Source organism: Rhinatrema bivittatum, unplaced genomic scaffold (genome assembly GCF_901001135.1).
Source record: "Rhinatrema bivittatum unplaced genomic scaffold, aRhiBiv1.1, whole genome shotgun sequence".
Lineage (NCBI taxonomy): Eukaryota > Metazoa > Chordata > Amphibia > Gymnophiona > Rhinatrematidae > Rhinatrema > Rhinatrema bivittatum.
In genome coordinates this window covers 1-120,398 of record NW_021821003.1, presented here as the reverse complement: position 1 = coordinate 120,398, position 120,398 = coordinate 1, and the positions used below count along the sequence as shown (strand labels likewise).

General features: G+C 44.9%; 3 protein-coding genes and 1 pseudogene across 4 annotated transcripts; 2 read left to right on the top strand and 2 right to left on the bottom strand.

The window, feature by feature from the left end:
• The first annotated feature begins 46,451 nt into the window (after nt 1-46,451).
• On the top strand, nt 46,452-82,632 carry LOC115082362 (leucine-rich repeat-containing protein 75B-like). The gene is made up of 4 exons (XM_029586597.1): nt 46,452-47,052; nt 72,034-72,162; nt 74,095-74,207; nt 81,399-82,632. The coding sequence occupies exons 1-4, from the start codon at nt 46,642-46,644 to the stop codon at nt 81,874-81,876; spliced, it is 1,131 nt and encodes a 376-aa protein (XP_029442457.1). The 5' UTR covers nt 46,452-46,641; the 3' UTR covers nt 81,877-82,632.
• Nucleotides 82,633-89,437: 6,805 nt separating this feature from the next.
• LOC115082361 (small nuclear ribonucleoprotein Sm D3) lies at nt 89,438-93,062 on the bottom strand. 2 transcript variants are annotated; one of them, XM_029586595.1, is made up of 4 exons: nt 92,987-93,062; nt 92,327-92,484; nt 91,829-92,021; nt 89,438-89,648 (listed from the first exon to the last, which is right to left on the bottom strand). In XM_029586595.1, exons 2-4 carry the CDS (start codon nt 92,450-92,452, stop codon nt 89,587-89,589), a joined length of 381 nt encoding a protein of 126 aa, XP_029442455.1. In that variant the 5' UTR covers nt 92,453-92,484; nt 92,987-93,062; the 3' UTR covers nt 89,438-89,586. The 2 variants fall into 2 exon arrangements, with proteins under 2 accessions (XP_029442455.1, XP_029442456.1); XM_029586596.1 differs by lacking the exon at nt 92,987-93,062 and adding an exon at nt 92,574-92,924.
• Nucleotides 93,063-95,790: 2,728 nt separating this feature from the next.
• On the top strand, nt 95,791-107,090 carry LOC115082360 (protein GUCD1-like). The gene is made up of 6 exons (XM_029586594.1): nt 95,791-96,123; nt 96,644-96,728; nt 102,011-102,176; nt 102,261-102,352; nt 104,402-104,643; nt 105,497-107,090. Exons 1-6 carry the CDS (start codon nt 96,066-96,068, stop codon nt 105,586-105,588), a joined length of 735 nt encoding a protein of 244 aa, XP_029442454.1. The 5' UTR covers nt 95,791-96,065; the 3' UTR covers nt 105,589-107,090.
• A 6,182-nt stretch (nt 107,091-113,272) lies between these two features.
• LOC115082363 lies at nt 113,273-119,800 on the bottom strand (annotated as a pseudogene).
• Nucleotides 119,801-120,398: the final 598 nt, after the last annotated feature.

Sequence of the window (120,398 nt, the reverse complement as noted above, 5' to 3'; positions counted from 1 at the left end):
TGAGCTAGGGCTCATTATGTAGAAGCTTAACTCAGAGCTTCTCATTTATACAGCTCCGGGTTCCCTCCTTCCTTTCCCCCACAGCCTGATGTTCTGCCCAGCTGCCTCTGCCAGGATTCAGACATGGTCTCCAGGAGCTTCTTTTAAATCTCCTTCTCTCTGTCCTCTGCACCCTCTTATATTAGAAGGGCAGGAAAAGAGGAACTGATGGTGCCCTTAATGGGGCAACAATTCTAGGCTTATTTATTTATTTATTTAAAAATGTTTATATACCGCTTTTACAATAAATTAATCAAAACATTACATTTTTAATCCTTTCCCTGGGTTTCTTTACTGCTTCTGCAGGACCTTCACTTTAGCAGGAGAGCCATAAGTTAAAGCCTATATAATGGAGCTTGCAATGTATTGTAAGGCCACTGGGTGGCACTGTTCTGTTTGAGGGGTTTAATTAAGAGGGAGAGAAATGTTTTGTTTTTTTTCTTGTTGCTCATCCTCTGCATTTTGTGGTAGTTGCTTTCTGTTCAGTTCTTTGTCTTACTGATCCTTCTCTTAAGAGATGCTACTTACTCCCCATTTCAAGCTGTACCAAAAGCCCTATGCATAGAATAAAATCCTGCTTTATCTTCTCAAGTATGTTAGAACAAGCTCACTCTGTAGTGCATGACATAGGCTTAGGCTCACCCCATTATTTTCTATCTCCCCCACCCCTTCCCAGAGCAAAAGTTTAAAGTTTTCTGATGGTTAAACAAATGTGATGGGGGAGCATGCATCAAAGCACAGCAGCAGCCAGAAGAAGAAAGCCAGCCCAGAGTCGAAGCATATTGAATAAAGTTGATCAGAGAAATAAAAGAATCTAAAGTTTAAAAGCAGGCAAAGAGACTCCCTGGGTGACACCATGAGACGAAAAAGAAGAGACCGGGCTCTAACCCCAGCCAAGGCAAGAATTTAAAAATAAAATACAGGAAAAAGTGGGTGCAGCCGGCTGACCCAGGAGGAACAGAGAAAGATGCCTGGAGAGTGCAAGCCATAGTTGGTACCAGGGAGGATCCCAGGCAAAGGATGACCCCAAATTCTGGGGCACCAGGCAGAAAGGTGTAGGGATGCCCATCGGTTGGCCTGGCCATTGGATTGAGTGTGGACACACATTAGATGATATAAAATGTTTTGTCATTAAGAAGGTTTATTTATCCAATGGGGGCGATTTGTCATCCATACTGAGACGGATGGAGCAACTCTTTATCTTAAAGTGGGGAACTGTTGTTCCCGGGGGTTTAAATGGCCCTATTGAATGGAGTGTATTTTTTAATGCTGGTTTGTGGTGGGAACAGGTGCGTGGCATCTCGTAGATGGTATTTCCAATGACGATCTCGATAATGAAATTTGGTTCTGAGTAGTATATATAAAGAAAGAGGAAGTGGTACCAGGTTATGACGTTCTATGCCATGTGATGTTTGTCGGTTCTGGTTGGATTGTGAGTATACTGAAGGTGTAGGGGTTGTAAGCAATGGGTTGGATATATGTGTAGAGGTTTGATGAACTTCATGTTTTTGCCTGTTCGGTTTTTAGATAAACTATTGAAAATATTGAGTATAAGCCATGAGATTGATGAGCGCAATGGTGATGGATATTTTGAAGTAAAGCCTTTTGCGGTGATTAAAAGTTCAGATCGGAAGGTTAGTATGGATAATTTACAATAGTGTGAGGTTTGGTAACTTAAAAATTATGATTGTGGTTAATATGATGTTTGTGTCTGTGGGTAGGTGTGGAAAAAGGATATCTCGGATATTATTATATTGATGAGTCCCTGAGGAAGCCCCAGGTGGGGGGTGAAACAAAGATCTTTGTTGGACTTGGAGGAACATGATTGTTCTTTATGATGGAAATTAGAAGAGAATTCCGAGTTGGGAGATCCAGATAAGAATCTTGGACTGAGTTATAAGTGGGGAATTGATATAGAAGACACAGTAAAAAATGCCAGTGTATAAAAACAGTTGTATAAATTGTAAAGTGTATTTATGGTCACTATGTTTACAAATGTTATTTGTTTTTAAGTGGTACGAGTGTGTGAGTGTGCTGTGTGATTAGACAGTTTTTTAATTGTTCAGATAGGATGCTTTAGATTTTTGTGATATCAATAAAGTTTAGACATATTGTATATTGAGTATTGATTAGAAGGGACTTATTTTAGGCAGGCTGGCAGTTGCAAGGACCACAAAACCGGCCAATACTAATTGCCATTTTTCTGCTGACCACTAGCCTCCAGCCTAGCAGAGATTCCATCTCCTGCCTACAGACCTTTTCTTTTCCAGGAAGGGTTAGTTCAAAGCCTGATCATGGTGGTGTCAGCTTATTCTGAAGGATGTGGGCCAGGGAGAGAAGTGCTTTCTCCTCTGTTGGTCCCTGTAGTGCCCTGCCCCTTCCTGGCTTTTGTATAGGAGGCAGTGCCACGAAGCGCATACTGACACTGTCTCCAGCTTGCACACCTTCAGAACAAGCTTTTATCACCACCAGAATCAGGCTCTGCACCGGCTCCTGAAAATAAATGTCCGCAGGGTGAGGAGAGGAAGATTTTTTTTTCCAAGCTGGCAAACATAGCTAGAGGGAGGTTAATTTGGAGAGAGAACCAGCTGAAATCACCAATCCCAAATTCTATACAAGAAGGACTCTGTCAGAGTTATTGCTTTGTAAGTGCACCGGCAGTAGGAGGGCAGGACCCCCGATACTGGGAATATATTTACTGGAGGAGAGAGAGACATAGTTCATGGGATTCAATAACAAGCCTTGCTGATATCAGCTGATACTTTATACAGAGAATAATGTACAATCTCTCTTCACCCATCCCTATCATCTGCCTAGACTCAGAACCCTTAAATGACCTAGAATTTCTTAATCTGATTTTTTTTTAAGGATTTTGATATATATCTGGCTTTTGCATAAGGTTCTGTATTTAGTCTTTGATTACAGGTATCATGTAAGTGACTTATCCTACTTACCAGGGCTGTTGCTGTAGTAATTTTCGACCCTCCGGAAGCTCCTGCTACCATCTTAACCTTTTTCTCTTTGTCCAGGATGATGGAAGGAGTCATGGAGGATAAAGGGCGTTTGCCTGTTGAAAGTACACACACAAGTCACCATCTCTAGCACAGTATAGGGACCCAGTTCATGGTTTCTCCAGGGCCACATTCAGCTCTGATCTAGCAATGCAAACTAGCTTTGTTCTTAGACCATATGTGGGCCGATATTCACTGCCTGTAAGGCCTTGCTGAAAAGCCCTGGCTCACCCTCTTATCCCAACACATGTGACTGTTTTTCTCTGCTGGTTTTGGTTTTTGCCAAACTTTGAAAGCAGGGAGGCAATGTGGGGCAGATTTTAAAAGACTTACGTGCGCCGAGCCTATTTTGCATAGGCCCAGCAGTGCGCGTAAAGCCCCGGGGCACGCGTATGTCCCGGGGCTTGAAAGAAGGGGCGGGGTGGGAGCGGGGTGGTCCAGGGTTATGGCCAGAGGCCTCTCCATGGCCGATGGGCCAGGGGATCGCGCGCGGCACTTGGCTGGCACGCACAACCTACGCCTGCCCAGAGGCAGGCGCAACTAATAAATTAAATAAATAAAATAAATAAATAAATAAATAAATAAATCAAATAAAGGTGGGAGGGGGGGTTAGGAAGGGCTGGGGGCGGGTTAGGTAGGGGAAGGGAGGGGTGGAAGGAAAGTTCCCTCCGAGGCCGCTCCAATTTTGGAGCAGCCTCGGAGGCAACGGGGAAAGCCATCGGGGCTCCCCTAGGGCTCGGCGTACGCAAGGTGCACTAGTGTGCACCCCCTTGCGTGCGCCGACCCTGGATTTTATAACATGCGCGCGGCTGCGCGCGCATGTTATAAAATCGGGCCTACATTTGTGTGTGCCAGGTAGCGTGCACAAATGTAGGCCGCGCACAGGTTTTAAAATCTGCCCCTAAATGTTCATTTAGCAGAACCTTGAGTGCATGTCACTGCTTGCTTCTCTATGTTCAGACATTTTATTCTCATTGATAAGGCCACGAGAGTGGTTGTAGCTACCTGGTTTAATGAAATTATTCGGGGAAGGAGGGATCCCAAACGTATTGGTGAAGCCTGGCGAGCTGAAGTCATCCATCTCATCGTTAAAGATGATTCCACTGACGCGGGAGAGGACGAGAGATCCAAAGCTGCAGGCAAGCAGGGAAAGGAGATGAAGCTTTAAGGCTGCAGAGGCCCAGAGCAGCAGCGCGCGCTGGCCCAGGCCGGGGCGAGCCTGCAAACCCTTCATTTCAGGTTCATTTGTTTTCTTCATTTCGGTTCCCGTGCACACTGGTGCGTATTTTTGTGCATAGCATGCGCTAAAAACAACAACAAAAGTGAGACATGATGGGGCGGAGAGGGGCTTTGTGTAAATTGGAAAGGGAAAGGACACAAAACATGAATGATCTTTGTTCTCTTTAAAGTGTCAAATCTTCCCTACTTTGGCCAGTTTGGCATAGTGAAGGGGAGCCAGAGTCCCAGAGAGAAGGGGGGTGGGCACAAAACAGGCAAACATGGTGTCGGGGTCTACCCTCAGTAACTGGCTGTGACCAGGAGTCTCACAGTCACTAGCAATGCTCCGCTTAGTGACGCACTCTGATTAGGTATAAAATAGCTCAAGAAGGGGCTCTTGAGATCCCCAGGTGCCCCCTCTCCCTCATCACCATTGTGGTCTCATTTCATGATTATGTTAGCATCAGCTTTGAGCTTTGAATGTCTGCTGGAGAATGAAATCATCAGTGACGGAGCAGAAGGCTGCAAACTGCAATCCTGTCCTGTTAATCGAGGATCTTTTGGGTCCCAGCCTGCAGGAGAATCCCACATACAGCATTTACTTTGGCTTTGGGGCAGGGACAAAGCTGATTTAATTATTAAAGGTGGGACGTTCCTGCATCATTTCAAAATTAATTTGGACAAAATGTGAGGTGATAATGTCTTTCATGCTTTGGCCATTTGATACCCACTGTCCCTGCTTATACTGTCCAGCTCAGCTGAGTGGGCAGGACATGGTGGACCATTTATTACTGGACAAGCACTGGAAGCAGAGGAAAATCTCCCTACTATTTATTAACGGTGCTGGTTGCGGCCACAGCGCTGCCATCTTCGCCCATCACAGAGAGATGGGATGTGCCATGAGTATCTGGCGTGTACAAATCAGGCTCATAGTAGCTCACATCATGGGTTGTATTGTCCGTGATTTTTTGCCGGAGTGTTTCAGCAAAGTACTCAGACGTTATGTTCTGGAGCACCTGTGAAAATAAGAAAAGCTGTTCTTAACGTGAAACTTCTAGATAGCACAACCTCATCTACACACCAAGGTGTCCACAGAAAAAGTGCTTAAACATTAGAAGAACTTATGGTACAATCACATTTTATAAGAGCTGTCAGGATGATTATTAAAAAGTAGTCACATAAGCATGGTGGAAGGCAAAAAAATGTCTCAGATGTAAGCAAGACTCAGCCAGGCCACCAAACTGCATTTGGCCACTACCAACAGCAGTGACCTTAGGTGATGGAGTCTGTATCCCTGCACCCATCCTCCTGACCCCTCCACTTCTACACATAATCGGGTCTGTATCCCTGCACCCATCCTCAAACCCTCCAGTCCTAGAAGTGATAGATTCTGTAACCCTGTGCCCAAACCCTGACCCCTCCACTCCTGTATGTGACGGGGTCTGAATGCCTGCACCCATCCTCATACCCTGCAGTCCTAGAGGTGACAGACTCTGTATCCCTACACCGTCCCTGACCCTTCCACTCCTACATGTGACAGGCTCTGTATCCCTGTGCCCATCCCCAGACCCCTCCAGTCCTAGAGGTGACATGTCTGTGTCCCAGAGAGATTGGGCTCCTTTAGATCTGGGTAGAACCTGCGCATGATTAATTGGTATTAAAAGGTCATGCCTTACAATCTCCACTTACATCTGTAACATTTTCAAAACTGGGATCCCCTAGTAAAGTCCTCTTGGCATATGCAAAACGAAAAGCTTCCATAATTCTGTGATAAGTCAGTCCTTTTGCTGGTGGAGTCTTTACGTCCTCACTGGTGAGATGAAAGCCTAGACAAGCAAATTCAGTTTGATACTTTAACATAAAAGTTTGTACTGCAACTTATTAAAACAGAAAAAAGAACAAACTTTGTCCAAAATCACAACCTGCTTTGATGATAGCAGAGTTCCTTAAAAATATTTGCAGTGGAATGAAGAGACAACCAGAACACATTTATTGGAAAGTCTCTACAGTAAGTGTGAATAGCTGGAAAATGTTCTTGGATCCCGGTGCTCTGAAGCTATGAAGCATCAAGTATAAACTAGCTATGTTAATTCACAAACTTCTTAACAATAATTCTGCTCCATGGATTAATTCGTTATTGCAGGTCTATGCCCCACTGTGAATACTGAGGTCGGTATCCTTGTGACGAGCTGCCCATCTTCCAGAGACTTGTGGCAGGGTCTTCTCTGTGGTGGGCCCACTCTTCTGCAGTTCCCTTCCCGAGCCTTTGTGTATGATCACTCACACTAAATCAGTCAAAAGGCTCTACAGACATTTACTTAAGCAAGCCTAGAATAGCAGAATGGAACTCACCAAGTGTGGCAGTGGGGGTCATTTACAAGGTTTTTCTCCCATTCTCTGTCTATGGTGTTAAGCTTACTCTGTGCTTATGGCCAGGGACACAAGAACACTTAGTAAAAAGTATAATGTATTTTTATTAGTCAATATAAGTGTTCTCGGGAGATGTCTAGTACTGGATGCCCTCAGGCTTTCGAACTGTCTAGCATCTCTCCGTATACAGAAAATGATCCTTGTTTTATAGATTACATTCAAATACAGGGTAGAAGGTTCCAGAGAATTGCATGACTGCCCAAAGGATCATTTACATAAATTGTGATGTCAACTGCATGATTAAATCATCGCTAACTATCCCTGATTGGCTTCCCAGGATGTGTAGCCCATTTCCCATGACTTTCTTTGTTCTGGTAAACTCTTGCTGGTCAAGACAATCAACACGTCTGTGACTGTGTGGATTACAAACTCCTGAGAATAGTGCCTGAAGCTCCTCTGTGGTTTCTTCTTTGTGACTCTATGAATAGACATCACCTGTCTGGTGCCAGCTTGCCTCCACAGATATCCAGGGACATTCTGTAAGTCACTCAAAGTCCATTCAGCCCAGGCAGGCCAAAGACACGCAGAGGGTTCTGGGGATTTCTCCATTTTGGTTCAGGCATACTTCTCAATGGGGTAAATGCTTCATAAATCAGGCCCCAAGCTTGAAATTGCTGTTAAATGTTCTGTTATGAGTTCTGCAGTGATCAGTTAGGAGTGTTTATTCCACTGTTTCCAACCGAGATGGCCTTAACTGCCATCTCCCAGAAGCGAAGATTTTATTTCTTTGGTTATAACATCTTAATGCTCCATCCTCACGTTTCTTGCAGTAAGATCAGTCAGTCCAAATGGTTGCCAGGCATGGCATAACCCCAGCACCATGGCACTTTTTTATTGATGCTTGCCTTACTGGCCAGCATCATGGAGGCCTCCTGCATTGGGCCAGCAGCTGATATTATTGGTTCTGGCTCAGATCTCCTTTTTATCTTTCTTTGGTTCTACATCCTACAAAGCGATGTATGTTTTAACTGTGTTCCCTGCCTCGAACTGTGGATGAAGCAGGCAAAAGCTGTTTTAAAATAACTTAATCAATCAATAAATAATTCAGCAGAAGCCCAGAATCTGAGAGACGGGAAGAAATGAAATTTCTGCTCAGATGTCAGACAGCGCAAGCCTTCACCCATCCCCTTCTTACCTTTTAGGATGTTGAGGATGAGGATAAGGATAGACCCACTCAGGGGGGCAGTGGGGCTGTACAGAGTGTAGTCTCCCAGCTGTGCAGTAAGGGGATTCTCATTCAGGTCAACTTTATAATCTTTTAGATCTTCCTCTGTAATGATTCCCCCTGCAACATAAGGAACAACCGTTCACATTTCCAGACCTCCAGAAAGTCAAAGAGGAAAGAAGGAACTTTAGCACAGAATTATGGGTCAGAGACTTTGAAGTGTTTTTCAACTTCATTCAAGACACACTGGGCAGTTTCTACAACATAATCTCCCAATTAGCAGATCAGTGAGCAGACGTAGAAAAGCAAATGTTTCACTATGTGTCTGTGGAGAGGGTGGGGGAAGATAACCTATACACCACACCACATTATTTGTTTTATATTAGCTAGAGGAGGGTTCTTGATAGATACACTGGGGCCCAGGGCAGAAATGAAAGCTCGGCCTGAGCAAAGCCAGACACCCTAAGGCTATGTCTCAGTTATGTCACTCAGCTTTCCCCAGGCAACTGCCCTGCTTGTCTCCTCACTTCCCATAAAAGAAAATAAAAAAGTCCCAAGCAAGAGGCTTCCACTAATGGAAATGTCATAAACACCAAGGAGTCCATTTCCAGCCTCTGTTTAGCCAGCAGAATTAGCTGAATAAACTTAACCGCTAACTGTGCACACTGGCATCACTGAATCTACCCAGCTCTCTTATAGCCGGAGAAGATAATCCAGCAAACGTTAGGACTACACTAGGGTGCAACCATACAGGCCGATTCAGTACAGTGCACTCAGGCCGAGTGCACCGTTAGCTCCCGTTTGGACACGCATTTTCCACGCGCTATTATTACCCCTTATACAGTAAGGGGTAATAGTGCGTGGAAAACGTGCGTCCAACACACCCCCCCCCCCACGAAACTAATAGCGCCCTCAACATGCAAATGCATGTTGATGAGCCTATTGGTTAGTCCGCGTGATACAATAAGTAAAATGTGCAGCCAAGCCGCACATTATACTCTCAGAAATTAACGCCTGCCCAAAGGCAGGCGTTAATTTCGGCCAGCACCGGGCAAGAGTACAGAAAAGCAGAAAAAACTGCTTTTCTGTACACCCTCCGACTTAATATCATAGCGATATTAAGTCAGAGGCCCCAAAAATAAAAAAAATTAAAAAATTTGCCCACGGCCCGCGGGGTGGAAGACAGATGCCCAATTTTGCCGGCATCCGTTTTCCGAACCCGTGGCTGTCAGCGGGTTCGACAACCGACGCCGGTAAAATTAAGCATCGGCTGTCAAACCCGCTGACAGCCGCCGCTTCTGCCAATAAGGAGGCGCTAGGGACGCGCTAGTGTCCCTAGTGCCTCCTTTTTACTGCGGGCCCTTATTTGCATAGAGAATCGCGCGCCCAGGAGAGTGGTCTGGGCGCGCGTTGGGAGAGCGAGCACTCGCCTCGGAGCGCCGGCTCTCCCGCACATTTTACTGAATTGGCCCAATAGTTAGCCAGATTCGCTTAACTCTGCCCAGAAATGTCCCTGGAACACCTCCAAGTTATTTGGTTATAATTTTTCAGCTAATGACTTACCAGATACCTTGGCAGTACGGACATATGGTCAAAAGAAGAGCTGGAGTAGCACTAAAAGCCCCAACGGTGTCTCTTCCAAAATTTTAAAACAAATGGGGGAGGGGATGGAGGCATCCATGACTCTATCAAGATGGACCAGCTCCTTCTTTATTAGGGAAAAGTCAGTGTGCTGTGGGTAGCTGGCTCGCTTAACTTGGCTCAGGCTGCCGAATATGGCTGCAGCTTGCAGCACTCAGAGAGAGTCACATCCAGTGCTCACTACCCACTATTCCCATCTCACTCAGCCTGGAGATGTGACAGAGGCTGGAAGGACTCAGAGGAGATGAGGAGGTGATGTATGTTGCACAATGCAGGACCGGGCTATCCCTGCCCTGCAAGCTGCCCATTAATTACCACACTCCAGAGTACAAGCTGTACCTGAGAAGAAGCAGGAGAGGCATGCATGATTACTCCTGTTCTCAGAAAGGAACTCCTATTTGTTTAAGAGCCAACTCTGGTGTCGCTTGTTGCTGCGAGGTGCTGAGAGCAGAGCCCATGTGCTGACCTGGATCTGTGCATCAGACAGTGGTGATTTTTCCATGGCACATCTGATTGCGTCTGAAGGCACACCAATGTGCCAGGTCACGATGGTTGGGAAACTGTGATCCAGGAAAATGTAATTCCCTAAATTTGGCTCAAATTAGACACATAACTCAGATACCTACATTTAGAAACTCAGCTTTTTTGAATATCAGGTCCTCAGTGCCAGTTTTACTAAGCTTTTGCCACACAGACCCTAAACATTTGAATGCCACTCACCTGCCTGTTGGATGTCTGTAACTATCTGCCGGGTCAGCGAGCCACGGTAAAAACTGTCCGCGCCTTCGTTGGCTATAACTTCCAATGTTTCTGCCAGTTTGGGAAATCGGATGGTTTCTCCCTCTTGCAGGATTTTCTTTTGCGAGTTACAAAACACCTCACTGAGAACATAGAGAGACAAGATGTGCATGGTGAACATGGAAGTCTTATAGTGAGTGAGTGAGTGAGTGAGTGAGGACTTGAAGAGAGCTGAGACTGGAGATTGCTTGTGAGTGCCTTAGCAAGGAAGAAATGTGCAGCCAGGGCCTCTCCCTCAGTGCTTCCATGTCAGATCTCTATTTTCTCTGTATAAAAGCAGGGTTTAAAGATCAACGAGAGAACGGCATGTATCTGAAAGGCAGTTTGGTAAGCAGCTGAGGATCATTGCATTTATAATGGAATTTAATGTCATGGAGAAGCAACCTCATGCTCTGTGATAATGAGTCTAACAGGTCCTGAACAAGCAATGGAAGAACTCACCTGGAGCAGGTACACTGTGTTTTATACTGTAATGCTCATTTTTCCCCTTGTAAGAAACTGGAATGCTGAAAACCATTTACAAATCGTGCTAATCATCAGGATAAAAGTGGAGCTATTTCTTCTTGATACCAACATCTCATAAGGACATCATTCTCCATTGATAGGCACTGAACTGGCAGGACAGGGCTGCACTTCTTAGCTGTGGCTGCCCCCTCCTCTGCCAGCTTCAATCTGAATGTGCGGGGCCCTGTACTCTCGCACAGGTCGGGCTTCAGACTGCAGCTGGTACAGCTGGGAGCAGACACAGGTAAGGAGAGCTGCTCTTCTCCTGCTGGCAGGAGGGAAGGAGAGAGGATTACACTGGAGAGGAGGAAGCGGCACTGAGGCTGATCTGCCCCAGGCCCTGTACCTTGCTAGCTTGGGTCAGCTCTACATCCACAAAATCTTACATAATGGCCAGCAGCAGCAAGTACAGTGCCATATATCATCCTGACGCTCAGCTCCAACCCAGGTTACCGCAAAGAAAGGCAGACTTAAAAAAGTTCATACATAGGAGGCTTAATTGAATTTTAAAGCGCTTACACTATCTGAAGCTCAGCATCTTTTTTTTTTTTCCTGCTCATCATCCTCTTATAAACCTTCTATTCTTTCTCTTCCAAACCTTATCAGAGAACCATTGGCCACAAAAACCAGCATTTCCCCCAACTCTTTCCATGTAAGAAGCAAAGCGATTGTCACTAATCAGTGCCTGAAACTTCCCCAATTGACAGAGCATAGGATTAGAGCATAAGATCTGCCTGCCATACTGGGTCAGACAGAGGATCCATCAAGTCCAGAATCCTGTTTCCAACAGTGGCCACAAGTTGGCAAGATCCATAGTAGAGAAATTCCAAGTTGCTTATCCAAGGGATAAGCACTGGCTTTCTTCAAATCTACCTGTTTGATAACAGTTTATGAACTTTTCCTCCAGGAATTTGCCCATACCTTTTTAAATGCATGTAGATTAACTGCTTTTACCACATCCTCAATCAATGAATTCCAGAGCTTAATTGTGAGTAGAGTGAAAAAGTATTTTTGCAGATTTGTTTTAAATGTTCTACTTACTAACTTCAAGGAGTGTCCCTTCCTAATTATTTTTTGAAAGACTAAACAATTGATTTCCATTATCCATTCCACTCCACTCATGATTTTATAGACCTCTATCATATCCTCCCTTAGCTATCCCTTCTCCAAGCTGAACAATCGTAACCTCTTTAGCCTTTCCTCAAAGGGAAATTGTTCCATTCCATTTATCATTTTGGTCTATCTTCTCTAAATATTTCCCAGTTCTGCTATATCTTTTTAGAGATGTCACAACTAGAATTACACACAGTACTCCATGTGAGTCTCACCTTGGAGCAATAGCGAGGCATTATGATATTTTCTATTTTATTTTCCATTCCTTTTGTAATAATTCCTAACATTGTTTGCTTTATTGATTACTGCTGTCCACTGAGCTGAGGATTTCAATGTATCTTCCACGATGATGCCTGCATCCTTTTCCTGGGTGGTGACTTCTAGTATGGAGTCTAACATTATGTAACTACAGTTTGGATTACTTTTCCCCATGTGCTTCACTTATCTATATTAAAATTGAATCTGCCATTTGGATGCACAGTCTGCCAGTCTCATAAGGTCCTCAAAGCAATTTCTTGCAATCTGCTTGTGTTTAACAACTCAAAATAATTTAGTGTCATCTGCAGATCTGATCACCTCACATGTCGTTCGCTTTTCCAGACCATTTATAGATATATTAAAAAGCTCTAGACCCAGTACAGACCCCCAGGGGATTCCACTATTTAATACCATTTTTTTTTTTTTTTACTTGTACGTCACCTTTCATGACACTTCAGAGTGGATTACATTCAGGTGGTGCAGGGTATTTCACTGACTCTAGAGGGCTCATATTCTATGGGCCTCACTTACTAAAGCATTTTTCCCATAGACATAGAATTGGAGAAGAGCCTTAGCAAATCAGGCCCTAAATTGTACCTGAGGCCATGGAGAGCAAAGAAGCTTTCCTAAGGTCATAAGCAGTGTCAATGGGATGTGAATCCTAGTTTTTCCTGGTTTGCAGCCCACTGCTCTAACCTCTAGGCTGCTCTTCCACTCCACTGAGAAATGGACCATTTAGTCCTGCTTTGTTTTCCTGTCTAACACCTTCACATCCACAATAGGACACCATCCCCCTTGTCCCATTACTTTTTTAATTTTCTCAGAAATCTGTCATGAGGGACTTTATCAAACGTCCTCTGCTACAGTGTACTATATCACCGGCATACAATTAACCACATGTTTATTAACCACTTCAAAAAAATGTAGCAGATTGATGAGGGTTTGATATTATGTTCCTCCAAGTTTCACTTTAGAAGTCACTTCAAAAGAACTAGAAGACTGTAACATCAAACCAAGTCCATACTTGACTTGAGAAAATCCATAAGGGATTTCAACTATACCCCCCGAAGCAATTTTCCTCGAAACATAGCACACGTGTCAGGGTGTTATACAAAGGTATTAAGCTAAGTGTTTTCTTTCAGCTGGATACTGTTTATATTCTCCACATTTTTCTATCCTTTTGGGTCCAGTTGGGATTTCAATGGTTTTGTTTTTTTTTCTATGTCTGGTTAGGATGTGTTACTTATTTATTTTGAAATTGCATTGGGATTATAAAAAATACAAAAAAATACAGCAATTTGGACTGACTCTCTGTATGCCAGTCTTATTTCATTATAATTTAGGCTGGTTTTGAATATGGGCCTACATACATAAAAAAATTTCAGAATTTATTACATTATATAAATTTCCTGGGGAAATTGGTTGGTCTCGATAAGTATCTCTCTAACATCTTCTTTCATAAAGAATTCATTTAGTCTTTCCAATATTGCCCTGTCTTCTTTAACTACCTCTTTTACTCGTCAATTATCCAATTGTCCACTAACTCTCTTAAAAGCTTCCTGCTTTTGATATGTTTGAAAAGGATGTTTTATGAGTTTTTGGCCTCTATGGCCAGCTTCTTTCCAAATTTTTTGCCTGCCTTATCAATGTTTACATTTTGCTTGCCAGTCCCTTATGCTTTTTCCTATTTTCTTAATTTGGATTTTTTTCACATTTTTTGAAAGAAGTTCTTTAGCTATAGTAACCTCTTTCATATCACCTTTAACCATGCCAGCAGTCATTTGGCCTTCCTTCCGCCTTTTCTAATGTGTGGAATGCATCTGGTCTGGGCTTCCCAAAATGTTATTTTTAAACATGTATTTGACTTTGTCCGTTTGATACCCTTTATTTAATATAAAAATTTGTACACAATTGATGGCTTGAGTATTTTGAAAAACACTGGTGTTTGGCAATTGTCTCTATGTCTATCATAAACTGGAAGGCATAAAAAGTCTGAGCCACAATAATATATATAAAATGTTCTAAGCCACTATTTTCTTTTCAATTTTAAACAACGTCCATGGCTGAATATAAACTCTTAACCTTTGCAGCTATGCAGCTACAGATTTTAGTTTATTTCTAACTATTTTCCTTATTTATATCAAAGTCTCCCTTTTGAAACGTAAATGCTAGTGCAGTAGTTTTCCTTAATGTTCCTCCCCCAGTTATTAAGTCAAATTTGTTTCCACTATTGACCACTGTTGCAAAGTGACCACACTACTATTACCTCTTGCACCAAATCTTGTATTCCCCTAAGAATTAGGTCTAAAATAGCTCCCCCTGTCATCGGTTACTGGATCAGCAGCTCCATGAAGCAGGCATTTATTTCACCTAGAAACTTTACCTCCCTAGCATGTCCTGAAGTGACAATTACCCAATCATTATTGGGGGTAATTAAAATCTGCCATTATTTCTGTGCTGCCAAATGTGTTAGCTTCCCTAATTTCTGTTAGCATTTCATTGTCTGTCTGTTCATTTCAGCCACTGCTATACTCTTCCCCATCACACGTGAAAATTTCTATGCATAAATAAGTGAATTTTGAAAGGATTACTTACATAAAAGGGCCCAAATACACAAGTATAAAGGCCAATCATGCACAACTCCCTATTTTAAAAGTGGCAAAGTAGACATGTACATGCACGTGTGTGAGCGAAAGAAAACGGCATAGAAAGGTGCAGCCAACATTTGCGCTAACGTAAAACCTGCCAAAGGTGACTCACTTAAATCTTTTTACTTGCGTATATGTACTGCTGCTCAGTATCTGGTGTAAGTGGTCGTAAATGTCTTTGAAAGTGAAAAAGTGATTGGGTGAGAGGTCTGGGTGGCATGGGAGGGACTAACAAAATTTGGAGGAATTATGCAGGTAGTAGCCGACAATCGATAAGAAAAATACACAAGTTAAATCTTCTCGTGTAAATAATTAAAATTAGGAGGCAACACTACGCACGTAAAATCAGATTGTGATACTTAGCCGGATAAGTCTGAAAAACTGCAAACTCATCCAGCTATGTTTAACATTACATGCCGCATATCTTTTAGCTACACGAATGATTGTTAGGTATATTTACGCATATTTTATATCTGTGCGCGCATGCAATTACATGCGTAATATAAAATACATGAGCGGGCACGCATGTGTACATTTATCTTCATATATGAGTGCTTGCGTGCTTTTGTTGAAGTTACTCTCAAGGATTCCCAAAGTGCATTAAGGTCTCCTGGCAGGATATTTATCCTATTTGACTCTGGCTCACCACCCCTCCTTCCCCATCAATTTGATCCATCCTATCCGGCAACCAGAGCAATTCTACCTAACTGTGCTATGTTGATTTTAAGTTAAAATTAAAAGATTTCCAAGTCCCTTTTCCCAGTTTGCACTATAGAGTGCCGTAGCCCAGAAGCCCTCTCCAGCCTTTACATGAGTAGAGCCTTCCTACATCTGCTCTGAGATCCTGCCTCAGATGCCTGCATTTGGGCTCTCAACCCAAAGCTTGTTCTCTTCGGCCACTATCAAGAAGAAGAGGAAGTACAAAACAATTCTCATCACTAAAACAGAGGAACTGTGAAGTATCTTGACCCATAGTTGACATTCACATGTCAACCAAAAACAAATCCACTTTGGCCTAGAGCATCTCTCCCATGGCCTTTCCCTACCAAAACCAGCAAAAAGGCTGGTGAGTTAGCAGAGCATCCAGAATTACAATCACTGAAAAATCCTGCAGAGAGTAGGATTATCCCACGTGCATACTGATTTAAGCTAATAGAAATTGGCAGAGAAGACAGAATTCCTCTTCGCTCTGCTCTTCAGCAAGTTATTTCACCTATAACACCTTCGTTCATTGGAGCCAGGACCTTTCCTCCATTCAAATGCACTGGAAGGGAACTATAATTCAGGAGATGTTCACTGCATGTGAAACTGCCTCACTATAGAGCCACTGTCTGCAGAGAGCAGGAGAGAGCAGATTTAGGAACCTGAAGCAGAAATATCAGCCAGCACTTACCTGGCAGGGCTTTCTATTGGGCTACTGTGGAAGTCTCAAGACTGAAATTAAAAAGATACTCTCTATCCCCCCTCATCAAAACTCACTCCTCAAAGGCACTAAGGAATTTTCTCCCATTTTGTGTCTATGAGACCCTTAATCCCCATCCCCCCTCATCTTTATAGGATCAGATTGTTTTGTGATGACGCATTGACAGCATTAAAGGACAACAACAGGGATACCTACCACAATGCTTTGGTCCTTCTCAATGTCCTGTTGAGCACTCCGGAGGCCCTGCATGAGCCCTTTTCCAACAGGGAAACCATTTCTTGCTAACTTGATGTTGGGTTCAAATAGTCGTTTCCATGGTAATTTTCCATGACGTTTATGTGCCATTTCATAGCCCCGAATTTCTCCTGGGACTGCAATGGAGAGTCCTCCTAGCACAGGGAGGGCAGAGAGCAGTCAGCTTCTATGGGGCTCTTAAGCAAAATCTGCAAACAGTTCAATGGCAGTCTACAAACGAGAGGTAACCCTTCGGTGTCCACTGCCGAGGATCCCCTAGACAGACAGACTATGAATGGCACAAACGATGTAGGGTGGAAGAAGGGGCTTAACATCTGATCAAATTAACTTCTGAAACAATGATAGTTGTCCAGGGCTTCTGAAAGGGGGCTGAGGAGTGGGAGTTTGGTCCATGCTCTGTCGCTGGCTGATAATCTGCACACAAAGTACCTGACTGATCTGGCAATAGAGAATCTGCAGCATTTAGTAATGCATACCATGTATGGATGTGTCAGAACTTATAGGATGAAAAAGCCTAAATACTGGCAACAATCCAGAATCACCTAAGTAACCAGAAAGGAGAGCCTAAGTACTATGCTACATGTGAGCTAGCAGTGCAGGAACCGTCAGGATAATGTGCCTGCGCTCTGCAGAATGTGACTTCACTTACTCTCGTCTTATTTCTGGACATTATTTGCACTGTGTCCCGATGATTCTGAGCAGAGAAGGAGCCTGCATCTCTTTCACTCAGCACAGAGAGAGTGGATTCAGGAAAGATCTGTACAAACAGGGAATGATCCTAATAGAAAAGTTGTAAACCCAATGCTGATTTTCTGCCAGATCACCAAACTCTACAGATTGCTTCCTTTACCCCACTGTACTGGAGTGTAAGGTGGACACTGCCACTGGTACCAACCCAGTATTGTTATTTTTTTAGAAAAATCACCACTGTGTTCATCTTATGCAACAAGAACACACATTTGAGATATAAATTATAATAAAGAAAAAAAAGGATATTGAAGAATGATAAGGAGAATCCAGAAAAAGACAGCGCTGTATTGCACTGCCCTCCTGAAGAACAGAGATTTCAGCACGGTTTGCTCAGGGCTTGATAAAATGCTGGCAATGCTTTACCTTTCTGAGACAGGTCTGTGTTGTTTCCAAACATGTCTCGCGATGCATTCTTTGGAGCAGTCTCTCGTGCATTAATTACTTCCATTTTGCCTAGAACATGAAGAGTTTGTAGGTCTCATACACAGCATGCTCAAGGTTCAATCCTGCTCTGAATGAATCTAGTGATTTATGTAGTCACATGACAGATGTGTTCCACAGTTTTACGTTTAAAATATCCCATGTGCACTGCTAACCTGCCTCTTCTCCCTTGGAACTCTGCTGAAAACAAGACTTGTCTTAATCTGTATTCCCTTGTCACCAAATTTAAAATAAATCAATTCTTCTATAACTGGATTCAGAGTATAGGAGGGAATAAGTCTTTCACTGGGAGGTGATCATTAGGGGTTGAACTGGAAAGTACCCCCACCATGGGCAAATGTTGAAAAGGTGGTAAAGATATGGATTAATTAAAGCAAGGGGACAATCCAGGAAACTAACAACTGGCATATTTAAAACAAATCAGAGAAAGTGCACAATCAAGCAGTGGAATCTGTTGCCAGAGGACATGATCAAGGCATTGAGCATAGCAGGGTTTAAAAGAGGTTTGCAGAATTCCTGGAGGAAAAGTGCTTAACTACCATTAGCCAGGTAAGCTATCCTGGGAGTGAGTAAAAGGATTGGGTCTACTTTATGGGATCTGCCAAATACTTGCGACCCAGAATGGTCACTGTCAGAGGGAAAATGCTGGGCTGAAATGCACCCTGGTCTGACCCAGCATGGTGCTTCCTGTCTTCTTACATTAAAGAAAAATAAACCGAACGCCACCTTGGAAAGCTGCCGGGCTGTACTTCTGTAAGGGACACCTTTGGAAAATGCCCCGAGCAGAGGCAGATTGTCAAAGGTTTCTTCCTTTGCAGAAGACTGCATGTGCCACAGCTAATCAATGCGGATATCCCAGGAAAAACACCAGGAGAAAACTAGAAGAGATCTTTGGTGTTTAATTTATGCCTAGGAAGACCCAGAGTTGTTAGTCTGAGATGGGGTTAAAATAACTAATCCTTTCCTGACTTAGGTTTCTGCTTCTGATGACTTTGCTAGTTCTGGATTCTGTTGGTGATGGCACCACAGTGTGGACCAGCTCGCCTTCCACTCTGGGGGTAAGTTTAAAATAGCCCCATAAGAAAGTCGGCAAATGTATGGCAAAAACCCCAGCAATTTTCAAAGTGAAATTACACGCAAATGTTTGCATTGAAAAGGACCCTTCCATGAATGCCTGCACACAATTACCTTTGCTAACCTGTGCAAATCAGGTGAACATTGAGGATTTTGTAACTTGGATTTTAAGTTGCTGTGTGCACTCATTTTGAGACAGATCTATGAATAAGAATGAAAAATAATGTGTACCAAAATGGGCCTAGGATTATACTCATGGCACGCCCAGCATCAGAGTGGGCCTCTCTATGACTGTCCCTTATAAACAAGTTGTGTTATTCAAAGGTAAAAGGGAGCCGGTGAACGTCATAGTGCAAATTTATAACAAACCATTTCAACTTCTTGTACCCATGGAAATGCCTTTGAATTTTTAAACATGATACAAGAAATGAATCACATGCGAAAACTGAGGAAGATTAGCAAAGAGGATGTACGTATGCCACTCCAAAACTGGTAACATGCCAGTGCCAGCGCCAGCACAGCACGATGACCCTCCTGGCTGTGGCTATCTTTATGAAGTGGCAGAGAGAATCTACAGAAAGATAAATAGCAGAAAGAGACAGCAGAGCAGGAGATATTCAGTCTGAGGACGGCAAAAGAGGCAGCAGAGCAGGAGGCCTTCAGTCTGAGGATGGCAGACAGAGCACAGCAGGGAATCTTCAGTCTGAGGACAGCAGAAAGAAACAGCAAAGCAGGGGATCTTCAGTCTGAGGATGGCAGAAAGAGACAGCAGAGGAGGAGATCTTCAATCTGAGGATGGCAGAAAGAGCAGCAGAGGCAGGAGATCTTCAATCTGAGGATGGCAGAAAGAGACAGCAGACCAGGAGATCTTCAATCTGAGGACGGCAGAAAGAGGCAGCAGAGCAGGAGATCTTCAGTCTAAGGACGGCAGAAAGAGACTGAAGTGCAGGAGATCTTCAGTCTGAGGACTGCAGAAAGAGAGAAAAGAGCAGAAGATCTTCAGTCTGAGGATGGCAGAAAGAGACAGCAGAGCAGGAGATCTTCAGTCTGAGGATGGCAGTCAGAGCACAGCAGGGGATCTTCAGTCTGAGGACAGCAGAAAGAGACAGCACAGCAGGGATCTTCAGTCTGAGGATGGCAGAAAGAGACAGCAGAGGAGGAGATCGTTAGTCTGAGGATGCCAGAAAGAGACAGCAGAGCAGGAGATCTTCAATCTGAGGATGGCAGAAAGAGACAACAGACCAGGAGATCTTCAATCTGAGGATGGCAGAAAGAGACAGCAAGCAGGAGATCTTCAGTCTAAGGACGGCAGAAAGAGACTGAAGTGCAGGAGATCTTCAGTCTGAGGATAACAGAAAGAGACAGCAGAGCAGGAGATTTTCAGTCTTAAGGCAGCAGAATGAGACAGCAGAACAGGAGATCTTCAGTCTAAGGACAGCAGAAAGAGACAGCAGACAGGAGATCTTCAGTCTGAGGATGGCAGAAAGAGACAGCAGAGCAGGAGATCTTCAGTCTGAGGACAGCAGAAAAGAGACAGCAGATCAGGAGGTCTTCGGTTTGAGGACAACTTGGTATTACATCACTGATACCATATCATTAAGAACAGAACAGGAATTGACCAAGCACAGCATGTTATAATGCTGATTAATATGGATTTCTAACAACCTCATTTAAAAAATGAATGTTTCATCAGGGTTCTTTTTGTTGATACAATGAAGATTTTGAAGTAATTTGGAGCAGATAATGATACCCAGGCTGAAAGTTTATCTTGTTACTCTCACCTGTGGTGGCATTGTAGACCAGGAGAATGACTCCTCCGCCGATCCCCATGCTGTGGGGGTTCATGATACCAACACAAAGCAGGGCTGCGATGGCAGCATCCACTGCAGAGCCTTTCTCCAGAAGGATATCCCTGCACCAAAAGGACAAGATCAGATACAGCAGGCTTTCATCAGTGCAGGATGTGATATATATTTATAATCCACTTTGGATAGAAATAAATAACTATAGATTCCAGAACCAGACACCTATCAGGGAGATCATTCCACTGCACTACAGCTGGAGAGCTGATGGCAGAGCCCCACTGCACCAACCTGCCCTGTACTTTTAGTCTATTTGATTTATTGTGGGTCAGACGTTTCATATTCCCATCTCACATTCTGTTTTTCTTCTAGATCTACAGTAATGTAGTGCAATGTTTCTTATTGAAAGCTAAAATTAACCTGGGATAGAAACAGTGGGTCTGATTTTAAAAAGCATTTACATGCGTAAAACTGGGTTTTACGCATGTAAATGCACTTTACTCGAGTAAGTGGGCTTTTGAAAATTGCTACAATATATGCCATTGAATCGTCCATAGGATTTATTCGCATAAGTGCACTTTACGTGAGTAAATGGCTTTTGAAAATTGCTACAATAGTAGTTACATTTATGCACGTAACTCCTTTGAAAATTACCCCCAGTGGGACCAATATTAAAATAAATCTAGCTGTGCAAGTTAGCCAGTTAAAACTTACTTACATGTGATATTCAGTGACACGGCAATGCTGCTGAATATACCCAGATAAGTATTAAAGGGGCCGATGCAATACAGTGCACTCAGCCGAGCACACTGTATAACCCGCAGTCGGATGCAGTCGGACGCAGGAGAAAAAGGCGCTAAGCCACCCCCTAATGCAATAGGGGGATAGCGCCTATTTAATGCGCGTCCAACGCGAAGTGAATGAGATAGCGCTCATCACAATCAAATGCATGTGAATGAGCTTATTACTCATTCACTCCAAATACAAAAAAGATAATGTGCGTCTCAGACGCACATTTATTGCTCAGATATTAACGCCTGCCTGGAGCAGGCGTTATAGCTGAGCGCATTGAAAAGACGTACAGAAAAGCAGAAAAACTGCTTTTCTGTACTTCTTTTTAAAGTAAAAAAAATAAAATAAAATAACTCGGCAGACCGCCGACCACCGGTAAACTTGGCGTCGGTTTTCATAACTGCCTTCTGCCAGAAATAAAAATGGCCGCCGATAAACTTCTGCATCCTAGCGCGATCCCCTAATTTCCATATTGCATTGCACCCCCCCTTGTGGGCATCGTGCGTACATTAAAAAGTGGGCGCTGAAAAGTCAGTGCCCGCTTTCAGCGCACATAATTGCATTGGCCCCAAAGTTAGCATATAAATGTCACATAATATTGCAGCAATTTTCAAAAGCCATTTACTTGCATTAAGTGCACTTAGGGATAGATTTTATAAATTTACGCGCGCGCGTACTTTTGTTCGTGCACCAGGCGTGAACAAAAGTACGCTGGATTTTATAAGATACGCGTGTAGCCGCGCGTATCTTATAAAATCCGGGGTCGGCGCGCGCAAGGGGGTGCACATTTGTGCAACCTGCGCGCGCCGAGCCTGGCACGTGTTGCCTGTTCCCTCTGAGGCCGCTCTGAAATCGGAGAGGCCTCAGAGGGAACTTTCCTTCTGCCTCCCCTCACCTTCCCCTCCCTTCCCCTACCTAACCCACCCCCCCCGGCCCTATCTAACCCCCCCTACCTTTGTTGGCAGATTTTACGCCTGCCGAAAGCAGGCATAAATCTGTGCCGCCAGTGGGCTGCTGGTGCGCCATCATCCGACCTGGGGGCTGGTCCGGAGGCCTCGACCACGCCCCCAGGCCGGCGCCATGCCCCGGCCCCACCCCGAACTGCCCCCCTGACCCCCGGACACGCCCCCGGACACGCCCCCGGACACGCCCCTCCCGCCCCTTTTACGAAGCCCCGGGACTTACATGCTTCCCGGGGCTATGCGTGCGCCGGCGTCCTATGCAAAATAGGCGCGCTGGCGCGTGAGTGCCCTGCGTGCGTAAATCCGGCTGGATTTTGTAGCAGTTTTCAAAAGCCCAGTCATATGGGTAAGTGCATTTACACATGTAAAACCCAGTTGTAAGCATGAAAATACTTTTGAAAATCAAGCCAATATTCTTGTGGTTGATCATGAAACAAATCTTTGTTTTTCCTAACACAGGATAAGAACATAAGAAGTGCTATGCTGGGTCACATCATGGTGCATTGAGCCCAGCATCCTCTACATAAAAACATAAGAAGTGCCGCGCTGGGTCAGACCAATGGTGCATGGAGCCCAGCATCCTGTACATAAGAACATAAGAAGTGCTGTGCTGGGTCAGACCGATGGTGCATGGAGCCCAGCATCCTGTACATAAGAACATAAGAAGTGCCGCGCTGGGTCAGACCAATGGTGCATGGAGCCCAGCATCCTGTACATAAGAACATAAGAAGTGCTATGCTGGGTCAGACCAATGGGCTGTTTTTTTATCACATTAATAAAGGAACTTCTTTCCATGAAATACGGTCTTGCTTTTGTTTTATTTGCTGTGGCTATGTTTGACTGGTTACTGTCTTAGACATCAGCAACCTGGCCACACATAACTGTTGCTGATATGATTAGCATAGACAGTTGAGACCTCAACAAATGACAAGAACATATGGGAGTAGCCCAGAAAAGCAACAGGGGCATAGGTCACGACAATTAACATAAAGGATCAAAGTCAAGATAGACTGATTAGATCAGAAGAAAGGACAGCTCTGAAGAATAGCTTATTGGATATTAAAATGACTAATGACCTGACCTGTTCCTGTTCTCCAATGCTGTGTTTCCAATTTTCCAAGATATATAAGTCTCACACTGGAAACTATGAGGGGAAATATCTTTGTATATATTCTTAATGCAAAATCTAATCTTGTATGCTTTCATTGCTTATTCTCAGAATTGTAAGTAACATTTCTATACTTATAAATAGGTGTGTTGTGTATTCTATGACATAATAATCACCATTCATCCTACCTGTTACAAATGGCCTGGTAGCTCTAGATCTCCCTTCTTATCTCAAAGAGCGAATCTTCTTGGCATACAGTGCCATAACTGCAGATTCAGTAGTAAAGTCGCAGAGTAAATATTACCAAAACAACTTCCCCCCTCCCCTTGCCCGCCCTCCTCAATATGTACTGACAAAGTTACCTTCCGATTTCTGAGCACGTCCCAGCATCTGTGGCCACTGCTGCTCTCTTGTAGATGTGTTGGCTTGTGGTTGGTCTAGAACGGAGTCCAAAGTAAAGCCCCAGAAACAGAACCAGGGCCAACAGGAGTATGGCTAGGAGGCCAACCAACATATGCTTCTTTTTTATCATTCTGCAGACACAAATTATAAATGCAAGAAGCTAATCAGAGCTTGACATGCACCTTTCATTTCATTGGATTCAGAGAGGGAGCGGTTCCAAACACAACCAAACTCATATCCCATTTCCACCAGCAGCTAACCCTACCTTTACCTCTTCTCTGTTGGCACCAGGAAGATTAGAGATAATTTTTAACTATTGATTCAGATAATGAAATGAAGACAGAGAAATGGAAATGTTTGGTAAATCAGAGCAATTCTGAGTGGAAGCAGCTACAAGAGTGATGCAAGCGTAGAAGTAGGAGGATGAGGGGGAATCTTAGAAGATACTGTGGCATGAAGCTGGTGAAGACTCATCAGCAGACGGTGTAAAAACGATTGTACCCAGACGATATACAATCATAACATAAGAACATAAGATATGCCATACTGGATCAGACCAAGGGTCCATCAAGCCCTATATCCCGTCTCCAACAATGGCCAATCTAAGTCACAAGTAACTATCAAGTACCCAAACATTAAATAGATCCCATGCTACTAATGCCGGTTACAAGCAGTGGCTATTCCCTATTGATTAATAGCAGTTTATGGACTTCTCCTCCAGGAACTTATCCAAACCTTTTTTTAAATACAGCTACTCTTACTGCCTTAGCCAAATCCTCTGGCAATGATTTCCACAGCTTAATTGTGTATTGAGTGAAAAAGAACTTTCTCCAATTTGTTTAAATGTGCTACTTGCTAACTTCATGGAGGACTGAAAAAAGCATAGGAAACAGCCTTTATGCCTCTTGGTGAGCCTCTCAACTAAACTAGAGAAGAGAAGATGGTAATGAAAAGACATCAGAGGAAGAAGAAATGATGGTTCCTGTCACAGTTTGGATATGCCACTTTCAGTCACTTCACTTCAAGGATTTGGTAACTGAATTTTAATAAACAAATAAATATGACTGGATTTCTGCACTAACATTTGTGCGGGGAAGAACTAAGAGTCACCAAACAGAAAGGAGAGCCAGAAGTCATCTCTGAAGAGCTGATGGTGATGAATCCATGTGATAAAGAAGTTGGGAAGGATGATAGTATATGAAGAGAAGCATCGTACTACCTCTGCACTACTTTCAGAATTGTGCTTAATTCGTTGAGGTTGCGAGTGTTAGATTTATTTAGGGATAGTGGACTGTAAGACACTTCGATGTGATATATAGCAACAAATAAGCCACCAGAAAGTGGAACACAGCAAAGAAACAGTTAGGGCCTGATTTTAAAAAGCATTTACACACTTAAAATTGGGTTTTACATTTGTAAATGCACTTTACTTAAGTAATTGGGCTTTTGAAAATTGCTACAATATATATAATTGAATTGTCCATAGTATTTACTCGTGTAAGTGCACTTTATTTGAGTAAATGGCTTTTAAAAATTGCTGTGATATAGTATGTTACATTTACAAGTGTAAATCCTTTGAAAATTACCTCCTATGTGAATTGTTTAAGCTGAATGACCATTGAAGTGCTGAATATTGTTGTGCTTAGAAAGGTTTATAGTTGAAATATGTGAAGCTGTTCTTGCCTAGATAAGATGAAGAGACATTGAAAGATAAGGAAACTCTGCTAGTAAGCAAAGTTGCAAATGTATGTAAGTACTTTTTTAACAGGAGACCTCTGTGCCCCCTGCACGCATAGACCTACAGTCTAGAGATAAGAAAATGTCTTGAACTATCAAGGCTAAATAACAGAAAACTGCTTTTAAATATTATTTTGAAATATATATATAGAATGCTTTCTATAGTCTGAAGGGACTTTGTAAATCAGACAATGAGGAATTAACCACTGTAGCTTAGAAATAAGAAATTACATTTTGCTTTAGTAGAAGCAAGGACCCCCTGTTTCTCTTGACTGGGGTGTTGGCTGAATTACAAAGGACAGAAAACAGGACTGTGCCTGTATCAGTAAGATCCCTTTTATACATTATAAAAGGAAGCCAACTGCATAAAAAGATGGAACAAATGAAATGAGACCCTGAACTGATCTGATTCTCCAGTGCTGCATCCTCAAGAACCGGGAGAGAGAAAAACGATGTTCCTCTTCTTAGTGGGACCTCTAGAGCCAACATACCCAAATGAAGGGGACCTTTCAGGGGACTGGGGCTCACTTCACCTTGATTGTAAACCATTTTTTCTCTGTTTTGTTTCTCTCTTCTTGGAACATTCTCATAAGTGGTCCTATATAATCACAGTATGCTTAACAGAATATTGCTTTTGCTTATATTGCATTTTCTTATAATCATTGCTTTTATCATAAGACATATATACATACATATATATTACTGTATGTGTGCCTTATTTCTGCCAAGTACCATTCAGCAGCACCAGAAGGTAAAAATATTATTGCACTGCATCTTCAAAAGGACACTGACAAGGTGGAGACAATTCAAAGGAGGCCCCAGATTGAGCCAGACACAGAGGGAGCAATATCCAGATGGTCCACTTTGTAGGTACTTTTTACCCACCATGTCTCAGACACAGTTTATGGGTGAACTTTCACTTTCAAACTTGTTGCAAGATTTTCTATAAGATGATAATGAAAACACAGTCTGGGTGCATAATTTTCTGTGCCACAGAAACCCCTCCTCTAAATGTGGCTAAAAGGAGGGGGTGGGTTTCATTTCGTGTTCAATTTGTTTCATGTAAAATGAAATAAAGGAAAGAACAAAAATAAAATAAAATATGGTGTCTATCAGCCTGTGATGCCACCCTCCCCTCCCCAAAGAAAGCCCTCCCAGACTTGCTTACATTGCAGTCATTCACCCCCAAGCCCCCCTCCCAGACACCTACCCACCCGTAAGAGAAAAAGGGGACAGGAGCCACTGGCTGACCTGAGACCGATGACAATTCTGAATATGGCAAAACAAAAAGAGCCCCCCCTCCCCCCCCCAGCCTCCTGCCCATCCCCCACCCATTCATTTACTCCATCAATGGGTCAGGAGGAGGCAGAAGTAATGCTCAGTCGCTCCTGCCCCCTGGTGCTGACATCAAAATGAGGCCAGCCAAAAGCAGTTTCCTAGCTAAAAGTATATACAGAGGGAGGGCAGTTTAGAGAGAATTGATTTTCACACATCAGTGGCTTTGGCGTATATCCTCAGAAAAGCTAAAATGGCTATAGGTAGCCCACGCTAATAGGGAGCAGATTTAAAATGCTGTTTTTACACGAGTAAGGTTCGCGCATGTTTCACAGTGTTTCACAGCTCATGGACTTTACCTGCAGAGAAAAGTGGGTTGGGTTAGGTCAGGAGAGGGATAGTGCGCACAGGGATTTCATTTTCCACTCCCACTGGAAATGAATGCATGCATTTTCGACTGACTTTAAAAATATGATGCCTCTTTTCCCTGCTGGTCCACATTTTCACAGGGAAAGGGACTCTGCAGAGAGTTTCTTGGTTTGTCACCACAGACCTGCAGCCTCTCCAGGCAGTGTGAAAATTCCCCTAAAACTCTATTTTTCAATATATCATAGCCATTCACTACTCACTCTAACATCTGCCCCACATTGGCCATTTGGAAGAAGCATTTCCAGGTCTCTCATCAGGAGCACTAGTGTCTGACTTTTGCTGTCAAAACAACTGGGGAGTGACTGAAGGCTGAAATTTCTGTATGTCAGAACTGTAATTAGTCTAATCTCTGAAAATGAGTTGTTGAGTGGCTATAACCATGTTGAAATTTAATCAAATTCAGGTACAGACAGTCGGCAGGACAGGGCTCAGGGTTTGTGTGTATGCATGAATTGAAGAGGACGATTATAATCATCACTGGCAATCACTCAGTCGAGGATTGTCCCGTGTCTCGGTCTGAGGATGGCCAAGGAGTCTGATGTCAGTCTGATGTCAGATCGCAGAGACCACACCTTGAATACTGTGTACAATTCTGGTCGCCGTATCTCAAAAAGGATATAATTGCGATGGAGAAGGTACAGAGAAGGGTGACCAAAATGATAAAGGGAATGGAACAGCTCCCCTATGAGGAAAGACTAAAGAGGTTAGGGCTTTTCAGCTTGGAGAAGAGACGGCTGAGGGGGGATATGATAGAGATGTTTAAAATCATGAGAGGTCTAGAACAGGTAGATGTGAATCTGTTATTTACGCTTTCGGATAATAGAAAGACTAGGGGACACTCCATGAAGTTAGCATGTGGCACATTTAAAACTAATTGGAGAAAGTTCTTTTTCACTCAAGGCACAATTAAACTCTGGAATTTGTTGTCAGAGGATGTGGTTAGTGCAGTTAGTATGGCTGTGTTTAAAAGAGGATTGGATGAGTTCTTGGAGGAGAAGTCCATTACCTGCTATTAAGTTCACTTAGAGAATAGCCACTGCCATTAGCAATGGTAACATGGAATAGACTTAGTTTTTGGGTACTTGCCAGGTTCTTATGGCCTGGATTGGCCACTGTTGGAAACAGGATACTGGGCTTGATGGACCCTTGGTCTGACCCAGTATGGCAATTTCTTATGTTCTTATCACTGTCTCGGCTTGGGCTCATATTTCCAAGTCAGTTGCCAATTAGGCTCCCATTTTTCCACCTCCAGCTGCCATCATAGAGATGAGATCCTTGTAGCAGACTCTTCATCTGCGGTGATGCTGGGCATTAGTCTCCCAGGTGTTGGTGACTATCTACCTTTTCATGCTGACCTTGAGGATGTCCATGAAGAGCTTTCTCTGCCCTCCTGAGTTATGCCTCCAGCTGAGGAGGGAGAATAAACCTTGCTTCAGGGACAGGATAATGTGGCTGGTGTGATTGTGGGGTGTCCATTTTGTCAGATAAATGAAGGCTGAAAATTTAAGGCACTTTCAGGTATTTTTGTCACAGCTTTTCAAGAGAGAGAGATTCTGAGATACAGGAAATGTTTTGTATTCTCTACTCACACTAGGGCCGATGCAATACAGTGACCCCCCCCCCCCCTCCCTTGGGGGTGCCTGGAGTGCATTAAGAGAGCGGGCACCGACTGTTCAGCGCCCACTTTCTACGCAAATTTATTGCATCTGCCCCACTGTGAAGCTGAATTGCTGGAGTTGGGGGATGTCTGAGTATCCCCTGACGTTTCTCAGTGGTAAGCATCTGCCCTATTTTCTTGTAAGCCTTGGTAAATATGACAACAACTGCCAAAGAGCCATTTCCAAGGGAGCACACACTTCTACATTAGCAGCATAGTGGAGCTCAGTCACAGACGTTGGGGTGGTCTTGTTTATATTTATTTATTTAAACATTCTTATATTCTACAATTTCCATACAAAGTTCAATGCTTGGTTCTGGTTCAGAGTTAACAGAGGTAAAACAGCTTGTTTGATAGATTATAATATAGTTCTTAGGGGTGTGATGCTCACTTTTATGTTGTGATTAAATATCACGTTTCACAGTACCTGCTTTTGTGAAACTAGGAATGAGTACAAGAAAGATGGGTGCAAATGCAGGAGCACTTGAAGGATGGGTGCGAGTGCAAGAGTGTGAGCACATGAAAGATGGGTGCGAGTGAAGGAGTGTGAGCACATGAAGGATGGGTGTAAATGCAGGAGTGTGAGCACACAAAGGATGGGTGTGAGTGCAAGAGTGTGAGTGCACAAAGGATGGGTGTGAATGCAGGAGTGTGAGCACATGAAGGATGGGTGCGAGTGCAGGAGTGTGAGCACACAAAGGATGGGTGTGAATGCAGGAGTGTGAGCACATGAAGGATGGGTGCAAGTGCAGGAGTGTGAGCATGAAGGATGGGTGCGAGTGCAGGAGTGTGAGCACACAAAGGATGGGTGCGAGTACAGGAGTGTGAGTACACAAAAGATAGGTGAAAGTGCAGGAGTGTGAGCACACAAAGGATGGGTGTGAGTGCAGGAGTGTGAGCACACAAAGGATGGGTGCGAATGCAGGAGTGTGAGCACACAAAGGATGGGTGCGAGTACAGGAGTGTGAGCACACAAAAGATAGGTGCGAATGCAGGAGTGTGAGCACACAAAGGATGGGTGCGAGTGCAGGAGTGTGAGCACACAAAGGATGGGTGCGAATGCAGGAGTGTGAGCACACAAAGGATGGGTGCGAGTACAGGAGTGTGAGCACACAAAAGATAGGTGCGAATGCAGGAGTGTGAGCACACAAAGGATGGGTGTGAGTGCAGGAGTGTGAGAACACAAAGGATGGGTGCGAGTACAGGAGTATGAGCACACAAAGGATGGGTGTGAGTGCAGGAGTGTGAGCATGAAGGATGGGTGCGAGTGCAGGAGTGTGAGCACACAAGGGATGGGTGTGAGTGCAGGAGTGTGAGCACACAAAAGATGGGTGTGAATGCAGGCATGTGAATGTCTGTTTAGAGGGTAGGTCCTGATAATGGTATGTACCGGGGAGTAAGTGGTGAATGCATGTGTACTGAAATGCTTGTGCAGCACTCACAGTCTGTCAAGTGCCAGAATGTGTGGCACAGATTAAGATACTGTCCCTTTTAAAGACCTATTTATTTAATCAGGTTTACAACCTGGATTCTCCAGCTTAATTAAATACTAAGCCAGCTCAGACTGAGTGCTCTTAAACTTTGCTATCCTAAAAGGCTCTCAAGATTTGATTGCCTGTTTTGTTAGTTGCATCATCTTATGTATAGTTTGTTCTGGAAGTGTAGCACTTTATTTTATTTTTTATGAAAGTTGTTATGCAAGCTGCCTTGAAATGGTTTCCCTGTGAAAGTGCAGTAGATAAGTTGTAATAAATTCAAATTCAGTTAGAAATGATTGCAAATGCTTTTTATTTTGTTTTTTTTTTTGTTTTTACTTTTTGGCTTCCATTCTAACTGAACTGGATAGAGTGAAAAGAAAGTGGGTGCCACAGACTGGCTCCCAGGATTTTCCATGGGAGGGATAGAAATGTAGACTTCCCCTTGAGCTGCCATTGTAAAAGGCAAATAAGGAAGAAAAGAGAAATCCATTTCCTCTCATAGGACAGAAGAGGAGGTGCCTGAGGAAAAGGGGAGCTGCCCTGAGCAGGAATAAAGACGTTGGGGTAGAGGCTAAGAGATGGTTAAAAGCTGTGCATGGAGAGGGGGGAGAGGTTGGGAGGGAAGGTAGAGCACGGGTGGAGCCTGCTCCGAAGAGCTCCTTCTATGCCATTCAGAAAAAGCTGCTATGTAAATGGAGATCAACCTGGCTCGGGAATGATTTGACCCCCATAGGCAGTAGCGCATCTCAGATTTATACTCCGGAAAGAGTCCAATGGATCGGTTTGGTCTTTGAGTAGCATAAAGGGCACAAGGAAGTGCCTGAATCTCTTTCCATGCCAGGCTTAGATACTGCCCTACTCCAAGGAGCCAAGCAGCTTCCAACCATTCCATGACATCAATAACAAAACACATTGTGGTAAAATATAGCAGTGCGCGCAAGCATAAAATATCACATCAGCAGTAAAAAATATATATATCAAAGAAATATAAGATACAAAGTTCATATTACTGTGCCAATAAAATTCGTTTGAGAATCCGAGCCGTGTATGTAATCTAGGATTCAGATAAAGGAAGGGGAACAGTGAGTGCAATCAGATTGGACAGGACCCCCACCCTCCAACCCAAAAAGCTTTCCTTCTCCCACGACTCCGGCTCCCCATTCCCGGGGCCGAGGTGGAGCCCTCGGGCTCTGCTTCTGCGAGCTTCTTGGGCGCAGGTTTCGGTCCGTGGCAGCAGCAGTAGCAGTAGCAGGGTAACGAAGCCCTGGCAGCGGTGCGCCCGCGTTACTCATCCCCCAAGTTGCTAAACGCTGCCAAGGTGGCTCAGCTCTGGGAATGACGCTGCCTTCCGGAGCCTTCCCAATTCACTTCCTACCCCCTGCAGCCAGCAGGGAGGGTCCTGTCATGGTTTTAAGGCCCCTGCTTCTATAGAAAAAACGATTTGCAACTAAACAAGGAAAATCAAGCACCAAGCCAAATCGGTTTGTTTTGTTTTGTTGGTTTTTTTTTTACCGGAAGGTGCTAATAGCCCTTCTCTCGCTGACTTTCTAAGGCACCGTTTCCCGATCCAACTCTGAGCATTGCTTAGTAGTTTTACGGGACCTGCTACCCCTGCCAGGGTAGGAAACCTTCCCATCCTGCTTCTAAGCATGGAGGTCCCATGTGCTGAAAAGCATCCCAGAGACAGAGGAAGGGCCGGTTCACTGCAGGAACGGTCTGAGCAGAACCGGGCGAGCCCAATCAGCTCTGGAAGGGGGGCGAGGAGAGAAACTCTTCCCTACCTGCCGGAGGGAGGGAGGGGAAGCCGCCGTGCTGAGGGGTGAATGCCGACTCTTCTCGCTGGCGTTCACCTGCTGCCAGCCTCATCCAGGGCTGGTTAAACTTTCATCACCCGTGGGAGTGGCCAGGGCAGGCTCCCAGCCACAGGTATGACTGGAACCTGGCATCGCGCTGAGGTGCGGCTGGGTACCGGGATTCCAACTGATGCCCTTATAATCGTATTTCATGCTCACTCCGATCCTCCTTTTATTCCTGGCCTGCTTCAGAAAGCAGGAGGGATGCAGCAGGGTCTGTGCCAGCAGGTCTGGAGCCCTCCTGCCCTTTTGGCAGGGGGGGGGGGGCACACGGCCAGGGAGGGATTTAGGATCTTGCTGCCCCTAAGGCACTTGTATTTCTTTCTTTAGATTTTTTTGTATTCCGCTTGTTGGCACTTCAAAGCGGCTTACATTCAGGTTCTGTAGGTATTCCCCTATCCCCCAAAGGGCTTACAATCTAATTTCAGCTCCCCACCTCCCATTACAAGGTAACAGAAAGCTGTTCTCTGCTGAATGAGATTCAGCAGAGCGGGAAGGCAGCAAATCTTAAGCCAGCCTGCTGCTCTGCAATGTTTTCCACCCTAGGCACTGACAAATCCAGGGCTGCACCCAGCTAGGTACTACTACTACTATTACTTCGCATTTCTATACGCGGCACTGTACAAACACACAAAAGGCAGTCCCTGCTCGATAGAGCTTACAAGACAAACATACAGGACAAGAGACTTGGGCACACCATAAAAGAAAAGAAAAAGAAAGTTAATTAATGAGGCTAAAAGCAGACAATCAGGCCTAAGATTTAAAAGCAGCTTCAAAAAGGTGGCATGGAGGTGGGCAGAGTACCCGCCCTTCCCATACATCCTGCTCCTGGAGCATGTCAGGAAAAGTACTGCCTGTTCCCTGCACCACCAGCAACCCCGGGGAAACAGGTCAGTAATGGAGCCCAGCTGAGCCCTGGAGAGCTTCAAAGGGAGGGCATGCTTTCTTCAGAAAAAGTAGCTTAGAGGTGTCCCGGTGACTCACTGTCTGTCCCAGGCAGATGCTGAAGCCTTTTCCTGGCCAGAAGATGGGGCTCAGCGCTAGAAGAGCCCAGGTGGGGAGATTGCTGCATGGAGTTAAATTCTTTCCTGAAGCTACTAAGGGAGGTTTGAGTTATTACAGAATGTCCTAAATGGTAACCTTTAAAGTCACATTTCCAATAATGTACAACCGGGAGCTGCCAGAACAGTTGATAGGTGATGAATTCCTATTAAAAGTGTCTTTCTCCTGATAGGTTTGGCTGTAAGGGAAGACCTGGAGCCAGGATTACTTAGCATTGCTCCAAAGTACCAGCAGCTCACAATCATTGACCGTGGGTGATGATTGGTCAAGCAGTTGTGTTCATAGGAGATGTGATCATGGGGGGGGGGGGGGGGGGGGCTGGAGATCCCCCTCCCCCAGTCATTTTGGTCAGCAGCAGCGAGGTCCCTTTTGTTTCAAGGCTGGCTTCTTGTGAAATGACAATTTCAGATTGTAATTGTTTTTATAACAGAAATAGCAGGGAGATGCAATAATGTAATCAACTAGAACTGTCACTGCAATGTCAAATGTCATTTTAACTTGTTATTTTATACCTATAAGGGTTGAATTAGCATAAGTTCGAGACGTGTGAGCAGCAGCACAACCTTCAATACAGGCCATTAGCAGAACTTTCATAGATATAATTCAATTACCTTCAATATTAAAAAAAAAACAAAACCCAAAAGTAAATCTTACCCTCACTTGCCTGTTGCTTGGATCAAACAGGGCCAAAGCAGTAGTGTGACTGCTATTGGGGAGTTACAATATCATGGGGAGTAGATGGAATGTGACTGTCTGGGTACGAGATTACATGTTTTATATATATATATAATATATAATATATATGTATATATATATAATATATACATATATATTATATATATATAATATATAATATATATGTATATATATATAATATATATACATATATATTATATATATATAATATATAATATATATGTATATATGGAGCATGAAACTAAAACCAGGAAAGTATAGAAGGAGCAGCCACTGCCACAGATGTGCCCCAGAAATGTTTCATGCCCCAGTGGGCTCTGGTTCTGCTGCTTTGGGTCACTGAGCAGGAGGAGGATGCACAGGCAGTGGCTTCCAGAGGGAGGGATGTTCAGTTCAGTGCTCGCTGGATGATGAGCATCCCTGCAAAGCACTGAACTGAACATCCCTCCCTCTGAAAGCATAGAAAGGGGTTTATAAATTGGGAAAAGCCATGAGGAGGGGGAGGGGGGCTCATGAAACATTGCAGGCTGGGTGGAAGAGAAGGTGTATGTATGTCAGATACAGCACTTTCTGGACAAACAAACACCACAGAAACATAGAAACCTGATGGCAGAAAACGAGCATTACAGCCTATTTAGTCTGCCTATCCACACCAACTATTCAGCTTTAGAACCAAGACCAGCCATCGTTTTAGTAGCCATTCTCTTGACCAGCTCTATCCAGTTGATATTCTTGTAATAGCTCTTAAGTTATTATATCTTGTGATATTTATGAGTCTCTGGTTGGTTGATTTAATATTGTTATTTATTTATTTATTTATTTATTTATTTATGTTTCACCTTTCATGCTGCTTCAAAGTGGATTACATTCAGGAACTATAGGTATTTCCCTGTCCCTGGAGGGTTCACAATCTTAAGGAGCTGATGCAATAATGTGTGGATTAAAACTGCGAGCTGAAATTCAGCGCACATCTTTTTAATGCGCAGCTTAAAGAATGTTTAACTCGCGATGCAGTAAGCTAATGTTGTGGTGATGCGTCGGGAGTTAAAACAGTGCTCTGACTGGAGAAGGTACACACAAACCCGAGCTCGGCACAGGCTGAATGCACATTTTAAACTCGGGGTGGGGAAGTCTCTCTGCTGTGAATTATGTACACAAAAACTCATGTTTTATTTATTTATATTCCACCTATCCGCACATCTCAGTGGACTACATAACCACATACATAAAATAGTAAAAGGTTTAACAGTAACTGCATAAAAACAAAAGCAGCAATCTAGTTTACACGATGCACAGTGACTACGCAACCATACATGCAAGTATTAAGTTCAAAATCAACACTTAATGCTAGAAAAGCAGCATGCAGCATCAATCAGAGAAAGCACAGGAGAAAAGATGCATTTTTAACAACTTTCTAAGCCAGGGAAGGTCACTTTCTGCTTTGATTTCATCCGATAACTTGTTCCATAGACTTGGACCTGCAATGCCAAAAATATGATCTCAAGACAGCCAGACAACTATGCTCGAGTGAAAGAATTTCTAGCAGATTTTCAGGTGCTAAGTGAACGAATAGGGCAATGTCTTTGTACAGAAAAGCAATACTGGAAGGCATAAGATCACGGAGGACCTTAAAAACAGAGACAGTAACTTTAAAACAAGTACATGGGTGCCCATACAGATGTGTATGGGTGCGCAAGAGAACATATGCTGGAATTTTAAATCATGTGTGCATTTACACACGTGATTTAGGGTACACCTACGCACCTATGTGTGCTGCTAATTTTAAGCGATTACTCCAGCAAATGTATTTTGTGTATCTTCCTTAAGGATTCGTCAGCTTTAATGTGTGCAGGGAAGTCCATTTTAACAGTTGCTCACGTGAAGGCCATTCCCAGTTTTACCCATTAGTCCATCAGTTTGCCCGGTCCATCTCGATGTCATTCGGAACCCTCTGGTTCTTCACCCTACACCCCTCCAGTAGATCCAGACCCCTCACCCAATTGATCTAGGCCTAAACAGAGATTTCTGCAGACTATGGATTCAGAAAAGATCGCTTGGCAGAAACTCTACTCCTATCTCTGATTGACTCTGTGCTAAAGGGGGTTTAACAATGATGACCCCTACATCTTGGGACTATTAGATTTAACAGCAGCATTCAACATGGTCTGCCACACTCTGCTATGCCATCAGATGAAAAAAACTGGAATAGATGGAAGTGTACTCAAATGGTTTTCCTCCTTCATAGCTGATAGGTCTTTTCAAGTCAAACTGTGCAACAATCTGACACATTCCCAGTCGATACAGGTGTCCCTCAAGGCTCTGCACTCTCGACTATACTCTTCAACATATATATGCTCCCTCTATGTAGATTTTTAGCAGATCTAGAAATCAACTTTTTCCTATATTATGATGAGATACAATTCTACATTCCTATTGACAAATCAATTGAAAATACAGCAGCAAAACTCTCAACATACATGAAAGCAATACAGCAAAAGCTATCTCAGCTGAAACTAACATTAAACAAAAATAAATCCAAAATCGTTTGGCTAAGGAGAAACCAATCTATAAATAAACCACCATCCCTAGGCCTGGAGAACTTCCTCATCACACCCTCTGAACAAGTACAAAACCTAGGAATACAAATCGATGAGAACATAACAATGAAAAATCACATAAACAAATCAATTAAAACAGGATACTGCAAGCTACAAATCTTACATCGGTTAAAAACTCTCCTAATATTCCAAGACTTCCGAAATGTTCATCAAACACTTATATTCTCAGACTTAGATTACTGCAACTCACTATTTCTAGGCCTACCCTCAGGACAATTAAAACCATTATAGATACTACAAAATGCCTCTGCTAGACTACTATTAGGGAAAAAGAAATTTGACCACATTACCCCTTCATTAATGGACCTATACTGTCTACCTGTACAAGCAAGAATACACTAAAAGTACTAACACTCATCTTCAACATAATCAATGATAGTAAATCCTGCTTATTAGGCATAACCCTCCAACAATACACACCACAGGGAACACTTAGATCACAAAACAAAGGACTATTAACAGTACCTACACCACGGGATACTCATCTAGTGCAAATAAGAGATCGCGTGTTCTCTGTAGTGGGCCCCAAGTTATGGAGCTCTCTACCTGAGGAGATACACCTCACCACAGAAAGAAAGAACTTCAAATGTGATCTGAAAACCGTGGCTCTTTAAAAAAGCATATGATCTATCATAAAAAATTAACAACTGTAGTAAATTACTTAGATATGGACTGGTGAACGATTGACAGTTACTAAGAAATCTAATGAATGTTCAGACATCTCACTGGCTACCTCTAGAAGATTACCTAAAAGGAACTAAATCATCATGAGTTACTATTTAACAATACAGCTAACATGTTCCGATGTTATGTTGACTTATAATGTGAATATAGCAGGTCTGATGTTATATGGACCTATAATGTGAATATCATATGTTCTGATGTTGTGTGGACCTTTGATGTGAATGTTGCTTTTTTAAACCGTTGTGATCTTCTTTTGGAATGACGGTATATTTACATTGTACACGGTATATTTACATTGTACACTTGTATATAATTATCCTCATCTATCTCTTTTATTTCTTATAGTCCCAGTTCATGAACCCTTGTTAATTGTAACTGCTTCTCTTCTCCATGTTTATCTATGTTTTTGGTTATATTTTTGCACCCCTGTTTTCTGTAAACCGACATGATGAGAACAAGTTCTTGAATGCCGGTATAAAAAAACCTTAAATAAATAAAATAAATAAATAAAATGCATAAATAAATAAATAAATAAACTTACACCTCATCAGGATTAGCAGTAAATATATGCGGCTAACAGGCCACTGCACATTGCAGTGGCCGGTTTTAAAATACCTATGCCCTGTCCATGACCTGGCCCTTTTCTGTTGCCCTTCGTTTTTTTTAGCTAACGCACACACACATGCACACGAAATTAGTGGCTTTTAAAATCTGCATTGCTCATGTGTAACCCACATATTCGCATATCTGGGCCTTTTAGTGCAAATGGTGCTTTTAAAATTCAATCCTAAGGTAAGAATTTTAAACTTAACCTGCCAAATAACTGGTAGCCAATGCAGTTTCGCTAGAACCAGAGAGATATGGTCCCTTAATGAAACCCCAGAGATTAAGCGGGCAGCAGAATTTTGAATCAATTGGAGAGATCGAAGATGTGTATTTGGAAGGCCCAGAACAATGCATTGCAATAATCTAAGGAGGAAAGGACCAGTGACTGAGTATCCATATAGAAATCTGAATCACGAAGAAGAGGTTTCAAGGATCATTAGGGTGAAGCTTGAAGTAAGAGGACTGGACCAATTCATTAATGTGAGGATGCAGTGAAAGAGAAGACTTGACCAAAACACCTAAGTCTCATGTTTGAAGAGAGACAGGGATCAATTGCCCTTTGAAGGTGAAACTTGGAGGGGCATCAGCCAGGGCTGTCGTTGATAACAAGACCATTTTAGTTTTGCTAATGTTTGAAGCAAACTTATTATCAAATAGCTAGTCTCTGATCTGATAGAGACAAGAGGATAACTTTGAAAAGACCTGATCAGTTGTGGAGGAGATAGGAAAGAACAATTGCATGTCATCCACATATAATTTAAATTTGATGTCTAGGTGGGAGAGAACAGAACAGAGAGGAGCAAGATAAATATTGAACAAAACAATGAACCTTGTGGGACATCAGTAGCCAGAGAATATAGTTTAGAAGAAGCATCCCCAATCAAAACCATAAAGGAACGATCAGCCAGAAAGGAGGAGAGCCAGGAATGGACAGTAGAAAAAATCCCTAAGGACTCCAAGCATCCCAGCAATTTATCATGATTAAGGGTGCCAAAGGCTAAAGAGATATCTAACAGCACCAAATGAAATGTAGTGCCAACATCAAAACCCCGACAGATGTAATAAAACCTGGAGAGTAGTAAAGACTCAGTGTTGTGAAGAGAATGAAACCCAAACTGGGAACTGTCTAGGAAGTTATTGTTGGAAATATATTCTTGCAACTGATCCAAAACTACTTTTTCAGTGACTTTTAACAGTAACGGTAAAGCAAAAATGGATCTATAGCTGGTCAGATCCATGAAATCTAAATTATACTCTTTCAATAGGGGGTGAACACTTGCAGTTTTCAATGCAGGGGGAAGAAATCCATTCTAGTAATGAAATTGCCAATGTCAGTTCATAAAACTTTGTACATGCCTGTTGAGCAAGAGTTAAAAATGCAGAAGTTGTCCTTCATCTGGCCCAAAATGGAAGTGACCTCTGATGATGAGGTGGGCAAAAATTCAGACCATGGGACTGGAGTGTGTGAATGCATGGGGGTGGAGAACGAATCAACTACCAAGTCTTTTTAAGAAAAAAAGAAAGTAGGTTCTCACATAAAGGCTGTGAAACAAGTAGAGAATAAAAATTAAGCATAGAGGCAAGTGAATGAACTACCTTAAATATATTGCGGAGCTGAGAAGCAGCTGCAACAATTTGGGAGAGTACCAATCCTGTTTAGCCTTGTCCACAGCTACCTTGTAGGAGACTAACCCAGTATGGTAGGAAGAGAGATTAGCATCTGATTTATCCTTGTGCTAGTGATGCTCATGCTTATGCAGATTGCGTTTAGCCGAGTGCAAAACAGGAGAAAACCATGGGGCACTTTTATGACATTTAATGTGCATTAGCTTCCTGGGAGCTAACTTGTCTAAAAGTGAATGATGAGAGGATTGCCAAAAATCCACCAGATCACTTACATTGTTGGCATGAATCTGGGTAAGACAAGTCACCTGAGTGCAAAGCTCGTCTACATCAATCGGAGGTCTTCTCAAGATAGTAAGAGGAGATATGATGCCATGAAAAGACGGCAATTACCGGTAAGCCAACAGCTTATTAAATAACAATCTGACCAAGGGATTTCAGAACTGGAAATGCAGGGGTTAGAATGATCATCTAACCAGATGTCTTATATAAAGATTAGATCTAGGGTATGACCCAATTGATGAGTAGGCAAATGGTCCACTTGGGTCCAGCCCAGTCCATGCATAGATGAAAGAAAATCACTACAGATGTTTAATAGTGACATGAAGGTTAAAATCTTCTAGTATTATAGCATTTTTTGGGTTTTTTACATCAGCTTTAATAGCAAGGAAACAATCAATAAACACTGACATATTTATAGGCCAGGCTACCAAGAGAATATCACCAAAAAAAGATTCCAAAGAGGATGTGAGGAAAAGTAATTTTAGAGGAGAAATATGCTAGGCTTCAACTGAGGACAGCTGGAGGGAGGATTTAGCTACAATTAATAGCCCATCCCTCCTTCTCTTCAATCACGACTTAGAAAAATTACGTAGTTTGGAAAACTTGGTTGATTCAAAAGAGCAGAGTCAGAGACAAGAAGCCATGACTCATTAAACATAAGCCTGGGGATTTTTCACGCAGATGGTCAGTTAAACCAGGGATCTTCTTTCAGATTGCCTGACAGAAGCACGGATAAATTTTATGATTGTTCAACAGAGTTCGGAGCATACTGACCATAGCTAACACATATGTTGTAAAATACATTATCGGTAGATTTAGAAAATACAGAAAGGCAATTGGACAGTTGAACATACCAATCCCTCCCTATGACAACAGGGATAAAAGCAGCCATAGATGAACTAAAAAAAAAAGCTAGCATAAAAATGGGAATTGTTTCCACAAGCACAGAGGGAAGCAATAAAAGACTATAATAATAAAAATAATTCAGAAACATAACAAATACTGGCCATAGCCAGGCCCAAACAGCGCACAAGTAAGAAGGTCACTAATGATGGCACTCAGCTGCATTCAAGGGAGGCAATTTTCAAAGGAATTACACGCATAAATGTAACATACCATCATAGCAATTTTCAAAAGCCATTTACTCAAGTAAAGTACATTTACACCTGTAAATGCTTTTTAAAATCAGGCCCAAGAAGCAAAGGAATCTGCTCCTTTGTGAATGTGACTGCGAAGCTCGCTGCTCTGGCATGCAACACCTCCGGTGTCGCCACAGAACTTTAATCAAGGACCCCGCTGGTGTAATCGGGTGGGCGGGGCAAGGGAAGAAAGCAGGCAGAAAAACCAGGAGTAAACCTGAGGAAACAAGCAGCACAGTCCAGTAAGCTTGGCAGGGCAACTAGGGCAGGCAGCAGTAGGGGAGCACGCAGTGCTGAGTAGGCAGGCAGGCAGCAATGTTTCTCCAGTGTGCAAAACATCATTTATGCACAGAAAAATTCTTTAAGTGCAGAGAGTATTTTATGTGTGCATAAATTATATTTATTTGCATAAAATAATATGCTCTGTGTGTGTAAAGCAGGTTTTCCATGCATAAATTCTGATTACATGACCCATCACCAGAACGCTGGCTTCTGGCCATACACAGAAACATAGAAACATGATGGCAGAAAAAGTCCATATGGCCCATCCAGTCTGCCCATCCATCCAATTAATTTAGCATTATAATTCTCATCACTTCCTTAGTGTTACGCCCATCGGTTGCAGACAGCTGCGACCGCTGTTGCTCACCTCTTGCCTCACTGCACTGACTCCATTAGGAAGACTAGCGGCCTCCGCCAGCTATCGCCGGCCTACTTGCCCCTGTTCCTGGGCCACCCTGGACAGTGTGGACGCTGCCGACAGCCATCCTATCCTTGCAGCTCCTTAGGCACGTGCGCACGCACTTCCGGGCCAGTCTTATGCACGTCATGGCAGGAACCTCGGGGGCGTTCCTCTCGGATGACGTCATCCCCATGGACTCTTAAGCCGGCTGGCCCTGTCTGCCTACGACTTGGCAACGAGTTCCCTCATTGCTGAATCCGCTTCACTAATGATGGACCTTCCGTTCCAGCTCCTGTTTCCTTGGTGTGAGACGTCCTGGGTACCACTCCTCGGGGGCCCTTTCCTCGTCTCTGGCTATCCGCTCCTCAGAGGGCCTTGCGCCTTGGACCGTTGCCTGACCCATTCCCCGGGGCTCCCTCTGGAACCATCACTACTTCCACTGTGAGTACTTCGCTTGCGGACTATTACCGTATTCTCTCTACTGAGGAACCCTCATCGGTGTACCCCGCTCTGCGGACCACTATCGTATCGTCTCTACTGAGGAACCCTCATCGGTGAACCCCGCTCTGCGGACCACTACTATATCATCTCTATGGAAGAACCCTCATTGGTGAACCCCGCTCTGCGGACCACTATCATATCGTCTCTACTGAGGAACCCTCATCGGTGAACCCCGCTCTGCGGACCACTATCGTATCGTCTCTACTGAGGAACCTGCGGACCACTATCGTATCGTCTCTACTGAGGAACCCTCATCGGTGTACCCCGCTCTGTGGACCACTATCGTATCATCTCTACTGAGGAACCCTCATCGGTGTACCCCGCTCTGCGGACCACTATCGTATCGTCTCTACTGAGGAACCCTCATCGGTGTACCCCGCTCTGTGGACCACTATCGTATCGTCTCTACTGAGAAACCCTCATCGGTGTACCCCACTCTGCGGACCATTGCCGAATCATCTCTACAGAGGAATCCTCTCTCTTGTGGCACCTCTGTGTCTGTGTGACTTTATTGCAACACTCCCCACTCCGCGGGCAGTGTCTCTCTCTCTCTCTACTCGCTTTTTCCAGTACCTGCTGACCTGCACACCCAGCAGCTGAGACCTCGCCTTCCGACGGTGAGGCTCACGGGGCTCCTCCCCGTGGGCAGTACCATCTCTCACCTCTGCCCAGGGCCCACAAACCCACAAATCCTAACACTTAGAGATCCCCAGTATTTATCACAGGCTTTCTTGAATTCAGATACCATATTTGTCTCCACCACCTCCACTGGGAAGCTGTTCCACGCATCCACCACTCTCTCTGTAAAGAAATATTTCCTAAGTTTACTCCTGAATCTACTCCCTTTCACTCTCATCTCATGACTCCTCATTCTTTCTATTGAAAGAGGCTCATCTCCTATGCATGGAAACCTTTGAGATATGTGAATGTCTCTATTATATCTCTCTATCTCGCCTTTTCTCTAGGACATACATGTTTAGATCTTTAAGTCTATCCACATATGCTTTAGAATGAAGACAACTGTCTATTTTAGTAGCCATCTTCTGGACTGATTCCATTCTGTTTATATCCTTTTGAAGGTGCAGTCTCCAGAATTGTGCATAGTATTTCAAGTGAGATCTCACCAGGGACCTATACAGGGGCAATATCATCTCCCTTTTTCTGCTGACCATTCCTCTCCCTTTGCAGCCAAGCATCTTTCTGCTTTGAGCATTGCTTTATCCACCTGTTTGGACACCTTAAGAGCATCAGATACAATTACCCACAGATCCTGCTGTAATGCTCAGGCTTGTGAACCCTTGGGCCGATGGGAGGATGGTATACCTGAGGAGGTGGATCCGTAGGTTCTCCCGTCGGGTGGTGAGGCAGAGCAGAAGATGCGACCAGCTGACCCTCGGCACTGGAGAGTGAGGCAACTGTGGAGGCAGATGAAGAGTCGTGACGTCAAGGAGAGGAATTGTGTCTTCGCCACTGGAAGCCTGCGGTCCCCCCCAGGAGGAGCCTGTAGGGATCCAGACCGCTGGAATTTAGGTGGACCTTTGAGGGGTCAAGGAGTCGAGAGATTGGTGCAAGGGCTAACTGGAGCTTCACCCCTGGAAACCCACAGTTCCCCCAGGAGGAGCCCGTAGGGACTTGGGCCGCTGGGACTTAGGTGGGCCCTTGGAAACAATGGTCCAGAAGAAGTCCAAGGTCAAGTGCCAGAGGGTCGTCGCTTATCAGTCTGAGGTCACACACCAAGGGATCGCCCCTTGCCAGTCCAAAGTCACACACCAGGAATCACCGCTTACCAGTCCAAAGTCACACACCAGGAATCACTGCTTGCCAATCCAAAGTCAGGAACCAGGAATCACTAAGACGAGACAGGAACCAAGAAGCAAGGGTCCGAAACACAAGAAGACTCACCGAAGCAAGCAGACTCAAACAACACTGGAAGGACGTTGCCAAGTTAAGGAATAAGCAGAGGAAGTCTCCTTATATACTTCCTCTGCTCTGGATCATTGAGAACAGCTGAACGTAGTTAAAGGGATGAGGTCCCTTTAAATCTATCAAGGAAGTGCGGCCTCGTGCCTAAGATGGTGGTGGCCATCTTGGATTTCCTCCGCGGAGGAAAGACTGCCTGACGCTGCGAGGGAGGAGCAGGGACGGCTCCCCACCTGGCGGCCATCCCGGGGGCCCGTGCCAGAACAACGGGCACGGACTCAGCAGCTTCCCTTGAAGCTGCCATGGTGGGTTGCCGCCGCAGGTGAGGTAGGGGGCCACGGCTGTGGCTGTCCACGGCCGCAGAACACAACACCTGCTCATCATTTGTGCTTAGAAAAATGTTACCTCCAATACTGTACCTTTCCTTTGGGTTTTTTGCATCCTAAATGCATTACCCTGTATTTTTTAGCATTAAATCTTAGCTGTCAAAACTTAGACCATTCCTCAAGCTTCACTAGATCTCTCCTCATATTATCTACTCCTTCCTGGCTGTCCACTCAGTTAAAGATTTTGGTATCATCAGCACAAAGACAAACCTTTCCCAACAAACCTTCTGTTATGTTGCTCACAAAAATGTTGAAAAGAACTGGTCCAAGACCAATCCCTGAGGCACACCACTAGCAACTCCCCCCTCCTCAAAGAAAACTCCATTTATCACTACCCTTTGTAATCAGCCAGTTTCTAACCCAATCACTCTAGAATCCATACCAAGGGTGCACAATTTATTTAGAAGTCTTCTGTGTGGAACCATATCAAAGGCCTTGCTGAAATCCAAGTACTAGTGCTCTCCCTTGATCCAACTCTCTGGTCACCCAATTAAAGAAATTAATCAGATTAATCTACAAGATTTACCTCTGGTAAAACCATGCTGCCTCAGATCTTGCAATCCATTCGATTCCAAAAATTGCATATCCTCTGTTTTAGCAGTGATTCCATTAGTTTGCTCAGCATGGAGGTCAGACTAACTGGCCTGTAGTTCCCAGCCTCCTCCTTACTTCCACTTTCATGAATAGAAAACTCATCCACCCTTTTCCAGTTCTCCGGAACTACTCCAGACTCTAAAGAAGCATTTAAAAGGTCATCCAGCGGAGCTGCTAGGATGTCTCTTAGTACCCTCAGATGTATCCCATCTGGCCCCATCACCTTATTTACTTTCAGACTAATGCTGTAGGCTAACATCTGATGCAATAAGGGGATTAGTGCATCCAAAACGTGCATCCAAACCAGTGTGTAGCTAATAACACCCATCATATACAAAAAATCACCATGTGCCCAATGCACACATTTTAACATGGAAAACGTAACGCCCCAGGGCTGGCGTTAAGTCTTATGCACCCTGAGCCATCTAAAAAACCCCAAAACCCACAAAGCCACTAAAAAGCCCAAAATAATAATGTTCTGTGGTTCCTCCTACTTAATATATTGTCCCAACACTAATTTGGAGAAATCAAAGGAAGCAGCATTAAAAGTTTTTTTGCTGGCAATCAAGTTACGGAAAAGGACGCCCATTAATTGAGCGTCTGTTTTCATAAACAGTGCACAGCCACTTCTCCTGGGTACCTGATGCCATGGATGTGCCAGAGATGCACAAGTTATCCCCAGCATACCCTTTTCAGTGCGGCCCCCTCATCTAAATAATGCACCGTGCGCCCAGGAGAGGTGGGGCTGGGCGTGCATTAGGAGAGCAGGCGCTCAGTCGTGAGTGCCCGTTTTACCAGAGCCGATATTGCATTGGCCTGTTTAAGTTCAGTTAGCTCCTCGTGAGCACACTGTTCTGACACGAGCCCTGGAAACTTTACTCCACCTCTGAGCAGGAGTAAGGCTTTCAGTGCTAAGGAGACCTGAGTTAGGCCAGGACACCTCTCTGCATGGAGGATGGGGGGTAATGGTGAATGTCTTTATTTTCATGGGATTCCCATGATAGGGCACTAAGCAGAGCACAGTTCTACACCATATTTTTTATGGGCAAAACTCCTTGCTGCATCAGGAGCCGTATCTGCGCACAACTGCGCACACCTTATTGTGCCTGAGGCAATGAAGTGACTTCGAGGAGGGATTTGAACCCTAAACACTAGGCTGCTGCTCCCCTGCTTAAGTTACTGTTTTATTGTTTTACTGCTTTTACTGTTAAATTGCCTGGTAAATGAGGCTGAAATCCCCTATCAGGTGGACTGTAAACCAATCAATAAATACAATGGCTGGTGACCCCTTTCATTGGATCAACAATAAATGGGCAGATCCGAGGAAGGGGCCGAGGCTTTGAAGTCTCTCTGTCTCTTTTTTTTTCATGGAATTGGGCTGGGGGATTGCAAACAGGTTGCTCCCATCTCTAAAAGCCATCAGTGCTCCAAAATAATGAAATGACTCTCTGCTGGGTAGACGCAAAGATGTCTCTCAGCTGCCTGCGACAGATGAAAGCAGATTGCAGGAAGGCCCTGTCCAGTAAGGAGCCAAGCGGCAGCACCGGCTCAGACCGGCTACAGTCACAAGCAGCACAGGCTCTGCATGCACAATGAGCCCCAGTGCAAACATGGCTCTTTGCAGGGCTGGAGCCCGACTGCTCAGATAATCCCAGCCAAAGCCTCTCCTCCTCAGCCTTGCAGCAAGTCCTTCCCGGGGATCAGCCGCAGCCTCCCCCCGCGCCTTCACCGGGCAGTCGCCATGGGCGGCAGGCTGAGCAGGCGGAGCAGCCTGGGGGACGAGAGCCCCTCCGCAGAGGACCTGGCTGCCAGCCCGGCCCGCAAGCCCCTGCAGCTGGCCTCCCTCCTGCTCGGCTCCGAGAAGCTGTCCGGGGTGCTGAAGAGGAAGAGCCCGGCGCCCTACGTGCAGAGGGTGGGCTGGATCCGGGAGATGCAGGCGCTGCTGCGAGCCCAGAAGCAGGACCGCGCCGTCTCCATCCTCCGGCTGCTGAGGAAGGTAAGGGCAGGGCAGGGGAGCCCACTCTGGGGGTAGCCCCAGACCCTAGAACACCTTAAGGATGCGTGAACTTCTCACCCTTTTGTATAGCCACTGAGTCTGTCCAGTCTTGACTACTCCCCTGGGGCGAGGACCCTGCTAGACCGGGGCTGCTTGCCCTGTCTTTCAGATCGCATTCATTTTCACTCCCTGCAGCCTCAAAATGTCTTCTTTGGGATCCTGTTAAATGTAACCAATGTCTGTCTGACTGATGGAGGGATTCAGAAAGCAGCCATTTCATCAGCTTTTAGTCTCCTGCTTTGTAAAGTAAACTTCCCTAGCTGAAACCATATTTTCTTCATAGAAAATATTTCAGTCCCCTAATTAACTTGGTGGCTTTTTGTTGTACTCTTGCCAACTCTTTTATGGAATAGCTGGTCCCAGAATAACATTAGGATAGCTCCATGGGATTTTCTTGATAGCACCCCTGGCTGCCATTCTTCCTAAGCCTTCATATTCCTGCTGATAGCTGCTGTCTTATCAGTGCAGAAGCAAACAGGGCTGGAGGTTTAGATCTTCAGGGGGATAAGCCCTGTTAGTTTGGTGCAGCCAAAACGACAAGAGGTGGGTGGCATCTTCTAGACTAACCAATTTATGGAGGCATGAGCTTTGGAGGGCAAAGTCCACACTATCCCATGCTGGTTCAGAGAGAAAGAGGCTTTTACAGGGCCACACCCAACTGCTTTGTGCTATTTTTTAGCTGCTGGCCCAAGACTTTAATATGTTCTTATTTAGTTTATATATTCTTGTATAATTTAAATGTTTTATGAAGTATTTTATGTTTTTCATTTCTATGACTTGACTTTGGAATTTCAAATGTATTTAACTGTGCATTTGAAAAAAAAAAGTTGTAAACCGATATAATGTTTGCTACGAACGTCGGTATAGAAAAACTAATAAATAAATACATAAATAATGTACAGAGTAGCAAGAGATCTAATCATTAGGTACAATGAGGTTTGCAAAACCTAACAGTAGAACTGAGCCATGTAAAATTCTATAAGGCACCAAGACTGGATTTAATTGAATCCAAGAGCATTACAGGAAATCAGTGATGTATTTGGTGGGCTGAACTTAACATTTCAGGATTCAGTTAAAACAGGTTCCATGCAATCCCCATTAAGAAGGGATTTCTGTTGTGGATGCAATATCAATTTTATCCTTATATTGATCCAATAAAAGGTGCTCTAATGTTCAGTATTTTTTTCTGAAATGGATTCTTTGTAAATCATTAAGAAAGAGGAGATTGTTGTGCATTAATAAGATTCAGCATGGAGCCAGGAATGGCATTACGTGTTTAACTAACTTTTTTAAGTTTGTGAGATCGTCAAATCTAGGGAAAATGCTTGATAAACAGGTTGACTATATTTTTCTAAAGCTTTAGACATGATGGTAGGTCATGAAAAGATAATTTGGTTAGAATCTAGGGAAAAGTTGTGATCGAAACTAATTGAGTTGCAGTCTGTGATGGGCCAATCAGCATTTACTTGCATTAATCTCTAATGCAATCTTACAAAAACTTTGATTCTAATTCTCTCCTCAAGAAAAGATCCATCTTGCCCTAGATAAAAAGAAAATATAGCTTCTTCTCTATATTTAACAGCCAAACCTATTGGCCAACATTACTCCCAAGTAACTTTTTTTATTCCCAAAACAATTTTAGATCCTCTGACTCAAAATATTTATCAATAAAACAACATATTGCTCATGTTGTAAAATTCTCTTTCTATAAGCTTCAGTTATTGAAAAATTGGAAACCACTATTGCATTCCTCAGATTTTCAAGTTATACTGCAATCCTTGGTACTGACTTCATTAGATTATTGCCACTCCCTTTTTCTGGGCCTTCCTCAAACTTCATTACACAAATGATACAAAATTCTGCTGCTAAACTCAGAGACCATACCACTCCTGCTCTTATAAATTTACACTGGTTACCAATCTCCTGGAGAATACAGTACAAAATCCTAAATCTCATTTACAACCTATTAAACAACATTTCATCCGTATGGTTGTCCTCCCCCCTGCACTTATATAAACCAACAAGATAATTACGTTCAGCAAATAAAAATGAATTGTAGGTTCCAGTGCCCAAAGAAGATATAACAAGAAATTGATTCTGTTTAGTGGTGGGCCCTAAATCCATCAGGTCTGCCGCAACAGCTAAATCCTTTAAGAAATCTTTGAAAACTCATCTGTTCATGTTAGCATACCAGCTTTTGAAGATCCAGTAGATAATCCATCTTTTGCTTGGAGGATCTAGAATGCAATCCCTTTGTTTTAATGCTGTTTTTACCGCACTGTGTTTTACTTATTTTATTTGACTCCTTACATGACATTGTGTGTGTAAACCCCCATGTGCGCTCTAGAAAGTTTCATAAATAAATAAACAAATTTATCATTATATTTGGCGGTTGGCTAGGAATCTTTGACTGTACTGTAGAATTGGCTTTTTTAGTTTTACTTTGTTCTGGATTGCCACATAACGACAGCTGTTAAGCAAGTGAAAGAAGGTTTGGCTTGATGGACCTAACCAACTGTAGAATTACCTAATGGCCACAAAACCAAGAAACAACACCCACAAGACATATACCTGCCCCGCAGAAAGAAGTGAAGCCTGTGCTAAGATTCTTGAAAACTAGAGAATTCAAATATTAGCAATCAAAAATGAGACTTTCACTTCGGTACATGGACAACTGTGTCCAATCAAAGCTGTAAAAGTAACTAATGCAGAATAGGGGCAAACTGAGCTAGGGGGAGCTTTACACTAACAAAATTAGCAGAGGTTGCCAAATAAATAACCAAAGAAAACAGCTGATTTCAAAGACTATTAAGAAAAATGCAATATCTATATCTAACACACAGTGCATTAAAGAAATCAGGCTTCTGGGTACACCTAGGTTTAGTTCTTTCCTTTTCCTCGGCAGCTCAAAGCGAGTTGCATTCAGGCACTACAGATACCTCACACGAAGCAGCTCACTGCTAGAATGGCAGTCACAAAGGCCCATGCTTAGCACACTCTTCTTGGAGCACTATTTCTATCTTCTGTATTTTTCTATCTGATCATGCCTAATCAAACCTGATGGAAATGCCCAAACATATTAAAAAGACAGTAAAATATAAATCAAACAATTCATATAACAAAATAATAACACACAATTCATAATAAAGTTGTTAAATTCACCAACAGAAGAAAATGAGAAATTGCAAACTGCTTGCCAGGAGTAAAACTTGAAAACAGCAGGCATGCAAGAATCATTTATTTCACTACACATTCTTCTTTATTTTATTCTGTCTTTTGGAATTTCAAAACAGATTATACTCAGATACCATAGGTATTTCCTTCTCCCCAAAGGGTTTACAATCTAAGGAAGTAATTTTCAAAGGCGTTATGCATGTAACTATAACATACTATTGTAGCAGTTTTCAAAAGCCCACTTACACCTGTAAAGCATATTTACATGTGTAAAACCCACTTTTAAATGCTTTTGAAAATACCCTCTAAGTTTGTATCTGAGGCCATGAAGGGTAAAGTGACTTGCTCAAGGTCATAAGGAATGGTAGTAGGATTTGAACCCTAGCTTATAGTCTGCTACTCTAACCTCTAGGCTACTCCCCATTCTCTCTGACCTGCTCAACCATCAGTCAGCACTTAACTCCTTGGATTTTCCCAGCCCACCCCTCTATCTTCTAGGATCTAGATGGACAGATACAGCAGACAATCTATCAATAGCTGCACAGGAAGCAGAATGGAATACTCAGAAGATGTTCAAATCACTGAAGCATCCAACAGAGCTGGGGCACTGGAGCCTAGGTGGTGTGGCTAATGTTTAGATCTGACGCCATTCTGAATCTTATTTGTGTGATCTTGGTCAGGACATTTTTATCTCCCTCTGATGCTCATTCTCTGTCTGACCAGAGCCAAATGACCTTTTCCCTGTCTATCTGTTTACAACTGTATTTGTGTAATAATAACATTGCGCCATCCTTCTTTGGAATCCTTCATGAAACTCCCATGCCAGAAATATGTTGACAGGACACACAGCCCAGACTTGGCTGTATCTATGCTTCTGATGTGTTATAGTGTACAGAAATCATGAATTACATTCTAGTAGGCTAACACAACAACCACACCATGCACTATAGTGTGAAAGGGATTGGAATTCCTCTTTCAAGATGTATATAGAATGTTGCACTATACATCCAAATGATGGTGTTTCCTTTGCAGCTTGGAAATTCCTTGGTGCATAAAGAAAGGATATAATGAGACCAGCCGTGAGCTGACAACTAGCAACTCATTGCCCTATTACTTACCAATGTAATAGTTCTGGTGGCTATTGCTTTGGTGACTTTAGTAATGTGGACACTTGTGTAAAAGAAACTGGTTCAAAGTCACCAATCCATTTCCTGTACTACCCCCCCAGCTTGAGCAATATCCAACTTGGCGATCTGAGGTGCAAGGCTCCCTATTTCATTAACAGCTCACTGAGACTTTTGGTCACTCAAATGCTGTCTACTGGTGCATATTCTATATACATGGATCCGATCATGCTTAAAGAAAAACATGTATGGCACAGCAACATGTATCCATATTGGTCCAGGATGTGAAATCTTTGAAAGGACCAACAAAAAAAGATGTTGTGGTACATGAGGTTTGGAAACCAGACAGGACCCTTCTTCAGCTATGGCTGCAAGATTGAAGGAAAAAAAGAAGCATGTGAGGTCTTTTAGGCTGGCCCTTTAAAAGGTCTCACAGACTGCAACAACTTCCTAAATATACAGTATATGCTCGAAAAAAAATTTTCGTACTTTAAACTGGATGAAATGGAGGATCACGTGATGTGGTAGCCGGAAGGTCACGTTTCTTCCAGGCTCCAGACTCGCCCCGCCAATCGCGCCTCATCTGATCGCGAAATTACCGGTCTGTTAAAAGTTAAACATCGTCGGGGACAGGGTGTATGTCCGCGGTCCAGGCTCGGGGAAAATCGCGGCCATCGATGACAGCTAAGACTAATAAAAAGGAAAAAGAAAAAGTGACAGCACCCGACTCCAAGATGGCGGCCGCGGTAGAACGTGAGTCTCCCTTCCCCCTTGCGCCACTTACCATCGCGGAAATAAAGGTCGCGGTTCGTGAAGCTTTAGAGGAAAAGCTGTCACAGATCACCACTCAGCCTGGGGAGGTTCGGGACTCGCTGGTGGTGCTCCCCCCGCGACTGGAAGCAGCAGAGGCAAAGATTTCTGAGCTGGAGGATGCCGCTGGGGTCACACGTGCTAAAATGGTGGCCGGGGATAAAAATATACAAGCTCTTCAGCTTAAAGTCGATGAGCTGGAAAACAGAGCCCGACGCGACAATTTGTGGTTCCTGGGCTTTCCGGAGGTGGTGGAGGAGCGCTCCCTGTGCTCACTTTTGGAGACCTGGCTCCCAGAGGTGCTTGCCCTGCCTCACTTACAAGGGAAGCTCGTGGTGGAGATCATCACCGTCGGGGCGTCCTCGGCTGGTCATAGCCAAAATCTTAAATTCAGCTCACAAGGCAGAGCTCTGGAGGGCATCACACTCAAAACAGGAATTGCTTTATCAATCACATCCCATCAGAGTTTTTCAGGATTTCTCAGCTTCAGTGTCAGAGGCCAGGCAGGGTTTTTCACCCATTTGCTCCACCTTGCACAACTGTGGTATCAAATTTGCGCTTATGTTCCCGGCACGCTTGCAGATTTGGAACAAGGATAAGGTTCACACTTTTGATACAGTGGAGCTGGATCACACTTTTGTGGACTCACTGGATTCCTAAAGTGGATTTTTTCAACTAACTGTCACACGTCTCTGGACTGGGCTTGGTGTCGGATGGGAGTAAGGGAATTATAAGACTTGCAAGGTACTGGTCCGAACCAGTAGGATGGTTTTCTTATAACACAGGGTTTTTTTCCTGCACTCTATTTTGTTTTTGTTGAAACAATTTTTATTGCTTTTCCAATAAATCACAACAAAGTACAAACAACAGGGAGAATACAGTGTTCCTTCTGCACTCAACCTCACTAAACAAGAGCAGGTAGCAACCGGAAAACTTCCTTTAACCACCCCCTTCCCCCCCCCCCCCCCCCCCTCTTCTCCCACCCCCCGACCCCAAAGGCATCAACTAAGTAGTCAGTGATATGGGTTCCAATTCATTTCAACAAGGGTGAGTCCCACGCTTTAGAACAGAAGGAAATGTCAGTCATTTAAAATCCAACTACGAACTTTATGAGGTAAAGTCTGTATGTACGAATCCCAAACTTGAAGGAAGATGCGGTGTGTCTTAGGAAAAGTCCGAGCCGACATCCGCTCCATCTGCATCAATAGATGAAAGTGGTTCCTCCAGGCCCAAAAGGAAGGATCTGCTGCTTCCTTCCACTGTAGGAGAATCAATTTCTTCCCTACAAAACAAGCTTTCATAAACAAACGACGGGGGCCCACCTCCCAGATGCGTAATATAGGAATACATTCAAAAAGTATCAATAGGGGGGATACAGGCAGTGAAATCCCCAAGATACAGCCCAGGTAGGACATGACACGCCCCCAAAATCTTTGAATAATTGGACAGCTCCATAACATGTGAGATAGAGTGCCAATCGCCAGGCTGCACTTCCCACAAGTTGCCGCTGGCAGTAAAGTACAGCGGAATGCCACCTGGGGAGAAACATATGCCCTCCAAAGAAATTTGTACTGCATTTCCCGATAGTAGGAGTTCGAGGATACCTGGGCAATACGCCGGAAGCCGTTCCTTAATTGCTCTGCTGTAACCCGGAATGCCCCTTCGCTATTCCAGCGTTCAGCTAAATCCCGACAGGGGTTATGGAAGGTGGCTGCCCGCAATTTCTGATAATACTGGGAAAGCAATGGCACTCCTCTCTGAGCTAAGTGAAAAAAATCAGCTACCCCCTGAATGCCAGAAGTCGTGAGACTATCCTTCGGTAAGGCTTAAATATAATGGGAGAGCTGTAGATATGCGAACACAGAGGGATTGCGCAAGCCATAAAGTTGGGACAGCAGTTGTAGGGTGAGAAGTTGACCTGTCTCATCGAAAACATGGCCTACTTGGGTGATCCCCTGCCTCGCCCAGTCCCTAAACACCCTGGAGGAGGAACCCGGCACAAAATCTAAGTTGCCTTGTAGGGGTAGTAGGTAGGCACAGCCATGTGGTATCTGCAACAACTTCCGGATTTGGGCCCAGGCATATCTCACCGGGGATACTAAGCTCATCAAGAGCTCTGGCAGACTCAGTTTAGCCTCATCTGCTCGAAGGACCCAGCGCATATCGCTATCCCCAAAAACAGTGCGCTCAGCCTCCAAGTGGAAATAAAACCCCTCTCCCAGCAGCCATTCTCTTATCATTCTACAATTACTGGCTAAATTATAGAGGCGTAGGTCCGGGACACTCAAGCCCCCTGTGCCCCACTTGCCCTGCAGCCGGGCTAGTGCTATGCGGGACTTCTTCCCCTTCCAAAAGAAATATCGCATCCCTCTCTCTATCTGGCAATGGTCCTTGATTTTAAGACACAGTACCAAATTCTGAAAAACATACAGCCACTGGGGCAGAATAACCATCTTAAATAAATGTATACGACCCCCGAGAGAGAGCGGGAGAGAATGCCATTTACACATTCTATCCAATGTAGAAGTGACTAAAGGGGGAATGTTGATGTCATATAGCTGGGACATATCAGCCGACAGAACCACCCCTAAGTAGCGCAAGCGTCCTGGGGCCCATATCAGTGGAAAAGCACCTTCCCAACCTTCTTGCAGCGCCTCGGGATAGGCTAGCGCCTCAGACTTGTCCTGATTCAGGCGAAAGCCCGAAAAGAGGCCAAACTCATTAAAGAGTAAGAGCAGATGCTGTAGCGAGGCCTTAGGATTGGTTAAAAAAACCAGGACATCATCAGCAAAAGCCGCATACTTGAACGTGTGTGTTTGGAAACGGACCCCCTTGATTCGTCTATTCCCTTGAATAGCCAGCAGAAGGGGTTCCAACTGTAACAGAAAAAGCAAGGGAGAGAGAGGGCATCCCTGCCGGGTTCCCCGTTGGATAGGAAAGCTTTCAGATTGCGACTGGTTAACCAGGATGCATGCCCGAGGGTCCCGATAGAGAAGGTGTATGGCGTCCAGAAACCGACCCATGAAATTCATTGCTTCTAAAATGTGGTACAAATGGCCCCACTCCACCCTATCAAAGGCCTTTTCTGCATCAAAACTAATGGCCAGAAAGGGCTCCTTAATCTGCTGACATAACGCCATGGCCACTAAAACCCGCCCGATATTGGTAGAGGCATATCTGTCTCGCACAAATCCAACTTGGTCAGGTTTGATTAAGGAAGGTAGAACCCGGGCTAGCCTATCTGCCAAAATTTTTGCTAGGAACTTCTGGTCAATGTTTAACAAAGAAATGGGTCGGTACGCTGCAGGAGATTGGGGATCCTTCCCTGGTTTGGGGATCAATGTTATATGTGCCTCGTTACTTTGCCCCGGATAACTGCCCTGGTCTATCAAAGCATTGAAATTTGCTGTAAGCGGTCCCACCAACACATCTGTCAGGGTTTTGTAGTATTCGGCCGTGAACCCATCAGGGCCCGGCGTCTTATAAGATTTCGCTTGCCAAATCACCTGCCGGGTCTCTACTTCAGAAATCGGTAGATTAAGCTGTGCTTGTTGCTCGGCAGTGAGTTGAGGCAGTTCTATCCCATCACAAAAGGCTGAACAGCCGACCACGTTGGGAACTGCAGCAGTATACAAGTGGGCATAGTAATCCCTGAAAACCTGCAGAATGTTGGTTGCATCTGTGACTAATCGGCCCGAAGGAGATTTAAGGGCCGCTACATAGTGGGACCGGCGGCGTGCCCGAATCAAATTAGCCATTAGCCTTCCCGACTTGTTCCCCATATGAAAAAGTTTATGCTTAAAATACAGCACACTTTTCTTGGCCCTTTGATGTAAGAGTGAATTAAGTACATTTTGCACCGAAATATACAATTCCCGATGCCTAGGAGAGTTATCAAGGAGCAAAGTCTGCTTGGCGCTGTGGAGTTGAGTGTTCAGGGTAAGAATACGCTTATCTAACATTTTCTTCTGATGTGCCACATAGGAGATGATCTCTCCCCTAAGAACCGCTAGAGGCATACCAATAAAGTGTCGGGTCCCCCGTGTGCAATGCATTATGAGATGCATAATCTTCCCATTTTACCCGAATATGTTCTCTGAAACCCTGATCTTTGGCCAAATAGTATGGGAATCGCCATCTCATCATTCGGGGGGGGTCCCTCCTGCCCATGACAACTCCACCCAGACTGGCGCATGGTCGGACAAAACAATGTCATCTATACCCGCTTCTGTCAGTTGGGAAAACAAACTAGTACTCAATAGGATATAATCTAGCCGGGATTGCGTGCCATGTGCCCTAGATAGATGAGTAAAGTCCCGTGCCATAGGGTTCAGGCCCCTCCAGGAGTCCACCAAATCCAACTCTTGTTCCAACAGGGCGAAGGGTTTACCCCAATGACCCCTGTCCGGGCCCCCCATCCCACTCCGATCCAATTGGGGATCCTTCAGAGTATTAAAATCTCCTCCCACGATGAGAGGGTAGTTTTGGTAGGGAATTAGGTGAGTGTGAATAGTTCTGAAAAAAAGCTATGCCAGGGTTGTTAGGAGCATACAGATTGCACAGCACCAAGGTATGATTATATATCTCTACTATCAATAGAATATAACGACCTTGTGGGTCCTTAATTTCCTGCCTAACAGTAAATGGCAGCCACTTGTGAACCAAAATAGCCACCCCGGCTGACTTGTTAGTCGCCGAGGCATAGTGTACCCCTCCTACCCACCCCAGGCACAATTTCTGATGTTCTGCATCAGTGAGATGCGTTTCCTGTAAAAATACTAGGTCCGCGGATTTCCTCCTGAGTTGGGAAAGCATTTTTGTTCTCTTAATGGGAGAATTTATGCCACAGATGTTCCAGGATAACAAACGCAAGGATTGACTAGCCATTTCCCCCTGCCTCAAAAGGAAATCTGAAAAACATTAAAAGGAAAGTAGAAAATAGGGATCTTCCCAGCTGAGATCCCATTTCAGGGTGAAGTGGAATACTGAACCCACCTTCCTACAGACCATACACCTCCTTTCCCATATCACAGCATACATACTAAAATGAACAACCCCAATACCCCATCCCGTCCCCTCCCACCCCCCCCCCCCCCCCCCTCCCATTCCTCTAAACATACTACCCCACAGCCTTACAGCTATTAGAGATCACTCCAATGCAATCAACCTTCCCACCCCCTTGGTATTGTGAATGTCCTTCCTATCAATACAACATCAGACCTGCAAACATTATAGCATCTGACAGTCAAACCCAAACCCCGAACTTATAAACAATGCAAAGAGAAACCCTAGAGATTTCCCAGCGAACGAGCAGGAACCTATTCCCTTCATTATATGAGGTCTTGGAGGCCACATGCAACAAACGAAAGAAAGAAATAAAAATAAAAAACAAACAGGGAATAATAATAAAAAAAAATGAGGATACAGGTAAGACACAAAGAGAGAAAGGGAAAAAAAACCCGGTGTATTGAAGGGGGGAGCAAAGTTCTCTTCTTAATGTCTGCTGATTTCCCCTGCTTAAGTCGGTGAACCCCAGCCGATCGCGGAGATATCCTGCCACAGCGGACCGCCAAGTTCTTTCCGCTAGTCTAGGGACAGTCTCGGGGCCCCGTTGGCCCATCCAGCATAAAAAAAAAGGAAGAAAAAAAAAACGGAGATGCCAATTAAACAACTCAGACTCTCTCTGCATGTAGCCCCAGTACTAATAAGAGCTTCTCTGCTCCAACGTCGTCGAACTTACAGCGATTCCAGCAGCAGCCGTTGTACAGATGCTCCGCTCTCACGGCCTCGGGGCACCCGCCTCATCCGGCGCCGATTTCTCCAACGTGGCCAGATAAGCCTGCGCCTCCGCCGGCGAATTTAGCCACCGGACTCCCGTTGTGGTGAGCACGCGCAGGCGAGCCGGGCACACGATCAGCGCTCGTTGGTTAAGGGCATAGAGACGACTGCAGTATGGCGTCAGCGCGTGTCTCTGCTGGCTAAGGCCCGCGGAGAAGTCCTGAAAGACGAGCACTTTGTGGTTGTCGTAGTCCAGGCCCTTCCCAGCACTAGAAGCCCGGAGGATCAAGGACTTGTGCTGGAAATTGAGGATTTTGGCAATTGTGACCCTCAGTTTCGCCACGTTGTCCCGCTTGGGGCCTAACCGATGGGCCCTCTCGATTCTCAGTGGGCCATGTGCCTGCGAAAGCGCTAGCGCACGAAGCAGCCATTCCTCCAGGAAAGAAGCCAGGTCCCCTTCAGCGACGGATTCCGGGATGCCAACAAAACGTAAGTTGGATCGTCTGGACCTGTTCTCCAGATCCTCCAGACGATCTGTATGTTTCCCTAAGGTGGCTTTAATGCTGGCCAACTCCTTCCGCAGGCCCTCCTGGTCGTCCTGGACATCTGACACTCTCTGTTCAATGTCTGCGCAGCGGGACTCAAAGTTTAAGGGATATTGAGGACAATTCGGGTCCCAAAGCTTCGCAGACCGCGAGGCGTATTTTTTCCAAAGCTGGGTTCAGGGAGGCTTCCAGGCCCTCTCCATCTTCTTCCAGGCCCTGCTCCGGAGGACGAGCCTTATCCTTTTCTTTGTCTTTCCTCGTCGCCCTTGACATTTCCCTGCCAGATACCCAGAGATAGAGATGCCCCTTGCAGAGATTATAAAAATGATCACTTTAGATCACTATTGGGGTCTCCGATGGGGTAGGATTGGGGCGAGAAGGTCGAGAAGGAAGATCCTGCGTCTGATCTCCTTCACTGCATCACGTGATCTCTCCTCTTTTGTTATTCACTCTTGGATGACCTTTTTTATAATTTTCTCAAGATTTCACATTTGGATTGGGTGCCCTATGAGTACCCCCAGGGGGTTGGCTCTGAGTAGCTGCCTTCTGGGGTATTGTGTAGGAGCCGGCGGCGTGGGGAATTCCTTCATACCTCGAAGTCGTCATGATTCAGCGTTTAGACTTGGTATAAATAATGCTATTTTTTTTTGGTACTGACTCAGCTTCCACAATTAGTGGAACCTTTGTTTCTGGACGGATTTGTTCAGGAATATTAGGGGACCATTTCTCTAGGATCGTTTCTAGAGATTACATGTGAGACTTATAATGTTAAGGCCCTAAGTTTATTTTTTGGTGGGGCCTGGCTATGTACTGAACTGTTTCCCTGGTGGATTTCTTTTTCTGACTGGTTATAGGACACATACTTGATTACCTAGGTTTAAATGTTTTTTTTCTCTGGCCTAGGGGCTTTTACAGTGGTGTCTATTTGTTTGATGTTCACGGCTATGTTTCATTAGTATAAGCTCAAGGGGGATGGTGGGGCGAGGTCATGGGCACATCTATACGTGATCTACCACTTTCGTTATGGAAGCACAGGGAGGTGGGCTGAGGGAAGGTGGTCAGGGGACTAGTCTTGAAGACTTGGGAGGGTGGAGATGGGAAGGGTTGGGAGGGGAGTCAGCTGGGTTAGGGGGTGGGGAGTGGGGGAGGATTGTTTGGGGGGGAAGAAAAGGGAGAGAATACACAGGGCAAAAAGGAACTTGCAATATATGTGGAGGAAGACGAATACCACCATCTTGTTTTTTCATTTCTGTTTGCAGTCAAGTGTTCCACCGAGCAGGAGAAAGTTGGGGGGAGCCCTAGCTGGTGGGGGGCTTCCGCCACGTTGTTTTGCATTTCAGCCTTCAAATTATCCTCCTGTGTTAAACACTGAGTAATCACACAAGGTTTGCTTCTTGGAATGTCTGTGGGATAAATTCATCTGTCAAGTGCTCTAAAATACTTTCCCTGTTGAAGAAAAAAGCAACCTTGGTGGCCTACTTGCAGGAGACCCATCTCTCTGCGGCAGAACATGCTAAACTGCGCCACAACTGGGTGGGGGAGGTGCGCTGTGCATCAGCCTCCTCGAGGTCCGCAGGCTTTGCTATCCTGATACATAAGAAGCTTCCTATTAAAATCACCAAAGAAATAGTGGACCCCCAGGGCCGTTATCTTATTTTGGTTTCTGAATTATATGGTCGGACTGTTGTCTTATGCAATGTCTATGCCCCTAATATTATAGCCCAAATTTTTTTCGGGGACTTTATTCTCATTTAATCCCTTATCTCAATGAGATTTTGATTATTGGGGGTGAGTTCAACACTATCCACGATGCCACTCTGGACGCCTCTGCATCACGTACGCAGGAGCGGGGTATGGGCAGAGGTCCTCAGCTGTTGGAACGTACACTCCATCTGTTGGATGTCTGGCGCTTAATCCACCCAATGGATTGGGACTTTACGCATATGTCTCGAGCACATGCATCCCTCTCACGGATTGACTACTATTTGATTAGTGATCATGCATTTTCTTTGGTAAAAGATGCCAGGATTGACAATATTGTTATCTCTGACCATGCTCCCGTTTGGATTGACTTCCATTTTTCAGGTGGTCAATTGTCGGCGAATTTATGGCGCTAACCCTATTTTTTAGCTAATGATATGAAATTTTTGGATTATCTGCGGACTAAATGGGCAGACTATGCGTCTCTTAACCAGTCTCATACTTCTCAGCCAGTCTTGTTTTGGTACGCAGCTAAGGCAGTACTACGGGGGAGGATATTATATCTTATGTTTCTCACCGAAAACGGGTTTTGGATAGGCGTATTTTGACGTTAAGTGGGCAACTATGCAGGGCTCAGATCCAATTGGCTGCGGGAGGGGGTGAGGAAGTGTGGGTTGCATATCGTTCCTTACAATCGGTTCTCAATTCCCTTTTACATCAGCGGGCGAAGAAGAGTTTCCTGTTCTATCAGTTTCATCTTTATCAATATAGCAATAAAACTGGGCGTATGATGGCTAATTTGATCCGGTCCACATGGTCTAATTGGTTTATTCCAGCACTGCGGACGGCACCCACTATGGTGGCTCGAGATACCCCTGGCATTTTAGAAGGGTTTCGGGACTGATATTCGGCCTTATATACTTCTGAAGGAGGGACGGAAGAGACTAGTGCCAGCTATTGCTCCAAACTGCCTCTCCCCTCTCTAACTCCGGATCAACGAGCGTTGCTTAATCAGCCTATTCTGGAAGAGGATGTTCGTAAGGTCATAAGTGGTCTGCCTAATTTTAAGACGCCAGGGCCTGATGACTATACGGCAGAATTTTTCAAGACCTTGAAGGACCAGATAGCATGCCCCTTAGCTGTGGGTTTTTCAGAGTTGATAAAGTGTGGTTCCTTTCCCACACATGACAATCTAGCCCTAATTACTCTTATTCATAAATCGGGCAAAGACCTTCTTATGCTGGAATCATACCGCCCAATCTCATTGTTAAATCTAGATCATAAAATATTGGCAAAAATATTGGCTGAACGCTTGGCTCCTATTTTGCCTTTCCTGGTGGGTGACCATCAGGTTGGTTTTGTTCGTCAACGGTATGCTTTAGCCAATATTCGCCGGGTACTGACTGCCCAGACTATTTGTCGGCAGATGGACAACCCCCATCTGGTTCTCAGTTTCGATGCTGAAAAAGCATTCGATCGGGTGGAATGGCGATACTTGTTTCTTGTTGTTCCATTGTGATTCTGTTCTGAGGAGGGCTCAGAACTCAGCCCTCCTTAGTGTTGTATTACTAAGGTTGTACAACATTTAATAAAGAATGTTTAAACATAAACTGGATGAAATTTGCACTTAGCCTGTAAAAATGTAATATCACGAAAAACCTTGCAGCAGAATCTGCAGTAAAGCTGGTCATGGAGAAGTTATTCATTCTCACCTTTAATGATAATGCAGCAGCAGCAGCAGCAGTGATCTGACTGTACTGTATCCTGGCACTGTGTGTATGTTACTCCTTTCATCATCACTGCATGGTTGATCTTTTTGAGGCCCCTTCAAAAGCCTTCACAGTAGCTATTTGTCATGCTGAAATAAGAACATAAGAAATACCAAGCTCAGCATCCTGTCTCTGACAGTGGTCAGTCAGGGTCACAAGTACCTGGCAGATCCCATAAAGTACATCTATTTCCTGTTATTCACTCTCAGGAGAAGCTTTAGCTTTCTTTAGTCTACCTGGCTAAGAATGTATTATGGACTTTTCCTCCAGGAACTTGTCCAGACCTCATTTAAACTCCGCTATGCGCGTCACCTTGATCACATCCTCTGGCGACAGATTCCACTGCTTGATAATGCGCTGTGAAGAAAGTGCTTTCTACGATCTGTTTTGAATCTGCTGGTGGTTAATTTCATGGAGTATCCCCCTGTTTTAGTATTATTTGAAAGGATAAATATCCATCCTTTATTTACCTGTTCCACCCCACCCGTAATTTTATAAACTCTATCCTGCCCCCTCTCTGCCATCTCTTTTCCAAGCTGAAGAGCCCTCACCTATGTAGCCTCTCGTCATGGCAGATCAGATCATTAAGTATTTGTTAGCTTTCTAAACCTCCAAAAGTTTGAAAGTGATCTAGTTGAGAGAAGTGGGTTTTACAAATAGTGGCAGGAGAAATGCAGGTGGCAACAGCTAAACATAAGAACATAAGAACATAAGAAAATTAGATTGAAAAAAATGGACTCCATGGAGTTTACAAGATTTCTCAAGTTTCTTTCCATTGAACGCAGCTTTCCATGATGCATGTGTGCACATGTGTGTATTGGGAAGTAGTGTCTTTCTGGATGTGAAGGTCGGTGCATGTGAGGCGAGAGGCAACAGTTGCGGGAGAGTGGAATTCATGCCAGATCAGGCAGATTCACTTTAGTATTTTGAAAATGAGAACGAATGACCAGGGTTCCAAAAATCAACAAGCATTTTTGTTTGCATCCATTTTTGTTTCCCGTTAAAGTCTATGGGACACGTAAACTGCATGTTTTGTTTTGGGGTTTTTTTTCTCCTGAAGGCAGCTAACAACCAGCGATGACTCTAGACCGATTGGAGTGGGAAGGGACAGGAAAGAAGCCAGCAAGCAGGACCAATCAAGGTCATACATTTTTTTTAGCCAACCTGTCCTAGCTGGTATCTGTATGGATTGATAGTGATTTCCTCTTTACTTTATCAAGCTAAAAGTGAAAGAAGAATCTTTCAGACTCCATTTTGAGCTCATTTCCTTTTGGATGAGAACAGGGTAGTTGTGGATCTACAGTTCTGTCAGACAAAACAAAATTGAGAAAAGAAGGACTAGAGGAAGTTAAAAGTGAAGTAGGCTCTACCTCTGCTGTTTCTTCATATCAAGAGCCCACTTTTTGTTACTGTGTGTCAAAAATCTTTTGTCTGTTTTGGAATGTCACAGCACTCACAGTGCAATTGTAACACTGAAAAAAGCAAAACAGAAGGAAAAGTCAGTGAGGGCTTTCTGTACTGGATACAATAGTCACTCAGTGCACTGACCCAGAAATGCTTAAACTGCAGAAGTGCAGTATTTGTGTGCACTGACTAGAAAACAGAGCAAATAGAGCCAGGCTTGAATTTTTGTTCTCCGAGTCTCATCTTGGAGTGGGAAAAGGATTCAGTGTGTGTAAATTGTATATTTCATATTGATTTTCATAAATGATGTCATCATCTCTGGAAAAGAACAGTACCCCATACGGGCACAGGCAGACACTCACTAGGCAGGCAGAAACAGCAGTGGGCTGCTGCTGCTGCTCACCTCTCTCACTGTGCCTTGTGCTGTTTGCGTCACTGTTGTTGGTTCTGTTTGCTCCTTATTTGGTGCTTTGGGGTGTTCATGCCTCTTCTAGAGCTCTGTTGCCCCCCTCACAGGCTCTTGGGGTATCAGTGCCAATCTTGTTATTGCATTGCTCTGCACCTAAACTTTGTGGTTTTGATCCCCATTGTGCCTGCTGCTCCGAGCCTCTCTTAAGGGCCTCTGCTTCTACTCAAATGCTCTTATGCCTATTACTGCCTATTGATCCTGCCATGGCAATCTGATGGCGTGCCTCTCATGGTCCCTTGGGGGGGTCTTCCTTGCTCTGTGGTTGGAGTCTTTGCTCCTCCTATGGTGCCTCGGGCTGTTGATACCTCTGTTTGGGTCACTTTCCCTGTCACGATGCCTTGGGCTATTCAGGCCACTCTGGTGCCACTTTGCCTCACCTTTGGTGTCTTAGAATTACCTTTCCCCTGCTGCTGATGTCTGCTTGCAAGTTTCACTTAACTTGAATAGAAAGCCCCAACTTGGGACCTCAGAATAGAATGCATTGCTTCCCCCAATGACATTAAATGGAAATGAATAAACAAGTGACATAAAGCTTTTTTTTTTTTTTATTTCAAACAAACAAAATAAATAATAGAGGCATATGAAATGAACTAATGAGCCGAAAGAAACATTTTTTTCTATGCACATATCTAGCAGGAGTGTAGGAAACTGAGGCTTTATGTGCATTTGAGAGAGAGCTTGAATTTGTGCGTCTGCGTGTGTTGGTAACAGAGATGCTGCTATTGTTTTCTGCGGACATAAGAGTGAAGCAGAGGAAGTATGTGTGTGCGCCTGGTTCTTTCCTGATTTCCTTCTTGTCCAATTTAGATGTGTAACCTTCATAGCTGCTCAGTCTTATGTGGGTTAGTTCCATGGCACAGGAAAAACGCACACGCATGTGGCCTCAGACCCAGGAATGGGAGCCATCTTGCTCCATTTGATAGACTTGACATAGGCACTTCACATGCTTAACTTTCAAAATGATACATGCAGGTTGAAAAAGAACACAGAGGAAAAGCACTCTCTAGCACTTCCTGTAATGAAATCATAATATGAGACAATTTGGAAAAATCTGCAGACAGCTGCCTGGGATACAAGTCATCATTGAGACATGCACCAGCTTTTTCTGTGGCTATTGTTTCTCTCCAAAACTACATACACTATTGCTTTCTCCACTTGCTCCCCACCCCTGGGATGCATCCATAATGCAGGTAAAAATAAGACTCAAACTTATGTGACGCAATGTTCAAACAAAACTTTGCTTGAGAAATTGCCCTGTGTGAGACCACTGCATTGAATTTCTAGTTTCTTTGAATCCTTGGGGCTTGACTAACTAAGGCCCTGATTTTCAAAAGCATTTACAGGCTTAAAACTGGCTTTACACATGTAAATGCACTTTTCCTGTGCAAATGGCTTTTGAAAATTGCTACAATATAAGCCATTGAATTGTCAATAGGTTTTGCACAAATTAAACGGTGAATTTTAAAAGCCCGGCGTGCACATCAGTTAGAGGATGCATGCACAAGTTGGGCTTGCGTGCTCCGAATGGATTTTAAATGCCCCCCAGATGTACATGTATCTGCCGCAGCACTCACATCTGAAAATTTTCCAAAAGGGGGCAGGGCATGGTCATTTTTGGATGTGAACCAGAGATATGCGGGTAAATACTTACGCACCCCAGCACGTGCCAAGGTCCCCTGCCGCATAAATAATTTACTTCTGTAATGGAGAGGTTGTATGTTGTAAATGAAAGAAAACTAGGCAGAGCTGCGGTGTTTGAAGGGTCGGGGCTAACTGGGGTAAGTAAAGTCAATTAAACTAGTGGGGTTTGGTGAACCTAGCTGCTAACTGGGGGAACTGGGGACGAACTGGTTTTACTGCCAGTGGCGTTGGCGCACATCCCTTTTAATATCTCCTCACTTATGCAGGAGCGGCATTTGTGCGCACGGGCATGAGCCCACTTAAACTTGGACGCACATGTGCGCGTGGCTGGCTTATTTTATAATATGCATGCACATTATTATTTATTTATTTAACATTTTTATAATCTGCATCCCTGGGCGCATATCGGCTTACATACACCAATGCGCGCCTGTGCACCGGTTTGAAACTTGATCTTTTACTGCACTTTATAGGTAAATGACGTCTGAAAATTGCTATGATATTAGGTGACATTTACATGCGTAATTCCTTTGAAAATTCACCTGCTTGGCTTGTCTTCCATTCTGCCTATGGGAAAAGGCTTAGTGAGTCTGGCTCTTGTGTTCTCCCTGTTCCATCCATACACAGCAGAGACAAAGGTTTCTTCAGGATCTGGAGGAGTGATCCTGTCTGTACCAGAGGACTCTGTTCCCTTATTCCCCTGGCAGGTAGTGGCTTCCAACACTTAATTACTTTATGTGAGTAATTGTCAGATTACAATGGACTTTAATGTTCACTAGTAATTATGTTTGCTCCATGAGGTTTCCCTGAGTTATCTGGGATCTTTGTATAAACATCACTTATCTTTTAAACTTGAGACCAAATTCCATTTTTTGTAACAGGTTTAATTGTCCTTGTTTGGCAACAGTCAAGTTTCATGTACCCAGTACGCTCAGCCAGCAGGATGTTCACCTCCCACCCCCATCCACAAATTGGGCACAGTCAGTCCCAGTTGAAAGGCTAATAACAGAATGTCCTCAGCGCATAGCTCCAACTCTACACTGGAAAATTAAACCCCTGCTAATTAATGCACTAAGGAATACCCTAGTAGTTGGAGCAGCAGGCCACAAATCAGGGAAGCCAGGGTTCAAATCCCATTGTCACTCTGTGTGACTTTAGGCAAGTCACTTTGCCCTTCATGACCTCAGGTACGAACTTAAAGATGAATTCTAAAAGCCCAGTGTGTGCCCACTTCCTGAGCAATGGTACCTAGGAAGTATTTAAATGTCCCACCTTTCCTCTAGGACAATTTTTCTCAAACCTGTCCTCAAGGACTCCCGGCCAGTTGGGTTTTCAGGATATCCACAATGAATCTGCATGCACTGCCTCCATAGCATGCAAATTTTATCTCATGGATATTCTTTGGGGATATCCTGAAAAACCCAAATGGCTGGGAGTCCTCCAGGACAAGGTTGGGAACCTCTGCTCTAGGATATACATGTTTACATCTGTAATTCTGTCCCCATAGGCTTTATAACAAAAATCACTGGCCATTTTAGTAGCCACCCTCTGGACCAACTCCAACTGGTTTATATTCTTTTAAAGGTGCAGTCTGAAGAATTGTACACAGTATTCCAAAGGAGGTCTCACCAGGGACTATAACAGGGATTATATCACCTCTGTTTCTCTCACTATACACGCAAGCATCTTTCTGGCTTTTGCTATCGCATTGGCCACCCTAAGATCTTCAGATATAATCACCCCCCAGATCCCATTCTTGATGCAAGTGTAGAATAATATCATACCCTAGACTGTACCACTCCCTTGGGCTATTTCAGCTTTTAGCCCACTAGATTGTAAAAAGAGTACTCCCAATAGGTAACAACAAAATAGCAGCACATTCATTGAATAAATAGCATAAATATTATCTTGCCCTAGCATCTTTTCTAAGTGCAAGGTCTCCAAATGGGTTTGTTTACTCATATTGTGACAGGAATTAACCTCCGTCTTAAGCCAGGGTTACAGTTTGTGGATCCAAGAAATAGAGTAACAGCCTTACCTCAAGCTGGAGACTAATCGGAGACTGAAGAGTGATACTCAGGCCAAAGAAAGATCCCGCAAGGATGTGAGGCAGATGAGACCAACCAACCCTAGTGCAGGCAGGGTTCGAGGCTGGCAGCAGAGAAACCGAATCCAAGGTCCAGGCAGGGGTCGAGGCAGGCAGCAGAAAAACCAAATCCAAGGTCCAGGCAGGGGTCGAGGCAGGCGGTAGACAAACCAAATCCAAGGTCCAGGCAGGGGTCGAGGCAGGCGGCAGAGAAACCAAATCCAAGGTCCAGGCAGGGGTCGAGGCAGGCGGCAGACAAACCAAATCCAAGGTCCAGGCAGGGGTCGAGGCAGGCGGCAGACAAACCAAATCCAAAGTCCAGGCAGGGGTCGAGGCAGGCGGTGGAGAATCCAAATCTAAGGTCCAGGCAGGGGTCGAGGCAGGCGGCAGAGAAACCAAATCCAAGGTCCAGGCAGGGGTCGAGGCAGGCGGCAGAGAAACCAAATCCAAGGTCCAGGCAGGGGTCGAGGCAGGCGGCAGACAAACCAAATCCAAGGTCCAGGCAGGGGTCGAGGCAGGCGGTAGACAAACCAAATCCAAGGTCCAGGCAGGGGTCGAGGCAGGCGGCAGACAAACCAAATCCAAGGTCCAGGCAGGGGTCGAGGCTGGCGGCAGACAAACCAAATCCAAGGTCCAGGCAGGGGTCGAGGCAGGCGGCAGAGAAACCAAATCCAAGGTCCAGGCAGGGGTCGAGGGCAGGCGGCAGAGAAACCAAATCCAAGGTCCAGGCAGGGGTCGAGGCAGGCGGCAGACAAACCAAATCCAAGGTCCAGGCAGGGGTAGAGGCAGGCGGCAGACAAACCAAATCCAAGGTGCAAACAAGGGTCAAGGCAACTGAAGAAAACGCACAGCGAAGCAGCAGCAGCACAAGCAAGCCAAAGCAGGAAGGTGCTATAAACGCTGTGCTTAAATCCCCCAAGTTCCTGCTCTCAGGAACTGTCTTGAAAGTGGTGTCCCACCACGCCGCTGTCAGGAGACGCCACCCATGATAGCCGCCACCATGCCGGTCATATCTAACATACCCTGGCTGTCATGAAGCAAGCCGGAGTGAAACAGATTCCGACTGCTAGATATGACCTCAGGCTCTCAATTTATTACTAGCACTCTTCTTTATACTTGCCTCTGTTCATCCAACCCTAAATAGTAGTGGTCTGATTGCACCAGGCTTCCAAGAAAGCATTGGGTAACCTGAACTGTGCAGTGCTACAACAGCACAGGGCTTCCAAGAGGGCTGGAGTGGAAGCGTCAATGAGCATGGGGAGGCTGCGATTTATTTTTAAATATTGTATTTAATTATTATTTTTATCTAAACAACCAAAGTAGTCACCATATAAACATTTTCTAGACCAATGCAATGTGTGGAGCTTCTATTGCCTAGTAATGTTATTGGTAATGTCTTACTCTTGAAAAAGGAGGGATCTGGGCCACTAAGGGAACTTAAACGTCCTCTAGCCTCGTGTCCTAGGGTCATGGTTTTATGGGGAAAGTGCATTTCAAAACAAAAGTCCCCAAAACAAAGTTTTAATACTTTTAAATCCATTCAAATCCCACAACATCAGCTTTATGAAGAGAGGAGTTACTTAGCTTCTACATCTTGTGGCTCCTCACACGAGCAAGGGTCTTCATCAAATCAAAAGCATTTTACTCAAATCCTTGTGACAAAAAAATGGAAGCCTCCCAGTCCCGACTCCCGGGCAAGTGCCCACATCGATGTTCCAGGGAGTGCTGCGTCATGAGTGAGACATTACCAATAAAACACTAAGCAATATAAACGCCTTACACTGGACTGGTTTTGAAAGTGGTTTCCACTTTGGTTGAATTGTGTTCCTGGGGATTATTTTCTCTCTCTCCTTTTTCTGTTTTATTATTATTATTATTATTATTTTTACAGCAGCCTCCCTAACCTTGCTGGCTGTGGAGATTATTACAAAACCTGATGATAAGACAGAGAAGAGGCCTTGGGCTTGTAAGATGGAAAGGTGAAGATGCAGGGCCTGAGGAGGTGGTGGAACCCCTCAGTGGGGCAGGATTTTCAGCAAGCTTGGAGGAACAGAGTTATGAAGTCAGAAGACATGGCGGGGGTGGGGGGGGGGGGGAGTTGATTTTGGGTTGTATTTGGGTATTTCTATAATGCATCTACCCACAACAGAAGAATCTCAACTGGGCAGACTGGATGTGTCGATTTGGTCTTTATCTGCCATCATTTGCTGTGTTACCATGAAGGTAGTTTTAAAACCCCACAGGCATCTTGCTGTCCCACAGGTGACTGCAAACTCATTTTCCAAGGGCCTTGCAGCAGTCACCTTATGCAGCCAAATCAGATGCATATGTACCTGAATAGTCGGAAGTGTGAGCGACCTTCCCCTGCTCTGATATAAGGGATCCCTGAAAGATGCAACGCAGCTCACAGGAGTTACAGGGGCAGTATTATGTTCATCAGTAAATTAACGGCTGAAGCATTGGTTCCCTTCTTTGATCTCACAAGAACATTTCACGCAATTGTGTCCATTTATTTATGAGCTCTCATAACCTGCAATTCTAAAAAAGATCAGAAAATATAAAATCCCTCCTGGAATTAGAAGGAGAATGGGGAGAAAGGCCCCTCAAAACTGGACAATCTATAAAGAGCAATCCCCTGGGCTCCCAGGGACCATGCTGGGTCCCCTGGAGGAATGTTAGGAAAGGAATTCATTTGTGCAGGTTCTTTGCTGATTCCATAATGCATGTAAAAGCCGGCTGTGGAACGTGCTCATCATTCATGTGAAAAAGAGGAAATGAATGCACCGTTTGCACATTCCACAAGCAAGGAGCCAGCAAGGCAAGAGACATGCATTTATTTAATAACCACCTGTCAGCCTTCCTAGGCTTACAAGGTACACGTCATAAAAAGCAGTCTGTACATACAATAGAGACAAAGTCTAACATGCCACAACATAAAGCACAGTAAACTCCACAAAAAGTGAAAAAACAATGTGCAATGCATTAGCAGAAAGTCCAGGATATGTTAACAATTCTCTCACCTGCTAAAGTGTGCTTAATCTTCATGCATGGAACAAGTAAGATTTCACCAGCTTTCTGAATTTTATGCACAGAAAAAGCGAGCAGTCATATTTGCTGAAGAGAAGTTATACACAGCAACCCCTGTAGGCTGGTAAAGTAAGAGCCTCATTAATGGTAGAAGGTACCATAGGCAAGGTTAGGAGAGGAGGGCAGTCCCTCACCCAAGAGAAAAGAGTAATCACTGGGACACAGCGTGCTAATGTCAGAGGCACAACAAGGTGACATGGCGCATTCACTGGAAAGGGCGTAAACACCAAAGAAACCCTACAGAACTGTACAGACGAAGAAGCTGTGATTCTCTGGGACATTCCCATTCCAACCGATGCAAAGCTTCATGCTAGAAAACCGCACATTGTGGGTAAAGGAGAAAAACACAAAAATGGCATTGCAGATAGAAGTGGCTATTCTGTACAGCTTACTGAGAAAGAGAAGATCTTCAAGCACCAAAAGATGCAGAGTCCGATTGTGTTACGTGCCACCGGTCTGATTAGAAAGAACTTCCACACACATCTCAGTTTATCGCCTGAGATATCCTGAGATGGGCATGCAAGTTCTTACTAAAAACAGCATACATGCTTTTAGCCACATGAAAAAAAAAGGGGTGGGGTTAGGTCAGGGGAGGGGTTACAGGGAGGCTCCTCCCCCCTATATTAGAGCAGCACTGCTGTTACAGGGAGTCTCTTCCCCCCATATTAGAGCAGCTGACATTAGCCTTGTCTGAAGCAGGAGGCCAGGGGTAGCTGGGCAGTTCAGAGAGCCTGGATTGCCTTTGTGTTTGTTCCTTCCATTTGATACCATGCAAAGCCCGCAGTTCATCCCAAGAAGTCTGTCTGCTTCCACTTGCCTGATTTGGCCATTTACTTTTTTGTTTAATCAAGAGCTTAGTAATATGGTTGTTTGCCCCATTTATTATTCTACTGGCTCAATTCACCGAGAATCATTTCTGCTCCAGTGACTTTCTCCATAGCACCTCCTTCTGGGAGAGACTGCAGGCACTGTGAGGAACACCCCTCTCCCAACTCTCTCTCTCTCTCTCTCTCACACACACACACACACACATGCACTATTCCCTACAGCACCTCCTTCTGGGAGAGACTGCAGATGCTGTGAGGAGCACCCCTCCCCCCCACACACACTCTCTCTGTGCCTGCATCATTCCCTAGAGCACCTCCTGCTGGGAGAGGCTGGGGATATAGGAGCTGAGATCTCCTCCCATACCCAGTGCTCCTGCACCAGTCCTTCTCTTGCCCTTTCTTAATGCTCCATTTTGGTCTTTTTGTTGGTGAGCATAAAGTTGTAGGTTTGGTTCCAAGGTTCTGAGGACTGTGATTTACGATGCCGTTTTTATCTTGACCATCAGGATCTGGGACTGGAGGGAACGTTTCTGAATGACATTCTTTATAAGCACGCCACCTTCCTTAACCTTGTGGATCCCATCTCCCATGACCTACTCATGAGCTTGGCCAGGGATCTGCAGTGTCCCAAAAAGGTGAGTTTGCCACTTAAGCCTCAATATACAAGTGCTTTCTGCGGAGCTCTGAGACCAGTGTTGCCAGTTTCTCAGCAAGGGGCTCTCACCAGTTCAGTATTTTATACAATAATTTCTTGGTAGCTTCCAAGAACCCCCTTCAGCACAACACAGTCAAGCAAATAGAGGCTTGGCTTTTAATAACAAACCCTCCACCCTCAGAAGCATGCATTGAAGTAAAACCGAGTGCAATCAACTGCCTGCCACTATGCTGAGTACCTGAAACTTACTGTTACAACCTTGCATTTTATTGCGATGTTTTTATGTTTATTACAAGCTAGGTCAGTATTGATTACAAGTTTAAGTGTATTTTATCTTATTAGGCATTATTGTTAATGTTAAGATTGGTCAATAGTATTGATTTGTTTCTGATTTTGTCCTCACTGTGCACCTTATTTTATTATACACTGCACCTCTAATACTGTTGCATCCTGCCTTTTGGTGAATTTCTTATTCCAAAAGGCCAGTAATAGATGCAAATAATACGTAAATCACTGCCTGGGAATGGTGCGAAGATGCAGGCCAGCTCATCTTGTGCAGGGCTCTGTGCATTGTTCATACACTGTGCACAGGAAGGAAGAGACAAGCCTGAGACTGTTCCTTACCAAATGATGTGGGAGCATCCTTGTTGGATGGGTGCACCTCAGTCGTATCTGCTTACAATTCAACTTTTCTTTCAGCCTCTTCCCTTACTCTCCCCAAATACAGTTTATACAAGTGAGCTTTCACTGCCTGAATTAAAGAGATGTGTTTATGTGTGGTATGGGGGCCGCTGTATTTATTCCCTGCCTTCTGCTAATCTCTGTCTGTGAGGAAAGCAGCGCTCATTCTGACCTCGCCTAGCACAATGTGGGTCAGCTCAGGCCAGAAGCTAACATGCTTGATCACGGTAGGTCTGCCGCAGGGGCCTCTTGGGCATTCACCTCCCTGGTACCTGGAAATGTGCGAGCAATCCCTGGCCAGTAACTTACAACCAAGGGCTGACTGCAGCGTGGCCTGTGCGCTTCAGTGTTTGGCATGTTTTATCTGCAAACCTTCCTCCACACACTGAAAATCTTTCACCCTTTCTACCAACTACTCTGCACAAGCAGAAGGATGGTAATTAAACGGGGGGGAGGGGCCTGACTCTGGGAGGTCTTGTTACCTTTTTCGCTCAGGTGATGTATTCTCTCCAAGCCCTTGCTCATGTGTTGTTTTGTGCATTACACTCCTTCAGTGATGCTAACAACAGGAATGATACTGGTGGGGGTTTTTTTTTATTATTAAGGGCACAAGGTAAATACCACTCTGAATTGTCTGTATTTTACACTTGCTTACGAGAAGTCTTTAGGAAGAGTGTGTTCCAGCAGGCAGAGGTTCTGAGGAAGGTGTGTTTGACTATATCCATTATAGGATTAACTTTGCAAATAAAAGTGCAAATTGTACTTTTTCCTAATCCTTTTGCAATGGTGTATTTTCCGGTTCAATAAGCTAGTGGGAAAAGCACTTCATAGGCATTAGGCAATGTGCAGCTGCCTTAAATGTATTGTGTGGACATGAGGTGGTAGTTGGGAAAACACAGTGGTGAATTGTTGGGAAAACACAGTGGTGAATTGTACACAATGCCACATGGTAAAAGGAATCTCCAGTACTTACAGACAGAGCAGAGTCATGAAGAACAGCCACTAATAACAGCTTTAATGGCAGATGTGGAACTCCTCTGCCCCCTCCTACTGGGCCAGTATCCCTACATCTCAGCTGGGGAAAGTGGTAAATGTCCTTCAGAAAACCCCTGAGAGTCTTTTGTGCAGGTGCAGGTGTAGGTAGACTCCTATTGTAAGACTCTGTTTGAAATAATATTGTCCTGACGATAGAGCAAAGAGCACCTCCTTCTCATGTTATGTGTGATTTCAGGAATATGACCCTTTGAAGTCCACTGACCGGATCTGCAGACAACTCATCTACCATCTGACCCCCCATTCCAAGTGGCAGCGACACAATATGCCCAGGAGGAAGTATCAGGCATGGTAAGCGTGAGAGGGTCAAGTAAGGCCGGGGCTCTACATCACCTTGCATAGCTTAGATCAGGGATGACCATTCGTGGGCTCAGGCCTTTGCCTGGTCAGTAATAGTGCTTTAATCCTTAACTATGCAACTCCTCTCTCAGTACTGGAGCAGGCAAAGCATCATGTGCTCTTCACTGCAAATGCAGCCCATCTTCTAGGCTTACTCAAGATACCTTGGCAGCAGCCGACACCTGTACAGAGGCAGTTTAGGCATCAAAAAACAAACCAGCCCCAAAAAGCTCAGAAATCTGAGGTAACAATAACACAATCAAAAAACCCCACCACACTGTTCCTCAGTATAGTTTTATTGCATTAATTCAGCTGTATTTTATCAACTATTTTTGTAGGACCTTCATGGGAACAACTTTAAACCCACTGATAAGTTGTATAACCTTCTGGTCCACTTTTATTATTTTTATCTTTTTTTCATGTCCACAAGAATCTTTGATGAGAGCCGTTTTTACTTAGCTTAGTTTTAGGAGGCTGATATTGCTCCCAGTCCCGATATGGCCATGTTTCGGTGTACGATCTGCTTCGGGGGGGTTTCACAGCTCCTTTTAAAAGATGCTCTCTATTTCCTTCCAGCGTATGTCCCGAATGCTTGCAGCTTCATAGTGATTAGTGGAAAACCTTTAAACAATGCGCCCAAACGCTCTCTCTTTATACGTCAAAACGAGCTGATGTCATTGATTACGTCGGGGAATACCAGTTTACTACTTCATTAAGTCCATCTGGATGAACCGATCTTAGTTTAAAAATCCAAAATTGTTCTCGTCTGTTAAGAACATATTGAATATCACCACCCCGAGATGATACCTGTAAACTATATAAACACAGACTTTTGTCTCCATGGGTCCATATAAATCCATGTATATTAGCTCCAATGGGTTTTTATTTAGATTTCTTGAATGTTTACCTTTAATGCATCTTTTCCATGTACCTAGAGAATGCCTGTCTTCAAGCTAATATCTTTTTTATTTTCCCAGAGACAATCTAAGTCTTATGTGTTTTTTTTACAACTCTATGTACATCAAGCAGTGCTATAAAAATGATAAATAGTAGTACATATTGCATACATAAAATCATCTGGCCATGCCACACTGTGTTCGAGGGAGTCCTTGAATTGCTAGTGATGCAACTTCTGCCTATTTATTTGGATATCCTAGGGTTTGGAGTTGTTCAGCTAATGATTCCACATGCTGGTATGTATGTTATAGCAGACTCCTCTTTTTCCCACTTGAAAGTATTTATCTCAGGCTTAAGATTCAGATTTCTTTTTCAAGGTTATGTCCTTTATTTGCCTATTCCACACATTGCCAAATGCCTTTTGCAATTGTCAGGTTAATAACATGTTTATGAAATGCTTAAGGGCTATACAATTATGTTCATAGCATCCTGATCATTTTTCTTCCAGGTTTTTATTTCCTTTATAGCTGTTATATCAGATCAGATTCTATAACTATCCAAAGTCCTTTACAATTTAGAACAATTATCTTAAATCTCCTGGTTGGATAATTGCTGGAATTCAGCATTTCAATACAATTTATAGCATTTTCATACATTTTTTAATTACTTTCAACTTTTCACAGAAAATATTTTCTACGCAGACTGGTGTTTAACAAATTATTTCTGTAGCTTGATTACCTGTCTCTCTACTGTTTGTTTGCAAGCTTTTCTTATTCTGCTCTGTTTGTGAAATATCTTTATTAGTTCTGGCTTTATCTTTATCTTCATCTTCATCTTCTTTCACATAGCCTAGGCAATAAGTAATTTTTTGTTAGAGATTTATGGCACAACTGAGTTTTAGATAAAAGAATGCCTTATAAAGAAAACCAAACAAGCCAGGTTGTGCTTTCTCTTTGCTAGAGCAGTAAACTATCACTGCTTTTAGTAACAAGGTAAAACTTAGCTGTAAGAAGCCAGCAACTCAGTTCACACAAACAGGAAACAAGTAAGCACATACAGCAGTACAGAATTCCTAGTAGATCAAAACAGTTCAGTAGCAGCCAACTCGATACAGTCCAGCCAAACAAAATGAAACATCTCCAACTGTGAGAGATGTAAGACAAGCTGCTGCTTTCTTCTGGGTTACATTCAGCCTGTTAAGAAGACTCTGAGCTAAGCATCACATCTTTGGTGCAAGTAGTTTCTTCTTTTCTTGTAGTTCACAAAAGTGTGTGTTCAGCTGCAGCTGTAAGAGTACTTCTTTATAACCTTATACACTGAAATCCTAATGCCACCGTGCACAGGTCCAGGTAATGCAGAAGGCTGCCAAGACTGCTGCTCCTATTTAATTACTGCTGGCTGGTACAGTACAGTTTGTTCATGCAGTCGCAAGGACTCACAACTGATTTACTAAGGATTTTTTTTCCTTTTCTATGACTTAATATATCAGTTCCTTAGTGAGTTACTTCATCAGTTTTCTAACTGTTCTACCTGTCTGCTAGAGATACAGTCCATGCCAGCCAAAATGCTTTCAGTTATCACCATCAATGCATTTATTACACACTTTTCTAATTAAGCAAGCTATAGTAAGTTAGAAACTACAACCAAGATAAATACAAATGATATTAAGTACTGAATATGCGTGCCTAACAGCTATTCTTCTTGAAATACACAGTACTAACACAACATTACTCTTTAAATACAGAACTCAACAAAGTAATCCTAGATTCCCATCTCATGATGGTGTGACTGCTTGTGCTTCTTCCATGGTGATACCATGCTCTAGAAACCTATAGCCATGGTGACAGTGTGTGCCTGCAGGTTGCTATCCATGGTGATACCATGCTCTAGGAACCTATAGCCATGGTGACAGTGTGTGCCTGCAGGTTGCTATGCATGGTGATACCATGCTCTAGGAACCTATAGCCATAGTGACAGTGTGTGCCTGCAGGTTGCTATCCATGGTGATACCATGCTCTAGGAACCTATAGCCATGGTGACAGTGTGTGCCTGCAGGTTGCTATCCATGGTGATACCATACTCTAGGAACCTATAACCATGGTGACAGTGTGTGCCTGCAGGTTGCTATCCATGGTGCCAATCTGCCAGAATCTGGCAGTTTAACTTTGTTTGTAAAGAGAAAACAGAGAAACTTTAAAATAACAAATGGCATTATATCTTTGAATAAACTATAATTGTAAGGGAAATTTAATTTTATATCCAAACAAGGGTAGAAGTGAAACAATGCACATACATAGATTTTCTAGAGCTTTGAATATTGACCTTATTGAATGTTGCCTCACCCTGAATGGATCAAGGCTGATTTCAATAGGGAAGGGAACAGACCAGTGCTCTACCTTCTCCTCAGATTTGGACCTGATCTTAACAGGGTCCCAGTCAGAGGCATGGATGGATTGAATTACTGCTATTGCACAGTCAGCCATGGTTGTAAAGCAGTAAAAAGCAGTTTTGCTTCGTTGTAGACAAGTACATACATCCACTTTCTTACAACATTTTCTAGTTGAATACTTTTTGGCTTCTCTTGAAAAAAGCCACTGATCCAATGTTTCTGAAATCTGGTGCTCTGCCATGAAGGTCAAGTACAAAGTGTAGAGTGTGAGCCAAACTTCAGCCAAGCATGAGGTCGTCATTTTGGAGCAATTGCAGCAGCCACTCCCCTTGCTTTAGCAGCTCCCTGTCTCTCCCATCTGTCTGCAGTCCATCTCTGTGTGCTTCTGTGATCCTAAATCAGACCCATAAAAACATCTTAGGATGTTGCCATTCTCTGCTGGTTGTGACTTGACCTGTGACTTGGATTATGACCCAGGGATAACCCAAAGATGTGGCTTTCTGTTCGAGCCACTTGCTGCAGTGTAGCTGCTGCTGATTTTGTCTTGTGTACAATTCATTTGGTTTTGCATCTAATTAATAAAAATAAAACAGGAAATTTGTATTGCTACCGTTTCTTTTACAAAGCACGCTGGATAAGTGTGGTATAATGCATGTTGAAATAAGTAAATATCCAAACATTGTTATGATTCTGCTACCATCTCCGTCTTTGCAATAATACATGAGTATTTCCATGGGGCTGCAGAAAATCCCATACCCTCATCACACTAACAAGTAAAATGTTCTCCCTTCAAGTACCATTCACTTTCTCCTTCTGAAGCTTAACCCATGCCCGCATACCTTTCCTATACATAGACAGTATACTATAGACAGTACTCCCCCACCTCTGAGATAAACAGACAGGGTCCCCTCTCCTAATTAACCCAAAGTTCCAGTTCTCTGAACTCTCCTAAATAAAACAGGATGACCAAAATGGTACCTCATACACACCTTCTAGAAGAAGGCATAAATATGTATTTCAAATCTCTTCTGCTATGTCAGGTTTATGTTCTCAGTGGGGTACAAGCTTAGTAGAATAAAACAAGCTGATAAGCACAAGGCAAAACATAAATAACCAAAGGACAGTGAAACACAGCAAACAATCTGAAAACATAAATTAGGATATGTAAAAAAAATCTGTTTTTAGAAAACCTGATAGGTTTAAGAGTAAATCAAGGGCCAAACACCTGGGGAAAATGCAAAGCTTTCACTTCTTACAAAATGTAAGATAATCCACTTCTGTTTGAACCTCAGACAGTAAGGCTTTCCATAGAACAGGGCCCGCTATTCACAGTGCTTGGCTCTGAGTGTCAGCTAAGCAGAGTTTTTTGAAAATGGGAATGGATAACAATATTTACCAGTGGACCATAGAGAGCATGTGGTGGAATACAGGAGAAAAGGACCCCTATAATTACTTGAGCTCAGACCATGAATGGCCTTAGAGACAGTAAATTGAACTTGCTATGGTAGCCAACATAGGGCCTGCAGTGAAGGAGAATGTTCATGACTAGGGCATCTGGTAACTAACTGTGCTGCAGAGTTCTGTAAAAGCTATAGTACACAAAGCAGATATCCCATCCGGGAGCAGTCCATCCTGTCTCTACCAGCAGCAGGCCCTTAGCATATAACTTCTCTCTCTCCTGAAGCTTATTTGCACTCTGCTAGGAGATTTTAATGGCAATATGATATGTGAGAACTACAGAGAGTGACTGAATGCTTCAACCAATCATATGATGCTGGTGTTCAAAATTTCTGGAAGCTTCTACATGGAGTGACTATGGTTTAAAACTCAACCTTCAGTGAGCATGGGGAAACCGGCTGTTTGGGACGATGGCTCTGAATGTTGTTAGAAAGCTTGGTGCTAACACATGGAGGGGGAATTGGGTGTTGGTTATGTAAGAATCGGCGAGGAAGATGAGAAGACCTGAAATGGCCTTCTAGTGGAGGTGGCGGTATAACAGATTCTGGGTATGATTGGGTCTGAGCTGGAGGGCAGTGAGGGGAAAGGGGTGAAAGTTCAGGTAAATGACGGGGATATGGGGAGGTAGGGGGAGGGACAGGGTGGTGATAGCTGGTATCAGGTTGAGTATGGGGATTTATCTGCTTATCTACTCCAAGTGAAAGAACTAGAACTGGGCAGACTGGATGGCACAATTTAGGGTTTTTCCACCATCATTTACTGTGTTGTGTTACAGCCACCTTTAGGAATCTAATCAAATTAGGGGCTGCTGTGCTGACCCTTATTTGAGGCCCAGGTAGAGATCATGCATAGAACCCAAGGATCAATTCACAACAGCTAGTGAAAGTGTCATAAAACGCTCACCTTTTATTATCAACCAGTCTAAGGTAATCAAGAAGAAAAGCAATAGGAGACTAAGGAGTAAGACTACAGGAGGTAATAATGGAAATGATACAGGTTGCCTGCTATGCTGATAATTCTGAGCTGTACGGTTGCTGTAATACTTTTACATCAGAGTGGAGTAGTCTGCTGGTTACAGCGGTGGGCTGACAACCAGGGTTCAAATCCCTGCCACTTCTTGTGACCTTGGGCAAGTCACTTCATCCTCCATTGTCTCAGGTGCAAAACTTAGATTGTGAGCCCTCTGGGGATAAGAAAATACCTACGGTACCTGAATGTAATCTGCTTTGAAGTGCCTGATAGAATATAAAATTAAAACAAAACACAAAGCTGCATGGTTTTAAACTGGAAAGCTGTATCTGCGGTGCTGGAGTTGTGTGTTTAGACTGGATCGCACCATCTGGTGGTTTCTGAATCTATCCTGATGGTGCTCTGTGCCAAAGTGCTCAGAACATAGGAGGGGAGTGAGAATGTTGCCCACCTTCAGGAAGATTCTCCCAGGCTCCCAGTGGCTTTCACCAACAAGCACAAAAATATTTATTGTAAGAAAATGCATACTCTTTTGTATGACCGACTTGCAGTCAGTCCAATATGTCAGAAGGTGGAGAAGGGCAGCAGACAGACATCCACTCAGCTTAGCAGAACAATGCTGGGGAGAGTGCTTGAAGTTCATGGTCTCATTAGTGCATTAATAAATACATTTATTAGGCTATTGTACAAAGCTTATCGTACAAAATACTTTTCTATTTCATGAGACAGTATCTAGGCTTTCTGCTCTGAAACGCAGAATAATACGGGAAATCTCTAACACCTACTGTTTATGGCCATGCCACTGAGGGCGGGGAAAACATTTTAGTTGAAAAGTTCTCTCTCTCTCTAGTTTCAGTGCCAGCCTTTACACTATTCTATCCTTGTGAGGGAGCTGTGGCCCTGAAGCTGCTCCTGAATAGGGCTCCCGAGGGGAGGGTGTCAGAAGGTAGTTGAGTGTTACACCCACAAATTATAGATTTCCTGCAAGTATGTAACACTGTAAGTAGTACTATGTCCCATTAAAACATGCTGAAGTGTTATTCAGTATGACCATGTCTCTTCTTAACGACTGTGCTGGCTTCAGTGTCTCCCTACCATCAAAGAGTCAAATATTGCAGAAGATTCTCTGCCCTTGCCCCCAGTGTGCCAAATCTTCTGCAAGGCCTTGCTGTAACATGGAATGTGTTGGCGTCTAAGCCATCGGTTCCAGGAAGAAGTGTGGAGTTAATGAACTCCAGCCAGCAGCAAGAAAGAGCAAGGTTTGGGGAAGACGAGATCACATCAGAACTTGCTGTCCAAGATCTAGCTTGGTCTCTTCCATGCTGTGTCGGGAGCATGTTAACAATTGAAAGCCAGGATTGAACTTTGTTAAGATAACATGTAGACGCTTACCATTTAATTAAACTTCTCTGCCTCTTACTCCCATTTAGTTTAAAGACCAGCCTACAGCAGAAGCCAGCCAGCGATACCATGGATCTGTCAGGGATACCTCTGTCCTCCAGAGACGTCCATCGAGTGGCATATTCCTTACAGAATAATGGAGACAATCTTACCACAGTTGACCTGAGCTTTACAGAACTGACCGATGAGACTCTTTGTCTGCTACTGCCTTTCCTGGGGTCACTGCCGCAACTCACACACCTGGCACTCAATGGCAACCGTCTGACCAGAGCCACCGTGAAGGAGCTGACAGATGCGATGAAAGATGCCAGCAGGTTCCAGTCCTTGGCCTGGATTGACCTTGGCAACAACGTGGATGTTTCCTCCATGCCTCAGCCACTGCTGGTGAGGCTGCGCAGGCGGCTGTGCCAACAGACGATGCTCCCAATCATTTATGAAACTCTGGATGCCGAACTCGCTGGCTGTGAACAGAGTCCATTCCAAGAGGAAGGAGGGCAGGAGCTGTAGCCAAGGATAGGAGATCATAGCACACCACCCAATTCCACTCTGCAGTGTTACCAGAGATGAAAAGGATTGGAAAAGTAAAAAAAAAAGCTTTACATAATGAGAACTCAACAAAAGCAACCAAGCATCCATTTCACCACCAATTGCAGGCACTTCTTTCACCTTTAACATGCCATCTCCTAGTGAATGTCTGCAGGGCACATAATGCCATCCTCAAAAGTAACCTGTTACCTACTGTACATATGGAATCACAGCATTTCACTGGAGACTGTGCTGCAGGAAGCCCATTTGATCACTAGAAAGCCCCATCACATGCTTGCTTTTTCTTCTGCTAGAACAGTTTGGGACAAAGGGCTTAGGCCTCCTTTTAGGTATTGATTCTTTTCTTTCATGGTGTGTGTTTGTAGTTCTCTTTGTTTGGAGATTAATCCAATCGGAGACATAATGGGGATGCAGCACCAGCGCCCTGCAGTGGGGCCCGACAGACTTTTGGGGACTGATGCATCTGAAAAAGCCTGTGGTTATATAAAAGCCCTGCTTCACTCCTGCTCCCTCGATCATGCACTTCGAGCAGATTTACCTGCACTTCTCAGACATTTCTTGCTTTAGTTGTTTGGGAGTAAGTGGATTCAGAGGAGATTTTTTTTTTTATATGACGTTCATCAGTCATTTTTTACCAAATAAATTTTCAGTAAAAAAAAAAATAAAACTTCATGATTTCAAGTTCAGTAAAATTGTTTCAGTGTGTTAAAATTTTAAGCTGTGAAGATGACATTTAACTCAGAATTTTACTATTATTAATAATAATAAAATGCCCCTCCTATTCCTGAGAAATGCTAGTCACTTCCCTTCATAGAGACAGCTTTAGTGGCTACATCAGCAATGATGCAGACCGTGGGCTAAGAAAATCAAAACACATTCTGTTCATGGTTCGCTGCATGGAGCCTGTGTGTACATACTTAAGAGTCTGCACTGCAGTACAGAGGACAGCTCCCAACAGATAGTCACTACGTTGCTCCAGGATACGGGCCATTGGGCTCAATAACACCACATAATGCTATGCGATGATTTGAGTAGACTTCCTACAAGTAGGATTTTACTCACATTACAAGGATGAACTGCTCATGCTACACACCCCACTTAGCCACATACTGCCAGTTGGCAGTACTCTCGGGCCCCCTTCTGGCAGTCAGCGTGCCTTCTTGGTGCTGTTTTATTGCATGTGGCTGGTGTGACTCCTGTGGCAGTAAAGATTTGGAGAGCGCAGAAGGAAATGTAGTTCTAAAACAGAAACCGCCGCAGCACCTGACTGCTTGCCATTTCCTTCTCTAGCACTGCTCACAGATTGTTTTGTGCTGAACTGGGCACAGTCCCCATGTTCTGCACAGATGGGTGGTACAAGCAGCAGATCAGATACTGACAACACTGAGACACTTTGCAGCTATTCTCTCCAGCTCTGTAGGAACAGTGTGGGGCGCAGGCCTTCAAGTGGTCCCTCCCCTGTTTCTATAATTTCTTGCATTGTTTTCTGCTGCCAGAAGCTACAGCAGCAGATCGAACAGGTGGAGGGTGGGCATCCTAGTCTGAGTTTACTGTCTGCAAAATCTCAGGTGGCCTGCTGCGACTGATCCATGCTGTGCATCTAGGGCCAAGCCCATTACCTGAGCCAATTTCTTTCCCAGCTATATCTGCTTTTTTTGTTTGGAAAGAGGAACAGAGAGAATAGAAACCCATAATGAAGAAAATTCAGGAGGCAGGGGAGAAAGATAACAGGAAATAGCTAAGGGGGGGGGGGAGGGAGGAGAACTTAAGTGGAAGGGCAGGTTTAGGAAAAGCAGAGAGGGGGGTAGACCTATCAAAGTACCTGTTGCCAGACTAGGGCTGGCCCTCTGTCTTCCTTCTAATTCTCCCCATCACAGATTCTCAGTCTGTTCTTCTGTTCTAATCCCCCCTCTCCTGTCACCATTGCTCTGTGGTTCAGTTCTAGTGCCCCATTTCTTGATCCTGTGCTCCTGTTACTGGCTATTCATTACTTCTCTTTCTTTTGTAGTCCATGTACCAGAATGGTGCAGGCAGAAGCAGTCATGGGAAGGATTGTCAAAGATTACATTGTAAAATACACTGAGATCTTAGCCTGTAAACACAAAATTCTTCTATTTCATATACAGAAACAAAGTATTAAACTGAAGTAAACCATGGAATGAAATTATCCAGAATGCACTCCTGTTCATCTGTCGCCATTACTCATCCTTCTGTAGAATACTGACAGATGGCTACTTAGAAATCATCAATTAATGCAGAGATTACTGGACTACAAGAGAAGTATCCATTAAGGAAATGTTTGAGAGAAATGCATGTCCCCTCTCCCCCAGAGCTACAATACTCACATCATAGCACAGAGATCCCCTCCCCACCACTACAATTCTCACTTAACAGATCTGACCCCTCCTCAGTAGAAGCGATCTGCCTAGAGCAACGGCTGCAGCCTGAGCTAGCAGCACAATTTCTAGGGCCTTGTTTGCCATGAGAGGCACAGCAGCTGCTTGGCTCATAACTAGGAAAGGGGAGATGTGAAGTGCAGTCCCCTTCTCCTACTAATAAATTTTTTTCCAAATGGAACAGGTCCTGCAGAGAATAATCAGGCTCCTGCCACAATTCAGTTTACCTCCACCCTGATCATTGGAGGTAGTGCTGGTCATATCTGAAGGAGGCACCTGGGATGGCTGCAAAGCTCAGGTATCCCAACAGCATTTTAAGTCAGCCAATAAATAGTATCAGAACCAATAAAGATTCCAGTTTCCTCCAGGACCAGTAAGGTAGAAATCCCATGTGTGTTGGGTAAGAGTATAGTGATAGGAGTAGACTACCGTCCACCTAGACAAAATGGTCAGACAGATGATGAAATTCTAAAAGAAATCAGGGAAGCTAACCAATTTGGCAGTGCAATAATAATGGGAGACTTCAATTACCCCAATATTGACTGGGTAAATGCAACATCAGGACTTGCTAGAGACATAAAGTTCCTGGATGTAATAAATGATTGCTTCATGGAGCAATTGGTTCAGGAACCAACAAGAGAGGGAGCTATTTTAGATTTAATTCTTAGTGGAACGCAGGATTTGGTGAGAGAGGTAATGGTGGTGGGGCCACTTGGCAACAGTGATCATAACATGATCAAATTTAAACTAATAACTGGAAGGGGGACAATAAGTAAATCTGCAGCTTTAACACTAAACTTTCAAAAAGGGAAACTTTGATAAAATGAGGAAAATAGTTAGAAAAAAAATGAAAGGGGCAACTGCAAAGGTTAAAAGTGTTCAACAGGCATGGACATTGTTTAAAAATACAATCCTAGAGGTGCAGTGCATATGTATTCCATGCATTAAGAAAGGTGGAAGGAAGGCAAAACAATTACAGTCATGGTTAAAAGGTGAGCTGAAAGAGGCTATTTTAGCCAAAAAAACATCCTTCAAAAATTGGAAGAAGGATCCATCTGAAGAAAATAGGATAAAACATAAGCATTGTCAAGCTAAGTGTAAAACATTGATAAGACAGGCAAAGAGAGAATTTGAAATGAAGTTGGCCATAGAGGCAAAACCTCATAATAAAACCTATTTTAAAATATATCCGAAGCAAGAAACTTGTGAGGGAGTCAGTTGGACCATTAGATGACCGAGGGGTTAAAGGGGAAGATAAGGCCATTGCAGAAAGACTAAATGAATTCTTTGCTTCCGTGTTTACTAATTAGGATGTTGGGGAGATACCAGTTCCGGAGATGGTTTTCAAGGGTGATGAGTCAGATGAACTGAACGAAATCACTGTGAACCTGGAAGATATAGTAGGCCAGATTGACAAACTAAAGAGTAGCAAATCACCTGGACCAGATGGTATGCATCCTAGGGTACTGAAGGAACTCAAAAATGAAATTTCTGATCTATTAGTTAAAATTTGTAACCTATCATTAAAATCATCCATTGCACCTGAAGACTGAAGGGTGGCCAATGTACCCCCGATATTTAAAAAAGGCTCCAGGGGCAATCCAGGTAACTATAGACCAGTGAGCCCGACATCAGTGCCAGGAAAAATAGTGGAAACTATTCTCAAGATCAAAATCGTAGAGCATATAGAAAGACATGGTTTAATGGAACACAATCAACATGGATTTTCCCAAGGGAAGTCTTGTCTAACAAATCTGCTTCATTTTTTTGAAGGGGTTAATAAACATGTGGATAAAGGTGAACCGGTAGATGTAGTGTATTTGGATTTTCAGAAGGCGTTTGACAAAGTCCCTCATGAGAGGCTTCTAAGAAAACTAGGAGGCGATGTCCTTTCGTGGATTACAAACTGGTTAAAAGACAGAAAACAGAGTAGGATTAAATGGTCAATTTTCTCAGTGGAAAAGGGTAAACAGTGGAGTGCCTCAGGGATCTGTACTTGGACTGATGCTTTTATATATATATATATATATATATATATATATATATATAAACGATCTGGAAAGGAATACGATGAGTGAGGTTATCAAATTTGCAGATGATACAAAATTATTCAGAGTAGTTAAAGCACAAGCGGATTGTGATACATTACAGGAGGACCTTGTAAGACTGGAAGATTGGAAATCCAAATGGCAGATGAAATTTAATGTGGACAAGTGCAAGGTGTTGCATATAGGGAAAAATAACCCTTGCTGTAGTTACACGATGTTAGGTTCCATATTAGGAGCTACCACCCAGGAAAAAGATCTAGGCATCATAGTGGACAATATTTTAAAATCGTCTGCTCAGTGTGCTGCAGCAGTCAAAAAAGCAAACAGAATGCTAGGAATTATTAGGAAGGGAATGGTTAATAAAACGGAAAATGTCATAATGCCTCTATATCGCTCCATGGTGAGACCGCACCTTGATTACTGTGTACAATTCTGGTCACCCCATCTCAAAAAAAGATATAATTGTGATGGAGAAGTTACAGAGAAGGGCAACCAAAATGATAAAGGGGATGGAACAGCTCCCCTATGAGGAAAGGTTGAAGAGGTTAGGGCTGTTCAGCTTGGAGAAGAGACGGTTGAAGGGAGATATGATAGAGGTCTTTAAGATCATGAGATGTCTTGAACGAGTAGATGTGAATTGGTTATTTACACTTTGGAATAATAGAAGGACCAGGGGGCATTCCATGAAGTTAGCAAGTAGCACATTTAAGACTAATCGGAGAATATTCTTTTTCACTCAACGCACAATAAAGCTCTGGAATTTGCCGCCAGATGATGTGGTTAGTGCAGTTAGTGTAGCTGGGTTCAAAAAAGGTTTGAATAAGTTCTTGGAGAAGTCCATTAATTGCTATTAATCAGGTTTACTTAGGGAATAGCCACTGCTATTAATTGCATCAGTAGCATGGGATCTTTTTGGTGTTTGGGTACTTGCCAGGTTCTTGTGGCCTGGTTTGGCCTCTGTTGGAAACAGGATGCTGGGCTTGATGGATCCTTGGTCTGAACCAGCATGGCAATTTCTTATGTTCTTAGAGCTCCGCCCAGTCATACTAGGAATTTTCTGATCACAAAAAGTGCCCTGTCTTCTGTGGGTCAGCTTTAGAGGGCACTCGGATTCTCTCAATCCCCACACCATTATTAACTGCTAATTTGAGCTACAGTTATCCTTGCAGAGGAACTAATATGGTATTTGTGGTGGATATGGCTGTCTCACTGTGGCAGTCTCCCCATTTGTCTATGCAGGACCTTGCTTTCAGTCCTCTGCTGCAATGATAGAAAAAGGAAAAAAAAAAAGCAGCTAAAATTGGATTTAGCTTAGTCTACTTTCATCTTTATTTATTTGTAGTTTCTCATTTTGCTCATCTTTTATCTAATTTGGTGCATCATTATCTTACGACAGCAGCTGCTAATCAGGTTTACAAGGCAATCCTCTCCCAACAGCCCTTGTTTTCAGGCTATAATTCTAGGCCAAATCTATATAAAATATCCTCTTGAATAGTCACTGAGGGCAGCCTGAAAACAGAACTTACTGGAGAGGACCAGATCTGGAGAGAGGAAGCAAAGGTAAGAAAATGAGAACAGATGAAGGGAAAATGAGGTGAAGAAGAAAAAAATGGAAATAACGATACATTGCTTTTGAATCTTTAATCCTGGCTCTGCCAGATCTCAGCCTTTACTTTTAACCACGTTCAGTGGAATGCATTTCTCTCACAATGCTTTAGTACTATCCCTAACACCTAGAGTCATCACTGTGGCACATGCCCCTACACTGGTAACCTGCCCACCAACTGGGTTTGCACTTGCTTTTGGCAAGTATCCTGCCAAGCTATCCTCTGGTAGCTTCTATGGACACAGACCCCAAAGAACCCAAGGCTGGCACAGTTTCTAGAAATGTCCCTCCAGACCAAATATAAAAAAAAATGTTGGGATCAAATCAGCCACAGGGTCAGATCTAAAAAACTAAAAAGTTTATTAACAAATAAAGTGAATTAAAAAAAAAAAAAGATGTAATTTGCAAACAGCAACAGGTACAATAAAAAGGATTCATACAGTTAAGTACTGTACTTAGTGTCTCAGGAAGTCCAGGTCAGGCTGTCCGTGCAAGAGTGTAGAGCTGGTACAGATCTGCCTCCTCTCCCCTCCCAGCCAAGACTGGAGAGTTCTGGATTAAGTCCTCAATAGAACTGGTACTGTACCACCAACGATAGCCCAACGTGCTGGCTTTCTGCCCAACATTATATTACACCGCCTTGTGGAGAATGGGGAGGGGGGGGGGGGGGGGGGGGGGGGGAGGAGTATGCATTCCAAGCCTCAGAGTGGGGTATACAATGAAGTTTAACTTGTTTAGGTCCATCTGGCCAAGAACTGCAGAGCACAGCAGCCCTTAGTGCAAAAAGAAAAACACAACAGGCACAAAGAACCTCATTTTGCCACAAATACTTTTCATGACATTTATGTTTTGTAAATTCCATGGAGCAGGGATTGTCTCATGCACATCTATGATAAACAGTAGTAGCAGCAGCATCGTTAGCTTATTACTAAACCAGCAGATACAGACAGTTGGTCTCTCGTAAGGCACAGTATTGCACAGAATTCAGCTTACTTGAATGGATGTTTCAATTTTTCTCTAATGCCAGATCTTATTCCAGAACAGGCAAGAATCTTCCACAGAAGAATACACTGCCAGCAGTCTGATACGAGGCTACTGCATGCCTGACTGCTTCTTTTGCCTTCATTAAAGCAGGACTTACCAGCACCAGTCTTACAATGAGACTGTTCCATCTGACCATACTATACATTCGCAGAGATTTAAGCAATGCTGGCCAGCACAGATTGAATAACGAGTGGAAAACCTAACCACCAAAATCATAGGTCTTTCGTAAACAGTACCCAGCAAAAGAACAACAACCCCAATCCCCTCAGTGACTCCCCCTCGCTGCCCCCATCTCATTTACTCTTTCTTCACTGCTCCAATCACCCTCTGCATGCCTTGTCCACATAAACCACCACAAAGCCATTTTTTTTTTGCTTTTTAAGGAACTTTAAGAACCAAATCATTTAAAACACAAAGTGAAACATTTATATTCATAATAGTCGCCATCTTTTTATATAAGGAAAGAGGTTTATTAAAGCAAATAATATCAAGTTATCGTTCCTACACAGCAGCTTCGCTAACAAAAGATAATGAATTAAAAAAATACAAATAAACTGTTGGCCTATTTTTTGTTAAATTATCTTCGTTTCTGGAAAATGTTGCCACGTCCCATTCCACGGCCTCTTCCTCTTGCTGCCACTGAAGACAAAAAAATAAAACAGAAGTTGAATGTCTGGTACCTCCAACCTTCCAGAGCTTCAGCGAGCACCTTGTGCAATACTACTATGTAGTAAAGAGATGACAGCAGATGAAGGGGAGAGTCTCATGCACCACTAACCAATGCAGTCAGACTGAAAACTACAGTGATTTGAGAATTTACAGCAGGAAGTTAAAGAAAGACCACAAGAGAATCTCTTGCGTCGCAGAAAGTGTCCAGGTGACTATGACAGTGCAGTCCCATGGGGAGGAATCTGCATCTAAGCTCATCTTATTTTCCAACTGTACTGCAGAGTCCACAGAAATGAGCCAAACAGCAGCTGATAATTACTTACATATAGACTGATAAAGATAGCTCAGTAACTCACCCAGCAAAAACATTTTTTGCTAAAGCCATACCTACCTCTGGTGCACAGCACAACCATCAGCACCTGTAGCTATGGACTACATAATCCATGTATCAAGGATAGTGAGAGAATCTCAAGAATAACCATTGATCCCATCATCTGGGGATATACATTTCCATGCTTTCAAAATAGCAAGAGGAAGGCACACCAGAGCAGAGGATATAAACACAAAAAAACCTATACAAAATCACTCTGAACATGGGAGCTTTAGTTTGGGTTAAGCCAAAAAGCAAATAACTAGGCACACCAAAATTCAAAAATAGTACCTAATGTATTCATATACCTCTCTGCAGTGAAAGTGATATTTCAACCTATAAATTTGGCCCTTCATCAAGATCCCTAATCTAAATGTTTCTTTTACCGTGATGAAATGAGTTAATAAAAGAGGATTCAGTTGTTAAACACTGAGAGGCCTAGTTTTTCTTTCCTTGGCTCGGAAAGGACACTCTCCACAGCATGTTTCTCCTGTCTGCAATTCCAAGAAGCAAAATAGGGGACAAGTCCTGACCTCAGGAAGTTTCAATTCCTACAGTTTTAGATTTCTGAAACAGGGTACTTTGTGCAGAATCAAATTGTGCAGCAGTGCAAAGACCACAAGGCAGAGGTGGCCAACTGCAGTCCTCAAGAGCCACAAACAGGCCAGGTTTTCAGGATATCCACAATGAATATGCATGAAATAGATTTGCATACAATGGAGGCAATGCATGCAAATCTCTCTCATACGTACTCATTGTAAATATCCTGAAAACCAGATCTCTTTGTGGCTCTCCAGGACTGCAGTTAGTCACCTCTGCCATAAGGCTTTGTCATCAGCTTGCTCCATAAGTGATGTTCTGAGTGAGATTTTTGGTCAGCGACAGTGGAGGGGATGACAGTAGAACAACATACGGGCAGATACAGTAAAAGTCACGAGAGAGTAGGCGAGCGCCTGCTCTCCCTGCACACACACAGGCCACTCTCCTGTGCGCGCAATTCAGTGGGGAAGAATATGCTAATGAGGGCCCACGGTAAAAAAAAAAAAAAAAAAAAGGCGCTAGGAACACTAGCGCGTCCTTAGCATCTCTTTTTTGACAGGAGCGGCGGCTGTCAATGAGTTTGACAGCCAACACCCAATTTTGCTGGCGTCTGTTCTCAAACCTACTGACAGCCACGGGTTTGGAAAACGAACGCCAGCATAATTGAGCGCCCGTCTTCCGACCCACGTGCCGCGAGCCCATTTAAAATTTTATTTATTTTTTTTATTTTGGGGCCTCTGACTTAATATCGCTGTGATATTAAGTCGGAGGGTGTACAGAAAAGCAGTTTTTTCTGCTTTTCTGTACACTTCCCCGGCGCCGGCAGGTGTTAATTTTTTAAAGTAAAATGTGCGGCTTCGCTGCACATTTTGCTTTCTGGATCACGCAGGAATAATTAACAGGGCCATCAACATGCATTTGCATGTTGCAGGCACTATTAGTTTCGGGAGGGGGGGGGTTGGACACACGTTTTTGACCCTTACTGAATACGGGGTAAAACTAGCGCGTCAAAAACGCGCATCCAAACGCGGGCTAACAGCGCGCTCCACCGGAGCGCACTGTACTGTATCGGCCCGATAGATAGCTAAACCCACCACCCCACCTCACCGAAGCCAGCAGCACTTATGCTAAAAGTGGGCTTGTGTGTTTGGAGGGAAAAAAATAATCCAGAAAATACACCAAACTCTTCATTAAGAAAGATAAGAGAACACTTGGAAGTTGCCCTCCCCCCAGTACCCACCTTGAGCCTTGAGAATAGCAGCTTTGCCTCGCCCAGCACCAGAACCTTGGTTCTTGTTTTTCATACTTTTCAACATTGGTGCATTTTTCAGCATATCTGGTAGAATAAGAAAGCGTATTTTGCTGCCTCTGATGTAGACCTGCTCCAGCTGTGCCACTCTCCCATCTCTATATGTCACTGTAATGTTAGACATCTGGCAGAGAGAAAACCCACATTAGAAATTCATGTTTACATGAAGAATTAAACCATTCAAGCATCCCACTTAACACTTCCCTCTCGAAAATAATCTGTCACCTCACATCGTACAAATATTCCCTGAAATCACATCACACTACAAAATAAGAATAATGGCTAGAATGCATGTTTAGTCATGCAAGACAGAAGAGACATTACCACAGATATTCTACACCCTTAAGCACAAAATCTGGAGAATCTAAGTCTAGCATGACTGCCACAAAGCACATCCAGCACATATTTTCTTCCAAGATAGGGCCATACCTGGCAGTTCATGTTATCTTCAGCTTCAATGAGTTTGCCTCGGTATACCTCCCCTGTATTGGTTTCACATGTTACGATATGACCCTCTGCTTCATGCAGAACTTTGATAGGCACTCCAATAGACATATCTGTGAGTGTGCAGCAATGACTTTCTACACCTGTAACAAAATACAGTTCCATAAGATCATGACAGAGGAGCAGCTATGAAATTCTTAACTGTGCAGGTCTGTTTTGAAATCTCCTTAACCTTGGTTTTCCAGCCAACATCCCAATTTCAAGGAGATCTGGAAATACTTGGGTATGGGGCACAAAACAGTTGGCACTACTTAGAAAAAAGGGAGGGAGCATGAGAGAGAAGGAAAGCTGACACTACAGACAAGGGGTTGTAAGGAAAGGCCAGCTGGTACTAAACGGAGGGGGCAAGGACAGGAGGCACTATAGGAGGAAGTTGAGCTGACAATAAGGAGGGGGAGGAGAGAAGAAGCAAAGAGTTAGCAGTAAGGGTTGGGGGAGGAGAAGGACGAAAAGGAGAGCTGGCACTATGGAAAGAGGGGCAGAGTCCTGCCAGGCAAGTCTCCAAAAACCTTTTCCCGGGTGCCCCGTAAATTAAAGTTTAGCTAATCCATTCCCCTCTCGTTTCCGCGCGTGGCTCCCGCTCACCGTTCCGATGGCGCTCCCTATCCCACAATGCACCGGAGACCGGATCCGGAAGCCCGCTTCTCCTATTCTTACCTTAGCGATGGTGCAGCGTTAAGAGGCGCCGACGCCGACGAGAAACAGGGCGCAGGGAGCAGCGTTCCGCCCTTAACATGGGGGAATAGAAAACGAAGATCTCGATCCCCTGCCTGCCAGGTCGTGTGGAAGGAGCTTTTCTGCAAAACGAGAACTCTTCCTCCCGCAAGTCAGGAGCTGTCAGAAAATCTCCAAATGTGTGCTTTCTGCAGAAGTCTCACATGGATTGAATGGAGTTAGAGCGAAAATCCAGGCACAACAGTGGTTTATGATTGATTCTTATTGCTTTGGTGCTGCTGCTACATTGCCTTAGTCAGATTTGCTGTAAAGGCAGTTTATAAATTGTGAAATAATTTCTTAGATATCAGAGGGCGGCGTCAATGACATAAACAATGCATAAAAAAGTTATTTTGTTTAAAGCATTCTTATTTTTTACCCTGCGTTTTCACGCTTTCGTTTTTATTTCATTTATTAAAATTCCGGGCTGTTTCCAGCTCAGGCAGCCTCAGGATCACTGAGGTGCCACTCATAAACCTTCATTCACAACTAGTAGAGTTTTCCACGTTTCTATAATCTGCTACATATTTACGAAACTCATAAATCCATACATATGGGAGCATGTACACTCATCCACCCAAAGAGGGAAAACATGGAAACTGGCTTGGATAAGGGCTAATGTCCAGCAGGTGGTCAAGTTTGTAGGGCTAACAGCTGGAAAATATTCTTAGCTAGAACAATGTAGAAAGGAATAGTGGGGCAGACAGGATGAGCCAAATGGTACTCTGCTGTCATCTACTATGTGCAACCACCCAGTAAAACTACTATTAAAATTATTCGAGAGCATCATTCAACCAATCCTCTTATATGAGAGTGAGATCTGGATTCTATCATTAACTCCAGACTCTAGAATGGTACAGATCTCCTACAAATCCTACACCTCCAGTTCTGCAAACAGACACTCTGTGCCCACGGAATTTGCTTCAGTTCCTCTGAATCATCGCCCTCAAAGAAGGTTTCCAGTGTAGATATAGCCTTGATACCCTCAGTAAAGACCGAAGCAAAGAATTAATTTAGTTTTTCTGCTTGGCCTTGCCTTCCCTGAGCACCCCTTTTTACCCCTTGGTCATCTAGCAGTCCAACCAATTCCCTCACAGGCTTCTTGATTCAAATATACTTGAAAATATTTTAAATTTTGCCTCTCTGGCAAGCTTCTTTTCAAGTTCTCTTTTAGCCTGCCTTATTAATGCTTTTCATCTAACTTGCCAGTGCTTATGTTTTTTCCTATTTTTGTCATTTGGATCCACTTTCCAGTTTTTGAAAGATGTCCTTTTGGCTTTAATAACTCATTTACCTCACTAGCTGGCAGTCATTTGGTCTAATATCTTTTCTAATGCATGGGTACAGAGCAGAATTAGAACCCTTCCCCTTAGTATTCACCATGCAAAAAAATATTTTAATTCTGGTGTCATCTCAATAACTTCCACACAAATTCCCTCCACTACCAGGCATCTGTGGAGTGATGGCGGGGGTAGGGGGTGGAAGAGGAATTAGAGAAATATGAGGGTAACCTGCATGGTGCAGCAGATGCTACAATAAGACGCTTGCTGGGCAGACTGGATGGACCATTTGGTCCTTTTTTGCCTTTATTACTATGTTACTATGGAAAAAATAATTCTCAGTATCTATGTAGCAAACTTGCCATCCCAATCCAGCACTAACATCTAGAACTCAAACAACGATAAACCAACCTACGAAAGGGCAGCAATGCAAATGTTACAATGTGCCCTAGAAGACTAATACACCTCCTATTGGGAGATCCAGATTGGAAAACAAAACAAGCTGGACTGCTACAGATCCCTACATAGAAAATAAATGTTAGCAGAATACCTCATCTCAGCCACAAATGCAAAAAAAACAAAAAAAAAAAACCAGGCAGTCTCTCACCAAATACAGGATAAATGACCACAGACTAGAAATAAAAAGATGCAGACAAAAACTAAACTGAACACCCCATGAAAACTGTATGCAGTGCAACAGTGGAGAAACAGAAATGCATTTCCTCTTGTGCTAAACAAAATAAAAAGAGATCAGACATGCACATTTCCCAAAGTTGACAGAGAAAATCAAAGTCTTCCCACAAAAAAATGAGCAAGAAAAACAGCAGCTATAGCAGCAAAATATACCACCAGGCAGAAATGAAACCTGACCAGGGTCAATTCAGGCCAGCACTAAAACCTATTTTAATTCTGTTGTACTTTATATAACCTGTAATTTCACTCCACTGTTATTTTGTAATGTTTTCCTTTTATCATTTATTTAACATTAGGTATACTAGTTTGGCAACATATATAAACATGCAATGCTAATAATGTTTTCTGAAGCTACTATTACTACGTCCAGCATGAGACGGGTGCCTCAGGGAAAGCGGTTGGCACCCCAGTCCAATGACATGGGACTGGGGTGCCTCCCCATGGGAGTCCTCACACCCAGGATGTGCAACAGGTGCCCTAGGAAGAGAGACTCCATGTGGCTCTTAATCCGGAACATGGAAGGATCCTTAGGGCATTAGGCGCCACGGTATCTTTAAACCGGGGTATGGGCGGAGTCTCTGAGGGGGAGGAACTCCGTGGTACCCTTAACACCGGGGTATGGGAGGGGCTCCATAGTATCCTTACACCGGGGAATGAGCGAGGTCTCTGGGGGTGAATCATTTATATATTTACATATAGACAGTATTTACAGCAATTCCGGGGACACAAAACCTATGTTCGGCCCCACCCCTCGGCGGAATGACGTCAGGCATCCGCATCGCGCTTTCCAATGACGTCGCAGCTGCGCTTCCCTTAAAGGGCCGACGAGCGGCATTGAGAGGGAGTAGGGGAGGCTTTGTTTATAGTCATACGGGCCCCGGGGGAGGGGAGGCGCAGGACCGGGAGGAATGAGGGAGAGGGGGCGGTCTCGACATTGGTTCTCCCGCATCCCCTGAGCCGGACCGAAACAGCAGGAAATGAAGAGCCCGAGAGAAGGCGAGGGAGCGGAAGAGCCGCCCGACCAGCAGCCAACAGGTCAGCGGCAGACCCTTGAACCTCTTGGGAACTGGGGATAGCGCCTGTTCCCACCTCCAAGAGCAGCGCTACATTATTGCCCCCGCCCCCATGAAAGAGGTTACATTACTGCCACCACCTCCACCTGCAGGACTACATTATTACCCCCCCCCCCCCCGCCTTAAAAATAGGCCCTCCCCTCCCAAGGGCTGGGTTACATTACTGTCCCCACCCCCACGAATGAGGTTACATCACTGCAACCACCTCCACCTGCAGGACTACATTACTGCCCCCTGCTCCTCCCTCTTCCAAGAGCTGGGCTACATTACTGCCCCCATCTCCAAGGGCAGCGATACATTACTGCCCCCACACCCGTTTCCACTTCCATGAGATGGGCTGCATTCCTATCCCCTGCCCCTTCTGCCTCCCCCAACGAAGAGCTACGTTACTGTCCCTGACTCTCAGTTACTACAGGACTGAGCCCATGACTGGAGGGAGTAGATGGGTTTTTTTCCTGCTGCATTGCTGTTTGTCTTCACAGATGAGCACATCCGGTTGAAGGTGCCCGTGATTCAGCAGATGTATCATTGGGACTGTGGTCTGGCCTGTTCCAGGATGGTTCTGCAGTAAGTGCCATTCTTTTGCACTGTTGAATTAACTGACCTGAAACTGCTATAAATAAAGGGACTTTGGTAACATAGCACATTCTAAAAATAGAATTATCAGATTTTATTTGTATGGCGTTCCCCTACCCGGACCAGTCCAGACAGCTGGGTTTTGCCTCCCTTCCAGCAGATGGAGACAGAGAAAGTTTTGAAGGCACCGCCTCTTAACCTGGTGTGCCACCTGCACCACTTCAGTATTTCTCTGTCTCCACCAGATGGATGTGGTGCAAAACCTGCTTTGTACCTAGATTAAAAAAAAAACAATCTTCTGGGAGATTGTGAGGCCCTGGGGGGCTCATTCCTCCCAGTCAAAGGTGTTAATAAGCAAGGGCCGGGGACCCCAAATTTACTCTGGTTGGTGCGCCGGGGATGATAGCTAGGGGACTGGCTCCCCCCCCCCTCCCCCCCCCCAGCATGGTGCCCGAGAGAGCCTCTGCCATTCACTGTACAGGGAAGTATTTTAGTGTCATTTTCTCTTGTTTGGGATTAAAGTTATTTAAAAAAAAAAAAAGGTCTTAGAGCGGGCTGAGCAGCAGGCAGTTTTTGGGAGTGGTTTTCTCTCTCCTGCCCCATGTTCTCCGGGCTCCCGGTCGATGGGGTAAGTCTCTGCCAAGGCTCCCTCCTACTCAGGCGCATCCCTCGTGATGGTCTCCTGCGACCTCATGCCGCACTTGTGCCACTGCTCCTCCTGCGGGGAGAGGTTCCCACGGCGCGTGCAGTCGGGCACTTGTTCCCAGTGCCTCCCCGGTGGAGAGGCTGTACCTGTTGAACCGCATCAGACTCCGTGCCGCTGCACAAAGCGCAGCCAGCCCATCCTGTTCCCTCTGGCGAGGCCAACCCATTCCCAATGGCTAAACGTACAGGGCCTATGGCACGGGACTTGGATGGGGGGCCTCCCAGTAAATGGGCCAAGTCCTCTGAGACTCTGGGGGCTCCTAGTGTCTGCACAGTCCGGACCCCTGAGGGGCATGGCCCCAAGGGGCCCTTTTCATCCTGCTCAGGGTGTCGAAGGTTGATGACTCTGTATCCGCGGTCACCAAGAGAACTACGATTCCAGTTGCTGGGTCCGCAGCCCTGAAGGACCTCTAAACCACAAACTTGAGGTTTACCTCAAGGGGATTTTTGACGTCTCCTCCCTGGGCATTTGGGCTGCAGTATGCAGCAGCTTCATGCTCCACGCCAGCTTAAGGTGGGTCCTACAGTTGCAGAGCGCTAAGGACCTGTCACCGGGGGAGTCGGAACAAGCAGAGCGCTTGGAAGCAGCGGTAGCCTATGGGGCGGACGCCTTGTATGATCCTATCCGCACCTCTTCCGGGACCATGGTATCTGTGGCTTCGGCCCGACTACTCTTGTGATTATGCAATTGGTCTGCGGATGCATCTTCTAAGGAGCAACTGGGGGCTCTATCTTTCAAGGGCAAATTCCTCTTTGGAGAAGACCTGGAACAGATGATCAAGCAGCTCGGAGATAACAAGGTGCGTAAGTTACCGGAGGATAGACCCAAGACCTCTAGGGGTTTTCAACCTGTCTGCTCACGCTTTCAGAGCCAAAGACGTTTCTGCCAGAGAAGAGTTCCAAGTGCTAGCCAGCGACAGACTTTGGGGAGGTCTCAGCCCTGGTCCCAGTCCTTTTGTAACAGCAGGACCAGCCAAGATGGACCAGGACAGGGTTCGTGCTGGCAAAAATCATCGCCATGAATGGCTGGTTCACTCCTCGACTCTTCCCGTCTGGGGTCGGCTGACCTTCTACGAGGATTAGGCCAAAATCACCTCTGAACATTGGGTCCTCAGTGTTATAAAGCACGGCTTCACTTTAGAATTTGCTCGCCCTTTAAGAATCCTGTTCATGGTCTCCCCCTGCATGTCTGCGGCAAAGAAGTGCATAGTCCACCAGACCATCCAAAGACTGTGGATGTTGGGGGCCATTGTTCCCGTCCCTATGGAAGAGCAGGGGCAGATGTTACTCCATTTATTTCATTGTCCTAAAGAAGGAGGGGACCTTTTGGCCCATCCTGGAGCTGCAGAAGGTGAACAGAGTGCCCCGCTATAGCAGTTGTCCATAGCTGAGAATTCCTGGTCTCTCTAAACCTCACGGAGGCGTATCTGCACATTGGGATATGCCAAGATCACCAGAGGTATCTCAGGTTCAAGATCCTTGAAGAACATTTTCAGTTTTGCACTCTTCCTTTCGGCCTCGCTACAGCTCCAAGCACTTTCACCAAAGTCATGATGGTGGCGGTAGTGCTATGGAAGCAGGGGATTCTTGTCCACCTGTACTTGGACGACTGGCTCATCTGAGCAAAGTCCCGAGATCTTTGTCGTCTTGCGGTGGAGGCCGTAGGACCCTCTTCCAGTCCTTGGGCTGGGTAGTCAACCTCGTCAAGAGCCACCTTGCACCCTCACAGGTCTTGGAGCTCTTGGAGGCAAAGTTCAATACCCGGGCTGGAAGGAGGACCACATGTTCAAGCTGTTTTCGCAGATCCAGAGATTTCTGGATATGTAGATCCCCCCCCCCCCCCCCCCCCCACAGCATGGCATTACCTACAGGTCTTTGGTTCCACAGCCTCCACCCTGGATTTGGTTCCATGGGTGTTTTGCTCATATGTGACCTCTTCAGGTGGGACCCCAGGTCAGAACAGTTTACTTCCTCTTCCGCTGACGGAGCCTGCCAGATCCAGACTCTCATGGTGGCTGTATCGGGAGCATTTGGCCTGTGGTGTGAACCTCGAGCTACTGCATTGGGTCATGGTGACAACCGACATCGGCCTCTCTAGTTGGGGCAGTGTGCCAATCTTTATTAGTGTAGGAGCAGTGGACAGAGGAGGAGGCCTCCTGGTCCATCAATCGCCAGGAGACCAGGGCGGTGAGATTGGCGCTCATGGAGTTTCTCCCTCTGTTGCAGAATCGAGTGGTTCGAATTCTGTCAGACAATGCGACCATGGTGGCCTACAACAATTGCCCTGGAAGCGGACCTACTCATGACTTGGATGGAGCAGAACTTAGCAATTTTGGTGGCGTCTCACATTGCGAGATCCGACAACATCCAAGCAGACTTCCTCACTCGTCAGCAACCGGACCCGGGAGAGTGGAGCTCTCCAAGGAGGCAATGACGCTCATTTTGCGCAGGTGGGGAACTCCTCACATCGATCTGATGGCGACGAGGGAGAATGCCAAGGCCCCATGCTTCTTCAGTCGCAGAAGGTAACATAGGGCAGAAGGCATAAATGCCCTAATTCTACCTTGGCCAACCGAGGTGCTAGGGTACGTGTTTTCCTCCTTGGCCTCTTGTGAGCAAGGTTCTAATAAGAATAGAATGTCACCCGGGATGGGTGATTCTTGTTGCTCGGAGTGGCCCAGAAGGCCTTGGTTTGTGGATCTAATCAACCTTGCCTGATGCTGGGTCATCTACAGAATCTGCTCCGACAAGGTCCCATATTTTTCGATCAAGTGGATCGCTTTTGTCTAGCAGCCTTGCTTTTGAAAGGCGGACTCTGAGGAAGAAGGGATATTCGGAAGACGTGATTTCCACACTGTTGCAAGCTCAAAAAACCTCTGCTTACTTAGCCTGTCAGAGTATGGCGGGTCTTTGAGTCTTGGTGTACGGAACACACGTTGCATCGGTGATGCAGATCCTGGCGTTCCTGCAGCGGGGTCTGACGAAGGGCCTATCTTATAGTTCCCTGTGAGTCCAAGTCTCTCAGCTCTGAGCTGTTTACAAGGCAAGCTTCATGGGACCAGTTTGGCAGCTCATCCAGATGTTAGCTGTTTCCTGCGAGGGGTGAAACACTTGAAGCCTCCGGCTTGCCAGGTTTGTCGTCCCCCCCCCCCCCCCCCCCCCCGGAGATTAAATCTTGTTCTCAGAAGCCTGTACACCGCTCCTTTTGAACCTCTGAGGAAGGCTTCAATCAAAGATCTTACTCTGAAGGTAGTCTTCTTGGTGGCTATCTGTTCTGCCTGGCGGGTCTCAAGAGCTACAAGCCCTGCCCTGTAGAGACCCTTTTCTGTGGATTACGGATTTGGGGGTGTCATTGCGAGCGGTCCCTTCCTTCTTGCCTAAGGTGGTCTCCACCTTTCATTTGAACCAAGCTGTGGAGCTCCCAGCTTTTATGGATCTGGAGCTTGGTTCGCCTCGCACTTCGGAGTTGAGACTTCTGGATGTTCGCTGCACCCTGCTGCAATACCTGGAGGGAACTAACAGCTTCAGGATGTCTGACCACCTTTTCGTCCTCTGGAGTGGTCCCAGAAGAGGGCAGAAAGCCTCTAAAGCCAATGTTGCTAGGTGGTTAAAGGAAGCGATCATGTCCGCTCACATTTCCTGTGGTCGTCCCCTTCCATAAGGGTTAAAGGCTCATTCGACACGTTCCCAGGTGACCTCTTGGGCAGAATCTCAGATGGTGTTGCCTCAGGAGATTTGCAGAGCGGCTACTTGGAAGTCTTTGCATACCTTTTCCAGACACTACTGTTTGGATGTCCAGACATCCACAATTTTGGGGCAAGTGTTCTTCGAGTAGGACTCTCACAGTCCCAACCCGGTTAGGGAAGCTTTGGCACATCTCAGCTGTCTGGACTGATCCGGGTACGTACAGGGAAAGTAAAATTCATTCTTACCTGCTAATTTTCGTTCCTGTAGTCCCACAGATCAGTCCAAACGCCTGCCTGGGAGAGTGGAAAAGCATGGAGAGTCCGCTCGTCCTGTCTGTATTTCTTATTTATTTTATTTATTTATTTATTTATAGATTCTTTTATACCGCGGTACGTATAGACATACATCACCTCGGTTTACATTCTTACCTCTTTGTGCATCTCTGAAGAATGGCACAGGTTCTTTTTTCTGATGGTTATTGGTTTTTCTTACCTTATTCCTCTGCTCGTTTATGGGAAAGGTTGTGTTCAAAGTTTTAGGTGAATTTTATCTCGCTTGGGTACAGATTTATACTGAAGTGGTGCAGGTGGCACACCAGGTTAAGAGGCAGTGCCTTCAAAACTTTATCTACTGGAAGGGGAGGCAAAACCCAGCTGTCTGGACTGATCTGTGGTACTACAAGAACGAAAATTAGCAGGTAAGAACCAATTTTCCTTTTGTTTCTGTGGCTATGAAACGTGTTGTAAACCTAAGTTGTACTATTTGCCTGAGTCACAGGGATTTTTTTTTTTTTTTTTTTTGTGGTCCTGCTTGGCATTGGTTCTCCTACAGCAGTGTGAGTTGCTGCCTTGATGGCTTTGTCTGGTGCCTTCTCTTCGCAGGTACTTGAATCAGCTGAGTGAAGCTGAGTTTCAGATGGCCCTGCAGGAGCTGCACCTCAGTAAGAGTATCTGGACTATTGACCTGGCCTACCTGATGTGGCACTTTGGCGTGAAACACAGACTCTGCACGCGGACCCTCGGGGTGGACAAGGGCTACAAGAACCAGGTCAGGCGCACTCCAGCCCCCACCAAAGCCAGAGCTCTCTCGTTGCTGATGCGAGATAAACCTTTTATTATTCTCTCTGCTCAGTCTTTCTATAGGAAACATTTTGACACAGAAGAGAACAGAGTGAACCAGCTATTTGCACAAGCAAAAGCTAGTGGGGTGCTAGTGGAGAAACGGTGAGATTTCTTTTCTCCTTCATCCTTTTGCATTTCTTTTCAGTGATTCAGTTCCTTGTTCACACACAGTGAGGAAGTAGCTGTGGCGAGTTAACAATGTTTCCAGGCTTTGCACCAGTTCTCGGAGTAGAAACACGCCTTCTCAGTCTGCATGGTTAACTGTTGCCTGCTTTGTGCAGAGCACATGCAAAGGGTGGAAACGTCATCTTTGTATGTACTCCTTAACTGGCAGCACACCCCCTCCTCGAACAGAAATCCTCAGTGCAGCTAAGTCACGTGCCGAGGAACAATGCATTGAGCCCGCTGGTTTCATGGGGGTGAAGCGCTGCTTTTGGTGTCTAGTGATCCCTGATCCTGTGCTCATTCCTGGGCTCTTCTGTAGAAGTTGGTGTTACCAGTGACATCCAAGCACCAATGTAGGCTCTCAAACTGTTACTCCTGGGGGAATTCTGCGCACAAAAACTTAAAATTCTGCAAACTTTATATTGGTCAAAATAACACAATTTACATGACAGTCTTTAAGTAATTACATTTTAAATTACAGAAAAGTTATTACTTAAAGAAGCATAATTTTAAATATTTTGAGCAGAATTTCCCTAGAAATTCTCTGTAAGAGTGACCCTTCCACTTCCTCTCCCTACTCCCCTGGCCACTTTGCCCTTTCAGGGCCCAACTCCTCCACCTGCCAGTATCTTCTCCCTTTTCACCTCTAGGCTCAATCCCTTCCACTCTATTGCCAGTCCCAGACTTTGACCCCATTCTCAGTACTGCCCCTCACACAGGCTCCCTCTGTCCCTCCCTCTCTCTGGTACACATACACACACCCTCATACAGGCTCCCTCACTCTCTCGCACACACGCCAGCCCCTCATACAGGGCCCTCTTTCTTGCATACACACCCACACAAGCTCCCTTTCTCTCACTCTCATTCTCACTCTCTCTCACACACACACACACACACCTTCATAATCTCCTCATATAGGCTCCCTCTCTCTGGCACCCGCAGTCAAGCATATCCCCCCCCACCCCCTCAAGCTCTCTCGCCTCCCATGCTCTTACACCCTCCTGCTCTCACACCCCTCTCCCTGCTCTCTCACCCTCTCCTCTCTCTCACACACATTCACTCTCACTGGGGCTTTCATCTTGGCCACGAATGATGCGTCGGGGCCTTCATCTTCGCACGGTCTGTTCGCAGCATGCCAGGGTCTCCTCTGCCATTTTCCGCAGTAGTGCAGATTTCCCCCCAGGACTAAACTGTGCTGTTAGTAGTGTGATCACTGGGGGAAAAAGGGGGCTCGGGCATATCATTCAGTTACCAGATACAGCTGTGCAGCTTTGGGTTTTAGCTGGTAGCAGATAACTTTGGCTTCCTCTGGGCCCCCCCCCCAGGGGGGGAGAGGGAACAGTTACTTGATTCTGTTAGGATTGTAAAAAAAAAACCAAAAAAAACCTACTACTCAGCAAGAGGGAATAACTTAAGAGAGATGGGCCAGGGAAGCTGTCTGCTGGTGGCAGTATCCTCCTGGTACATGGGGAGGGTGTGGAGGGCTGGGCCAGGAAGGCCACCTGCTGGTAGTATCTTCCTTCTCCCAGCCTTATGTACCAGAAGTGTTGTGATCTGGAGTGATGGACCAGGGACACTGTCTGAAGGCACCCATGTCCTGCTAGCATGAGAGATTAGGGGGACTTGGGTGTCCACTCCCTGAGCAGAAAGGAAATCCAGTGAGCCTCTAACCTTAATGGCCCCCCTTCTGACTCTGAATAGATTACAGGGGGAGGTGCAGAGCAATGTGGAGGCCACAATGTGTGGATGGGTTTTTGCCAGCTGAGGTTAGGGGCACTCCTGCATAATGAGGCTTTCTTCAACTTGGCAAGAATAATAGCTTCAACAACCAGCATGAAAACAAATAAGATTAGAAGTATATCGCTACGGAGGGGCTTCCCCAGATTCCTTCCTGGGTGGTTAATCACTCAGCCACACTTGTGGAATAAGCTGCATACATGTAGGTGCTTGGTAATAAAACTTGCTGCCTCTCAACCTTCTCTGCAGGACCGTGACAGTACAGGACCTGCAGCAGCACCTGGCACAGGGCCACATCGCTATTGTCTTGGTGAATGCGGTACTGCTGCTGTGTGACCTCTGCTCCAGCCCAGTCAAATACTGCTGCTTCCTCCCCATTGGCCAGAAGTGCTTCTGCAGAAGCCCAGACTATCAGGGCCATTTTGTGGTATTGTGTGGCTACAACAAATCCACGGAGAGTATCTTCTACAACAATCCAGCCTATGCAGATCGTGAGTATTTGACTGAAAAACCCCATGGAACAGTCTCCAGAGAGATCTATGGCTCATTATCTGCCTAGTTTACTTGTTAAAATTGACAGTAACAAAAGTTTAGACTTTGCTATTGGTCCTAAAGCTTTGATAGTCTCCTGGTTATTGTATTCACCAGAGGGCCCTTGCAGCTGTGATCACATGTGCTATGCAGTCAGAACATTGTTTTCCAAAGCTGCTCAGATTCCAGGGCCTGTTTCACCTGTGCACTGCGCTCATGGAAAGGGAACCCTTAGCAATCACCGTTCTGTGCAGGTCACTATTAAACTCTGATGTGACTTGAACTGATTCAAACTAAGACTTGACTAGGGTCCTGGATTGTAGGAAGGCTGACCTCACGGTGAGGGGGAGACCCTAGTGGGATTCTTTGGTCTGACATGAAAAGGAAGGCAGGTTAGCAAGGAAAGATGGTACCAGCATTCAGAAACCAGAGGCAGAAGAAAGGATGCTTAGCAGAAAGCAGACAACTTAGCCAGGCCCATCAATTAAAAAAAAAAAAAAAAAAAAAAAAAAAAAAAAGAGAACTCCTTTAGATGTAGGAGAGGCTAAAACCAAAGGGGGACTCTAAGCTAAAGAGAAAGCCAAGTCCTTTGTTTGGTATTTACAGAGAAGGAGGTACTAGAAATAGTTACACAAGTGAGAGCAGCTGCGGCCATGGCCCCCTTATAGATGGAGGGGGCAGATGTAGTGTCCCTGTACAGGAAGTGGAAAACCACAGAGCTGTAAGACGGTCAGTAGGGGGCACAAAATCCTAAAGGGAAAGGGTTGCAGGAGTGGCTGGGATTCTCCATGGCTCTGCTCTGCTCACCTGCAGGAACGTGCAGCACCAGCATCAGGAACTTTGAGGACGCCAGGCGCAGCTATGGCACAGACGAGGACATTCTCTTCATCTATGTGGACAGCTGACCTCTCTGCTTGGACACTGCTGCTTGCTTTGAGGTCGGTGGGGTCAGCACAGCAGCTTATCTTGGGATATGTGGGATCAGCAAGGTGGAAGAAGTTGCGTCACCTACTGCAACACTACGTGCAACTTTACTCCCAAGGCACAAATGCATTTCTGCGTCAGGGAAAATGATCGGAGGCAAAACAGCAACCCTTTGGCCAAGAATAATAACTAGCAGAGGCTGAAGGAAGTGTTGCCGCTGGAGGGCCTGCTTTCAGAGAAGCAACTACATTTCCATTATAAAATGGAAGTCAATGGTTTTTTTTTTTTAATATAAAAGTGGTAAAAGAAAATGTTGATGTCTCATTAGCTATTGTCTTATGAGTTGTCATTAGATGCCTTTGAACACCTTTTATTCTGATATTTATGTGCCTATCCACATAATGCTGAAGGCAGGTTACAGTCTCCTTGGTATTCAGGTACAAATCCCTCTTCTACCATCACCACCCCTTCCACCCTAGAGTTTACCATCTAAGTAGGTACCTGAGGCTACAGGAGAGGAGACTTGCCGAAGGTCATAAGGAGTCTCGGTGGGGGAAGTGAGATCTGAACTCTGGTTCTCAGCCCACTACTGCCCCTCCCTCTTTCCCACCAGCTTCCTTTAGTGCACGATACAGTACTCCATGCAAGGGTGACACTGAGCTCTGCATTTTTTATTTATTTTTAAACAAATCGAAACTTGCACTTTCTCTCAAGGGGGGAGAATAATCACCAGAAACCAATATAGACTCTGCCTTTGGGGAAGTCCATGTCTGATTATTCACACTTAAGAAATGTTGAAATAAGTCCAAATCTGCTGTGATGTTCACTTCCTCGCCTATTGGGCATACATCACTACATAGTATCACGTGGGCAGCAGCAGGTCAGAGGCGAAGAGCAGCCTATGGAGGACAAGGCAGCAAAGGGAGAAATGAAGGTGGCTTGACGGAGTCGTTCAAGAAGTGGGTGATCTGGGAGATGGCTTGGTCAGGGGAACTGCAGTTAGTATGTTGGATTTCCCAGTGCATGCATATAGCTCTTGCTGCATAAGTTAACCCACTGCAATAGCTGGCTCCAGTGTATGCGGGTGCTTTGTACTTGTGTTTGAAAATCCACCGAACTCGATGAGTGGCTCTTGTGAAAATTGCCTCCATGCCATGTATAACACAGATGGGGTGTGCAGCCAAGAGAGGGGAGGAGTAAGGTGTCTGCACTAAGGGTGGAAAGAGGACCAGTGTACTCATAGCTGGTGAGGAGAGAGATGGATGCATACCATGTGCATGTGTAATAGAAGAATGGCCCCAGCCTGAACTTTCAGTCACTTTTAAATAAGTTCATCACAAGTGCTTAACAGATCAATATCTCATAATTTATAATTAAACGTTTATTATCATTCTTCCTTGGTTCTAGGTTTCTGTTTACTGGTTATTTGTGCTGAAAACATTAGCTGTTATTGAAATGTCAAGGTGCTTCTGAGTTTTGTTTGCTGTTCATTAATTTACCTCTTGTTCTTTGCACTTACTCCGTACATACTTGAGGGAGAAGAGGACAAAGCATCTGTGGAACAGTAGGAGCGTTGTTTGTCTTTTCCCATAGGATTTTAAATTATTTGCCTCTGTTTAACCCTGCAGTGAACAGTGCCCACAGACTCTGGGCATGGCCACTGCAGGGTACTGGATAGGGGAGGGGGCTTATCTAGGTAGATTCTCTTTGTGTCCTTAAGAGGGGGGATGAAACCCTGGGGAGCAAAGAGTGGAGTCGGACTCTCCAAAGTCTAGAGCTGAGCTATTGCACAAGTGGAACACGCTGGGCTCACTGTACTGTATGCATTTGCTTCCTGCTGTTCAAACAGAAGTCTTGCTAAATCTTTAAACTTGTAAGAATAGGGAAACCCTATGTGGCAGTGTGAACAGTCAACTTTTTTTTCTTAATTAAATGACTGATGTGAAAATGATCATGGAAGTATGTTGTGTGTGTGTGTAGCTTCTTGGTGTAAGAAAACCACCACATCCTGGGCATTGTGCTCTCACCCATGCAGATACCAAACTGGCTGGCACTGTGCATTAACCCTAGGAAGCTGCTAGGGTTTGACTCAGCTGTGGCACAGACGGCCTGTGATGCTGGCAGGATTTTTGTCCTGAAAGGGATGGTCAGAGCTCATCTAATGTAAGAATTTAAAAAATGAATGTGAAGACAATGGTAATGTAGGAAAGGATAGTGAAGTATCTGGAATCGAGCAGATTGCAGGATCTGAGGCAGTATGGTTTTAGCAGAGGGAGATAGCATCAAACAGATGTAATCAATTTCTTTTGACTGGGTGAGCAGTGGAGGGGTTTACACTTATTTATGAAAACATTTCTAGGCTTTTACCATTGCCTAACAAGAGGCATAGAATGGTTTAGGGCTGGCTCCCAAGATGGCTGACTGGGTTAGAACCTGGTGGAAGGAGAGAGAGTAGCAGTAAATGGAACTCATGCCGCAGGCAGCAGATGCTTGGTGCCTCAGTACTGGGCCTCATTCCATTGGAGAAATTACTTCCCTGATAATTTCGTTTTCCTTAATGTAGACAGATGGACTCAGGACCAATGGATTGTGCTCCCCTGCCAACAGAGGGAGACAGATTCAGGTTTCAAAGCTGCATTCACCCTGCAGTGACCTCAGCACTTCAGTATTCTCTTCAAAAGCCACTGTGGACATACTATTGAAAAAAAACTTGATTAAAAACAGATAACCATAACAGTACTCAACCAAACACTGAACCACAGTAAGATTATAAGTGGCCTGATCTAGGAGCTGGATGACAGTTTACCCATAATCTCTTGGAATTGAAAACCACTCCATGGGTGAATCCTTGGCAGCAGGATGCTCAGTCCATCTGTCTACACTAAAGAAAATAAAACTATCAGGTAAGTAATTCTCCATTTCCTAACATATAGCCAGATGGACTCAGGCTCAATGGTATGTACAAAAGCTGCTACTGATCGGGGTGGAAGGCTGCCCGTGGTCGGGTTAATACCGCCCTTGCAAAGGCTGCGTCTTCTCATGCCTATACGTCCAGGTGCTCGAACCTGGAAAAGGTGTGAAGATGGGACCACATCGCAGCTCGGCAGATATCAACGGGACAGCAGTCTAACTTCCGCCCATGAGACTGGCTGAGCCCTGGTGGAATGAGCTTTAACCTGAGAAGGTAATGGCTTTCCTGCCTCCCCATAGGCTCCCGTGACCACCTCCTTTATCCAGCGGGCTATGATAGCCCGCGAAGCTGGTTCGCTCTGCTTTCTTCCACTGTGAAGGACAAACTGGCAGTCCATCTTTAGGACCAGTTCTGAAACTTCCAGATACTGCACTAAGAGTCTACTGCCATTCAAATGATGGAGGAGGCAGTATTCTTCCGCATCCCTGTGCTTATCTAGGGATAACAACAAAATGGACTGATTCAAATGAAACTCTTGGGCAAGAAGAATGGAACGGTACAAAGCTGTAACGCTCCTGGAATCATCCAGAGGAACGGTCCCCGACACAATGCCTGCAGTTCAGAGATGCGACAGGCTGAGCATATGGCCACCAGGAACACCGATTTCAAGGTTAATAAAAGCAAGGAAAGACTGCAAAGCAGCCAAAAGCAGGGCCCTGCCACACATTCCAATACTGGATTAAGATTCCACAAGGTGACGAAGGTGCTTTCACCCCTTTCAAAAAAACGGACCACAGCTGGATGAGCAGATAGGGAGTTTCTGTTCACCTCTCCCCTGAAACAGGAGAGAGCTGCTACCTGCACCTTCGAATAGTTAAGGCCAAACCTTTATTCAAGCTGTTCTGCAAAAATTCCCGAATAAGTGGGATTTTGACCATCTGAGGGGGATCACCGCGTTCCACGCACCAGACCTCAAATCCTCTCCAGACTCCCACATACGCTAGGGACATGGAGAACTTCCGAGCATGGAGTAAGATGGCAATTAACACCGCAGAATATCCTTGCTTCATCGGGCATGCGCCAGACCGTAAGACAGAATCGAGTCGGATCCTTGTGAAGGACCAGTCCTTGCTGTAGCAGGTCCCTGTGCAGTGGGAGGTATGGGTGTCTCCACATGTCCGCATACCATAGACGCCCGGGCCAATCTCGAGCTACTAATAGAACTAAATCCCCTGTGGTGCTCGGTTCTGCGAATGATCCTGCCTAGCAGGGGCCACGGAGGGAAGGAGTATAGCAACTCTTCTTCCGGCCCAGTCTGAATGAGAGCTTCAATCTCCAGGGACCACGGATCTCTTCTATGACTGAAGAATCGGGGAACCTTCACGTTGTGAGATATGGACGGGAGGACCCCGCTCGTATGTCCACTTCCCTATGCCCCAAAGGGATCAGGAAAAGGATTGAAATAGTACGCTGAGCAAGGAGACCGGAGGAAATCTTACCAAAACCCCCCTTCTCTGAAGGAAAATCTTCCTTTTTTTTTTTTTTTTTTTTTAAACTTAGCTGGTAAGCGCGGAGCCCATATGAGTACAGAGACAGTCTCTGGCTGCGGGTGAAGAGGGCGTTGGCCGTCACCACCGCACTCAGCTTCCTGCACCCGCTGCCTTTCAGCAGCGCAGTCCACGCCGGGAACCGGCTACCAGACCAAGGCACACCTCTGAGGGACCTCGGAAATCACCTCAGGCATTCTCAACTGGGAGAGGGACCTTTAGGTTTCACCGCAGGACAGCGGGGCTCAGTCTTGTAAATTGGAGAAAAGTAGAATTTCTTCCTAAAGGTACAGCGCTCCTCATAGGGAAAGCATGTCCACATCTGCTGGAGCATGGGGAAATGTTGAAGGGCTGTGGTCACTGCAGGAGTATATCTAGGGTGATGTCAGTTTTGAAACTTGACTCAGTCTCCATCTGCTGTGGAGTCAATAAGACTCTGCTGGCAGGGGAGCACAACCCCTTGATGCTGAGTCCATCTGGCTACATGCTAGGAAATCAATATTTTCATAAGGGATACTGCAGAGTGGTTGGTAGGAAAAACTCATCTTTTTGTCTTGTCATCAAAGATCTGCACCAGAATGGACCTGACTGAGGAAGTACACAAAATGAGAGAGCGAAGACGACTCAAGGGGTGATTAAGTGCTTGTCAACTAAATGTTGTACAAGGTGCAGGGTCATACACTCCCTATGCAAAAATATCAGGGAGCAGAGTGCGCATGGGACAGGAGCAGGTACTCTTTCCCCCCCCCCCATTCATGCCTGCTGATCTCTAGGTAGTGAAATAGTGCGATAAGGTGGTGCAGAGGGAGAGGAATACCCAGCAGCAAAACGGAGGTGGTTATGGCTCTGTACGGGTCATGCGTGGGACCTCACCTGGAATATTGTCTGATTGTGGAGGGCCTCTCTCAGCCTGGACAAGGACTACCAAAATGGGAGATGGGTTAAAGCAAAAGCCCTATAAAACGAGGGGAGGTGGGGAGATATCTCAAAAGTATAAGTAATGCTCAAGAGGCAAGCTGTAATTGGAATGGAAGTTCTCAAACTGTTTGAAAATCCAAGGAGTTAATTCCCTGATTACCCTTTGCATGCAAAAATAAATATTTCCTGTTACTGTTGATTTAACTAGAACAAAGGCCTGCACAATCCATGGCCATGATAGCACTGGCTTGAAAGTGGGTGGCTTTTCATAATGTTTGAGCTTTGGCCCCCTCCACAGCTCCTATACCCTAAAACAGGCAGCAGCACTGTCTTCATGCCGGCGCATCCTCTCCATTTCCACTCCTCCTGATTCATCTTCTGAAGGGCTGTGACTTTGGGCTGTGCTCTGACACGTGTGTCTAACAGAGCATCATTTCATTCACTATAAACACTTGTTTTCTTTCATTCATAGAGCGTAAAATAAAAGCGGCATCAAAACATGCTGGTATCTGTTCTAGGGTGTAAAAAAAAAAAAGTTGGCTAATCTAGTGTTAAACACCTTTCTAAGGGCGGTAGTGGAGGCAAAAAACTAAACTGGAATTTAAAAAAAAAAAATTCCTGGAATAAATTCAAGAAAGCCTGGGACTGATAGAGGCGATCTCTGAGGCAGTGCTGGGCATTGTAAAGGTGAGAGCAGTCTGATGGGTGGGCCATGCTGTATGTTTCTATGAATTAAGCCCAGAGGTACCTGGGATCAATGCTGGGCATTGTAAAGGTGAGAGCAGTCTGATGGGTGGGCCATGCTGTATGTTTCTATGAATTAAGCCCAGAGGTACCTGGGATCAATGCTGGGCATTGTAAAGGTGAGAGCAGTCTGATGGGTGGGCCATGCTGTATGTTTCTATGATTTAAGCCCAGAGGAACCTGGGATCAATGCTGGGCATTGTAAAGGTGAGAGCAGTCTGATGGGTGGGCCATGCTGTATGTTTCTATGAATTAAGCCCAGAGGAACCTGGGATCAGTGCTGGGCATTGTAAAGGTGAGAGCAGTCTGATGGGTGGGCCCACGCTGTATGTTTCTATGATTTAAGCCCAGAGGAACCTGGGATCAATGCTGGGCATTGTAAAGGTGAGAGCAGTCTGATGGGTGGAGCCACGCTGTATGTTTCTATGAATTAAGCCCAGAGGAACCTGGGATCAGTGCTGGGTATTGTAAAGGTGAGAGCAGTCTGATGGGTGGGCCACGCTGTATGTTTCTATGAATTAAGCCCAGAGGAACCTGGGATCAATGCTGGGCATTGTAAGGTGAGAGCAGTCTGATGGGTGGGCCACGCTGTATGTTTCTATGAATTAAGCCAGAGGAACCTGGGATCAATGCTGGCATTGTAAAGGTGAGAGCAGCCTGATGGGTGGGCCATGCTGTATGTTTCTATGAATTAAGCCCAGAGGAACCTGGGATCAATGCTGGGCATTGTAAAGGTGAGAGCAGCCTGATGGGTGGGCCACGCTGTATGTTTCTATGAATTAAGCCCAGAGGAACCTGGGATCAATGCTGGGCATTGTAAAGGTGAGAGCAGTCTGATGGGTGGGCCATGCTGTATGTTTCTATGAATAAGCCTAGAAGAACCAGGCAATTGGGCAGATTCCATGCAGATTCCTACAGCAGATGTTCCTAAACTTGTCCTATTGACTCCACAGCCAGTCGGCTTTTCAGGATCTCCACAATAAATGTTTGAAGGTCCAGAATGTGCAGATTTATTCCGTGCACATTCACTGTGGATCGTCTAGAAAATGGGCTGGCTCTGAGGGGTTACTGGGCCCGACTGCCCTCTAGTCCAGTGTTTAAAAAGCTGAGTCTGTTGCTGCAAAAGGCTTTGTTCTAAATATTAAATCTCTTAAACTTTGAAAAAATGGAGCAGCTATTTTATCCCTTCACACACATCTTTTTTTCTTTTTCTGGATTAGCAGCGACGGGCAAACTGAAGCAATAGGACTGTCATAACTTAAGAGCTGAAGCAAAGGCTTTCTTTCATTTGCATAACTTTATCACTGCAGCACAGGTACTTTTTTTAATGGCCCCTGCCAGGGTCTGGATGTACATTTACTGGAAGGGCTTGGTAGTTGGTTCTCTTTGCATATTCTTTTCCTAGGTGGCTCTTGATGTTTCTTGATTTTATTTATTTTGTCCATGGAAGAAAGAATTGGGCTTGAATATCCAGTTTCCAGTGGAGAAATTAAAGGCTAGATGTGGGCTATAAGAGGTGTCCTTGGTAACTAGGAGAGCTGTAGGCTATTCCACAGGCTGAGATCCAGACCTCTCCTGCTCAGAGGCGAGTGCGGGCTGCACTTCAGCTGTCTGTGCTGTATTCATGCCTGCATGGGCCTTGCTGCTGATCAGCACAGCAGCACCCTCATTTGTAGTGATGGACATAGCTAAGCAGGACGTGCTCTTAAAAACTTTACACACTAAGCGTTCATGAAGAATCAAATTAGAATTCAGAAAGGGGACCTTACTGAAGAGAGAGAGAGCCATGTTAGGCTGCTGTAGCCAAAATGACAAGAGGTGGGTGCCACATCATAGACTCTAAGGTGGCCCCTGCTTCTTGTCACTTTTTTTGTGTATACTGTCCTTTTCCCTCGAGGTGCTGCAGCCATGCCTGAAGTGGGAGCTGAATGAGGATTTCTTCTCCACATCGTACTCCATATTCTCTTTTGGCAGTTTCTTACCGCAGGTTACAGCCACATTTGCAAGTTAATTAATGGCTGATACTTTTGAGGTTTAAGTGGGGTTGAGGGAGTGTGGCGTGGTCTAGGTTTAAATGTATTTTATAAATGGGGGGGGGGGGGTTGTTGTATATGTATCACGGAAGACTGATCATCTTCTACAATGTTGCCCACTAACATAAAAGCAGCTACGTGGATTATTTTTAAATGTACAAAGTGCCGGTCTGATTCATTCAAGGCAGTCCTTGGATGTAAAGTAGCAACTTGGACGCGTTTAGAACAAGCAGTCCTGCTCCCCTTGCTTAGTCCGTGCTTTGCTTGTCCTATTGAGTACTTCCCAAAAGCCCCATTGACATGTGGGAAAGCACTAGTGCATGGCAGGACGAGGAAGCACTGTGGGGACTTGGCTCTGCATAACCCTGAGTTAATGGTTTTGGTTTTTTTTTAATGGGTAAACAGTGTGAACCTTTCCTACACTGGACTTGTGCAGTCAGTTGCTGATGAACGCTATGCTCATTCCGTGATGATGTTGGGACGGGAAGTCCTCCTGCATGGGCCTTGCCAAGTTCTTCCGCATACATTTCATATCTTCCTGTCATCTGCAAAGAAGAAATGTTACACAGCTCTCAGATTGGCATCTAAGTGACCTACCCCCCTATTCTCCTCTACTGGAGGGACCCATGATTAGCATTTGAAAGAAATGACAAGCAACAAGATTGATTCAGTTGCCTCTGCGCGTAAGTGAGGCATCCTCGCTGTTCTTGATGCGAGACAGATGCCTACCTGAAATTCCATTTGTCGCTGACTTGGCGGCAGAGGTTTCAAATCCAGCTCGGCCACCAACAGCCCATCCCGGGTGCGAGACAGTCCTGGTGTCCTGCTGCCATCTGGAGCAGCCACATAGCTCGAGCCGTAAAATAACCAAATCATGATGAGCTGCAAAAGACAAATTAAATGATGACCCTCGTGTGACTTGTAACTTGACTGCCATGCTGCAGAGGGGTCTCGGTTGTGCCTCTGAAACCAGAGGCCAATGTGCTTTGATGGAAGACTGGGTTCCCTGCCCTCTGCCTTCATGCAAGTGTTATTGGCTTGTGAAAGATCCCCCTTATCCTGACTTTAAGTAGGAACAGGAAGTGAAAGTGGAGGGCATCACAGCCCAGACAAGGGCTGCCCTCCACTTGATACTCCTGAGGGAATTCTGTGCTACTGCAGAATTGCGCGCAGAATTCCCCCTTCCCGCACTGCTATTCCTCCCTCGTCGGAAGAGGATTTCAAAACCGGAAGCACATGGACAGCGGGCCATCACGAGAGTGGGGGCATAGCATAGCCAGAGGAGACCCTGGCATGCCGCGAACGGAAGCGTGTCCAACGGCACACGGGATGCGCTCTGTTCACGGCGAAAAGGGAAGGCCCAGTGCGCCGTTTGCGGCGAAAAGGAAGGCCCTGTGTGCCGCGAACGGCACACCCGGGCCTTCATCTTCACTGCGAACGGAGCACGTCCGTGGCATGCTGTGAGAGGGATGTGTGAGTGAGATAGGGACGGTGACAGAGGTATGGTTGGTAAGGGGGGGGTGGGAAGGGTATGAGAGACAGCATGGAGGTAAGAGGGTGGATAGGGGGGATGCCGGTGAGAGAGGAGAGGGGGTTTTGGGGGAGGGTGAGAGACAGCTTGGTTGGTAAGAGGGGGAGTGGGGGGGGATGCTTGTGGGTTTCAGAGAGGGAGCCTATATGAGGGGAGGGTGACAGCAGGAGGGTGAGAGAGCATGGGAGGTAAGAGAAGGGCTGGGGGGATGCTTGAGTGTGGGTTTCAGAGAGAGGGAGCCTATATGAGGAGATTGTGAAGGAGTGTGTATGTGTGAGAGAGATTGGGAGCTCGTGTGTATGAAAAAGGGATGTGTGTATGTGAGGGTGGTAGCCTGTATGAGGGTGTGTGTATGTGTACTAGAGAGAGAGCGAGCGAAGCGAGCATGTGTGTGAGAGGAGGGAGGGACACAGGGAGCCTCTGTGAGGGGCAGTACTGAGAACAGTGGTCAAAGTCTGGGACTTGGCAATAGAGTGGAAGGGGTTGAGCCTAGAGGGGGGCGGGGGAGAGATACGGGCAGGTGGAGGAGTTGGGGCCTGAAAGGGAAAACTGGGCAGGGGAGTAGGGAGTGTGAGTGGAAAGGACACTTACAGTGAATTTCTAGGGAAATTCTTGCTCAAATATTTAAAATTCTGCAACTTAAGTAATAACTGTTTTCTGTAATAATTTTAAAATGTAGTTACTTAAAGACTGTCATGTAATTATATTATTTTGACCAATATAAAGTTTGCAGGAATTTTCAGTTTTTGTGCAGAATTCCCCCAGGAGTAAAGACTTGAGCAGGATCAGGTGGCACAGTTTGGACTGGGCTGCTTATTTCACAAGGATGCCACTAGTGGGATGAGCTGAAGGTAGTCTACGCGGAGCGAGGAAAGGGAAAGGTAGCACTTCTGGTTGCAGAACTCCCCCCAAGCCTGTGTTGTGAAAGCAAAGGCGTGTGCTATCAGCCAGGGCTCATAGGAAGGGTCGGGTCTATGTTCTTTACTGGGCTTGCGTGAGGGGATGTTTCTAAAAGTCACCTATTACTAAATGTTAATGATACAACGGCAGCAGCCAACAGCTTATAAATTAACTTCCATGTGCACTCAGGCAGGAATGCACCACGATGCCTGTCTGCATGCAATGTGTCCTCTACTGCCTCCCTTCTCTCTGGTATGTACTACTCCCCGCTAACCATCACTTGCACTGGAGACTGGCTGGGCCTGAGCCAGACCCAGAGTCAACTGTGCCCCTTTTCTCTGCCACCGTTTTTTGCTGAGCCAGCTGAGGGTCAGTCAACAAGGAAGTTCTTGCCCACAGGTAGAGATCGTTAAATAAAAATCCTGTTGTGTGCCACTACGGGCTATAACAACTCTTTAGCCATAATCCAGCTGCTGCTGCCGCCAAGGGCATACCTTCTTGCCATCTCCAGATGTGAACTCGTTCTTGAAAATATTCCTGTGCAAAGAGAGAGAGAGCATGACCATACTCTTCTATCCAGGGCCTTGCCTGGCTTTAAAGCCCCCCGTGTCTGAAGGGGCCTCTGGGGAGCGTGCAGCAATTGAGAAGCGGAGAGCTGAGGTCCTGGCAGGTAGTTTCAGCAACAGAAGGTAGGGAAACCTCCCTTAGTCCTTACAGTGACCCCGCACACCTGCCCTTGCTGGAATACTTCCCTTCTGCACCCTTCCTAAAAAGATGGGGGAGCATTGCCACTGCCCAGTGAGCACTCTGATTTTACTATGGAGTTACCAAAATGAAACAAGTTACTGGTGCAAAAAAGTCATTGATCCTAAAGAACTCTTTGCACCTCACTGCAGGAGGAAAAGACTTCAGATGCCAAATATTAGTGTGAAACGTCACCTAAGTTGGCAAGGGCAAAATCATTAGCCAAAAACCTCCTCTCTTTTTGTGATATATATATGCAATTCTTGTGTGTGCAATTACATGCAAAGTTTCTTACTGATTTACTATCACATCAACTAAAGCAGACACCAAACCGTGTTCACGGTAACCTACAAATTAAATTATAGCTAATGAGCAAAAGGCCTGAGCCTGCCTCATAAAATCCCCATATGGAGGCAGTCATCCCCAATTATAAACAGCACTGACTTACAGTTCCCACTCTGTTTATGGCACATGTAAAGCAGTGATTAGCAATAGCTGCATTTCTGGCTTCCACGGGCCACATACACTCACTGTAAAACACAAGCGAAGAGAGACAAAGGCACTTGTGAAATTCAAGCTACAACCTCGGGCCTAAAATGATGCGTGATTGTCTGCTTCAGAAAGCCACAAAACATGTCTGATGTCTACTCCATGCTAGAAAGAACGGGCATAGAGTGCCCCACGCAACAACAAGATATTAATAGATGGAAACAGCTTCTGTCCTCTCGTACCTATGTTCAGTAAAGCAGTTTGGCTTTCTGCTGAGAGCCACAGTTCCTCATGTTCCAGAGCTAGGGTGGCTATCAGCCTCTTCTCACTTCTACCACAGCAGGCTGAATTCAGGAGTTCATTTCATATCTCTTATTTACAAACGTGTGATTCTTCCCCCTTCAAGCACGAGAATGCCAGAAAACAGAAGGAGCCTGTTTGCAACTGCCCCTGTGTCCCTATCCGTCTGCAGAAAGGTCAGGCCTTGTATAGTGCCCCCAGTCTCCAGCCGAGTTGCACAGTACCCCTGCAGCTGAGTACTATCACCCAAAACATTGCTTTGCTTCTCAGCTAAATTGATAATACTTATACAACCAGAGTATGTATTGTAAATTACATTTTTAGAGGACCAGCAGGGCAATTACAGCCTGCAATTTTTGTCTGGTCCCCAGAGAGCTGTTGAATGAGGTGTACAAATTATATACAACACTCAGCTACTCGAAACCACTTTTGCCAACCAAGAAAATTCTGCCAGGAGCTAAAGAGATTTTTAATTTAAATTTTGTTTATGGTTGTATTATGCAAAAGCATTCGTACTAGGACAAATTAACTTTAAAACTGAAGCCCAAGTTGCCTGAAGGTTCACCCTCAAACACACTAATGCATGCCAGCTGGAATTATCAAAACTCTACGGCCATTTTTGTCTCTCATTTCATGTGGTTTACTAATGCTTACAAAAACACAGCATGGTGGGTGGGTATTGAAATGTTCCTGTCGCATCCAAGAACCAGAAGACATCCCGTGTCAGAAGGGTGTGCAGACGCAATTTGTACAAACAGGTCCTGAGGCCCAGTACTGTTCCCGGCAGCTGCTCGCCTGTGGACAGCTCGATCCAGCAAAGCAAAGTGGTCGAGAAATTTCAGAAGCAGTTGGGCCCAAAGAGGATCACATTAAGCTTCACCTGTGCCAGCCCAATAGCTATTGTGCTGCCTCAGAAAGCCTCCCTTCAAGGGATGGAGTCTCCATGATAGTTAAAAGCCAAACTGCATCATGAGCTCATGGTTATAAAGAGATTAAGGTGGATGGAGCAAGGGCAACGGTTGTTTTTCTCACCTGAGGTCTCCAGTGGTGGCTGATGGATTAAAGATGATCTCTGCTCCATTCAAACTGTACATTAGCCAGTTCAGAGGATGGTGACGGCCGTAGCAGATGTTCACAGCAATTCTCCCAAAGGCCGTCTGGAACACCCTGTGGCCTGTGTTTCCTTCCATGTAGTATGTGGACTAGAAATAAAGAATTAACATGCCCGCAGCTCCCCACGCCTTTCGGTAACTTCACAGTAGTTTTACGTATGCTCAAGTAAGTATGATTTATGCATTGTCTCCAGAGCAGTGTGCCCTCGGTAAGTGCACACACACACACACACTGCAAGCCTCCTCCGTGGCTGACATGCAGGCTGCCTTTCCACGGAGCCAGCCCTGCCACTGCTGGGCAGCTTGGAGGCAGGATGCCTGCAACTTCTCCTGCTGTTTGGAAAGTTCAGCCTTAGGCAGTTAACTCAGCTCCAATTTCACTTTCCTGAATAAGCAAAGTTTTATCTTTCTGCTACAGATTCCGACCCTTACATGATCAGTTTGCTAGGGTGCAGGAGACAGGCTCTTTGCTATCCTTACAATTGAAGGGCTTAGTCAGAAAAGTTAAGGGCTGCCCCCTGCATAGGTGGAGTTTTCAGTTTCTAAAACATCTGCATTGCTTTCAGTGGCATTTCAGTGAGGAAGAAGGGCTTGGAAAGAACGCACTCGCATACGTTCAGTTTCCAAAACTGTAGAGGTGATGTTGTGCTGGCATTTCACACCACTTCCATCTCCCTGCCTAACAAGGTGCGAGCATGCCTGCTGCTGGCGAATGCACTGGGCTGAAAAGCGTGCACGCTACAGAACGTCCCCATCCCCGGGGGCCTGGCTCTGGTCCTGGTCAACCCGGGCCCCTCTCCTACCTCATTGAAGTCTCCCACCCTGGGGATGTGATTCTTCCTGCTCTTTCCAAGGACAGCACCAGAGTTTGAAATGACCACAGCCGTGTTCCACAGGGTTTCTCCATGCAACTCATCCCTTTCTAGGATGGGGGACACACCACCAGGTTGTATTTCTTGGCCAGCTATGGAAAGAAATCATTATAGGATCAGGCTGCAGAACACAGGAGCCTCCATGCCTTTCATTATCCTAATTACTCTCTGAGCAAATAACATTTCTGTACTACACTGATTTGGTGTCACATAGCGCCTTGGATTCAAACAAAAGCATTTTACAATCAAGGAATTAGGGAAACATGCACGCAGCCACCTCCGGGCAGGAATGTCTGCGTGAACTGCTTGAGGACGCGTGAGAGAGAACCACATTGGCCACATTTTGGCCAAAATCACACAAGAGTCCGTGACAGATCAGGAACAACAGTTGGGATCTAAAGGGTAGATTTTTAAAAGGTGTGCACATGGACGTGCGGATTTTATAATATGCATGGGGGGAATTTTAGTAAGTTACACGCGGTGACGCAATTGGGCCTTCCCCGGTTCCCTCCCAGTCCACTCCAATTAAGGAGCGGACTGAAAGGGTACTTCCCTATCCCCCTTGCCACCCTGACCCCTAACCCCCTTCCTACTTACTTACATTTTTTTTTTATTTCACTACTTACTGCTCCTCCGGTGTAGAAATAGTTTGCACGTGCCGGCCAGCTACCGGCACACGCTTCCCGGGTC

What these genes read in the sequence shown, in the direction of transcription:
- LOC115082361 (XM_029586595.1), bottom strand. Translation starts at nt 92,452, where the DNA reads ATGTCTATTGGAGTGCCTATCAAAGTTCTGCATGAAGCAGAGGGTCAT. An exon ending in AAGATAACATGAACTGCCAG is followed by an intron (nt 92,022 to 92,326) that starts GTATGGCCCTAT and finishes TCTCTCTGCCAG; the next exon opens with ATGTCTAACATTACAGTGAC. An exon ending in TGCTATTCTCAAGGCTCAAG is followed by an intron (nt 89,649 to 91,828) that starts GTGGGTACTGGG and finishes TTTTGTCTTCAG; the next exon opens with TGGCAGCAAGAGGAAGAGGC.
- LOC115082362 (XM_029586597.1), top strand. Translation starts at nt 46,642, where the DNA reads ATGCACAATGAGCCCCAGTGCAAACATGGCTCTTTGCAGGGCTGGAGC. An exon ending in TCCTCCGGCTGCTGAGGAAG is followed by an intron (nt 47,053 to 72,033) that starts GTAAGGGCAGGG and finishes CTTGACCATCAG; the next exon opens with GATCTGGGACTGGAGGGAAC. An exon ending in ATCTGCAGTGTCCCAAAAAG is followed by an intron (nt 72,163 to 74,094) that starts GTGAGTTTGCCA and finishes GTGTGATTTCAG; the next exon opens with GAATATGACCCTTTGAAGTC.
- LOC115082360 (XM_029586594.1), top strand. Translation starts at nt 96,066, where the DNA reads ATGAAGAGCCCGAGAGAAGGCGAGGGAGCGGAAGAGCCGCCCGACCAG. An exon ending in GCCCGACCAGCAGCCAACAG is followed by an intron (nt 96,124 to 96,643) that starts GTCAGCGGCAGA and finishes TTGTCTTCACAG; the next exon opens with ATGAGCACATCCGGTTGAAG. An exon ending in CAATCCAGCCTATGCAGATC is followed by an intron (nt 104,644 to 105,496) that starts GTGAGTATTTGA and finishes GCTCACCTGCAG; the next exon opens with GAACGTGCAGCACCAGCATC.